This window comes from Varanus komodoensis, unplaced genomic scaffold, assembly GCF_004798865.1.
Source record: "Varanus komodoensis strain SLA01 unplaced genomic scaffold, ASM479886v1 scaffold24, whole genome shotgun sequence".
Lineage (NCBI taxonomy): Eukaryota > Metazoa > Chordata > Lepidosauria > Squamata > Varanidae > Varanus > Varanus komodoensis.
In genome coordinates, this window is record NW_025335641.1 from 13,633,527 (window position 1) to 13,777,705 (window position 144,179).

The 144,179-nt window shown below is 43.0% G+C and overlaps 3 protein-coding genes across 6 annotated transcripts; all 3 read left to right on the forward strand.

Annotated features, from left to right (window-relative positions):
• The first annotated feature begins 57,703 nt into the window (after positions 1-57,703).
• RNPC3 (RNA binding region (RNP1, RRM) containing 3) lies at positions 57,704-77,827 on the forward strand. 3 transcript variants are annotated; one of them, XM_044432516.1, is made up of 15 exons: positions 57,704-57,924; positions 60,408-60,455; positions 61,801-61,919; positions 62,990-63,073; positions 64,076-64,187; positions 65,636-65,704; positions 66,792-66,931; positions 68,327-68,452; positions 70,184-70,314; positions 70,844-71,005; positions 71,223-71,317; positions 71,401-71,459; positions 72,671-72,803; positions 73,820-73,896; positions 76,446-77,827. In XM_044432516.1, the coding sequence occupies exons 1-14, from the start codon at positions 57,712-57,714 to the stop codon at positions 73,892-73,894; spliced, it is 1,566 nt and encodes a 521-aa protein (XP_044288451.1). In that variant the 5' UTR covers positions 57,704-57,711; the 3' UTR covers positions 73,895-73,896; positions 76,446-77,827. The 3 variants fall into 3 exon arrangements, with proteins under 3 accessions (XP_044288451.1, XP_044288452.1, XP_044288450.1); XM_044432517.1 differs by having other exon boundaries at positions 76,583-77,827; XM_044432515.1 differs by having other exon boundaries at positions 77,603-77,827.
• A 7,787-nt stretch (positions 77,828-85,614) lies between these two features.
• LOC123024620 (pancreatic alpha-amylase-like) lies at positions 85,615-103,787 on the forward strand. 2 transcript variants are annotated; one of them, XM_044432593.1, is made up of 12 exons: positions 85,615-85,752; positions 89,093-89,199; positions 91,215-91,433; positions 93,267-93,413; positions 93,877-94,074; positions 95,611-95,841; positions 96,703-96,836; positions 97,473-97,595; positions 99,347-99,446; positions 100,110-100,231; positions 101,171-101,296; positions 103,137-103,787. In XM_044432593.1, the coding sequence occupies exons 2-12, from the start codon at positions 89,140-89,142 to the stop codon at positions 103,324-103,326; spliced, it is 1,650 nt and encodes a 549-aa protein (XP_044288528.1). In that variant the 5' UTR covers positions 85,615-85,752; positions 89,093-89,139; the 3' UTR covers positions 103,327-103,787. The 2 variants fall into 2 exon arrangements, with proteins under 2 accessions (XP_044288528.1, XP_044288530.1); XM_044432595.1 differs by lacking the exon at positions 85,615-85,752 and adding an exon at positions 87,629-87,827.
• Positions 103,788-106,696: 2,909 nt separating this feature from the next.
• LOC123024540 (pancreatic alpha-amylase-like) lies at positions 106,697-120,533 on the forward strand. Its single transcript, XM_044432378.1, has 10 exons — positions 106,697-108,171; positions 110,253-110,399; positions 112,687-112,884; positions 114,567-114,797; positions 117,505-117,638; positions 117,745-117,867; positions 117,982-118,081; positions 119,227-119,348; positions 119,519-119,644; positions 120,241-120,533. The coding sequence occupies exons 1-10, from the start codon at positions 107,983-107,985 to the stop codon at positions 120,428-120,430; spliced, it is 1,560 nt and encodes a 519-aa protein (XP_044288313.1). The 5' UTR covers positions 106,697-107,982; the 3' UTR covers positions 120,431-120,533.
• Positions 120,534-144,179: the final 23,646 nt, after the last annotated feature.

Sequence of the window (144,179 nt, forward strand, 5' to 3'; positions counted from 1 at the left end):
GGAGGCATTTAAAGATACCAAAGATATTCTAATGGCTTGGTGGGGATACCTGCGTTTGGTGTTTGAACAGGTCTATTCTGTATTTAAAAAGTATTTTCACTGCTAAGTTGTTTTGAAATTGCTTTAACATTTTAAATTGGTTTCACATTCTTCAATATGAATAGTGCTTAGGGTTTGACTTTTATCATGATCGTGCTAGGAATTGCTTCAGCTATTGTGCAACACAGAAGTTAAATCAATACATAAAATCATGGTATGTTTCAAGGTTATAATTGTAAGAGATTTTTACCTTTAAAAGCACCCTAAAATAAATTCAAAGATATAAAATAATGCACTAAAAACAGGACACAATGTTCTGATGAATACAAGGTAATTCAGGACTATTCTGTTCTGCCTCTGGAACCTTTTCCCCAGGAATGTTTCCCAGGCTTCTGTTATCTTTTCAGCTTCAAGTGACAACTTTTTTTTTCAAGAATTCACCAGTTATTCCATGATGCTTTTTTTCCTTGACTGATCACTTTGCAATGTTCATCCAACATAATCCTATTCTGTATAAATCTATATAACTTTTTCAGTGCTTCACAAAATACTTGGGGGGTTACATACCTGAAAAGCAATCATAAATAAATAAATGTCTAACACGATCATATACATAAGTGAATTATTAGAAATCATGTTGCCATTTTAATATTATTCTTTAAAAACACTGACCAAAAGAAATCCATTTTGCTCTTACCAAATCACAAAATAGCATAAAAAGCATGTAGCAATCTGGAATTTGATTTTTATTTTTGTATTGCAATGATGTCAAATTTGCAATTTCCTATTTGTAATCTAAAATGGGCCGGTTCATATTCATAATGCTCAGCTGATGCATAGAGTTCCATCCCTCCCCCAGACTTACACAGGAGCATAACAAACTGCTTTGTTTAGTGTAGTTTTGTTAACATTACTGGTAGTAACTCTCCAGGGTTTTAGGCAGGAATTTTGCAGACCCTACCTGGGGATGCTGGGAATTGAACCTGCATGAAAACAGGCACTCTGCCATCAAACTATCACTCTTCCCTCATTTTTCTCCAATGAGGATTTTTAACCAACTTCTGTGCAAGGACGGTGTGCTCCCATCTCAGTGGACAAGTTATCCCAAACCAGATGCCAGGCTGGCAAAGAAACATAAGGTGAGCATGGTTAGCTCTTTATTCTCTGTGAAGCTGAAGCTCAAATGAATAATCTGAAATAGATGCTTCTATCTGTGAACCTCTATTCCCTTCTCCAAGTCCCAGTCTGATGGAGATCCCAATTAAGGATCTGTCCTTGTATGCCTAGTGACCGTCACCCCACCTTATGAAACAAATGCCATGATTAATGCTGGTGAAGGGAGGGGTGCCATCAATGGTTCCTGCCATAAGATTCTAATTAGCAAACCAAATATGGAACCAGAGATCCCTGTTTCAGAATTAATGGGGAAACCTAATTTGCACAGGCCAGGACTGAAGTGCCAAATTAGTATGAGAATGGAAGTCAGGAGTCGATACAGCCCTAGATTATTTAAACACATTGCCCTTGTGGGAATGACTGCTAGTGCATCAGGAAATACATTCATGCTAGTGCAACTCAAGAAACTAACTGTAGGTACCACTTCTGGAATGGGACAAATCAGTGGAGGTGACCTCCTGTTGCAACCTCCACTGACTTATCCCCATTCCTAAAATGGTAGTTCCTTGCAGTGCTAGTAAGCAGTATGCCCAAGGCCAATCCTTCCACCTGTACCAAGACGTTCAAGACCAGAGGTGTCTAACCACAGTCGTTAATATGTTAAAGTTCTCCGGACAGGCTGGCTTTGTGATATAGAAATGCAGTCATTCGCAAAAGAGACCAGCAAAGTTGAGATACCCGTTATTGTGGAAATTCAGTGTAATGCTAAGAAGTTGATTCCAAACTGAACCCCTTCTTCCCTTCCCAACCAACCAGAGTTAATTCTACCCTCTGCTTGTGGGCCAGACAGCAGGAACGTTGGACACTCCTCCGTTGGTCTGTTCTTTTGATCGGGCACCGGCTTAGGGGACTGATGCTACATCCACCACCCTTTGGTTCTGCATTTCCAACAGTGTTTCTCCCATAATCAGACAGTCTGGTTCTTACCAGCCACTTGGCTTACCATGGGACATGCTAGCCTTGGTATTTCAGCCCAGAAATCCCACCCTGCCTCTTCTTCTAGTTCTGATTCAGATTCTCAGGCAACAGCTTTGGAATGCTGTATTTTGGGAGACGCAGGCCTTGTCCCTACACTGTATCCAGTCCCAGTCCCATTGTGTTAGCGGTCATTCCACAGCAGCAGTCTTGGATACCGTCTTGAACCACAGTTTGTTCCTGATACTGGAGCTGGTTAGTAAACTTCCATTGATATAGATTGCAACTTTTCAGCTGTAACAGGAAACTATGTTTTAAACAAATGAAGACTGATGTACCAAAGCTGGCATGCAGAAGAGGGGGGTGAGGTAATGCTCGAGTCAGGAGTACATGCCCAATGCCTGTTCTTGGTTTCTGGAGCTATGGTTGAGTACACCTTGAATTACATCTGAAAGTGCTCATGGTTGGATGGTGCATTTTCCCTGCCTCCATCCTTCCAAGTGTATCATCTGAATATATCCTTATACAATGAAAGGCATGGGATAGGCAGAGGGTTTTTCACATCAGGCAGATCAACTAAGAGACGGAACTGCATCTCAGAACACCATGTGCAGTTGAGGCTGAACTGAAGTACAAAAGAAGCATAGAACATTACTGCTGAAGTGCAGTCAGGTCAAAATGTCAAGCGCAGGACAGCTTGGAAGCACTTCAAAAGAAATGAAGCACTTTTGTTCCTGCTGAAGGCCTTATGTCCCAATGTTTGATGCAGAACACCAAAAGGAAAAGTTAGTTCCATGGTGCAACGTTCTGCCCTTCTTTGAAATCTGGTAAGCTAAAGGCAGGATGGGAGATTTGTGTGTGTGTGTGTGTGTGTGTGTGTAAAGTTCTGGTACTTCTGGCATCTTAAAATGCACACCATCCAATCTCTGTGCCATAATATTCATGGTTTTTAAAAACCCTACTAGTCATTTGACATCTTGCATTCCAGTCTATAGTAGTAATATTTTCCTCTCTCCCCCTCCCCCACTCCACTGCCCACTAAAGTAACTGGGAAGCAGGAGGGTGGGGGAAGAGCTACCAAAATCTGAGCACATTTGTAAAATATATTTCACGTCGGAGCATAATCCTCCTAGCTGCAGATTTTGTAAAGTCTGTTTCCACTCAAGGATTCCAACCTTTCATTTTGCAAAGCCTTCTGGGAATAGCTTTTCCCGGTCTGCATTCCAGTAGCTTTTTGATTTCCTGTAGCTGTGTCAAAAGCAGTAATAGCGAATCTCCAGAATGGAGCAGGTTACTTTTCCCCCCTCCTTAAATAATATCTGTACCATATGGGGCTGTGAGAGCTTTCTTGCTTTATTTGTTTGGAAAACTCATCACAATGGCTTAGAACACTGCTATTCAGTAATTGCTCACCCAAGTGCAAGGTCTCTATAGGCAAACTAGGTTGAGTAACTTAGACTTGACAGGCTCATTTCAAAAAATGTCTCTTAGATCGTGTCATGATCAAAGCAGCTTAATTGCAAATATTTATAGAGCTCTCGCAATGTTGTTTGGATCAGTGTCAACTCTGGGCAGCACAATAGTGCTTTGCATTATTCATTGTATATTTTCTCAACTCCAGAGAAAAATGCCCAGCTTCCCTTTCACCAGTTTCACTATCCAGCACAGAGGTTCATTATCCAAAACTTGCAAAGGAATGAAATGAGCGGAGAATGGGACAAGGAACAGCAAGTTGCCCTTGTCAGAACAGAGGTACTGGCACTACGGTGGGTCAAGGAGGGACCTGTGCTTCAAAACATGTTTGTAAGATATCAGAAGTAGAATCATGGGCTCAGTTTTCATTATAATAAAAGAGGGAAATATAAATTTACACATTGATCACAGAATGGATCTTTGAAAATAGCTTACTATCAGAATTTTTGTTGCTTTGCCACTGGATCCAACCTATTGTGCTCCTTATTGAAGTAGCCCTAAATAAAGGGTGTGCTGAAGTCCCAGAGAATAGGATACAGAAATTCCGCTATGTTGCTCATTTGGTTTTATGATAAAACGGCATGGGCAGAGAAAGTTAATACTGTGGTATCAGAGGGCAGTACAGCAAGATTTAGGAAGAAGTTTTGATCCAAAACTCCCCTCTGCCACAAACAGCCTTAGGCTGGAAGTGGGTAACCTGCTGATGAAAATTCCCATCATCCCTGACTATTGGTCATACTGGCAGGGAATGATGAGATTTGGAGATGTGGAAAGCCAGCAGTTTCCTTCCATGATCTCTGAGGATCAGTTCCCCATAGAAAAGCACACATTCCGGCATAGGTAACTGGCCCAGAAGGACTAGAGAGCTGACTTGAGTGGACTCAGTGGAGTAACAGAGATGCAAATTACAGTTCCAGTATGATTAGATAGATAGGTAGGTAGATAGATAGATAGATAGATAGATAGATAGATAGATGATAAATAAACAGCTAGTGACTCACTGGAGAAGACCCTGATGCTGGGAACAATTGACAGCAAAAGGAGAAGGGGACAGCAGAAGATGAGGTGGCTAGATGGAGTCACTGAGGCAGTGGGTATGAGCTTGGGTGGACTCCAAGGGATGGTGGAGGACAGGACAGCCTGGAGGAATGTTGTCCATGCGGTCGTGATGGGTCAGGCATGACTTTGCAACTAACAATAATAATATTTCATAAAAATACAAATTTATTTCAGCCCATGCTTACACAGGCCCGCCTGCCCAAGTCGAAAGCAAATGTTACTTTAAATTTATGGGTATTATATCTTCCTCTTCCTCTCTCAATCTCTTTTGCTCTAGAGCAGGTAGAGGGCTCCAATAATTTTAAGATCCATATTGGAAGCCTCACACCAACTTTAAAGTTAAAAAAAAAGTAATAGAAAATAAGGTTTAAAGCTTTCACAGCATTGCTAACACAAGCCATGATTCGGTGATGTTATCATGTGTTTTCTTTACAGAACACAGAGTTGCACAGTCGCAGTGTTGTGTGTTTCAGTCAATTTGTTTGAATCATTGTAGCCCATTTTGCTGAGTTTCCTTTCCACACTGACAAACCTTGAATGTTTAATATGATGGAACATTGTTGAGCTGTTGCTGATCATTGTGAAAAAATCTGGGATTTGGACAAAATTGACTGTTGGTGGACAGGAAGGACTGCTCATTGTTCCTGACTAGACAGTGACCAAGGTGTGCAAGCCACACCTTGTGTTAAGGAAAGGTGTAGGTAAATGGCCTAGGAGGGTGACGGATACACCCAGGCCTGGCACCAAAGACAGGCATGGTCAAGTCATAGCCCAGGGTACACACCCCAGCAGGGGCTCACTCTTCACCACTGCAACCCGTTTGTCCATCTGTCTTTTCTTCAGGCCCAGGCAGTGGTGGTAGTGGGAAGGAGCTGTTGCTGCTAATGAGATCTCTGATCAAGCAAGTCGGTAGCCAAGATGAGAAATAGGATGGTGAGGGGCAGCGGCAGCTAGTGGCAACAGTGGCAAGCAGGTACACACACTGAGGCAGGGGTCCCATTGTGGGTGTCTTGCTGAAAGCCCCTCAGGAACCTAAAGCCAGCCCTGGATATCACTTCATGGGAACAGAGAACTGGACTAATGGCTTCTTGATCATCTCTGGGGTGTGAAAGCCATCAGCCAAGGCAAAATGGCTCACCCTCAGCTTAAAGTTGGGATTCAGGTAAGTACGAAAGAAACTGCTCTGTGCGGCAGAGACCTGGTTTGCATGTCATGGTAAGCCACCAGGGGTTAATTCTCCTGTGGGTGCACACTGCACACTGGCTCCCATGTTGGATGTACAAACCAAGGCAGGGCACGCTGCAGCTTGTTATGTCGTGTGAACCCAGACATCAAGCGCTACATGAGGATTAAACAAGTCATGACTAGTTCTGGAGATCTGGTGTGGCGTGGTAGTTATAATGTTGGATAGGGAGCCTGGGAGATCTGAGTTCTACTCCCCACTCAGCCCTGAGGCTCAATGGGTGAGTGTGGGTCAGTCACAACCATCTCACAGGATTGTTTTTGTGAGGATAAAAATTAAGTGGAGGAGAACTATATGACCCGCATTAGGTTCCTTGCAAGAAGGGAGAAAAAGGGAGGGATAGAAGTGCTTATTGATGATGATGATGATGATAGCCTACAGTGATTCATTATCATGTGTGAACTGTACCAGAGAGACAGAATGAATGTGGGAGGGGAAAAAAAGTTGAAGGCTAGTTCTGAGCTCTGGATGCTTCTTGCAATGCAGGTACTTCTCTCTGGGGAACTGATGTGGGGCAGCAGGTGCTTTGCATGGAGAAGAATTTTTACCGCTTGACTTAATCCATACCATGATCATCATAAATAAATACTCTGTGGCTGGCAGAGATGCTGTGAGCACTCTTTATATTACATCTGTCCTTACTCAAAACTGTTCCGGGATCATATCAAGATGACGGGCTCCCTTCAGAGCAAATGAAGGAGGGAAGGCAGACAACAAAGGCAAATGAGCATTTAATTAAATGCCACATGGCAAAGCAACACCATGTTTAATGAAACTTCCTCTGCAGTTGTCCATAAAAACCATGTTTCTGCACCAATAGTGGAGGTGATCCATGTTTTTAAATTAGCACCAGCTCATTGGAATGGGGACATGTTATACTCATAAAGGAACACAAAACAAAGTTATTTGGGCAGTGCAGGCCATGCAGTCACAGTCAGCCAGCAAACACAGTCAGACTTTTCCCCTGACAGCAAACCTTAGCTTGATTTATGTGCACAAGACATGGTGGTTTGCTTTCATGGAGAAGCTACAGCAGCAAGGGAAGGGAAAGTATGAGGAAGTTTTCCCACTGCAAGGCAAGGCACCCATCACAACTGTGTTTGTTTCCTGTGCTGATTCACAAGATGTCATCTTCGCAAGAGTTGCCTTAAATGGAGAATGGTCAAGCAAAGCACAGAGGTCCCATTCAGATGGGCATGTCCATCACTTGGTTGGGCAACATCAAAGCATGATGAACATACAGAGGAGTGGGCTTACAGGAGCAAGAAATATCTTGCAGCTTCTGCACATTCACTAGGCCGTTTGTGAAATCTGTAATGGATACATGCATAAGTATAATGTACAACTATAATGCCACAACCACAAAATGTTCATGCTCAACTGAATCATTGAATCAACTGAATCACTGAGGAGAGATGGAGAGAACTGGGCATGTTCAGCCTTGAGAAGAGAAGACTGAAGGGGGGACAGGATATCCCTGTATAAGTACCTCAAAGGCTGTCACAAAGGGGAAGGTCAAGATCTCTTCTTGCATTGATGCCAGAGTGTAGGACAAGGAATAATCAATTCAAGTTGTGACAACCCACATTCAGGCTGGACATCTGGAAAAGCTTCCTCACTGTCAGAGCAATAGGACAGTGGAACCAGCTGCCTAGAGAGGAGGTGGGCTCTCCCACAATAGAGACATTCAAGAAGAAACTGACAGCCATCTGAGTGGGATGGTGTAATGTGGTGTCCTGCAACAGCAGGGGTTGGACTAGAAGGACTTCATGGCCCCTTCTAACTCTACTATTCTATGATTCTATGATCTATCGCAGCTAAAGGCTTCCCATCACTGCAAACTACATTGTGTACTGCGGTTTCCTGATGCATTCAACTCAACTCTTGAACAGAGCCCATGGTATCTAGGAGCATGGTTTACTTTGCCTTCTGCCAAATTGGCTCTCTTCAGTTCTGTTGCAATCTCAGAATTCCCATATTTGTATTGCTTTCTGAAGCAGAAATAGGATATGACAAACATGTTCTAACTGGCACTGCAAGGATGGAGAGAATGTCACAATTTTGAAGAAAAAATGAGCAAAACTAGTTTGGAATGATATAATATTGATTTTTAGGAGCATGGCAAAATAAACAGGGCTTATTCTATTTTCAAATAACACTTGAGTTTGCCTAATTAGATGCAGATTCTGGAGAAGTAAACTTTTCCTGATATGCTTCATTTGTTACGGATTGGGCTTTCCTGGGCAACTTGGCTCTCCAAATGTTTCAGACCTATAATTTCCATCAGCCCTAGTGAGCATAGTCAAGGACGAAGGACCATGGGAGTCATAGGCCAATCTGTATGGAAGGCATAAAAATATGGGCATGACCTACATAAAGTTACCCCAGCATGGCTGGCTGGGGAAGGCTGAAAGTTGTAGGACTCTGCTGGCTGGGAATGCTGGCCATTGTAGGACTTATCTTCTGTCTAAGTATGCATAGGATTGCACCCTCAATCTCATTTTCCAGCCTGGGTGATTAATTAGAAATTGGTGCAAAGGTTATCATTCAGAAATCATTAGAATATCCTCCTCGCTCTACTTTCTTATGCTCTTTAGTCTCGGATTCATCTTATCCAGATGTTGAACCCAACTCTGCCTCAGCTTCCCCCATCAGCCATTGTGTCCACAATGCATAGCCTTCCTTGGATAATGTTTCCCCTGTCATTCCTTCCATGTGGCAAAATCATTATTTCTTGCATAATGCAAGCATATGCATTGCCTGTAAAATTATGCTTATGAAAGACATACCCTTTGGCCTACAGGATACAGGTTCCATTAAAAATCACCCGTATTTTCCATAACATTATTATGCTATCAGTTGAATGGAATGTTAATTATCCAACAGGCGTGTGTAGGCATCATGGGACGGCAAACTAACTGAGTTTCAGATGAACGGCAGTTTAGGGTTTGTCAGCTGTATAATATAATATGACCAAGTAGCGCTCTATGGGGAATTTATAATTCAAAACATCTGATCAGTACTGACAATGCTAATCAGCTGTTTAGTATCAACTTGCTGAATATGGCTTAGATATATTTACACTGAATTACTGAATATCCTGTGTCATTTTCTATATCAAGTGATGTACATGACCAGATTTGTGTGAAAGTAAACGTTGATGTAAGTGAGCATATGACCATAGAGGCAATACCTGTACTTCAAGTGTGGGTGTCATATTCATTCCACTGTATGTCATGATAGTTTAGCGTTATTGTACGCAAGCTCTTTGGCACTGCAAAATGAATCTCAGTGTAGAGAGATTCTTTTCTGGAGATGGTCTTTTGCTCCTGGACAAAGAATAATGTCTCCTGCATAATTCAGTAATATCACACCCTAAGCAAAAAATGAGTGTTGGGTATTCATATTTTACGGATAGGGTTCTTTGTTTGAATAGACCCTGTTCTTGGTTGTGATCTTGCTACCAGAATGTCACTGGACATTGCCAGTTTTGTTCTTCCTGGTAAAACTATTGATGGTTACATTAAAATGTTTGTTAAGGGTCTACAATAAGAATAGGGATTCTACTCTCAGATTATTTCTTTAAGATGAAAATGTTGGCATGACTATCACAGATTTGAGACTTTCACTCAAAAGAACACTTTCATCATATGTTATGATCTAGTGAAAATCACAGCCCAATGCAATTTCTTTTCAGGGCTGATTATCAGGCAAAGTGAGAAACAGGAAAGCAAACTGTGATGTTATCCCTGGTATTAAAGTCATGGGAAAATAGCATACTGTGAAGTTGGCAACTGTATCATAAAGGAAAATGGAGCAGTCACCCAAGGCTGTCAATGCAAAGTGGGGTGGGGGGAGTGAAGAATTGTATTATCAGTCTCCAACCTATTTATTATTCTATTCAATGCAAAGTGGGGTGTGGCACATAAATGTGCTGTTATAACTTTTCACCTCAGGTGTTATAGGATGGACGGACAGACGAACAGACAGACAGATTTCTGCAAAGCCATTGGGGTTTCTTCTGCTACTAAGTGCAGGGGCAAACTTTGCACAGGTTTTAATTTACTGAACAACTCAATTTTGGGATCAGTGGCAAGAACCCAAAGGCAGAGGGTGTGCACAAAATTCCTTTGAACATATGGACAGGACTGAGAAATATGGTGTCTCACCAGGGTGTTGACTCATTTTCCCAAGGACCACCATGTAGGTCCTACAGTCATAGCACAGATTTGAATAACTCAAGACGCAGTCCTATGCACATTTCGATAGACAAAAGTCCTATGCTTCCTAGCATACCTCCACCAACCAAGTTGGATAGAGGATGACAGGGGTTGCAGATTTCTTTTTCTTAGTTGCATTCTGAATCAGAAATAATTTTTTTTGAAGTCCCTTGGTCTTTCTTCTTAGTAAGCATATGATAACATGGAGGATTCAAAGGGAGAGCCAGTGTGGTGTAGTGGTTAAGAGCATGGGACTGGGACTCAGACAATCTGGGTTCTAGTCTCCGCTCAGCCATGGAGCCAACTGGGTGACTTTGGGCCAGTCACAGACTCTCAGCCCAACCTACCTCACAGAGTTGTTGTTGTGGGGATAAGATGGAGGAGAAGATGTAAGCTGCCTTGAGCCCTTTGTAGGAAAAAGGCAGGATATCAATCAATCAATCAATCAATCAATCACATTTGAACTTTTTGCCCTCTGATATTGCTCTTAGTCAAGCTACAGAACAACCCATGCCTGAAGCATAAATCTCTGCAAATAATGGCAGAAGCATTTCTCACACAATGGGGATAAAGCTCCAAATCTGGATTTGAGCAGGTCATTAGTCTTTACATTTTAAGACAGAAAGGCTTGGAAATTATAATGACTAATAAGTAAGGGGGTGGAGTTTTCTGGTGCAATGAGAAGGCTTAGCTAACATTGTATTGTTTATCAGTCTGGAAGTTTTCAAAGCATGGATTTATCTTAGTTTTTCTTTAAAGCATAGTAGCTATTTCATTAAAAATAAAATGCACATTAGACCTAATAATCTCAATTTATTGTCCCAGAGTTTTAAAAAGTGTAATCCCAAGGACTTCACCTGAACTTTACTAAGAATCTTATGTACACAAATAAACAGACACCCTAAGATAGAAAATAGATGGAAGGAAGCAATTTTGCAGAATCTTCTCCAGACAAGATGTTGGAATTGACTGTATAAATCAGGGAGGATGAAATACAAGAGGATGAAAAAGGACACACATCTGTGATGAGGTCAGACTTTCAGAAGCAGGGTGAAATCCTTCTCTGGTTCCTGTAGAATAACCAATTTCCAATAAGCTATCTCTTTGAACCAAAACAGTTATTACTTCGAGAGAGTGTCTTGCAGCTACAACTTTTAATATGTTTCCTTTAGAACAGGTACAGGGGCACACAGTCTGGATCAAGACCTTAATGAGGGGCTAGGGAGGCTTTTAAGAGCCAAATAATCCCCTTGTGCCATTCCAGAGTAAAAATGAAAGGGAATGGCTGCTAGACCAGAAACTTTAGACCTAAAGGCTGAATTCAATTTCAGAGAAGCTCACAGGAGTCACGAAGGGAGTGGGAGGGTGAAGGAAGGAAGAGCAGGTCAAAGGCAAAGTGGCAGGATCAAAAATACCAAAAATACCTGTGTATTGTAGCTTAAAGTGCTTGCTGCCACTAAGTAAACCTCAGGAGAAGAATTTCAACCTTTTATTTTCTTATTTATTTTATCTATTACCTGCCTTTTACCCTTTCAAGGAAATCCAAGTAGCTTACGTAATTTACCTCTTCCTCCTCCTCCTCCTCCTCTCCATTGTATCCTTCCAGCAACAGCCCTGTGAGGTAGGCCAGCTGGGGGGTCTGTGACTGGCCCAAAGTCACCCAGTGAAACATAGAAACAGAACGAGTCGGAAGGGGTCTCCCAGGCCATCTAGTCTGACCTCTGGCACCAGCCGGCTCCACTCACGACACGCCCACCATGTACATGTCCAGCCTATCTTTGAACACCCGCACCGATGGGCCCCCAACGACCTCTCGTGGAAGCCCATTCCACACCCTCGGGGTCCTAACCCCCTCGTCGCCTCTCAGACCCTCTGTGTGAAAAACCCTCCCTCTATAGTTTCTAGGAAGCGACATGACCTGGCTGTCACCGCCGAGTGAGTCTCCCAACTAATATCCCAACTACTGTCTCCCAAATGAGATTGAAATCTCCCATAATTACTGTGTCTCTCCCCCAAGATATCCTTAGAATCTGGCCTGTCAGGACATCATCCAGGGTCTCAAGTTGACCTGGAGGGTGGTAACATACCCCCACTGTCAGGTCTTTTTCCCTGTCAAAACCCCTAAGTTTCATCCAGACTGCATCTGCCGAATCCCCATCTGTGCTGCATTCTATCTCACTGCATCCTATCCCTTCCCTGACATATAAAGCCATGTTCCCACCCCTTTTTCCCTTCCTGTCCTTTCTAAAAAGGCGATACCCCTCTGTGTTCACATTCCAGTCTTGCCTTTCATCCCACCAAGTTTCTGTGATTCCCACCAGGTCATACCCTCCTATTCCCAGGAGAGCTTCAAGCTCTTCCTGCTTATTACCCATGCTCCTAGCATTGGTGTACATGCACCTCAACTCCTTCCCACCACTTCCTTTCCTTGGAGTTCCCAGCCTCCTCCTTCTTCCCAGATACCTGGCCCCTCTCTGTAGGAGTCCTGACAGTCCCTGCAGTACCTCTAAAACCCTGCTCCCAGGGCCCTGATCCTCCCCCCACACTTGTCTAGTGCAGACACGTTTCTGGGGGGCCTGAACCCACCTCCCCCAGCTCAGTTTAAAGTCTTCCGGACAAAGTTCGCTAGAGCATCTCCAAAGGACCTTTTCCCCATCCTCATGAGGTGTAACCCGTCCCTTGCCAGAAGTCCATTGGCAAGAAACCTAGTGCCGTGGTCGAGGAACCCGAAGCGTTCCTTCTGGCACCACACCCTAAGCCAGTCGTTCACCTCGGAGACCCTCCTTTCCCTGCCTGGCCCAAATCCCCGGACCGGTAAGACTGACAAGAAGGACACTTGGGCCTTTAGCTCCCTGAGCTCCTTCCCCAAGGCCTCGAAGTCCCTGGTGATCCCGACCACACCCTGTCTGGCCACGTTTTTTGTGCCCACATGGATCACCAGGAGTGGCTGGTGACCCCCGAAGCGAACAAGATGCTCCACTCTGTCCTTCACATGCAGGATGCATGTGCCTGGCAGGCAGCAAACCTCTCTTGTCTCCAGGTTGGGGCGGCACACCGCCGCCTCAGTGCCCCTCAGCAGGGAGACCCCAACAACAATCACCCACCACCATGTCTTCCCGGTAGTGGTGGTGGTCGTACCCTGGCCCTCGTCTCTCCTGCAGTGGCCCCCTTGCTGCTTGTCGTCCCAGGCTGGGGGTCCTGCTGGTCCCCTGAGGCCTCATCAGTCCCAGCCTCCCCAAGAGGAGAGAACCTGTTTCCTAGGTTCAGATTGGTGCCAGGAGAAGGAGGAGGCCATGCTGGCCTCCTCCTCCTCTGGTGGTTGACATGCCTCCATGTCTCCCCGGCTGCTCCTCCCGTGGCCTCTCCCTCAACCCTCTGTCCAGAGGGGGGCTGCTCCCGGGGGGCCTGGAGAGCTCTCTCGGCCCTCAGCACTTCAACTCCTCCTCTAGCAGGACCACCAGCTCGCACCGAGGGCAAGTGTAACCCTGCCTCTCCTGGGGGAGAAGGGTGAATATGTTGCAGCTGTTGCAGCGGACAGCAACACCCGTGACTCCTGCCAAGGCCATCTCCTGGTCTGCCATTGGGATCCCTTCCGAGACCCTACCTTGGTCCCCCACCTTGTCTGTCCTGCAGTATCCCTCACTCGCCCAGTTCTCCCAGACGAAAACCCACGCACACCCAGGATAAAATAAAATTTAAATTGGAGGAAAAACAAAAGGAAAAGAAAACACAGAACAGCACAAAACAAAAACAAAGAAAGAAAAACAAAGCAATTAAAAACAAACAAAAAAACCCCCTCGGCCTCCAAGGGAAGGGAGTCCCTGGGCAGCCCAGGCCACAGCTAAGCGATGCAGACAAAGGATGACACCAAGAGGCCAGAGCTAAAAGGGCTGGCAGTGGCTGAGCACGGCCCTATCAGTCCCTCAGGCCGGTGGCCCCACCTGTCTGCTTCCTCCTGGCCCCTCTAGTCTCTTTGGCCCTGCCTCCCTTCCTCTCCACTGCTCCTGGCCCTCTGCTCCCCTGCCCTGCTTCTCCCTTGCCTTCGCCAGTCCCCTGGCCACTCAGCACTCTCCCCCAGCCTGTGCCTCTGCTGCTCTGCCAAGAGGGCAGAGCCAAAAGGCTGAGCAAGGACTAGAATCTGGAGTTACTGGATAGGAAAACACCATACAAAAGCCAAAAAACTACCAAATACTTGATGAGCAAGGAAGGTGGAGAAGAACAGGGAAGGGGACACAGACATCTAGGGAAGCCCCTCTCTTGGCCCCCAGCCTCGGGGTCTCTTCCCAGGGAAGTCTGGCAACTCCTGTGTCAGTGAGACTCTTCATCCAGGTTGTTCTGTGAAGGTAAACCTATTGTGCGATGGGGTTTTCTAACTCAAGGAACTGAAATTGTACTTTGCTAAGTCTGCTTGAATTGTGCCCTTGGATTGTGCCCCTCGTGAGTGATTTCCAAGTGTTTTTTGCATAATAAATGATGAAACTGGGGAGGCAGAGGGGGCACTAAAAGTATTCTAGTCCACACAAGGTGCTTGTCAGGAGGAGGACAGTGAAAAGAGTCTTCAGCAACTCCAACAATCTGTGTTATATTTTTGAATTTGGAAGGGGAAGAAGTTATTACTGAGTTTTAAGAACTGCATAGAAATTGCTAAGATTGTTTAGTTCTTTCATTTTTTTCAGGAACTATTTAATGCATTGTGGGTATCTCTGGACATAATGAGGAGACATAACCCCTAATCCTTTGAATCCTCCATATCAAACCATACTTTCCATGGTGATGAGACAAAAAGCAGGACTTCTGAAGTTTATAAAACTATTGTTTTAAAGAAAAAGGCATGAAAGTTTTCCAAGTGGAGAAATAAAATTGAGATTAAACAGTGTTCAATGTTGTTTCAGAAATAGCACTAGGAAAATATACTTGTTTATTTACATCTATTTTCTGTGTTGTGTCTCCCACAGGACCCAAGAGAGCTTATGATGAAGGTTAAAAACTAACATAATAAACTGAAGATGATAAAACCTCCAACATGCAAGATGCAAGCTAAAACCTCATGCAGTTGGCAATAACAAAATAATTATCCAGTCACAAATGAACTGGATTACAATTTTATGAAGTTTTTATTGCTCCCTCTATTTTATATTGCATTTAATTATATTTTGCATGCTACTCCAAAAAACCCAGACAGCATCAGCTATTGGGCATCATAGAAATAATATATATCAATATTAGTGCTAATGCTAATAATAGACAAATACCCAGCAGGTTAAAGCTCTCAAAAGAGCAATTATTTACTTGCTTGCCAAAGCCTTGTTTTAAAAAAATAAATAAATGAGCAATCCAGAAGCTTCTTGAATGTCAGCAAGAAGTCAAAATGATATGCCCGTTCAGGCAACCATTCTAAAACTTTGGGGCTACAGCAGAAGAGGCCCTGCTTCTATTTACCTCCAACAGGACATCAGCACTTTGAACATTTGAATATCAGCCAAACCTTAACTATTCATGTGGTTTATAGTATTATTCATAATAACTTCATTTATAGCTTGCTTTTCTACACTAAAATCATCATAAGGAACCAAATCAACAGTAGCACTCCCGTAAATTAAAACTAATATTAGCATGCAAAGAACGAAGCTAACTCTAAAACTGACCTGGAAAACTGTAGAACATGATGCATCAGAAGCAAAAGGACCTTCAAAACCTACCTGGAAGCAAGAACAAAAAAGCGTCGTGGATCTTTGAAGGATCCTGCAATTTCTGCAGTTTTGATCCCATTAGCAAAAGGCCCTGTCCTTTGTGCCCACGTGATTTGATTTTAGATTTGGTTTTATATGAAATGTTGTTCAGTTTACAGCAGCATCAGTGTATATCGCTAGACTCCAGGCTCTAGTGAAAAACTTTGTACCTTGAGAGCATATCAACCTTTTGTTTCTGAAGAAAAGCATGATTCTAGATATTGTTGGCCAACATCTTGAAAATTCTATACAGTGAAGATTTAAACAAAACAGAAAGTGTTTGGGTAGAAATACTAGTGATTGGGAGGTAGAATTTTATTCTGTATTATATTTGATTAAAAGCTTTTTATACAATAGAAACTTTTTAGTTACAATTTCTCTTCATAATGAATGCATTTTTATTTCTTTATTTTGTGAGAAAGAGAACTAATGCAGCTTACAACAGTAAGGAAAATAAGTATTTAACATGCAGATGGCTTTTGTCAAAGACATCTGCTTCCAGTGAATTTTAAATTCTGAAAAAGTTAGAATGCAACAATACTGCTTCTTGTATGTCAGCACGGGATTGTGCTAATTCAATTCAAGCATGATTGACTGATTGCTTTTAAAGTCTAATTTAAGTTTGTTTTCCAACTCAAGTCTCAGAGCAATATAATAATGTTTACAGTGCAGAGCAAAAAATGCAATCAAACACAGTCCTGTTTTCACTTCCCTGCCACATATGTGCTTGGACAGTCTGGAATATGCTGGCTCAACCTTATTTAACAAGAGGATAGGAGAAAGGCAAGGAGGTGCCAAGTGGAATGAAAGAAAGGAGGAAAAGACTTCCAGGTGCAACAGAGATTGAAGACTGAACTGATTGGCCCTAAAGCTACAAATTTATGCAAGTCCCACTGCACACAATGGGATTCCCTTTTCAATACACATCTGTAAGTCTGCAAATTAATAGTCACCATGAAGAAGAGCCCTATTCAGAACAACTGGGCTCAATAAAACATTCTTCTGCACATCTTCTGAATGAAGAAGGAGGTCTCTTTCCTTCATCCTCAGCTAAGTACATATGAATTCACGATTTTGATATGGTCTTTTTTTCATAACCTAGTTTTGTAAATTGCTTTGTGGGAGCCATAAATAAAGATGATGCTGAGTATATTTGTTTGTACAAGTTGAAATTTAAACCATCTAGCCTCCAAAGAAGTCAAACAGCTTGCCTGGCAAAAATTTAAAAAGAGGAAAACGCAGGAGAATTCAGGGGACATACAGTCTGTTAGGAATAAAAGTGGGTAACATACAGTCAATGGGTTTCATGCAGCCTCCACATCCCACGACCTCAGAAAAAGTGGGGGCATAGGGCTGCAGAATCCCCAAAGGATTAGATTTCGTTTGGAAATGAGGAATTTCAGCAGTGCAGCAATATGGAATAAATCTGCTGCCAATGTTTGGTGGAAAACTGGCAATTTTTTTCTTTTCTTTTCCTGTTTTTCAGGGGAGGGGATGCCCTGTGAGAGTGTGGCCCATGGACAAAAGTCCAGTGGGGCAGAAATGGCCCTGGATCTCCCAAAGTCCGCCATCCTGACTGTGTAATAATTTTTCAAAACTTTCTATCAAATTTTTACAGCTACCTTGCGTTGAGCACTCACAGATCTGTGATGCTCTTAGATGTATCAATCAGAAAGATTCCCTGAAGACATCAGCTGCTATCTACAAAGGTAAACCAGAATTAACAACTCAATTTCAGATGTGGTTTCATTTTTGTATGAATAAATAAATAGAACTAGTATTTCTCATTAATTTTAGGGCAGAATAATCAACGGCAAGGCAACCACTGAGCTTCTTACCCTGTTTTGCTTCCATAATGCTATTGTGCTTCAACTATCCATAAAGCCCTGATCCTGATCGTTCCTGTCCCTGCTTCCAGTTTTATTAATAGAAATCTCCATCCTGGGGCTAGTAGCAACCTTGGGGGAACAAATAAGGACCACGGGGTGGCAGGAAATGGTTAAAATGTTAATATCTGATGCCATGACCCTTTATTTGCATTTTATCTATATTTTAATTGATGTTCTTTATGGATTTTAGGGGGTTTAGCTGTATAAGCCATCTTTATAATTTTTTATAAAAATTTTTATAAAAAAATTTTATAATCAAATTTTTAATTTGATTGTGTGCTGCCTAGAGATGCTATGGCACAATAGCCAGCATGCAAATGTTTGACATAAAGAAAGAAATAATAAAAATACCCATCCCTGTGAAGTTAGGTCCAGTCCTGATCTCCTCCATGCATGTCTGGGGTACCTTAAGGACTAACAGAACCCACACGTTGCACCCCAAATGGTTGTTCTTGTAATAACAAGAAATAGTCACATTAAATGCATTCAAAGAGCCCATTGTTTAAATGAACAAATTATAGAGTAATACATTAAATGCAGGGCAGGCTAGTCACTCCTAAGTCAGTGGGTGCCTCTTTGATTGCAGCTTTCTTTTGAACTAGATGGGAGCTATCCGTGGTGCTGAATTTCATCCTCCCTCAAATGGGTTCAGCTTTCTGGAACACCACATCAATTATGAGCTGGTGTCACTGTTCAGACTCAGTCAATATCCCCAATAACAAGGGGGCTCTGAAGCTGTAAAAGTGGCATCTTGATTCTAATAAAAGTTTCAACTGCTATTCCTCTGTAGCCAGTAAATCATGATTAGCATGCAAAACAGGACATGGCAGGAAGTTATCTTCCAGACTACAAGTTGATCCCAAGTAAAAATCAGCCTGTCCATCTAACTCCACTAGATAAATCTTTTCTTTTCAATCTTTCAATCTGAATTTTCCTATCAGCTTAATTTTGCCTGCAAAAATGAATAAAGCTGCAATTGATACGAAAGCATATGCCACATCTCCCTTGGTGCCCAGACTGTTGGAGGCACCCTCTCTCTTTTGGCATGCCAACAAACCAGTGCAATCCCTTTGGGAGGAGGATGAAAACAGGAAGATTCTGTCGAAGGAGACATCTAATCTGAAGCAGAAAAGAGCAAATTAGAGAGCAAGTCAACAGGTAAGCCTAGTGATATAAAGAAAGATCAACGAAGCCAAATCTTTCGTTGGTACCATGGTGGTACAGTTTAGCAGCACAAGAGCAACTATAGCTTGGCTCTTTCCAGCACTATTCTCACCAGCTCAAGTCCCAGCTCATAAGGCTGGAGTTGAAGGCACAGCTTTCTCTCCAGTCAAGTTCATCTCTCAAAGGTGAGCAGCATTGACCCTGCAAGGATTTTCAGCAGGGGCTCCACTACAAGACTTTGTATAATACCAGGTGGTGCACAAAGAATATTGCAGTGGCTTCGATACTGCAATACGCAATGCCCCAACATACCCGCAGTCATGATGCAATTCATCTCACTATGTGGCTGGAGATTACAGATGACAACCAGCTTTTCGCTTAGCTGTCAGCACCCTGCAGGGATTTTGCAAGTTGTTGCCACATTATAAATGGCTAGCTGTACTTAATGTCATCCGGATGTATGCAGACAATTCTCATGGCCTAGCACAGAGGTGGAATCTTCTAAAAACAGTATTTTAAGTCACTTCTGATAACCAAGTGTGTCTTTTGAAAATAATAAATGAATAGATCAGAAATTAGCGAGCCTGTCTAGCTGTTTGCTTGCTTTTACAATCTTTTTTAAAGAAAGGAAGGAAGATCAGGTAGAAATCTGTGCTATACAGTAAAGAAGAGAGATGACTCACCTTGGAGCCTTCGGATTTTCCATCACTCACATTTGCACATCTCTTCAGCCTGGAGAAGAGGAGACTCAGAGGGGATATGTTGGCGACATGCAGGTATGGAAGGGGGTGTCACACGGAGGTGGGTAGAGACCTGTTCTCCCCTGCAGAGGAAGGCAGGACGCGCTCCAACGAAGCAAAGCTCAGGGAGCCAAGGTTCCATTTGGATGCCAGGAAGCGCTTCCTGACAGTCAGGACCCCGAGGGTGTGGAATGGGCTTCCACGAGAGGTCGTTGAAGCCCCATTGGTGACCGTGTTCAAAGATAGGCTGGACATGCACATGGTAGGCATGTTGTGAGCGGAGCCGGCTGCTGCCGGAGGTCAGACTAGATAGCCCGGGAGACCCCTTCTGACTCACTCTGTTTCTATGTTTCTATGTAGTCCTAATAGGCACTTGAAGGCAGAAATCTGTTGTTATGGTCCATGGCTGTCATTCCATACTTCAGAATGACCTTTTGAAACTGTCATCATTCTGATGATTAAAAGTGGGGGGGAGCACAGGATGCTTCTTAAATAGGCATCTTATCCTCCAAGGCCTGATTCATAGGTCAGTGCTGAAAAAAGATACAGAGGGGCACAAGGCTGGTAGAGACTGCAGGATGAAATTTTGAAATTTGGGGGCTACTGTATGCTACAGACAATGATCTGCTCCTAAAAAGGTTAGTACAATCTAGCAGTAAAGAGTTTGGAGTTCATGAAGCATGCCTGTTTAGGCACACTTTTACAACAATTTATGGACATGAATTTATCATGTATCAGCTTATTCTAAAGCATGAATCAGTGGTAATCTCAGTTTCTTACTTTTGGCAGGGTTCCTGAGATCAGATAAAATGTCTCAGGGGCTGCATTTAGCTTGGAGAACTGTTGCAGCTTTCGACTGCTTTGTTCTTGGAAGAAAAGGTAGGATATGAATGTGAATGACTGTGGCAAAACAACTGACTTCCTATTAGCAGAAGCACATTTTCAGATCTGCAGCACTCCTCCAGACCAATTTTATTTTTCTGCCCTGCTGTTATTAATGCAGAGTAACTTGAAATAACATTGATTATTCTTGTTGGCTCAGCCATTTTGACAGCAGTGCCTAATGTAGCTAATGAAAGCACACCCAGATGGCTCTGTTATGACCACGTTAGGGCAGCGGAGCTTTTATTACCAATGTTGATGTAATAGCCACATTATGGATTATTATAATTAAACTGTAATTATCAGTGAATGTTCTCATGTCACAAATTCTTCACCTTGCCTTACTTCTTTCTATCTTAGCAAGGCACAAAAAGGCATGAAGAATTAATGGATGACTTGGCTGAGTGCACTTGAGCGGTAACTGAACGGTGGTTTATTTATACAAAACTGTTTGAGATGAGCATATGAAGTGTACAGAATCTCAAAGGCTTGTTCCTAAAAGTTCTGTTCAACAGTGAATGTTGTCTTATTTTCAGACACTCCGTGCCAGTCGTCCATTCTCATATGGGCAAGCATGGCAACCTTGCCTAGATGCTGGACACACATACACACATGAGACAGAGAGAGATTGAGAGAGAGAGAGAGAGAGAGAGAGAGAGAGAGAGAGAGAGAGAGCGAGCTAGCACTCTGAGAACTAGTGGTAGGTTCTAACTTAAGCCAGCCATTTTGAGAATTAGTGCCAGCACCGTATAACCACCACAACAACTTATTAAATAAAATTTAAATAAATAAATAAATATTACAGTCAGTGGCCAGCTAGTTCTTAAAAACCATTTACAATAACCCCATAGGTTAAAATATTCCAACTATTAAAAGACAAAATAACAATAAACAAATGATATAAAACTGTTTAAAATTACCTGTTACAGTTTCTAACTAAAAATTTAAACAATTGCATATGATATCTTTGCAGATCTTGCAGTCAGCTGCAAAAGACCTAGCACAACAAACTGTTAACTGGGCACTGGTGCATCTAAAGAGCTTCCCAGCAACCTCTGCATCAGATCTGCCCGGCCTTCTAAGCAATGAGAAATAACTTGGCCCATATTTCTCGATAAAACTGACAGTAAAAAAATAACATGTTCAATTGTTTCAACCTCTCCAGTATCTTACAAGCACTGAAAAAATGGCATTTTTGTATTGTTGTTGTTATTATTATTTGCCTGAAAGTTCATTTTACTTGCCTGTTGCTTCCCTTACTTCAAAACCCCATAAAAATGTGAATAGAAACAAAAAGACAAGCCAAAGCTTATAATTTCACCTGAAAGATGAGCCTGACTGAACTCTGAAAGAAGCATCCAGATGCCACTAGCTAGCTTCTGTTACAGTACCTATAACTCCAACGAAAAATGAGGCAGCTGCAGCCACATGATCAGCTGTTTCAAAGTTCATTTGCTGATTTTGATTTAAGTGCAAGTAGGATATCAAAAGTGGCATAAAACAAAAAGGGTGATTATTTCTTAGGGAGCCTTCTGTAAATGAAAGGAGTTGATAGAGGGAAGAGACTTGTGACTTTTGCATGTTTCTCTCTCCCCTGGCAGCTCCCGGGGCCACTTTCCAGTCCCTTTGGGAGAATCCAGCAGCCCCCTGAAGCTAATTCCCAGAGTCTTGTGGGACTGCAAGGGAAAGAAGGAATTGGTGGAAAACACCTTCACTGCACTTCCACTGAAGAATTCAATGGATGGGTTCCTGAGATAATGTTTGGAAAGAATCCTGAATGAATGAAGGAGGTATGTAAGGGCTCAGTATGGGTGCTTAGGGTGAAATGAGATACTTGGATAAACCATTGGCCACTTCAGTATCCCTAAAAAAGAAGGCAAAGGGGGACCAAGATTTGCATAAGATTTGCATATGTTAATTATATGTAAAGATGCATGTTTAGAAATCATTATTGTAATTTAAATACAAATACAGTATCACTGACCACAGTGTGGAAGACTATAGCTATGTGACCTTAATGCTTTGCTCATTCTGCTGGGCAGTTTCAAAGCTTTGCATTCTCTTCCTTTTGGTTGCTCATTATCTTTAAATCACACATGGACTGGACAGCCATTCAAACAGAGGATGCCTGCAAAATGGGAGAGTACTCATCGGTCCTTCAAAAGCATCACTGTCCTTTCTAAAGGAGAACAAATGACTCCTACTTCAGATCTTTTGTATGGTTTCTTTAGGTGATATCATACATTAGTTTCCCTTCTGTTTGAAACAGTACTTTTGGAAAGCATTTGTTAGTTAGTTTGCTAGAACAGAGAAAATGTGGCATTATTCACAAAAGCGAAAGAAAATTCCTTTTCCATAGTGTAATTGCGCTGTGCTCTACCATGACACCTAGAGGTTATGCGGTGGAAGATCGGAAAAGAAAACCGGTGGCTGTGCCAGAGGGCCACTTCTATGTTGAAGGAAAAGCCATGTACAGCCACAATCCAGATTGTGCTCCTGGTCTGGACTTGGGTCCTATATCATGTTAACAGCACCATCAGGGACAAAGGGCCTCAGGGAGTGATTTTTGGTGAGAAAACAGAACAGGGACGAAAGTCAGCTGATTTTCCTGAACAATAAAAGTGGGGAGCTCTTTCTTTTTTAGAGCAAATGTAATGACACATTTCTCTCTCATTATTTTGCAATTCTACTCAAGTACAGGAAAAAAGCCACAATCCAAAAGACACAGTGCAGAATTCAGCATCAAGGGGAGACATTTTAATAGGCAAGTTTCTGGGACACTGGTAGACATCTTTTCAAGTACATGGGAAAACTGGTGAAATACAGGGCCTTGTTGCTTCCTCATGGTTAAGAGGCTGGACGTTGTTGTCCTGCAAAGCTTGTTGCCTATCTTCGCAACTAGCGGAACCAAATACATTTTGTTAATAACCAAATAAGCAGTGTGCGTGTGTGTGCGTGCTTCTGAGTGTGAAGATTTTCCCTGCCCCTGTGCACCAGATTTTGATGCCCTTTATTTCTTAAGTAAATGCACACCACCTTCATTATAACTTCAATTTTTAAAGCAATTTATTTGTTTGTAATTTATCTGTATTGTCATGAATTAGCATTTACTAACTAGATATTTGCTAGTGCAAACCAGAAGGGGAAACAGGATAGAGAAAAATGCTCAAAGGTATTACTTCTATATAAGTTCCTTTCCTCTGTCTATCATGGTTTTAAATAGAGCCAAAAGAGGGATAGGTTTTTTATAGTACGGACAATAATAACCTACATTTCAGAAAATAAAGATGCCCTGATGGAGACCTAGTTGCTCTAATTTTGACAGTGAGCAAAAGGCTACAAAAATGTAAGCATAACATAGGATGACAGAGTACAAGAGGGACAGAAAGACAGTTTGTGAAAATGGAAAAGCAGGCATCATTATGACCCAAGGATGAAGCTGGGGTCATATCTTGAAAAGAAAGAAAGACGAAAGAAAGGAAAAAAGGATGTTCAAATCAGAAACTAATGGACAAAATTGGTGCTTCATAAATTAGTCTTAATTGGTAGATACTGAAGGAATGGTCCTTCCTGCTGATAAAGTTTTCAAAAAATAGAGACTTGAAATCTGGCAATTATCAGTTTTGATTCCTTGATGAATAGCATTAGCCAGCATTCCTATTTAAAAGAAAAGATTCTTCTGCTTGGGGCCAAAGGCCTTCATCAGTGCTGAGGGCCTTGTGGCTGAACAAAATCCACTAGAAATTTCTAGGGGAAATTAATGAGAAACTGCATGCTCATTAATGAAAATAATGAGAACTGCACAGGCATGGGGCCAGCGGAGATTTGAAGTTTACGGTCCTTAGATGGTACCCACAAACTCTTGGGAGACATTCAAATATCATGCTTCTGCAGAAGACATGCTTGGTTGTCAATGAAGTGGAAGGGGCTTCAGATTGCCTGCAGCTGCAGTCCCTGGTCATTTCCCTTGGTTTTTGTTCTGTTTACTCACCTTCCCACTAGGGTGGCCCCTTATGTGTTGCCAAAAACAGAGGGCACAGATCTGCATTGTCTTGGCATGTGCTAATTTGTATGTATTAACGCAAAGTTTGAAAGAATGACTGAAATTCAAATAAAAATACAGGACTTGTGTTTGAGAAGAAAGAGGTGAACACCAGTCTTGGGTTACAGTGTGGTCACACCAACATGTAGCAGTCCCAGAGCTACACTTTGGAGGGCTCCTGGCCGAGACACCCTCAAAGGGGCTTCTCCCCAGAGAGTCCTATCAGCCTGGCCACCAGCTCTTGCTCTTGCTCCTTGGTTCCCTCACTGCACCTACTTGTCTTCTGGACAAAGAGCCAGTGAACAAGCAGACAATGGCATTATTTTTTCTTCCTTCTTGTAATTATCTGGACCATAGTGAGAGACGTAAACAAGCAGGTTGCAGTGGTGAAAACAAAGAGCAATTCTATGGGGCTTCTCAATGGACCCCTATTGGGCTTGTTGGCAGATACCCAACCATGCCTGTTCTTGATATCTCCATCATTGCTCTGGTTCTCTCTCCACCCATTTCATTGAGGTCCCAAGAAACAAGAAGATGTGAGGTTGAAAAGAGTGAGTGAATTGCCCAGTTCATGTCCCTACTTCAGGGGTCAACACTAACACCAGCCTAAGTGGCTGTCCTTAACCGGGGCTGCCCTTAAAGATGGTCCAGATACCTCAACTGGTTCAGAATAGAGCTGTCAGGATGCTAACAGGGAACAGCTGGTTTTTGCATATAATGCTGGTCCTCTAATGGTTACACTGGCTACTGATTGAAGTCCAGGCCCAACTTAAGGTGCTGCTTATGACCTATGAGGCCCTAAATGGCTTGGGTCTGGGATACTTTAAATAAAATAAATAAATCATGTATACTAACAGACTGAAGAAGTTAGGAGGTTTTGAGGTCCCCGAAACGATTGCTCTAGTTTGGAGGCAGTATGTCCACAGGGCATTTTGACCCCTGGAGCTCTGGAGACACGTGCTCCAGGTGAGGCTCCCTTCGGTTGAGCTTGGTTCCCCTTTGGCAACGGTTGTCCCCATGAGCAAGGCCCTGTATCAACCTGCCCAAATTAATCTCATGCAATGTGATTTTTGCATCTTGCAAGATTACTTCCTCAAAACCTCACAGCTTTAGTTTTTGTGATGAAACTGAAAGTAGGCATGGTGGATTCACAGTCAGTTAACAGCCTTGTGTGGAAAAGATCTTCAGTTTCACTAATAAAGATAGAGAGTCTGATCTACTTTCTGTGTGCAAATTAAGTACCTTTTCAGTGGAAATCTTTCCATTGATACTAGCCTGTTCTTAAGGGCGCAGTACATAGAGCAAATTATGGTGTCAGGGTGGTGATGTTTGCTTGTGTTTTTTTAATGATATATTTGAGTATTTTTTTAGTGTTCTGAGGTTCTGTTTAGGAATTATGAATACCTTTCATCCTTGTTCCACTCTGGGCTAACAAATAGACTGATTTACTTAAGTAGGGGTTCAAACTTTTAGCATCAAAACCATGAGCTGGCTTTTTTCAGCATATTGGCACGTCAGTCCTATGTGTCCTCACTCAGAAGTAAATCCCTGTGTTTGAAGAGACTTACTCCCAATAAGCATGGGAGCAGACGCACAGGATTGTGTTGCTTGTATATCCAAGTGCAATTTTGAAATGTAGCCCATCACTGATTGGTGACTCTGAAGAATTTGAGTAGATATAGAGAAGTTGGATGGTTGTGCAGATATTTTTAATGTTTGGAAAGAAAGACACAAATGATGAGGAGGAGGAGGAGGAGAAGGAGAAGGAGGTCATGACTATAATCTCCAGTACCTGAGTGGTTCACAACAATTCATAAACACAGGCCTAATAATAAAAATAGAGAATAAAGTTACAAATGCAATGAAATATAACATAAAATTCCAGTATACAAAATTTCAAACAATTTAAACAACAGAAGCATTGATAGAATACCAGCATATTTGCCTGCTATTCAGTATTAGACAAACTCAAAGAATACAAACATGTCTTCAATATCACAGCAACCCAGGTATTATTTAAAAACAAACAAGCAGACCCCATAAGCATGCAAATTGCAAGCGCATGCTGTCCAGCCATGCTTGCTGCAAGCTGATTGAACATCTGAACAACCCAGAGGCATCCTCTCCCCAGATTGTTTACTGCTGTCCAACCACTCCTGTTTACTTGGGTTCTTGCAGTGCCCAAAGTGAGCCCTAGTTCTGTAAATCACCGATCTTTATAACTGCTTGCTGCAATCTCCTTGGACTTTGCGGATCAGCGCATATCCCAGCATCCCACTCCTCTGGAACAGCGAAGTGTTTCATTTGGGGTGTGTTTGGTCTTTTGGACCAGCAACCTTCAAGGCAGCTGCATCAGTGCAGCCAAGCTGGGAATAGCAAAAGGTCAGTGGCTACGCACGGCAGAATCTAGACTGCATGACCGCCTTCATGCACAAGACATTTGTGCAGGAGGTGCAAAACCCGGAGAAGCCAGCACAGCTAGCAAGCACCATGTTGGAGAATGGGGCTAGTCCGTGCGACTTCACACTCCGCTTATGCATTGATTCTGTGCATTTTGTGCCAAAGGGACAAGGCTTTCTCAGATGTGATGCCAAACATGCGTAGAGTCCAGTTGCTCACTTTCCTTGGGCATGAATCCCGAGTGATGTCTGAGCCACACCAAAAGATGAGAAGGAAGGAATTGGCTTGGGAGATGAGAGGAAGCCCTGGAAGAAGACATAGAACAGATAGGATGCTAAAGAACAGCCATGGCAACCTACTGGTTTATCGTCCCTCCTTTCCCTTCTGACACCTCAGAAAGAGTTTCTTGCAAAACTGGCCACTGATTAGCACCTTACTCCTATTAATAATAATAATCCTGTGAAACCTAACACCATGAACCCCCACCCCAATCTCTTTTGCAGTATTAGAAATTCAATGAGGCATGCGGTTTGCTCTTCTTGGGAAGCCATTTGTCTTTGGTGCAGGCGAGTGGGTGTGTGTTTTACTCTGAAGAATGGAAAAGGATATTACAAAGAAAGAGCTGCTTGAAGCAAGCTGTATTTTTAAGTATTCCCCACCCTCCACCCCAAGTTTTTCCCATCAATTTTGCGCCTGACTGAAATATGTAGGCTTAAGCAGAAAGAAATTACTCCGAAGGCATTGCCAGTATCATGCTACGTACATTCAGAGGTGTGGGCAGGAGGGCTGTAAATGCAGAACTGAGATGAATTAAAATATTTGGTCCAGCAAGAAGGGAATAGTATTTTTCTCCTAGTAATATTGCCTCTGGCTCTGCTCTCAGAAATGAAGTTTTTAGCCCTAACTGAGAAATATATGTCTAGATATTTGAAGCCCTTTTGATATTTATTTCCCCTGAAGGGCATATGCTGCAGTGTGCTTTCTATTTACGTTTCTTCAGTTTCTGGACCTGAATTTGTCCTAATAACAAGAGGGCCACAGCCAACCAAAACAGCAAAGTCCTGTGCTCCACCAAGCAAGCAGGAACAGCTTCCACACGTATGTATGGAATAGCTGGCTGTCTAATTTTACCCTTACAAACAGGGTCCCTTCTACTGCACCAGAAGGTTGGTGCCTGATTATGTTATTTACATAATTAGAACTGAAATGCCCTGATGATATTTCTCTAACAGGAGCTAAGGGACAAATCCTAGGCACATTTACCATGGAACTCACTGGAACGTATTTCTCAATAAATATATAGGAAGCAGATTTACATTTATATACTGCTTTATCTTTTAGAATGCCATCCAGATGGTATGCAATTATTTGAAACAAGAATATTAACGACAGCAAAACATTACAGCTTTAGCACCTACACAGATTAAAAGGCTAAATTGAAATGATGCACCTCTACAAGCTTTCTAAACACCAAGGGACCATCTGCAGTTCTCAAAGGAGTGCATTCCAGCAACGGGAGGCAAAATTGGAGAAGCTCTTGCATTGCTGTGTGGCAGATGGTTCTCCACAGGTATGATGCTCCCAAGAGGATCTCTCCTGCAGATATGAATATACGGGACGGTTCAAAGCAAGGCAGGAACTGCAAGGGTTGAAATAAACTTGCTATGGACTGAAAGGTTTTGCACACAAACCAGTATTTTTTAAATGCATCACAGGTATGCTCATCGCTCAGCAAGAGTTCATTGCAAATGTTACAGTATTTAAAAAACAAACAGAAGCTTAACACCACAGACCAGCAATACTATAAGATACATATCAATCCTTTACTCAAATTACATTAAAATATGTTTTGTAGGCAGCAATAATTTGGAATGCAAGACCTTTGGAATCAGGTCGGTCACTCTACATTTATACCTCTACATGTTTCTAGGCATTTACTGCAATAGTATTGCAAAGCTTTGCTCTGTACCTAGGGACTTTTAGACAAATACCACTACCCTCTGTATCACATATGGGTTGAATGACTGTAGTAAATAACTTAATTTCTCCTTTATGCCCCTGTATTTCACTTTCTACAAGGGAGTTGCTAAATATCTTTCTCTGATGTCTCTAAATAATTGCCACTCAAGTACATAATGGGCCAAATCCTCATTAGTCCTCTGCAAACACACACATTCTGTTGTGATGCCGTAGTATCTCCCCCTTTTCTGCATAGCATCCTTATGCTCTTTTCTTAGATGTCCTCTTTAGGGTTACAACAAAGCTCTGTGGAATCTGTCCCTTTAGCATTTGCAGGCTTCTTCTCATGCTTGGCCTGGTCTTATTTATTTATTTAAAACTCTTTATTTAAAAATTTTCTATACCATCCCTTCACAGACGTCTCAGGATGGTTTACAACAGATTAATAAAATAGAATAAAAATAGAAGCAGTTGCTCAGCATCTGATGTAAATAGAAAACCACCAATTAAAACAGGTTAACAATCAATATACTGGGAAAATAAAAAGGTTTTCGCCTTTTGCCTGATGTATTCAGGGTCTTAGAAAGTTAGCCTAGCTGAGAGGAAGTTCACAGAAGATTGCAGAATAACGGTTGCACAACCAGCAACTTTCTTCTCCCTCATGTGTAGCAACACAAACAAAGGTTGTTGCATGTGCCATTGAAGAGGGATGTGGCTTGAACAGTGGTTGTGCAGAGCTTGACTCCTGGCCAGTGTTGTGTGCATGCTGCACATGCTCGTCCGGAACTCAGGCCCAAGGCCATGACAAAGCGGGCTGGTCATTTCTGGCCATTTGTGGCCGTGCAGGGCTGGGCTGGTCAGTGGGTGGAATTTTATATCGGGGGGGTAGACGGGGAGTGTTATACTGTTTTAAAGTTTTATTGTATTTTAATTTGATTTTATGGAGTCATCGCTGGCCATGTCGACGGTTGAGTTACCTGAGGAGCGCGTGGGCGCCGCCATTGGGGTGGTCACGGGCAATGGATGTTACAGCGGTGGGAGTTTAACGTGTCCACATAGAAGAAGGAGGGACAGATGGCTGACATCTGTCCCTCCTTCTGGTTCTACCCCCAGCCAGCGGGTTCCAGGTAGTCTTGTCAACCACCCCTCAGGCCTGATGGTGCTGCTGCTTACCATGCACCCTTCTGCCCAACAGTATCCCTGCCTGAGCTGACGGAGATCGTCTCAGACCTGGTGTTGAGGACCCCCAGGATGTTGGTCCTGGGGGACTTCAATCTCCATGCCGAGACTGGTCTGACCGGGGTGGCTCAGGACTTCATGGCCTCCATGACAGCCATGGGGCTGTCTCAACATGTCATAGGCACAACCCATGAATGTGGTCACACGCTGGACATGGTTTTCTCGACGGGGCAGGAAGAGAGTGGTCTGAGGGTGAGGAATTTATGTCTGACACCCCTGTCATGGTCAGATCACTTCCTCGTGAGGTTTGTGCTCAAGAGCAGCCTCTCCCTCTGTAAGGGTGCGGACCCGATTGTGTGGGTCCGCCCCCAGAGCTGGATGGATCCGGAGGTATTCCTGAAGGCCCTGGGGGAGTTTCCGGCTGACAAGACTGGTGCTCCTGTCGAGGCTCTGGTCGAACTATGGAATGGGGAGATGACTAGGGCTGTTGACACGATCGCTCCTAAGCATCCTCTCCTGCCAGGCAGAGCCCACTCTTCCCCTTAGTATACATCTGAATTGTGGGTGATGATGCAGGCAGGGAGACGGCTAGAGCGTAGGTGGAGGAGATCACAGGATGAATCTGACTGAACACACTTAAGAGCCCATTATCGAGCCTATGCTGTGGCGGTGAGGGTGGCAAAAAAGAAATTCTTCTCCGTTTCCATTGCCTCCTCACAATGCCATCCGGCGGAGCTTTTTCGGGTGGTACAAGGGCTGGTTCATCCTGGCCCTAAGAAAGATCTGGTTCCACCCTTGAAGGCCCGCTGTGACAACTTTGCCAAGCATTTCAGGGAGAAAATCGCTCAGATTCGTCACAAGCTAGACTCTACTAATGATTCAGAGGCTTCTGGGGAGATACCAATGTCACCGTCTGGTCCAAAATTAATGGATGAATTTCAGTTATTGCGGCCTGATGATGTGGACAAGGTGCTTGGATGAGTACGTCCCACCACTTGCCTATTGGACCCTTGCCCATCTTGGTTAATTAACAATGCCAAGCATGGGACTGGGACCTGGATCTTGGAAGTGGTTAACGCTACTCAGAGGGAGGGTCGGGTACCTGCCCCTTTAAAGGAGGCAGTAGTACGACTGGTCCTGAAGAAAGCATCACTGAATCCAGAGATGGCCACTAATTATAGACCAGTGGCCAACCTCCCGTTTCTGGGCAAGGTGTTGGAGCGGGTGGTGGCGGGACAACTCCAAGCACTCTTGGATGAGACTGGTTATCTGGACCCATTTCAGTCCGGCTTCAGACCCGGGTACGGTACTGAATCTGCCTTGGTCGCCCTGTACGATAACCTGTGCAGGGAGAAGGACAGGGGGAGTGCGTCCCTGTTGGTTCTTCTGGACCTCTCAGCGGCTTTCGATACCATCGACCATGGTATTCTTCTGGATAGGCTAGCAGGATTGGGGGTTGGAGGCACTGCTTTGCAGTGGTTCCGATCCTATCTCAACGGCCGATTCCAGAAGGTGGTGCTGGGGGACTATGGCTCTGCACCATGGCAGTTATGCCATGGAGTACCGCAGGGATCCATTTTGTCCCCTTTGCTGTTTAACGTCTACATGAAACCGCTGGGAGAGGTCATCAGGAGGTGTGGGCTGCGGAATCATCAGTACGCTGATGATACCCAGCTCTACCTCTCGTTCTCCACCAATCCAGGTGAGGCAGTGGCTGTGCTGAACCGGTGTCTGGCTGAGGTAATGGGCTGGATGAGGGCCAATAAACTGAAGCTCAATCCAGACAAGACAGAGGTCCTGTTGGTTGGTTCAAAATAGAGCTGCCAGGTTGCTGACGGGGACTGGGCGTTATGTTCACATGACTCCAGTTTTCTGTCAGCTTCACTGGCTTCCCATTGAAGTCCAGGCCCAATTCAAGGTGTTGGTGATGACCTATAAAGCCCTTAACGGCTTGGGTCCTTGTTACCTGAAGGAGCGCTTACGTCCATATATGCCCACCTGCCCCTTGAGATCAGCAGGAGAAGCCCTTCTCCGGGAACCCTCCATGAAGGAAATTAGGAGGGTAAGTACTCGGAGGAGGGCTTTCTCTGTGGTGGCGCCCAATCTATGGAATGCGCTCCCCAGAGAGGTCTGCCTGGCACCGTCGTTATTTGTTTTTCGGCGCCAGGCCAAGACCTTTTTATTCAAATGTTATTTTAATTGTTAATATTATTTATTTATTTTATTCTTTGGCCAGGGTGACTTAATTTATACTGTTAAATTATATTGTTTTATATTTTGTTATTTATTTATGATTGTGAGCCGCCCTGAGGCTTCGGCGAATGGGGTGGCATAGAAGTTCCCTAAATAAATAAAAATAAATACATACATACATAGTGTAAAAATATGATAAATGCAGTTACCAGGAAACATTGTAGACAAGAATAGGTATATCAGGAGAAGAGTACACAAACATCCATACATATTTTCCTGCAGAGTTCTAAAAGGAAAAAATGCAGACTGGTGCAGAAATGGGATGGAGCAAACTTAAGACTGGAAAAATGAGAAACTGAGAGAAACCAAAACTGACAGATTCATCCAGCCCCAGCCAGCACATATGTTAACTGCATTTAACATGATGGGGCTTGTCTGGAATGCTTGCTAGTGTAAATATCTTATACCTGTAGCCTCAGTGACATCTGTTTCAACACCTAAGAACAGAGGAAATGTTCTATGCTAGCACAAGCCGGATTTCATAGCAATCATCCTCTGATACATAAGACTTTTGTAGGTTTTTGCACAGACTCTGTTGGAATTATGTTTTGTTTTATCATTAGCTATGAGAGAGATTTATAGCACAGTGCTTCCTCTGAAATAAGTCTCAGTGAGTTCAACAGAATTAACTCCCAGGTAAGTTGACATTGGAATTGCAACCTCATGGCTTTTTCGCACATGAGTTATCTAATCAAATCCTCCTGGATTCTCCTCTATAAAGAAATGAAGGACATTGTCTGTAATGCTATACTCCAGTCCATGACCTGCATTTAATAAGGATATCTTTGGTGTTTTGGAGCCCCCTGCTGCTGAGCATTCCATAATCTATCTATCTTTCTTTCTTTCTTTCTTTCTTTCTTTCTTTCTTTCTTTCTTTCTTTCTAGCTCATTATGGTCACTTCCACAAGCCTTTTGGAAAGAAAGCTGGGATTAATAACTACTTTTGATTAACCTCAAAAGGATGTCCTTGTGGTCAACAAATACAGCAGAACCCCAGGGAGAAACAAACACAGCAGAAGACCTAAAGGTACTATTGCAAATGTTCATAGACAGCACCCCATTTGATATGAATAGAGAAGCACTGCATGGCCATAAATAGTGGCAGGTTATGAGAATGGTATAGCAGGGATTTTGCATTGTGCATTTGTATTGGGATGGTTGAGACATTGAGAAAGGGTTCCTTTCCTCAAAAGGGAAATAAGAAGACCAAAGACTAGTATAGCCGTCTGAAATCATGGTCAGTGTTGCCCTCTGTGTGCAAGGGTACACAAAAAACATAAAAACAAAACAGTTGAGTTGAAAGTACTAATATTTTAACCCAAAATTAAAATGCAAACCAAGAAAGCAAAATGGGGTCGCTTGCGCATGCTTCTTGATTTTTAAAAGCGAGCTGCAATAAGGCATGTGAAATAGTAACAACAACACAATTACTTTTGTTGTTGTAAACCAGTTCTTCATTTGTAATTCAAGTGCTGGCTTTCTCTAACATGTACTTTTCAGCTTGAACATGCCTGACCCATAAAACTTGAGGGCAGCTGTTTCAATCATGGTGCCCCATTTCAGGATTTAGGCTGTTTAGGAGAATGGGAGACAGGGAGGAAATGGGAAAAAATAAAGCTATGCAATCAGCTAACATGTTTGTTTATTTATTTATTTTCCCAGGATCTTCTGAGCTGCAAAACCTAAAATGCAATTTTCTTCCACTAGCCATTTTTGTCTGATAGCTCCTGTCTTCACTTTTAAAATATTAACAGACTCCTTGTAGCTGGGATCAAGTGAACGCCTGTTCCCTTCACCTGTGAAATTTCGAAAGCTGCTTGAAAAGAGCCATTGTTTCTCAAGAATGCCAGGCCTATCTGAGGAAAAAGAAAGTCTTCATTTTTAGCAGGAATTTAGAGTCTGTGTGAGAAGCTCCTCCTAGGTGAAAGCTATGGCATTCAGGGGCTAAACATTTTTCTGCTAACAGGGCCTCACCCTGCTTGGGGTTTTTCTCTCCCTTTTTTGTGCTTTGCCTGCTGAGTGGGTGGGAAGGAGAAGGAAGTCTTCACCGCAAAAGCCACTGGACTTGATTACGATTCAGACCTGCAGACAGAAGTCCCTCTGTTCATGCTTCTGTCTTGCGTATTTATGGCACTTATGGGCATTCAAGTGAATAAGCTTGCATGTGTAACGAGCATGTTGAAATGGGCTTCCACCACTTTCATAGGCAGAATACAAGGCAAAGGTACAATGTGCGTATTGAAAGTCTGACAGGAGATGCCTTTTTCGAGCAAAATTAAAAATAATTTCTGTGGTAAAAATGTGGAATGGCAAAACACACTTGATTGTGTTTTTTTCAACTCATGCTGACACAGTACACATAATCATACTTTTCTTGTAAGAATCCGCTGAGATTAACCAGTGGTTTTTCATCTTTTTTTTTTTTTTAAACTATCTGAAATTTGTACTTCTTGCTTGGGCTTCACTGATCTTTGGGGCAACATGTTTTGGCATTTTGCCAGGTTTTGCAGAAATCTTTTTTAATTGCTCTACCCTGTGCTATGGTAATGTTCATACACTGGACAGTACAAGAAGAACGTGCTCACATTATATAAATACAAACTCCATTACGGATGGTGTTAATGAATTTCAATCATCTGGTTTATTCTTCGGGTCAGAGTGGGGCACTGAAGAAATGTTTGTAGAAGGACAGATATTCTTTTTTGCAATGGAAAAAAATCTCACCTGAGTATGAACTGAAGGCAGTAAATGCTGCACTGACTCACCAGGGGCTTTGGAAATGTTAACATAGGACCCTGATGCATTTTAGTTTGACTTTCGGTTATGAACTTCGATTAATCTCTAAAGCGTAACAAATTAGTGGCCTTAAATATTCAGGCTGTGATGAATGGCTGTTCATTATCTTCACAAAGAATTTACCAGAATGTAATAAAACTTCATAAATAATAGATTGAGAACAATGTATCAGTATAGGCTACGACATTCTTTGCCTCGTCCTGCAAGACATGTTTCCCATGATTTAGGGAAAAGAAATTAATATGATATATTCACAGACCTGGTATAGAAGCCGTACAAAAGGGAGCTTTTCCTCTGGGGCCCCGGCTTTGAATAAATTGTGACTGCTGAAATTTAGGAATGAAATTTGGTATTCTTAGCTGCTCCCACAACATTGAGTTTACACTGCAGTCATTAGATTAGTAGACAAAGCCTAAAAAGGCCCAGAAAGGGAAGGGGAATGAATGGATAAGGTGCCTTCATAACATATCCACAAAGATGCTGGTCTGTCTGGGACTCTCAGTGCCTTCCAGAGACAGGTGATTTGGAAGAGAGAGCTGGATGGCTCTGGGCACAAGAGCTTCCATATAGCCTGAAATTCCTGATCCTTCCCAATCTTGGAAGCTAAGCAGGATCAGGCCTAGTTACAATCTGGATGGGTGACTTAATGCTGAAAACTGCCCATAGAGCTTTGGCTACAGGTTGTATAGAAATGTAATTAATCATCATTATCATCATATGGGGTACAATGTCCTATGGAATCCAGTCCTTCCACATGCAAGTGATGCTGTTCCTGCTGCCACTTCTTTAGCTACCATTTACTGTAGGAAGGAAAGGCCCTCATTTCCTGGGCCAAATAAAGCATGATATGATGAGATCCTTGACTGGATTGCTGGTTGTTTACTTCTGCTACTACTGCTTCTAGCAGCTGAATCTGATCAGAACCACATGACTGGGAGAAGCGGGAATTAAGGCTTCCCCATCATCTCAACGTTTCCCACTAACAAGCTACAGGAAGGATGAGATTTTAATTGGGCACAATGAAAAGGGTTCAGCAGAGGTCTTTCCCACCACCTACTGCTGCATCGTTTAACCAGACTGAACTTATGCAGTAATGCCTGCACTTTTCTGCTGAGCTACAGCCTTTCCCCATAACTGCTTATAGTATGCATGGGATTTAAAATAAAAGAAGCCCTAGATTGTTTGACAGGGCTTTGAATGATCCACTATATAAAACTTTATAAAACTGCATAAAAGTTTTTGTATTTATACAGTTGAATTAAAGCATTTGCACTTAAAGCTTAAAAGTCCTGAGTGCTGTTCCCTAGTTCTTTAGGAAGCTTAGAGAAGCATGGCTGCCTAAGGCATGCTGGGAGTCATAGGCCTTTAGAGTGGTCTAAACATGCACTGGATTATGCCCTAAAAGCATAAAATTCTTCCAGGCATCTTAGACAAAGGAGTCTTTCAAAGCAGCTTAGAATGCGATCCTGTGTAGGTTTAGACAGCAAAAGGTCTTAAAAGTCCCGGCTGGTATGGCTGACTACAAGTATGTTAGGAGCTGCAGAACATTTTCTAAACCTGCATACGATCACACCCTTATAAGGTATATTTTAAAAGCAAAAAGAAATGGGCATTAAGGGTACGATCCTGTACATGTTTAGACAAGAAAAAGCAGATCTAAACGTTTTTAAACATGGTGTATAAGCATTCATAGGACTGCACCCTAAATACATCTGCAACAAACTTAAACCAGCGGCAAAACACAGGGAAGCAAAATGAACTACAAGAAATGAAATGAAGCAACAACAAAGTCCAGTTGATGCATTTGAAATATGGTGCTGGAGAAGAGCATTGCAAGCAGCCTGGACCAACAGAATGACAAACAAGTGGCTTGTGGATCAAATTAAGCCAGGATTTCTCCTAGAAACAGAAATGGCAAAACTGAAGCTATCATACTTTGGGACCTCATGAGAATGCAAGACTCCCTGGAGAAAACAAGCGTGCTAGGGAAAGTGGAGGGCAGAAGAAAAAAGGAAGACCAACTATAAGATGGGTTGACTCCATTAAGGAAGCCACAGCCTTGAGTTTACAAGAGCTGAGCAAGGCTATCAAGGACAGCAATTCTGGAGGGCATTCATTCATATGGTCACCATAAATTGGAGATTACTTGATGGCACATAACAACAGGACAGAGTCTAAGTGAAAATGCTAGCGATTTATCAGCCAAGTGTCTTGTAAATTGGTCACAGTGGGCTAGCAAGGTATTATTTAACTCCTGAAGACTTAGATGTAATAGACCAAGGGGCAACGGCAAATGCTGATTGAATGCATTGGCAGTGGAGTCCACCAATAGCACCATGGAGTCGTCTCCTGCATGGTTTCTAGTTCAAGTTCAGTCAAATTTGCCATAAGTCTTCATCCATCATTGCTCTAGTTCTCTCTCTACCCATTCCATTGAAGTCCCAAGAAAAACAAGGCACAGTGTGGTTGAAATGAGCAAGTTAATGGCCCAGTTCATGTCCATATTTCAGGGGGTTGGCCAAAGCTGCAACAGTACCAGCAACTCTGTGAAGGTGAAAAGTCCTCAGAGGCATCAGGAGTCCATCTGGATCCAAACACCTTCAAGGGAAGGTCAATTTAATAGTTGCATGCTTAATTTTACCCAGTAAGCTGAATGTAGATTGAAGATTTGTTCTGCTTCCAGAAAAAATAAAGTGCAGCTTCCTGACTCAGGGCCACCGGGGCTTCTTGCCTGCAACATCCATTGGAAGAAGCAAATCTGCATTAAACAAAATGCTAGAACTCTGAGGATTCCACACAGAGTCTTATTTTGAGGAATCATTCTGTGTGGGTGAAGGATTAATCTTGCACTGTGTTAAACATATGGAATTCTTCAAAGAAGATTATGGTCTGTTCAACAGATTTTCAGCACAATAATTGATTCATTTCCATGCATAAGCCACTCGTGGTTAAGCCATTCTGAGGAGGAATAACTTTAAATAATTTTTAACACCTCCTGCCTCAAGTGAAACATGCTAAAAGCATTATCAATCAGAGCCAGTCTCAACCCATTTTATACCCTGGCTGCTCTACAAAGTGTGGGCGGGGGGCACCGAAAGGAGAAGGAGAGACTGGGAAAGGCTCAGTAACAGAATCCACATTGAAAAGTCTGCCATTTGAACTTTCCCACCACCTTACCAGTGTTCCCCACAGGCAGTCTAAAAGACAACTCAGCAATGTCTGAACAGAGCAGCACACAATGGCTCCTTCACAAGTAGGTTGTTAATTGATTACGGCTGTGTTTGTAGAAGCAGAAGAGAATTTACACAACATGACAGATTGCCTTCAGTTTCGAAATGGTTTGCTAAAGTTAATGGCAGGGTGGACCCCTTGCATGTCCCCTCCAGAACCAAAAAAGATGAGATCTTTGCATTAGCGCAGAATAACTGTGGCTACAGCCCCTTTCTCTCTCCCATCTCCTGCGCTGCCGAGCTCGGCATTAGAGGCTATGAAAATGTACCAAGGGCAGCAGCATTGCATTCTGTGGAAAGATTGCAATAAAAATAGTGTGTGTGGGGAGTGGGGGGGGCGAGCACCAAACAGTGACCAGTCGCATTGCATTTGAAGAGAGAGAAATACAGACAAAAGCCTCTTGGAAGTTGTTGGTATTTGTGTCGGTCAGAAAGTTTAATCTGAATTGTCAGCACAGTCTTGTGCTGTGCTTTTTCACAGTCCCAACCTCACCCTGAGCATACCTGCATGATTCAGAGTCCCTCCAATTCTCACCTATGAGAGAAAATGTTTAGCATGCAGAACTGTAAATGTGTCTATGTGTTGCGTAGTGTTTCCTCTTCTCTGTGGGGTTTCTCTGTGGAATGAGTTAGGTTCCGAATAGGTTTGGAACAGCATGGCCATTGGATTCCTGATCACATTTGGGACAAGAGGTTGAGTTTTTCATCAGTCTTGTATCTGCTCAATGCTATCCAGTGGTGCCCTAGAAGAATATCTGGAATGCCAAAGAGCCTCTTGCAACCTGTTGTGCTCGGCATTTCAAAGGTAAAAACCCTTCTACACTGTCTAGCCTAGGGACATTGCTGGACCCAAATGTACTACCTACTCTGAGTGTCCTGTCCCCATGGAGGGAGGTTCCCCCCTCAGCTTAATTAATTTCCCTCCTCAGGCACAATTTTGAAAGGAGTTTGCAACTGCATAGAGAAGGGTTAACTCTTCCCTTGCCATAGGGTGCAAACCCCAACTGCACCTTTAAAATTACATTTAAATAATTTTCACATCATTGTTTCTAAATTTGCACATGAAGATATACATTCACATGTGCAGATTTGTCTGCTGTGGCCTGGGCACCTTAGGGCTAACGACGTCCCTGGGTTGGATCTAACAAACACAGGAAGCCCATTACCAACTTCCTATAGTAGGGCCCAATTAGATATACTAATATTCAGATTGTTTGATGTTGTGTTGTGAAGCAAAAAACAAAAAAGCTGATGCAAGCATGCCATGTTTGGAATGAATGCCTCCATTCCAAGGGAATTTTTCTCTCTTTGGTGGATTGTCTCTCTTTTGGGTGGCTCCCAACAAGTCTTTTATTTTGCTTTTCTTGGGGGTGGTGGGGGAGGAGTTTTTTTTAGGGGGGGATACAAAAATGTCTTTCATTTACAATGCTCCTATATTTTACCACCACTTCTTCCATGCATTCTTTCTTCCAGAAAAAAAAATCAGAAAAGGGAAGGCAGAAAATCTGTACAACGCCTTTGATTTTACCAGCAGGAGTGCTGTCCTTTCTCACTTCTGTACAAGCTCAAGCACATCTTTAGCCCTCCAGCAAAGTTTGAAACTGGCTCATTAGTGACATGTTGACATCACAGAAACAGAGCTGAGAATCTCACAGATAGTTTTTAAAAATTATTATTATTTTGCATTTTCTCAGGGGACTGAGTGGCTTTACATTTGCCTGTAAAGAGCGTCCTCTGCTGGCCAAAGGAAACCAAGATTTTTCAAATATCAGTGGTGATATTTTCCTGGTGGGAATCTTGATCATATCTAGACCCGCTTGTTCATATTCTAGGGTATTCACAAAGCTCTCCTACCAGAACCATGTTTTGATTGCATCAGTATTCTACCTTGAAAATATAATATTGTATATACTCTTCCTAAACTTCATGTAGCAATCAAATGCCTTTGACTATATATTGCAGGAGTGGCCAGACTTGCCCAACGGAAGAGCCACATACCGTAAATGTCAGATGTTGGAGAGCCGCAAGTGATAAGCACCTGCAGAAGGTGACTTTGAGCAGTGAGCAGGTGTCTGGGGGGGGGTGGCTGTGGACAGTGATCAGCAAGTGAGCACCCATGACAGTTCGTGAACTGTGCGCCACAAAATAAACCCAAAGAGCCACATGCGGCTCCCAAGCCTCCGTTTGGCCACCCCAATACATTGCAATAGATAGGTTACACTGCTGGACTGTATGTCTGGGAGTAACCCCACAAGGATTCCTGTTGGTTACTTACAAAGCAAACCTATGGCCTCTAGGAACTCTGGAGGGGGGCGGCATAGGATTTTTCTGACTCCTACATCTAAGGCTGGAAAAGAGCCCAACCTCAAAGCTGGATATCCACATTCAAATCTCCCCACCTGCCTGCCTCACAGGCAGAATGGGAAGACTTGTGCTGGCTGCTTCTTCTAAGTTGTGAAGCTGACTCTGGAGAAGGGGCAAAAGGGTTGTCTGGTAGAGCAGGGAGGGAAGGAACTGGGGCTGCCAGGATATGATTATCTTGAGGGTACGCCTAACTCTTTCCCATCCTTTCCCAAGTGCTGCAGCTAGACAGACGTACTCTGCTGTCTAACTGAATAGCAAGGGAGAAAGAGTAGGAAGGAAAAGATCACATCCCCCACTTCTCCCACCCCATATAGGATGCCTGCAACTGATTGAGCTCAGGGGATTACAGGCATCCCTTCTGAATCGTGCTCCAAGAGACTATGAAGTTGATTAAGACAGACGCTTTCATGGACTGCAGTCCAGTTCATTAGATGCAGGAAGTGCTTTTCTGAGTTGCAGTCCTCTATGCACCTAGCTGACGGTAGGAAGGGATTGTAAACAGTGAGGTCAGCGGGAAATGAAATGCACCAAGTACAGAGTGGCAATTACAGTATTAACAGTGGTCATTCACAAAACAGCTGTTCCAGAGAGTACAAACATCTTGGCATTAGGGAAGCCAATTAACACGTGTGGTGCGACCAACCCCCTCCCTTCTTTGACTTCAAGCCACAGACGACTTGAAACTCCCGATGAACTCTGACTCAGACGTCTTGCACTCTACTCTCTCCTTGACATTTCTTTGTTCAAGAATGGCCAACTTGAACCATTCTTCAGTGGCAGAATCTCCTGGGAAGCTGAAATGTCAACCATTTTTTTAACAATACCAGTCATGACTTCAGATTTATGTCCACTTATTCCCTCACAGACAGGCTTCCCTCTTTGTTCTATGCAGAATGCAGTAGGTGGCAATGGATGATGAACAAGTGAATGTCCCTGACGTTGCGGGTCACCTTCTCAGGTCCCATAATAGTGTGGCCAGAAGATAGATGGGGAGAAAGTTGACCTCTGGGTTTGTTGCATGGTCTGGTCTCTGCGTTTAGCATCATTTTTGCTAGTGAGTCGCTGTTTCAGGATTCGAGGCTGTTTGTAAACTAGTATTGGCCTACCACCCAAGGCCTATAGGTAGGAAGGGCTCTTGCCTAAGAAGGGTTATACCTCACTGATGATACATTTGAGTGGCTTTAGCTAGGAGCTATGTGTTATTTCCTCTTTGAGGTATCTTCTGCAATGTCCTCTCCTCTTCAATTATTATTATTATTATTATTATTATTATTATTATTACTACTACTACTACTACTACTACTACTACTACTACTACTACTACTACTACTTGGTGAGTATTGTTAATTGGATTTAAATACCAGAACTGTGAGGAAGGGGTGGAATCTAACAGGGTGCTTATGCTTTGACATATTTTCTTCAGTGAGAGGGTGTGACATGGTGTCCTGCAACAGCAGGGGGTTGGACTCAATGGCCTTTATGGCCCCTTCCAGCTCTACTGTTCTATGATTCTTATGCCCCAGCAGTGGAGCTCACCACATGCAGAACAAAGATGAGCGCTTCTGGGGCAACTGGAAGGGTGTCAACCATGCCTGTTTCAGGAATGGTGCAGGCTGGTGGAGCTCACAAACACAGCTCTGCCAACTTTTCCCAGTGAGTGTTTCCGCTGGTCCCAGGGCTGCCTCTGGGAAGTGCTTCATTTTTGTTGCACAAGCAGATGGTGCCTTAGTGGAATTTGTGAGACCCACAATTTGTGCACAGAATCCGCAAGGCGCAAGAGAATTAGTGGGGGCAGAAACACTGCCTTGGATACCACCCTCTGTCTGACAAGCCTGGACAGGTGTGACCACCAACTGCTCAAACATTCCAGCTGTGATGCTGCCAGTGCCTGACACTTTGGTGCACCAAGAATTGCTTGATTTGTGTGCAGTAAAACCTTGGATTGCAAGTGTTTTGTAAGATGAGCAATTTTTTTTTCTAAATTTTAACTTGATAAACGAGAGATGTCTTGCAGTATGAGTATTATGCGCGCTTTGCCTGCCGGGCATCACTTCACAACTGAGCACAGGTTCTTCTCTCTCTCACTGCAGGTGTGAGTACAGCATTGTCTCCCCTCCTCAGCATGCCCGCAATCGTGCCCACCTCCCTGCCGAGTGCCCCCGCTTCAGATTTTTGTTATTTAAAAAAAAAAAAAGTTACAGAACAGATTGACCTTATTTACACTAAACCTTATGGGGAAATTCACTTTGATATACAAGTGCTTTGGATTACAAGCTTGTTTCCAGAACAAATTATGCTCACAATCCAAGGTTTTACTGTATTTGGGAGAACAGACAGAAGAGGCCTGCTTGAGTCTCCTGCCCTGGGTTTGTGTAGAATTGCTTTTGCAGATCCTCAAGAGATGCCTGCATCAGGCTGTGTAGTATCCCTCTGGTATTCTGTGTACACAGAATGCTGTGTAGTATTCTAGCATCCCTCTGCAGGCTCAGAAAACAGGAGTCTGCGAAATGTGGTGTTGGAGAGTTGCCACTTAGCCTCCTACATGTAGTCCAGCGTGTTCATGACAATGGCTCTTCATTTGTCAGCCTCTTTCATTAGGAGGTTAGCATTGTTTCTGGGCTGCGAATGCCACCATGTTCTAGAGGGCTCAGAGTGTGTGGCTGATTATGTGGTTTTTTGGTTAATTGGGCGTTGCAGCAGAAGCACTCCATCATGAAATCCATTAGGCCAATCTAAAGAGGGCCACACAGAATTTGTCTTCCCATTGTGTTGGAAGGAAATGTCTCATTTGTCAAAGCACTGCCCAGTGTAATTCTGAGACTGTTTCCTGGTATGCTGGTTAATATCATGATAGAAGCATTTGTTGAATTGTTGATGGCTGAAAGGTACCTCTAAGCCATCAAGGAGACGTGGTGACACCTGCTTAGGTGTGCATGCCACAGAGGTCTGAAGAAATTGATATCCATTTTATTTATTTATCTATCTATTTATTAAATTTGTTTAAAGGCTGCTCATTAGCCTCACACTCTCTGGGTGGCCATTACAATAAAATTATAGTAGGCTTCTTATCAATACATGATAACTTGGTGACTAAAGAAGAGTAAATAAGGTCCTAAGCTTTTTCTGCCTGGTCACCTAGAGATTTCTACTCACCATAGGTGACTAGGTGGTTTATATCTTTACCTAAACTCATTGTTAGAACTTTCTAAAATTGAGAGTATATTCCCTCCCATGGAAAATGAACTGAAGAGGCTGTTCTGTAATCACTCGTAGCTAACTGCATCTAAGAGGATGTGCAGGGGCAGGCTGGAGGAGGGATGGGACGGAAAGATATTGCACAATGAGACCTGAGTGAGCTATTTGGCATAAGCTTATATTCAGCTGTGTCTTTTCTGAAGCTTTTATTACCGTCTCCAGAGTTATGTGGTTTCTTTCCTGTGACTTCCTGGGTTTTATATCACAAATTCAAACGACTCTACACAGTATAAATGTTACAAAGCTGCACTGTGTAACCATATGGCTCTCATCCATTTAGCAGCTTGTTAAATGTAATTTGTTTAGCTTGCTTATTCAATTAAGCCTTACCCAGCAGTAAACAGAATGGTACATTATCCAACATACAAGAAAATAATTTAAATAATGAAAACGTGCTCTTGCTTTTATTGTTAGGATTTGTCGACACGTTCAATGCATGTCATGTTTTCAACTGACTTTCTACATTAGCAGATCCCAAAGTTGGGATCATTAAACAATGATTGTCAGGGAATTACGGCGCATGTCCATACCTTACTTGCGTGTGATTAACAATCCAGTACTGGCATGCCTAAGGCCCACTTCCAGCATGGCCTCTCCTCAGGGCTCCCCACAGGCCCTGCTAAGATGGAAGTACTGCGAGCAGAAACTGCCACTTTCCCTTCTGCAAGCTCCGCAAACCATGGTGCCCGTATGTGTTGCGTAACCACCACAACCTCTGCCCCATGAGAAGGCACCCATTCTCACAAGTCCTGTGCTGGTCTGTGCACAGGAGCTCTGCATCCCCAAGAGAGCCTCCATCACCCCAAGCCAAGCCTGGGGTGCAAATTTTCCCCAAGGGATCCCCCAGAGCAGGGGTCTTGAATCTTGCTCAGCTCAAGAGCCAGATTCCATTTCAAAGAAGCTCTTGGGAGTTTCATTCGGGAGGCTGGGCCAAACACAAAGGTGGAAAGCCAAAAGAGCAGAATGTTGTAGCTTAAAACTCTGCCTTTCAGTTCCTAAGCCTTTCAACCAAAAGCAGAATCATTTGTACCTTTTATAATTGAGGGACAATAGGACTCATGCCAGGAAACACCAGACACTCAAGAGTTAGAGAAAAGGAGGTAGGAGAGGGGAGCACGTATGAGATGTGGGCTGTGAGGGGTTAAAAGGGGACAGGTTGAAATCAGCACTTTCCATAACTCAGTGGCTGGGACTTATGTTGAGGGTTCGTCTCCTCCCCACTGACAGTCCTGCATCTGTGAGCCTTCGTGCCCATGCTGGTCATATTTGTTATCTGTATAATGATGTGGTTCAGCTGTTCTTCACAAGTCTACTGTGGGCAGTCAACAGAGAGATGCCCAGCTCTGATTGCACAAGGGGTCAAGAACAGGACAGTGCCATCTCCTGGGAACCCTGGCAGGATGGATTCTGACCCCATGTGTCTTGCCCACGTGTTCTGGTGAGACTCCCAGGGGCACACGAGATGCTGACTGTTTGGTGGGACTGATAGCTCTGAGTCTGAGCATGATGGGGAGTTGGCTGACCCAGAGAGGGCTGGGAGCTTGAACTCTGATAACAGAATTGTTGTTGTAATGGATGGGCCTCCACCTGCAGCCCCCGTTTCTCAGTACCAATCTGTGCCTGCTCAAGATGAGATTAGTTCAAGGACAGCCATGGGGCCCAGTCCACCCACCTGTGGGAAGGAGAAGAAGATCCAGAGGGAGGGGATTCAGTGATGGGAAGTCTCTTGGATGCAGAACTCCAGCCTCCTGGGGAGGTGGACCCAAAGGCCCATCAACACAGCTGCAGGCTGGCCCAATTAGGGGCTCAGAGTGCAGAACGCAGGCATGCTGGTTCCACAGTGCCCCTCCTTTCCAAGACATGCACAGAAGGGTTCATAAACAAAGCTCTGGGTAAAGGGGGGAAGAAAGGGTTCAACCTCTCACTTTGTATTACGCTCAGAGACTCTTCTATGCTTAGAGACGTCTGTGTAGAACAAAGATGCTTACAAGAAGTGCTGGAGTGTCTGTCTTGCTAGGGAGGGAACACCAAGCTCATGGCACCACACATGCTGGATCTGGTGCCCTGGACTTAAGTGCCTGTTTTCTAGAGCCACCAAAGTATACATCTGACAGCACAGTGGGGTATAGGGGACCCTGCATTATGGTTTCTGCCTGAGCCATCATAGGAATGGGAAGAGCCTCAAGACACATGGGATGCATCCTCGAATGCATCCTAGCATCTGGGCTGACGTCTGAATGCACAGGAAGGAGTCCTGCTGCAAAACAAGGTTCCCAAAAGAGGACTCTTGAGAGTGGCCTGGCACTTAGAACATTGGACCAGGGACCCAGGAGATCTAGGTTCCTCTCCCCACTCTGCCATGAAGCTCCCTGGGTTACTCTGGGCCAATAACTCACTGTCAGCACAGGACTGTTTTTGTGAGAATGACATGGAGGGGAGGACAATGCAAGATGTTTTGTGTTCCTCAGAAGAGGAAGAAAGGCAGGATATAAATCTGGTGGTGGTGGCGGTGGTGATATTCCATGGAAGACATAGCAAGGAAGACGTGGTCACAGGTTCCAGTATGAACCCAGAGGCCACTAAACATCTACCCTGGACTGCACGGCCTTTCTCAAGATAGGATTGCGAGGGTGGCATCTTATCTATTGTCCTCAAAGGATTCTGTCCAATGTTAGTTGTACTTCCAGCAGATCCACTTAAATAAATATGCTTTAAATCATGACTGACTTAAGCCCTATGCATTTCAATGGGTATGTTCTAAATAGTCCAACCTACAGTATGGAAGACTGACCAGGTGACCTGTGTGCCTTGCTTGGTCTGTTGTCCAGCTCAACCTTCTGACAGTTCATTGTACCAGGCATAGACTGGACAGATCTTCAAACAGAAGCCAGCTTTGAGTCGGATTACTGTCAAGTTTCTATGTGCAGGAGCTCTGTAAACTGGAGCTCATGCAGAACTCAGCAGCTTGGGTTATCGTTATATGCCGTCCCTTCTCATCATCAGGCAACTCCTTCCCTGAGGGAACTGTCCTGCGTCCTTATTTGCTGCCTAGCCAAGTTGAAGATTTGAGTGCTAGTGCAGAAAGCCTTAAAAAAACCGAGGCCAGGATATTTGAACGAAACTCTTCTCCCTTACCAACCTGCCGAGTCACTGAGCTTGCTGGATCACGTGCCCCTGGCTGTTCCTTGGGGAATTATGTCCCGATGGGAGTTCACTAGGAGAAGCCATTCCAGTGCAGTGCTTCATTTCTTTAGCACGCCCTCTTTCTGGAGGTCAGGCCAGCACCAACTTTGTACTGATTTTGGCACTTTTAGTTCAGGAAGCCTTCTTATTGAGTCTCTGGTCAATATATAGTTCTGTTCTTTAATCTGCTCTATCTTTGATGGTTCGCCACTCCAGAATTTCCATATTAGAATATAGGTGGTATACAAATCTTGTAAATAAACACACCATCAAGTTCTTCAAATAGTTCTTCAAGCAGAGGATTGCTCTTTTCCAAAGAGGACGCATGGCTGTCCTAATATTTCTCTAGAATGAACAGGACTTGGAAAAAACACTAGCCCTTGGCCATGAGTAGTCTTGCTGATACATCATTACACTTCACCTCCTACCTGTTACAGGACCTCTGCTGCCTGTTACTTGATATTGCAATCAACAATTATATATTGGCAATTAAAATGGTCTATTCTTGCCTTGTAGCCTTACATAGCATTTTACCAACATAAAACTACATTGCTCTTGTTGGGATGAATTTACACTCTGGCAGCTGCATCCCAGGTGGCCATGACATACAAAATTACCCACAGCAGTCATGTCAGCATCTCTGGAAAGAAATCTACCCTACAGGGAAGACTTATAAATGCTCCCGCTTGCTACAATATGTTCTTTATGAACGCTTATAAGGGAGTGGGAGGGGGGAAATGAAAGAGCTGAGTATGTTTAGAGTTGAAACTTTGTGGTTGAAAGTGTCAGGGGCAAGCTTCCTACCCCCAAAGCAGTCCAAACTAAAATAATTCATGTGTGCACAGACACCAGAATGCTTGTGAAAATATGGTCTGGCAAAATACACATGTTTAGGGAGTTGTATGAAGAAGGGTTCCATCTTTAACATGGACTTGTAACAGTCCTTCATTGATGTAAGCTGCTCCTGCAAAGCAGGGCTGGATAGAGGGTAGCTTAGGATGAGTTGGAGGATATTAGCAAGGCTTTCTGACTTTTAATGATACAACATTTGCAGAAAGTCAAAAGCTGCTTGTTACAAACACAAATCCATTGTGTGTGGCACCCATTGGGATCTTTCCTGGACAGTGGGTGGGGTGGAAAAGCCGCACAGTGGTGTGTGATTGTAGCTTGCGCATAGAGGATGCATGGCTACAACACAGTAGTGTATCTTCTTTATTGTGTTGCTTAAAGTTATATTACATGACTTATATTCACAGACTGGCAGAAAATCCTGGGAATTTGGATGCACGAATGCAGAACAGCATTTTACAGAGGGATCCTGTGCCCCTTAGACATTGTCTGAGAGGCCATAGGGTTTTTCCAGTTTTCAGATCTGAGCTCAGAGACTGTCCTTTGATTTCATCCCTAGGAATCAGAGTTCTGACCCACCCACCCCCTTTTTTTTCACCTCCTCACTTCCACCACAGAAAGAATTGCACAGGCTGCTCTCCAAGGTTGGAAAAGCAACCCCAAAGAGGGGTAGAAGGGGATCTTTCAGGAGGTGGAGATGCAAAGAGACTGAGTGAGCCAGAATACAAGCTCTTCTGGGGCCTCTCCAGCCACCTTCACTCCCCCAATAAAAACATCGCTAAATAGCCAAAAATGCAGAGTGAGCAAAGAAAGGAGGCACAGATAATCTCAGCTGCTCCTTACACTGTGGGTAACTATGTGCCTCCAAGTGGGAGGGGTAGTTGTGTACAAATGACAGGATTATGCCCTTAGTAAAGAGTCCAGGGATCTGAGCCCAGGGAATTCAACGGATTCCTACTTCCCAAATGTATGCCTCATACATCCCTAGCCTGGACTACTCAATTCACTTTTCACATGGCGATCAGCCACAACAATTGTTGTGAGCCGCCCCGAGGCTTCGGAGAATGGGGCGGCATAAAAATGTTTTAATAAAGAAATAAATAAAACCTTCTGTGCGTTGGGTGGCTGCCGTTTTGAAATACTCTCTTCCTGGAACTGCAGAAGTTGTGTGTGATTGCGCATTGGTATATGAAACAAGGGAAACTATCCATGCTGGCCCACAATAATAGCCAAACCAAAATCCATACACGTAGAATGTAGAAAGGAAGGATGTCTTGACACTGTACATGGTTAAACTGTGGGATTCGCTAACACTAGAAGCAGTGATGGCCATTATTTTGGATGGCTCAAGAACTGGGTTAGACACGTTCATGAAGGAGAAGGAAATCAATGGCCATCACTGGTCCTGATGGCTAAATGTAACCTCCACTATCAGAGGCAGTTTGCCTCTGAATATTGGGTGCTAGGGAACATGACTGGGAGAGTCGTACCTCACTCATGCTTACTTGTGGGCTTCCAAAAATTCTGTGTGAATGTAACACCAGACTAGACGAGCCTTTGGTCTGATTCCATCCTATTTGGTCTGAAATTTGGTCTGAGTACAGTCCCCCTGTAGGCCTCACCTGGAGTATTGTGTCAATTTCTGGGTGCTGAAGTTTTTTAAAGATGCAGAAAAGCTGGAAAGGTTTAGAGAAGGGCAACAAGGGTGATCCAGGGACTAGAGTTAAGCCCTGTGAGGAAGGATTGAAAAAACTAGGCAACCTCTTCAAGGTTGAAGAGAAGACTGATAGCACTCTGCAAGTACCTCAAAGGCTGTCACAAAAAGGAAGGACAAAATCTCTTCTTGACCATTCCAGAGTGCAAGAGACTGAATAACAGACTTACAGGAGTTACAGGAAACCAGATTCTGGCTAGATAACAGGAAAAAATTCCTTACTGTCAGAGCACTGCAACATTACAGGGAGGTTGTGGACTCTTTCACACTAGAGGCATTGGAGAAGTGACTGGACGGTCATTGTAGTGGAATGGTGTAAATTGGTGTCCTGCACTAGCAGGGGGTTGGACCTGATGTCCTTCTTGGCCCCTTCCAACTCTACTGTACACGATTCTATGATTCTTATGTTCTTACATCCATCTATAATCACTCATGTTTGCAGGAATACTGTCCCTTGACACGTTTCATTGGAAACAACAATTAGAGCCATACTAAGCTGGTGAAAGACTTGTGTAAACCTTCTACTTGGCGATGTGCTCCCTGTTATCTCCTTGCTGTTATTTGGCCAGACTCAACAAAGCTTCTCAGAAATGATTCCTTCTGCAGGGGGGGTGGGGGGAGGAACCAAAAACAAAAAACAAGGAGTCTGGCCAGATGTACAGGAAGGAGTGGGCTACATTATCCCCTTTGTAGAAAGGGGATAATGCAGCATGCACACTTTCTGCAAAGGACATGGATCTGGGGAATAACAGCATTTCCTAAGCTAATATTTCAGTAGTGTCATCAGGCCTAGAGGAATTAAGGAAGATTTAAAGGGTCAGCTGACCAACATTAAATTGAAGAACTTTCCTGGCCGTGTGGTGTGTCATTCATGAAGTACTGCAATAAAACACATGTTAGAGCTGTGGGAGGTTTGGACTCTATTATTACTTTATCAGTGCACACCGGAACAGCACACGGGAGTGCTACTTTCATGGCAAAATTTCCCAGTTCAGTCCCTCCTTCCTTTATTTCATGTTAGCTATGAAAGATGTCCTTATGCAAACACTGGATGTGGAGTGGAAAAGTAGCTTGTACTAAATTCTACTGCCCTTCAGATGTTTTGGACTTCCATTATCCTAGACTGTCAGCCAGGCTGGCTGGTGCTGATGGGGTCCAAAACATCTGGAAGGCACTGAGCTGAACAAGACTCCTCTACTCTGTACAGTCCCTGAACCTAAGATCTAGATTTTGTCAAGTGAACAAGAATGTAGCACCTGCTTTGTAAGACAAGTTGTACACCTTTCACCTAAACAGAAAGGGAATTTCAGTTGGTCAATATTTGCTCATCTAAGTCTGTCAGAGCACATTTTAAAAAATCAGGTTCTTTATTTTTCAAAGGACACATCAGCAAAAGGTGTGTTTTGTTTTGTAAAACACATTTTTAATGAAAGTACAGCATGGGAGAGCATGAAAAGGAGATGTGTAAAACTTTTGGCATCTCTGCAATAAAAGATGAGGTTCCATTAAGGATAAGTTTGCACAAATGCTATTTATAGAATGAATACAGAATGATCCAACCAGCCAGAAGGCAAGTTGCTATGTGGAGATTGGGAAAGTATTGGTTTGCCTGTTTTTCCTAAGGGACTTGAAACCTGGCCTCTGTAAAAGTAGTCAGTGCTGTTGAATGGCTGTTGGCTCAGAGCATCTTCCTGAGCATGGCCAGTATAGACATAAACACTCCACTGTAGACTAAATGAATCTTTCTCAGTTGTCAATATTTAAACAGGGAAGCAATAAATAAGAAAACTTATCATAGAAAAAACAAACAAAATATTGGGTTGCATCCAATGGTAATCTAACGTTAAGTCCCATTTATTTTAGTGGGTCTGCTTTAAGTAAGACTGGCATGGCATACAACTTTTTATTGCAACAAATTGACTTCAGGTATCACTTTGATCAAATGGGTATGAATATTCAATCTGATGTGGCTTTCATGAAGCAAACAAATAAATTGATTTGTGGGAGGAAATAAAGAAAGGAGAGTGTCCTTAACTCTAAAGCCAGAAAGGTCTAGAATTGGCAAAACTGTTGATTTTGAATTTTAAATTCTTATTTCTCAATTGACAATGTTTGATGCAGTTACATGCGCTCATCTTTTGATATTTTTCATTTGTATGGTTTGGATTACAAGATTGCATTTTATTGAGGTGGGTATTGCCCTGAATATTGGAAGGCAGAATATAGATTAAGTAAATAAATAGGGAAATTGAGCTCATGGTATTTGAATTTTAAGCATTATATCACTTTAATTTCCTCTCTGTTTTGTATTTCAGGCATGGTAAACAGATAACAGAATCATGTTAGGAATTCATACTCTCAGTTTTGACACCCTCTTTGACCATTTGATTGTTCTTCCCCAACTAGATACCCTCAAGATGCACAGGACTACAAAACTCCCAATAGCTGGGACTGATGAGAGTTGTGATTCAGAAGACCTGAGCCCTTAGGAATGAAGAATGCCTATGTTTGCCTCCTTGCAAAAGAAGCAAGAAGGCTTTGGAGTCCAGTCCTATGACTTCCTGACATCATATGGGAGGTCTTAGCAAGAGTTAGAGTCCCAGTTTTATGATTCAGTGATCTCAGAGCTGGAACCCCCAAGGCTAAGCCCCTGCCCTGCCCTTCTCATGACCAATGAAGAGTCTCACTGGTGGCTCCCACCTGGGCTTGGAGGGGGAAATAGAGGCATACCAGGGGGCAGGGAGGGGAGGAGGCAGGGGTGATAGACTTGTGATGATTCCTATCTGCCTCCCAGCCTCCTCCCCTCTCCCTCCCCAGTGCTTTATCTAGGCAGCTCAAGTAGAATAGAAAAGAGGTAGAGTTGGAAGGGATTGATGAGGCCATCAAGTCCAACCTGTGGTCTGCTTCCACTTGCGCTCACCCATCCTTCCCAGCTTAGCAAAAGTGGCTTGACATGCTAGCTTGATGTGTAGCTATGCAGGAAGGTTCAGCTAGAGAAATGACCCAGTAGCAGTGGTGGTAGAGTTCGTCCCAGTCATGCCTCAATCTGGGCAAAGGATGCTTGTAAGCCTCCAAAGTTGGAGACTTTTGAGTATCTAGGGCATGGGGAATGGGATGGTGCCCTAATTGGTCCAAAAAAAAAAAAAAAAAAACAAAAACCTATGGCAAACCTATGGCACGCATGCCGCAGCGGGCACGCAGAGCCCTCTCTGTCGGCACGTGAGCCAAGTTGCCCCAGCATCGCCCCAGCAGCCGAGCATCGGATAACAGCGCACACAGGGGCCATGCGCATGCTCGGAAAGGAGTAGTGGTGCCAGGTGATGGATGTCATGGCCGTGACTCATTAGCAGTGACTTGTCCGAGCTTTCGCATGGCCGGTCAGTGTGCTACCAAGGATATATATTTGCTTGGACTGGCTGTGAGTTTTAATACATTTGTTTTTATTAACACAAGATTTTATTTTGAGTTTTCTTATGAAAAAATGAAAATGAATATCTAAGATTTAGCAAAGAGATTTTCTAATTAAGAGAGTGAGATTTTTTTAATGTTGTGCTGTCCCCCTGGCACATTTGAATCTGGCACTTTGCGATAAATAAGTGGGTTTTGGGTTGCAGTTTGGGCACTTGGTCTCTAAAAGGTTCACCATCACTGACCTATACCCTTTGAATCATTAGGTGAGATTACAAATTTTGGCTTCAAATGACTTCTCTCACATAGTGCGCTGCCCAGAGGGAATACACAGCCCTGCTGATATAAAGACTGCCATGTTTCCCTTTGTTTCTCCCTTTTGCCCAAACAGAGTCTTATGTTTCAGCCAAGGAAAGAGACAGACCTGAGTTACAGCTGGCCTTTGTGTTTCCAGAAGCAGACATGTCAACTATTTTCTCTTTTCTGCTAAATGTCATCTGCTAAATGTCATCTGATACCTTCAACACTGACCAGGGACTCATCCAGTAAACAAGCAACATTTTTTAATTTAGTCCATACTGCAGATCCCATGGCCACAAGAGCTGGCCTAATTCTTGGACTTCCAGTTTCTTTTCCTCCTCTTGCCTCTTATACCACATAGCTTGATCAAGAGTTCTGGAAAACTTGCACAATCTTTTGTGGGACTTCGAATAAAGCCAATCACTAACTAGTTATTCATTCAGAAAGTTGGTCAATCATTTGCTACTCCAATATCTTAATCGATTATTTTATGGGAAAACATCAGGAGAGCTTACTCTGAGGACACTCTCTAATTTCTCATGTAAAATACTGCAGACTGTCTAAAGTAGTTGTGTGAAATGGCTATGAAGGATCAGTTTTAGGATATGCTAAGCTTCAACCCACACTCACACCTGTGCCACACACAGGCATCAGCTTCAGTTGATCAGAAAATACCTGTTATTGCTTAATGTAAAAAAGAAAAGAAAAGCTGAAAATGAAACGAAGTCTTATATCCCAGGAGTGGATGCACGTTGTAAAGATTTACAAATGTCAGGTTCACTTCAGCTTTTTATTTATCAAAGTCAGTTAGTGAAGATTAATGTGGTGTCCTGAAGGACTTCAAACTGAATAGAATTTGCCTTTGCTGTTATAATTCATCTTTTAAAGAATTCTGCAAGGTTATTTCTTCACACGTAAGGCACAATTTAGGACATTGGTTAAATGGTGTCAGTTTAAATTATTCCTTACTGAAGAAGTAATGTGGCTTGGAGAAAAACTCACACAAATGTTTAATTCCATCTCTTTTCCCCAGATGGCCATGAGGAAGGCATTCAACATTCACTCAGTAACTAAAAACTAGATCTCTCCTGTCCATTTTATTCCTCAGGAAGGAGAAACCCTGAATAAGCAGTAGTTGTGCTAGTTGTGTGCTTTCTTCTTGGAGTTGTCAGAATCCCAAAATCTCAGTTTGTGAGAGGAAATAAAACTCGGGGTTGTGGGAAAGATCAATCGTTATGAACCTCCATGTCTTTATTGTCTGTCTCAGGTTCCCGCGGTTGACTCACGATAAGGCGTTACGGGGCAGGCAGAGGTAAACTCGCTGCAAAGCTTCAACATAAGTACAGGGTTTTTATACACTCCCAGTCACGTCACAGGTACAGGGCAATTGATGACAGAACGCAGACATTACAATAAGGTTCTGAGGTCATCACATACAGAACAGATAAAGGAATATCAGTTAATCATACAGTGACAATGAGATTACAATAATTCTAATTGCAGTGTATTGACACTTTAGTTGCGCAACTTGAACCCTTCTCCAGGTCTGCTTAGACATGTAAATTCAAGCTACTGAGAAACTATTCATGATAAGCTCAGACCCTTATCTAGAGTCTACACATTTCTGAATGACCAGGCACATGAAGCCCTCTGGGCTAGGAAGATACTTCCTGGTAAACTCTGAATTCCAATGCCATTTTAAACAGTGACTTAGCTTGGTTTTGAGAAGGAGTACAGGATTTGATCCCACAATGCAAAAGCACACAGAAGTAATGCTTTTCAGACAGGATTTATCCAAATTTTCCCAACAGAGTAAAAGGCATAACACGATACAAGTTATAAAAGAAAAAAAGACCTGCACCTTTCAGCAAGAAATCCTGTGAGTTTAGGTGAAAGGGAAAAGACATTGGAAAAAAAACTCCTATAATTCCTTGTATGCCCCGGCTAGCACTGCAGGCTGGGTAATTCTGGAAATTGTAGGATTTTTTAAAAATCTGCCTAAACACGCATGACATTACAATTTTAGATCTTTGTTTCAAATTGAAATAACCTTTGGTTCAGGAAGAAAAAAATATTTATTCAAATAAGGTAACTTTTGGAGTTATTTGGAAATTCCTCAGGACAGAGTTGATTTTACAGAGAGGCCACTTTTATGGAGAGCCCACCAGAACTGTCCTAGGATCCCCAGCTAGACCAGGAAAGGCTGGCTTGATTTGGTGGTCCTTAAAAAAAAAAAGTGTCTTCCACATGAAAATACTATAGGGAGCTTCATTGTCTTGCATGCAAGAAATTTAGAGGTAATAACAAAGAACAGTATGGAATGAGACAATCTTCATACACCTTTGGCATGCCTTCTTTATCCTAATGGTTAACAGTTTTACTGCTTGTGTGACTCACTTCTCTTGCAAAACTTAAAAGCCCATCTGGATTCACGTTTCCAGAGGCATGGCACGCTGGCAGTCCTATTTGTTTTGGAGCGCAAGGAACGTCTATATTTCCTTGCACAAAGCAACAGTACATTTCCTGTATTGTGTTCCTTGCACAATACATTCACCTTTATGGATGTGGACATTTTGTAACTCTTTCATTACTGGGGCACATCATCTATTTCCATTCCTTAACTTTTTCTCTTCTCAGACTGAAACTCTCCTATTAACCCTTTCAACTTTCCAGTTAACCCTTTCCTCTACCCAACACATGTAGATCATCCCCAGACCAGAAGCAATCTAGCTCACCTCTGTCAGAATTCGTTTTAGATGCAAGGACAAACATGTAAAAAAAATGAACTATATGTTAGGTTTATATTCCACATTTTTTATTACGAAGAACTCAGAGGGCCTTACATCATTCTGCTCCTGCTCCCAACTTATCCCAACAACATCCCTGTGAAGTAGGTTGGGCTGAGTCTGTGCCTGACCCAAAGTCACCCAACCTGGCTCCATGGCTGATCGGGAAATAGAACTTAGATCGCCTGATGCCCATTCCTGTGCTCTTAATCACTGCACCGCACCAGTTTCCATTAATTGAAACTCGTGCAAATAATCCGCTCAGGATCAGGTAACTGCTCTGGGGTGCAGTCCTGGGCATGAGATTTAAGAAGTCCTACAACTCTCGGCATACACCAGGAGGGCGGGGAAGTCTTGCAAGTCCCAGCCAGTACCTTTAGGATTTGCAAAGTCCCAGTAAGAAAAATCTCTCGAAGTTCTTGCCTTCGGCGCCAGGCTAAGACCTTTTTATTCAAATGTTATTTTAATTGTTAATATTATTTATTTATTTATTTTTGGCCAGGTCGACTCAAATTATATTGTTTTTATATTGTGTTTATTGTGAGCCGCCCGAGGCTTCGGCGAATGGGGCGGCATAGAAGCTTCCTAAATAAATAAATAAATGGGTGTGGCGGCATCCTTTAAAGCTCAGTATAGATTCAACAAGAAATAGTCTTGCAGCACTTAAAGAGTTTATTAAACATGTTTATTTCAATGCTTCCGTGGGCACCGTACGTGAAACGCTCGCTCCGCCTCCGCATCCTCGGAGAAGCAACCGAAGATGCTCAAGTTCCCGAGTATCACAAGCTCTCCGCCCGATGGAACGACTCTCTCCGACAGAGCATGCGCGGTTAACCTTGTTAATACACATTGCTCCCTAGAAGTAAAGAAACTATCTTAACTTCCGGAACTAAAGTGAAGCTACCGTATTAACACTCCACGATGCCCTGTGAACTTTAGGAAATGTCCTTTATTAAATGAAAGCGAGACTTCCATGTGCAGAAGTCAGCAGAACTTCAGTTTGGAGGAGCGAGATGCAAAAGAGGGGTTCTTGCCATGCAAGCTGCACTACAGCTTTCAAAGGGGCAAGCGTCCAGTGCATTTCAGCATCTAGTCGGTGGACAGCCAGTGCGGTGCAATGGTTTGAGTGCTGGACCATAACCTGAATTCTCGTACCGCTCCCTATAATGGAGTTTATTTATTTAAAATATTTGTATGCCGCGAGAGTAAAATGGAAGGAAGAAAGCTTATATGAACCTCCTTGGGTTCTTTGCAGGAGGAAAAATGAGGGATACAAATATGAATCATCTTAATTCAATCGAATACCAGAAGTGGTGATGGGACAGCAATTGAACTGTACTGCTTTCGACTTAGAGAACGACGCTCTGACCCGAAACCTCGCTCATTCTCGCGAGATTTCCCTTCTCTTTCCGAAGTTTACGCTTCAGCGCCAGCCTTCCACGAGACGCTCGTGTAGGTAGGCGCATGCGCAGCGATACCTTAGGCACCTTCCCCGACGGTGATAATATGGCGGCGCCCAGTTCGGAGGAGCCTGATCAGCGGCCGCGGCCAGGGAGAAACAGCCGGATCCTCCTGGTGCGGCATCTGCCCGCCGTGTTGACGGCACCGGAGAAGGAGGATTTACTGAGGCACTTCGGAGCGTCGTCCGTACGGGTCCTCTCCGACCACGGGAGGCTGGTAGGAAGGCAGCAACTTTCTCTGGTTAGGCAAGGGCAGCGGTAGAGAAGTGGCAGGGGGAGAGTCTCCTCTGTGGGAGCTGGTCTCATCTCCTGAAGTTGCGATGCGGAGGAGATTATCCACAGCACGCCTGGCCAGGCTGCTTTTCCTTCCTGTCAGGGCTCTGGGGAGTCAGAGATTCAACAGGTGTAGCATTTCCTTGCTACTGTGGGGAATAGGGAGAAGTTGCACCTGCCCTATTTCCTAAGAAGATAGGAATAACATTCGAAGTGGCCTTGTTAGAATGGGAAATCAAGCCAAAATCAAAAAATTGATATTCACTAAAGACAAATGCAAAGTTCTGAATTTAGCCAAAAAGGTAGGGAATACCTGGTTCGGCAGCAGTAATTATAAAAAGGATTTGAGCGTTTGATGAACATGAATTAGCAGTGTGATCCAACTGTGAAAATGTCTGATGTGCTTTTAGGGCACACTAACAAAATAATTTCCATTTCAAGAAAAGTCATAATTACAATTGTCACCACACTAAGTGTCATACCTCATCTGAAGAATTATATCCAGTTTTGGGTGCCATGATTATCACATCACTACAAAGGATTCCAGTTTTTTCCATCAGTGGCTACTAGCCTTGCTGGCAATGTGCAACCTCCTTTACTAGAGGTGGCATTCCTGCATACACCATTTGCTGAGGAGCTTGGGCAGGCAGAGGTCATGCACCCAACCTGCCTGAGTGATCCTGTGGCAGCTGGCTTGTCACCATGTGTACATGATGCTGGACTTTGGTCTGATCCAACATCATGTTCTTATGATTGGAGAACAGTGAAGATGGTTAGGGTTAGAAAAAAGAAACTGTATGAGGAAAAGTGGAAGGATCTGAGCATGTCTAACCTGGAGAAGATAGGTGGTGCAGTGGCGTGATAGCACTCTTCAGGAGGTTGATAGACTTTCACATTAAAGAGTGGGGGGGGGGGGACTTGTTCTCTGCTCTTCCAGTGAGTAAGATCAATTTTATGGGCTTAAGTTATGGGAGGGAGATCTCAGTTGAATAGTGGGAGAAACCTCTTGACCATAAGAGCTACTCAACCAAGAAAGCGGCAACAAGGAGTGCCTTTTCAGTGGTGGCCCTCCAGTTGTAGGATGGTCTCCCCTCTGAGGCCTGTTTGGCACCAACATGGTTATCTTTTTTGTATCAGATTAAAAATGCTTTCTATTCCAAAGCATTAAATGGTATATATTAACATATGATACCAAAATGGGCTACGCCCATTGTTTTTAATTAGGTCTAGCTTTTAATGAAAATGTTTTTGATGTTATACTGTTTTATAATTTTGTAAGTTTTTAGCTGCTTTAACTTGCAAACTGTAATTCTGTATTGTTTTACTGTATCTTTTGTATTTGATTGTTGTGAACTTTCTAGAGGGCTCCGGCTGTTGTGAACTATAGTAATGAAATAAATATATAAATGATGGAACAGACAACATAGGGGTCTCATGGGTTCTTACTATTTGGAAGTCTTCAAGTGGGACTGGGCAGCTATCTGTTGAGAATGTTTTGTCTCTGGATTTCTTTCATCAAGAAATGTTTGGACTAGATGTGACTATCATTAGTTGTATTACTTTTGCTTTTATTGTGTCAATCTGAGATCTTTGGTTATAGGGCAACTCATATTGTCCAAAAGGTTCTTTTGACTGTATATGATCTTTATATTTTCTTCTCATAGTTAGGGAAGAATCAGGAGTAACAAACACAATGGCTTTTTTTACTGCTTTCTGTCCATTATGAATAGGAGAGGTGGCTTGAAGGTATTAGTTGATAACTGACTTGACTGGAATGATCTTAGGGCAGGGGTCCTCAAACTTTTTCACCAGCTGAAAGGTGCCAGTGCTGGGTGCTGGCCGGAAAGGTGGTGCTGGCAGTGCACACGGTCCGGGGCAGGGCGGGGCATGTGGGTGTGCATGCATGCATGCTGAGATGGGGTGGGGCGCACAGTGAGGGGAAGCAAAGCGGGGGGCAGGCACGTGCCGCAAGGCGGGCGCACAAGGCAGCGGCTCGCTCGCTCGTAGATAGTTTTCTCCGAGCGAGCAAACCGCTGCCTCCCCATGTGCAGGGCGAGGTGGGTGGCGGCAGGTGTGCATGGGGGCGCGGGCAGTGGGTCCAAATGGGCATGATGGGCTGGATAAACGGGCATGGTGGGCCGGATCCGGCCCCCAGGCCATAGTTTGAGGACCCATGCCTTAGGGTATGCCTCCTGAGATTAGTGAAGAAATACAGGGTGGACACAATGGGAATTGTACCTCATTGCCTCTGAATGTTAGCATGAAGATCTGCCACATGGTGACACAAGCACTGAGAAGACTGGTGCACAGCACTCAAGTATGCTGCTCCTTGCTGCATGTTCCTTGACTGTTACAGAAAATGCCGTAGTGCAATGGATACTTTACACGTTGGTGTTTTCTTAATTCAGTGTCTGGCTTGTTTTGCAGAAACACACAGCTTTTGCTACTTTCCCCAATGAAAATGCAGCTGCTCAGGTATGTATTAGTGCTAGAAGTCTTTCCATTTGTTCTCTCTTGGCTGATCAATTGCATGCTTGTATAGGCTCTGCATACTTGTTTGAAGAGCAAGGAACTGTGGGGTTCCTTTAAAAAGCTATAGATTCCTATGCATGTCAGCACTGCTAGAAAACAGTGAGATACTTTAGGATAAGGTGGAAAATTTCTGCTGCATGGGCTAGGGCCCCCTGCTTCTTGACCCACTTCTTATTTCCTCGAAGAGTTTTAACAGCTTGCTTGCTGTAAGAGAGTGCTATTTTTGGGCAGAGTTCTAGCTAAAGAGTAAAGGATTATCCCTTCTGTGCTATGAATTTCACCAACTCCCCCCCATAATTACATTTTTAAAGCCTCCCATTAAAGCTAGAGGGACTGTTTATTTTGGCCCAGTTGTTTGGTAGGGGTGAGATGAGGGCTCCCTTTTTGCTTTGGTCCTTTTAATTGTTGACACATGGCCACTGGAAGGTTAACCACAGGGGAATAAAGCTCTTGGGCTAAAATGGTTTGCTCGTATACAGTTGAGTGTCTAATGCTGATAAAAGTCTGTAGGAGCCCTTGTTCAGCAGTCTTGCTTGACTTGTGAGCCACTGTGTAAAAACAACCCACCTTTTCGGTACTCGACAGCCCTCTGTAGTTGCTGCCTATCCAGGCTTGCATGAACAAGAGTTCTGTAGATAAGCTCCACAGTCATGTATGACAACTGACCAAAATTTTTCGCTGGCGTGCCTTCTGTTGAGAAGTTGGGTTTCTCCTCCTCTCCTTTCATCTTCTGTCTACTTTTAGACTGTATTCTCTTTTGGAAAGGGAATATGTGCACTAATGGTCCATTTAAGTAATGATCAATGAGCCAGTATTTTCGGAATAGAAGTTAAGTCAATTTTTAAAAGAACTGGCAAAATGTAATTAAAGCAATTAATTAGAAATAAATTAATTAGGAGGAAGATTTCAACCTCGCTGAGTTCAGTGGGGCTCATTCCCGGGCGTGCACATATAAGTATTGCAGTCCCAAACACTGGTATTGGTCAGCTTGGTCATGAACAGCACGATCCATTATATGTCTACTTAGAAATAAGATACTCTGAGTTCAGTGAGACTCACTCCCATGTGAGTGAGTATAGAATGGCAACCTAAGAATGTAAATGGAAGACAGAGTTGTTGAACTTGCCTAATAAACTAGTTTTGCTGTTCCTATATTAGCCATTTCTAGGCAAACTAAATTAGAAGGGGAAAGAGGGAGGAAGGGACTGCTTACCCCCCCCCCCCCCCATCAGTCTGCCTTGAGATATGCTTAAATGTTGATTTGGCTGACTGTTGTGCTCAATTGAAGGCTCTGTCAAGATTGCATCAGCTGCACCTCCTAGGCCACACGTTGGTAGCTGAATATGCCAAGGACCAAGACAACAATCGGGCATTTAGCCAGCCTTCGCTATCTAATAATGACAAGAGGTATGTGGATTCCTGTTTTATAAAACTGCTTTGAACACTTAAGTAGTCAGTAAACTTTTTCTGCATATTTAATAAGTAGTCAGTAAACCAAAGTTTTTCTGTAGTAAATATGGATCTGTCCAAATCCTATTCGGATTAGAACTTTTAGTTTAATGAGTCACTACAGTTAGACAGTTTATATCATTCTGCCCTAAATGCAAGAGTGGATTTTACATAAATGTATAAATGTATGCAAATTATCAAGGACTAGCAGTTGGTCAGAGTGTTGGACTGGGATCTGGGAGATCTGGGTTTTAGAGGCCATAAGTCCTACTGGTTGATTTTGAACAAGTCACTGACTCTCAGGCTAAACCAACTTAAAGGATTATTGGGAGGAAAAGATTAAGGGGAGGAGGATTATGTAAGCCACCCTGAGATTCTTGAAAGCAAAAAAAAAAGAGGAATATAAATGTAATACCAAACTCCTAGTAGTTTGCCACAGGAGCAATTGTATTAGCTATTTTTTCTCCAAGTAAAATGGGAGGGAAAGGAAATCAAGCAGCATTATAGGTATCATTTTTAAAATATATGGATTCTACTTTTATTGTCTTCTGTTGGGTATATTTTTCCAAAGAGATACAGATCACCCAAGACCTGTGGAATGACTTGGGGCACAATCTTATAGCAAGCTATTGAACTTGGAGGCCCATGGTCTTCCAGTGGAGGACAGGGAGCCAGGAGAGTGAATGTCACCTCTGCTGCCCTTTCCCATCTCTTCCCCTCCTCTCCAAACACTCTCCACCAAGATTGCATTCCTTACCTCAGAAAGTAAGCAGCATTTTTCTTTCCATACCAGAGGTGTGGGTGGAACTCCAGCTGCTATTGTTTCTGACCTTGGATCTGGGAATCTTAACTGTCCTTTAGCCCCAAAGATGCTGTCTTGGAGGCCATAGGATTGCTCCCTTAGAAATGTTACTTGGTGAATGGCTTGTTAAATACACAACGCAAGTCATATAGTATAATTAGGGTAATGTCAGCACAGTGCATAACTTTGCAGTGTATTAAATTTCTCTTGTGTTTGTTTTTATAAGCCTTGAAGAACCAGTGAAAGAAGAGAAAGAACGGAAGGAACTAAACTGCCTCAAAATTGAAACTGGAATCGCTCCTAGTCATGGGTTGGTACTACAGTTCTGATAAAAGATGCTAAAATGGTTATGTTGGATCCAAGTCTTAAAATGCTTGCACACAGTTTGACAAATAAATTGGAAACCAGTGCTGTTTTCTTAATACAGATTCCACAAGTTACATCCACTTACAATTCTATCATTACCTTAAATAATGTTTTCTTAATATTAACATTTTTTTGGCTAAAACGAAGTCTTGCATACGTATAGAATTCAGGAACCCTACCACAAAAGTTGTCATACTCAATGTTGAGTGGGATGGTGTAATTTGATGTCCTGCAACAGCAGGGGGTTGGACCCAATGGCCTTCATGAACTCTTCCAACTCCACTACTCTATGATTCTGTGATTGAACTTCCTTTTGGTCTTGATGCCAAAGTAGACTTTGGTCTTGTTTGCTGAGATTTATTGGGACATGGCAGTTCTTGAATATCCTCAAAATACATCAGGATCTAAGAAGTTGTTATGACTATGCATAAGGTGCACTTGTATGTGCCCAATGGAATATTTACCTTGGAACAACATGTTACTGCTACTGAAATTCCCCTTGTCTCTAAAGGGGCTTCTCATGTGATTACAGGACTACTGAAAAACAAATACAGTACTCCTAGCCTTCCTGGAACTTGTGGCATGGTTCTTTGAATCCTGTGGATTTCAAGTTGTGCTCCTAATGGTGTATTTAACTGAACTTAAGAAGAAATTAAAGGAGGCTGATACATAATAATAAATCAATAAACACATGAATCCTAAAATGCTACAGGGGCAGTCTATGACATTTTAAAAATGTTTTTTTGAGAACTAGCAGTTTATTCAGTGCTTTTAAACTCCAAGGATGGGGACCTTGTTGCCCTCTTGGGGTTAGGCTGCTGGAAGTTGTAGTTCAAAACATCTGAAGAGGGCACGGGTTCCCTAAATATTTGAACTTCTGCTAAATGAAATTCCATATATTTCAGTCTATTAAAATCTAAACTCCTTGATTTGTCTTCCCTCACAGGTTAACATTTCCCATAAATTCTTGCCTTAAATATCTCTATCCCCCACCTTCAAGTACGATCTTAGCCAACATAGCAAATGCCTTGGCAAGTGTGCCTAAGTTTTATGTGCAGGTAAGTGAAGATGCACACTCTCACTTGATATCGAGTCATAAGCCTGTACTCACTGGCATTGTTTCACTTTGCTGCTATGTGTGTATCAGTCAGTATTCCAAAGCTAGATTTCTTCCACTACTGCATTGCTCATCGTGAAAGGAAAGTGAAAAGAAATGCCTGTATTTTCACTGACCCCATAACATTGCTTTTTTTCTGTTTCAAGCGAAACCACTACATTGTGATCTATCCTTGTTAAAATTCATAAATGATTTGCAGAATCTTCTGAACTTGTTCACCAGTAGTTGCTTATGGGCCAGTCAATATTGCAAAGATATTTGGCGGTTGTATTAGGGTTGTTGCCTTGTTAATGAAATCTTAGGTGATATGGATTATGAAAAGTCAGTCAGGCGCCCACTCAGTTGTACTTTTGCATAAGGATTGCAGCCTGAATTCGCATGAATTTGTGTATGAGAAAAAACAATACTTCTAAAGAGAAACATACTTACATAGTCAACGTATGCATGGGTCAGCAGATATCATCTTCCTCATTTATTGTGTTGTAAAGAATATTACTTTTCGGGGTGTCTTCCTTTCACATATTTTATCGGTGCTTGTATTAAGAAAGGAGAGAGGTAACTTATGTAATAGTGGGTTTTAATCAGCTATTGCTGATTAATGGATTAAGGGCACATGATTTGACAGAACAAAGTCCTACAACTAAGCATTCCCCAGCCAACTGTGATGACTTGGTACTGGTGGGAGTTGTAGGATTTTTTCTCTGTAAACATGCATCGTATTGCATCCTAAATGTTGCATCCTTAAACTATATTGAAGCTTCTCTTCTTTGTTTTGGAGTAGCTGCAATGAACATACTTGTTGCTGACTGTAAAATAAGTACACTTAGAGCATGAGTTACATTTTCACTTTTGGCTCTAAAAATGTCACTTTTCCTACAATTCCTTTTTTTTTTTTTTTTACTATAAAAGCTACAGGATCTTATTGTTGGTTGTAAAATCTCTATTGTAGGTGAGAAATGTTTCAGATGATTTTTTTCATTTTTTAAAAAATTTCCAAATCTTATGCTAAGATTTACCCCATCTCTCTTTCAGCTAAAGATTTCAAAAATAAAGCTAGATAAGAAAGATACATATGTCCTGTTTGTTTAGTTGATATTGCTTATTTCACTTGTAGCATTAGCTTGAATGCATTTTTCTGGTCCCAGAACTTTCTGTTCTGAACTACTCATTGGTTATAGGAAGAGTGAAACAATTACAGACATCCCTGGCCTGATTTTGCAAGCATAGAGTACTGGAAGTAGTATGGCAAAGAATTTCTCAAGGCAGTTGTAAAATGTGGGCTCTCCTATAACAGTGGCTGTTAGGATTACTAGCATAATTATGTGCGGTGTTTGTGTACTTAAAAGAGAAATGCTACATGAAAACTAAATTGCTATTGTTACTCTGCAGGTTTTGCATCTTATGAACAAAATGAATCTTCCACCTCCCTTTGGACCAATTACTGCTCGACCTCCCATGGTATGAAACTTTTGTAAATAAAAGCATCATTGTATGCACTGTTTAAAGCTGCTCTTGCTTTTTAGAGACTCTGGCCAGTAACTAAAGAAATATTTGATTTCCTACAAGGGCTTTCATGAGATGCCTAAATGTTAGAGCTGAGGAGATGGGTTTAAAATAGCAATTGGTAAATTGCTTCAGAGGTTGGATGCTACAACAATTTGAATGAAGTCAAGTTCTGTATTCAAGATTTTATCCTGTTACCACAGTTAAATCTGCTTTTAGAGTGGTCCAACTTCTTGTTGTTACTGTAATGAAATCAATGACACATAAAAGACTTAGTTTCCTTGCTCCTGCTCCTTCCTATTCTTACCTGTGTGACTGTTTTATATTTCTCAAGTATATCCAAAATTTATAGAGTGACTTGGTTTTATGTCATGCTGGCAAATTGTGGGTTAATTAACCCAAGATTTGCAGGGATGCAAATCCCTGCTTCCATCTTTCAGAAATATTCTACCAAGTCCCCACTCATAGGTTATCATAATTTCTGAGCCCACATACTCTGTGTAGCTTACGGATTAAACAATCCAGAGTTAGCCAGAAGCAGCTCACAGACATCCTGGCAAATCTAGTGTTAATTAAGCGATGATTCACTTCTGTGACATGCAAACTGGCTCAGTGACTTTGGAATTACAGAGGCCTTTGAATCCAGTCCTTCCCATTCACTACTTGCAGTAGGGTATGCGAAAGCCAAAGCAAGGGTAGTATACTACTTAAGAGCTTGCGACCGGGACTTAGACTATCTGGGTTCTAGTCCCTGCTTGGCCATGGAGCCAAATGACTGACTTTGAGACAGCCACAGACTCAGTCCAAGCTACCTCACAGGGTGGTGGTGGTGGTGGGAATAAGATTAAGAGGTGGAGGGGTTGTTATGTAAGCCACTTTGAGTTTGTTAGAAAAAAGTAGGATATAAATCTAATAAATGAATAAATGCCAGCCACTCATTCAGCCACACATTCACTTTATATACAAAGATCTCTTTGATCTGAATGATCAAACATATGACTCAGATGTCAAAGAGGTTGTCTGTGTTTTTTTCTTTGTTCAGTATGAAGAGTATATCCCCTTGCCACCTCCTATTCCACCACTGCCGCCGGAGGAGCCTCCTTTGCCCGAAGAAGATGACAGTCAGGATTCCAGCAAAGAGGAGTCAGAATATGAAAGTGCAGATGAAGAAGAAAAAGAAAGGTTGGTGATATCCTGCAGCAAGCCGTTGTCTTTAGGAGTTGGTGTTGTTTCTTTTGGCCTATGGATAGGTAAACTTGGAGATTAGGGACTTCGGAAACTAAAGCAGCATTGTTCAACCTTAAAAGTAACTTTCAGCAAAAGTGTGTGTGGTTCAAATAGACTTGCAGTGGTACAAATGTTGTGCCTTGCCCTGACCTTCTGCTATGATAATGAAGAACTGGCCAATATAAATTCTGAATATTTCTGTTTGTGGAAATGGGTGCTAGACACAATCACCACTGTTAATATCCAGCTGTCAGCTACGGGGAGACTAGAATATTAGTTTTATCAAATATCTTGTTAAACGTAATTAGGTTTATGCTTTTAGCAGAATTCAGCATTTAAACAATGTCTTTAATAGTATTGACATTTAAACATTGATAGTAACTGGAAGTGTTTAAGAGCTGCATTTCATTTTAATGTCTTCTATTTTAAAATGGTTCACAGGAGTAAAATAAGTGCACATTAATGTGAGCCCCACTTCCCATTGCATGTATGCTGTAGTAAAGTTCTTACCAAACTCTGGTGCATTTGGTTGGCTATCGGAAGCACAAATTGTCCTGATACAACTTAGTAATGACATTTGTTATACAGGAGGTATCTCCAGAATTTTTCTTCTTGTCTTTGACACTCTGATAGCATGGAATCAATGAGTTTAAATCAAAGAAGTCTGAATATATCCTGCCTTTTTAGTTAAATCAAAGTAGCACTTGGGGCAGCTGACAACTTGCAAGACATATTAGATCCTAATTAAAAGACAGCAAACATAAGTACCATAGCATATAACAGACAGCTTAAACTGCCAAAATTAATGGAATGCTCAAAAGAGAATTCTCTTCTTCAGGCAGTGGTTGCTTAAAAAAGGGAGCCAAACAGATACTCTGTGGGGCAGGGTTGAGGGGAGTTTCACAAGTAGGGCAGCTACAGAAAAGACCCTCTCACATATCCTTACTAATCTGGCACCCAATCATGTTGAGACAGAAAAAGACCTCTTGCCCTTTCCAACTTCTTCCTTAATGCAAATTCATAATTTAATGCAAATTTAAAAACTATCCTATGTTTGGGGGGTTTTATGTTTTCCTGAGTTTCCTTGTAGCATGATTCTTTATAGAAAAGAACCAAAAAAGGAAGCTTGTCTTTATTGCTTCTCGGTTTTCATCCAGATCTTCTAGGTCAGTGGAATGCCTGACAAATGACTTTCTACCACCTTACAGACCAGTCGTTAAAAAAAAAATATATAGAAATCCTGAGGGGTGGGTGACTGATTCTGTTCGGTATTGACTAAAAAACCTCCATGTTTTCTAATCAGAGACAATAATGGAAAGGTGACTGTGTATTCTGTGTGTTAATATTCAGATTTACAAAACTGATGGAATTAGCAAGCCTTCAGCCAAAACGACAGATACCAACAAAGCCACATCGTGCAAGAAAAAGGAGAAAGATAAAAGACTTACTAAATGTCTCCCTACCTACTCCCCACAGGTATTGACAAAAATATTTAATAAGAGTATTTCCGTGTAGTGACAATCTCAGTTGTATTTTCTTCTAGATATCTCAGTTGAAAGAACGGTATATTTCTTGGCTTTGTTCTTAGGTTACAACTCTGAAATAAGTCAGAGTTCCAGATTCAGATGTAACAGTAACCAAGCCAGAGACACTTCCTCCCTGGCTTAGTTAGCTACTCCCACTGATAAAAAACAAATAGAATCTAGTTCTCACTCTGTAAGCCAGGGTTTAAACATAACAAAATTGAATTACCATTGTGTGGGAGTGAAGCTGTTGTCATAGCAAGGAAAAAAAATCATGGAAATATATATACTTGTTTATCTTAGCTTATTGTTTGTTGGTATGAGACTTAGACCCTTGTAATCATAACAAATGATTGGAAAGAAAATATTTTTGTAAGTTTCGTATCTCAGATTTAGTTATTTTTTTGTGGATTTGCGGCTTTTCTTTTGTATTTTTGTGTCTACATTTCTTTTGAAAAGAAACCATGCAGTTGCTAGTTTCATCTTCCAAGGGTTGCCATTTCCTTAAGATCTCTGTGAACCTTCTACCACTGCTGCATTTGAAAAAACAAACATTGGACAGTATCCAGCACTGCCAGTTTGCTAGCACCAACTGCATTGCACTAGCAGGAATAACCACTAGTGGAACAAGGGGCTTCATATTGCAGCCTTGGGAGCCAGTTCAAACTAGTATTTCTAGAACAGGGCAAGTCAGTGGAACATTCTTCTGCAAGCTCTGCTACCTATCTCAGATCAGGAGGACTTAATCTAAGCTAGCTATCATTTGCTGTAGTAGTCATTTCTGCTAGTGGCACAGAAGAGTCGGATACTGTTCTGCAGATCAAGGCCAATAACTTTTCCAAAGCTTGACAGAACAAAAAATTAGAAGACTGCTACTGCTGCCACTACTAGGCTAAAGTTTCTTTTTTTCCCTTTTCATACTACCACTTACAAACCTGGTTCAAACATAGCAACCCATGGTTTTAAACTATGCAGGGGTTGTCATGCATGTTTATGAGAGAATGGGCACATTGTGTCCTGTACACTTTCCACTTCCATCTTTAAATAACAGTCATAGTCATAACATAGTCATCCATAGAGGGTGTGACATCTGAACTTGGACATTTTTGGCTTTTCACAGGTTAAACAAACTAAAGTTAAACCTTTGGATTAGTCAACCCACAAACATCCCTGGGTTCAGACATCAGACACTATTAATTTCTTCATAGGTTGTTTACAGCAATTGGAAGTGGCTCCTGCATGGTGTACAGACCCACAAATTAATCCACGATTTGCCATCAAATCCCACTGTTGCATGCACATTAGGCACACAACGTAAAATTGCACTTATCCCTGTATTTTTGTAGTTGTGATTTTGTTCAGTTTATGCAAAGATGTGACTTAGAATTCCTGGTAAGATACACTGAGCTTATATATTCCAATATTTAATCCTGTATACCAAATGTTTAAGAGTCCAACAATATTAAATGTTATTAAACAATTTTAAAAGTTATTAAAAATTAACAAGTTAGATTGCTTTTAGACTACCTGTTATTGTGTGTGGTTTTTAAACAAAAGGTCTTTAAAAGACAGTTTGAAAAAAATATCTTCAAAACAATGTAAAATAGTTTGGGAATAGATGTTCATGTGGAAAATTCATTCAGTAAAACAACTTAAAATAAACTTGGTATTGTATTTTAAACAGTAATTTGCACCCTGCACTGTTGCCTTCAGACGTGTTTGAGCAACCGCAGCCTGTAGGTCCTAAAAAAATTGAGTTTCACATTTCTTCAGATGTACCAGCCACTCTTCAGAAAAGCCAGGAGCACAATGATGGTATGCTATGAGCATCTTCTTACACCGTTACAAGCTAGTGATGTAGTTAGAAGCAGATGTGGTGTAGCAGCTTAGAAACGGAGCTATAATTCAGGAGTTGTGCCTTTCCTCTGGAAGTCCATAAATGGCCTCAAGCAGCCCCTTAGCCCCATCTACAACATGGCAGAAATAATACTGATGTAAGACTGTTGTAAGATTAAATATAATTGCATTACCTTGAATGTTCAAAATGTGTTACTGGCAGTCAGTTCAGCAAGTGTGATGGGTTTTTCAGATTGCAGATGTAAATTTCTATTTCTGTTCAACATTGAAGCTTCTCATTTGTTTTAGCATTATAACTTTCTGTTTCTATCCTTTGGCAGGGATTTATTTAACACTGATAGTGGCTACAGTATATTTAAATTTATTGGATTTAAGCATGCTTAAATTTTAGATTGGATGCAGTAACTATTTCTGATTTTCATTTGTCTGAGATCTCTTGTGCCTCTGGATAATGAGCCAATTAAATGTTCTGGACCTTTTTTCTTAGATGTTCATGCAGTAGCTGATGAAATCTCTAATGAAGGATTTGGAAAAATCTTTCCTGCCCCCAGTTCCAACCATAAAGAAGAGATGGAAGAAGAGGAGGATGAAATACCTTCAGAATTCATTTCTAAAAGAGAGCTGGAGAAAGGCAGAGTGTCTAAAAGAGGTGATTTTTGCAATTGGAAAGGCTTTTATACCCTGCAGTGTCAGTGCTAATTTCTTGCTATTTAATTTTTGAAATGTTGCTCATGTTATGTTAATATTTTAGTGTTTGACGTAGTGAATACATTATGTTGAGAATTGGCTGTAAAGATTTAAGAATAAAAATCTTCTTAAAATGCATATCCCACATCACAAATAACTTTTCTCTTTCTGTGCTCAAGAAATGGAAACACTTTCTGTCTTCAAAAATTATGAGCCTGGTGATCCAAATTGTAGAATTTATGTGAAGAATCTGTCGAAGCAAGTTCAGGAAAAGGTAAGTGGAAAATGCACATAATATTTCTTGGTTCTTTTAGCAAGTGTTGCTAACTTTTCCTGATGTGCTTTATTTTAATCCAGGATTTGAAGTTTATTTTTGGAAGATATGTTGACTTTTCATCAGAAACCGAGCGTATCATGTAAGTAATGGCTCATTGACTGCTTTTATGTGTTGGACTTCTCTTGACTGGGTGAGCCGAAGTATACATTTTATTTATTTATTTATTTATTTTTCAATTTATATCCTGCCTTTTTCCTACAAAGGGCTCAAGGCAGCTTACATCTCCTCCTCCATCTTATCCCCACAACAACAACCCTGTGAGGTAGGTTGGGCTGAGAGTCTGTGACTGGCCCAAAGTCACCCGGTTGGCTCCATGGCTGAGCGGGGACTAGAACCCAGATCGTCTGAGTCCCAGTCCCATGCTCTTAACCACTACGCCACACTGGTACATCCATGCACTTAGTTTTCTTCTGGTTTCTAGTAGATTCTTCCCCTTCCCCATCTCCCACTGCTTAAAGTTCTAACGATGGTGAAAGAGGACAATGAAATGTATGGGTTCAAAACCAGCAGAGCGGGTAGATAAGAGTATTCCAGATACTGCTGGAATAACTTCTGGCAATGAAGGGATGAAAAAGCAACTAAGTTATGAAAGGAAAGGCTTGAATGGAGGACAGATGGGAGAGGAAGTGAGATTGTTTGAAGGGGAAACTGACACAGTGGGAAAGAATAAGTCCCAGAAGTAGTAAGAAGAGCAATGCAATGAACAGAAGAAATGAAAAAAAATAGGAAATCAGCTGAGACTAAGGGAACATGTGCTCCCCAGATACTATTGTTATTTGATGCTTGTTTATCGATCGTTACAGTTTTTGTAAGCCATCCTGGGATGTTTTTCTTATAGGGCGGGATATAAATATTTTAAATAAGATAAACAAATATGCATCTTGGAAACTAGAGGCACTGGGGTGAATATGGATAATAAATGGGTCAACTCAAGCATGCTGTATATCCAGAGAACTTCCAGTTTATTCCATGGATCCTTGAATTTGGGAAATTAGATAGTTGGATTTGGTTGGGGTGGGAGCAGTAGCAGAAGAAGATAATGACTTTCCCTGCTTCAATAGAACTTAAATTCTGCCCCGTTTTTCTAGAACCACACAGGAACCTTAGGCTTGGAAGACATGTTGAATGCAAAGATGTCTATAGTTATAAAATGCAGCTTTCTGTCTTTGCATGGTATGAATTCTGAGAGAATTACATGACTATCACTGCTCCTTCCTTATGCTAATTGTTCATTGCAACATGTACTAGATGTCAGATAAAGAGTTGAAATGTTCTTGTCTCTTGTTCTAGGTTTGACATACGTCTAATGAAAGAAGGCCGCATGAAAGGACAAGCTTTTATTGGGCTTCCTAATGAAAAAGCTGCTGCTAAAGCCTTAAAAGAAGTAAATGGATATATTCTGTTTGACAAGCCCATGGTGGTCGTATCCTTTCCCAATGTGTTTTTCTCATTTTCATTTCTATATTAGCCCTGCTTTCAGAATCTTGCCTTTCAGTCTTATACTTGCTCAGTGTATGGTGAAGTTTCTCTGCATGTTATTTATTCCCATTTAAGTTGAAGGGCAAATCAAACAATCTTCTCTGAAAAACGATAGATAGATAGATAGATAGATAGATAGATAGATAGGCCCCTTCTGACTCACTCTGTTTCTATGTTTCAATGTTATTTGTTTTGTTTATTTAAGACTTTATCCCATCTGCTACTGAAGTCTCAGGACGGTTTAAAATAGCATAAGCCAACTTGTGTCAGATGTGGCACTTGCTAAAGGTACAAGTTAGGACCACAGTCTCTGTGCATTACCTAATTCCTCATCCTGTTGTTGGTGACTGGTTTTGTCAAGATTTCCCAAGCTTAAATAGTATTTTCTTTGCATTCTAATAAACTATTATAATAAAATATAAATTAATATTATAAGTGTAGTTGGTGCATTTCAGACTTGAGAATACAGCCCTACTCATATTTACTTGTGATAATATATACGTAGTGCAGAACATAATATTTAATCAGTAGCACAATATGTATTGCATATTACCAAGCAACTTGATGCACAGAACAAAAAAGAGTGGGATTTATAAAGTTCAGGTTCTTTTCACATACAGATTGAAATTACTTAAATTAACCCAATTTTTCAAAATAAAATTTCATAATAAAGCAGAAATATTTGTATCTCTACTTTTGGCTGTATTGATACATCTTTTTAGTTTAATTTTCTTTCTCAGTACTAGCAAATCAAAGATATGGATGTTTCTGTGCATTTCCAAAACAGTTTGTTCAACACGTCATAATTTTTTTAATGAATGGCTATAAATAGAGACTGGAATGTCATAATCTTGGAACAAAAACATGTTGCATAGGTTTTATTACTTAAATAATTTAATGCATATCAATTGTTCTTGCTAAAATTTACTGTTAGATTTATGTTCCTTAATATAATCCTAGCAATTTGCTCGATCAGCAAGACCAAAGCCAGATTCCAGAGAAGAGAAGAGAAAAGATAAAGGGAAGCGAATCTGATGGTAAGCCAATCTCTTGTGTCTCATTTTGTCTGCAGCATTTGAAAAAACCGCCGAGGCTGTTGCATTGCCAGTACTCAGGGGATAAAGCGGTGTTCCTTCATACTGGAGGTGGGAGCTCACCAAATTCAGTGTTCTTCCATGTTTAGAAAAGAAATCTGGGGGAAAACATTTCAACCTGACCTTCACCCTATAACATGAATGTTAGGCCTTTGTCTTAATGTGAACACAAATTGGTGTCTTAAGCTTTTCAACTTCTTTTGGATCAACATAGCAACACTTTTCTATCTTAAGTGGGCAGGGAGTGGAGCAGGGTGAATTCCTTTACAGATTATTCCATTACTTAGAATGAAAGACCATGAATGCCTTGTGTCTCTCTTTCACTCTTCTGCCTAGAACTGTAGAATACAGGTGCAATTGTGGCCTCACCTCTGGAATTCCCTCCTAGAAAGGTTCACCTGTCACCTAGTTTATTGTGTTCTCAGCAGCAGGCAGAAACTTTTAAATGTTTTAATTACAGCTTGAATTTTGCTCTTCTGTCACTTTGGCAGGGGTGGCTCAATGCATGCATTTGGAAGCTTCAGATTATATTCTGTGTGCCTAACAAAACAGCAGCTATGCAGAGGATGGGCAGCTGAAAAATGACTACAGTGGTATTTGGGCAGCCACCAAATTTACTGCTAAAAACAAACATTCATAAAAAAGCAAACTTAAACTTCTTTAACCCCTGTTTGTCTTCTCCAACAAAACCTGTTTGATATAAAGACAAATCAATTTCCCCAAATCATTCCTACATATAAACTCATCTGAACTAACTTTCATATGCATTTCCTGAAAATAGGAAGATTGTCGGTATTTTCTTGCTCATACACAAAAGGTGTAACTGTAACCTCTCCGCATACATACACACTCTCTGTGTGTCAGCATGGTGTCTTTTATTTAAGAATTACTAGCAGCAAAGGATTTTCTTCCAATAAGCTTTTGAAAAGTCATATGTCTTTCTAAAACTCGACCTGGTTTCCCAAATCTGATGGAAACTTCATTTCCATTATTTCCTTAAAGCACAGAATTATCTACTGTATTCCAGCTAATGATGTCCTAATTACTAAAATCTGACTCTTACATAGCATGATGCCTCAATACTGTTTTCTTTCTGCAGATACTAAAGGAGTAGTGGTGGGGAACATTTTTGACTCAGGGACTTGCGTTTGGGAGCCCTAGGTGAACAGGGCCAAATTTTTAAAATGCTTGGGACCATCACCTACATCTTTTCTTTCTTGCACACCTTTGCAAAGTTCCCTGTTTCTGTTTTGCCCCCCCAGAATGGAAGCTGATCAATTCTGTGATGCAGAGTGCTCTGTCCTTTGGTCCCATTTAAGCAAGATTAAAACATACCTTAGCCTGGATTCATGGCTATTTGGGTAGAGGGCAGATTTGATTGGTTCTGGCTATTTAGAAAACCACACTCCTGATCATTAACTAAATTTGATAGAATTATGCATTTGAATCCTATTGTAAAATTTTCTAAAGAATATCCCAGCATTGTCCTAATTTTGAGTATTTTTCTCAGATCTTTCATTAATGAAAATGTTTGTTTTTATATGCTAGTCCATGAAGTAAAACTGATTATTGTCATAGATTGGAAGCAGAATCAACACAGATTGAAAATCCTGTTTGAGTGTGGCTTTTGGCTATTGCATTCTGCTGTGCTACAACCTTCCTAACTTAATCTAATGTTAAATTATTATAGAATTCTTAGCAATGTTGCTGCTTATTCATCAGGGAAAATGGCTGTGGTTGACAACATTGGATCAAAACATTATGGTGCTTTTATAAGATGGATATGTCCTGTTGCCAGGGCTTTAGAGCACTGGGGTGCAACTAAAATTTATGCTTGCCACCAACCCTTCCCCTCACCAAAAGGGAAAGGACATGTTCTTGACTGACTTCCTGTTGAGCTTTAGAGGCACTTTCAGTGCTCTCCACAATATTAGACGCACTTCCCGATTCCAGACTTATCCTGCTTCAAGGCTCAGCACCAAGTCAAGGAGATAGTATTGCACCTTGGTTCCAGGCAGGAAATCTCACCTGGAAAAAAAGATGTGTGCGCCAAGGACAAGGTGATGAATAAATGCATACCCCCTCCCACGGCATGGTGCTTGAGGTCTTTGTACGAAAGGGGACAAAGTCACTGCAGTGCCAAGGAGTAATGTTAGCGAAATGGTTTACCTTTATTCGTTTCAGTGCTTGTTAAAAAAAAGTGCCAAGTAGCAGATAAACACTGTCCTGAGGTTAGTTGACTGCTGATGTATGATTTCACTGACGATGTTTTAAATAAATGTATCTTGTATAGCTTGGACAGGTAGCAGAGTTAGTACTGAACCATGCTAGCATATTCTCGCACATGGTGCCATTGGGCAGCCTCTGTCAGAGACTGCGTCTGCACTGGTGAGAGAAATTAGCCTTTGAACAGGGTGTAAAACCAGAATTTTGCTATGTACTCTGGCATTGTACTAATACAGTACTTAAAACTGCATTTGTTGTGGCTTCAGAACTGTTGTGCTTGGTGCTGTTGCCTTGGGTCAGAAGATCAAAAAATGACCACATTTTTAAAGAACGCACTATAAAGAATGAGAACTGTAACAGAGAGGATAAAAAGATTAAACCACATTCTGCTGTTCTTCCTTAGAAACATTCCTGCGTAAATACTGCAGTAAAACTGTGTCATGCAAAGCGTATCCTTTCTTGTTGTATCCTTTTTTTGTGTATTTTTTTTCCTGGAAAAAAAAAGTCCTAACATTCTTTTCTAGCATTGCATTAGGCAGTAAAGTGGTAGATCTGTATTACCACAATTTGTCATAATGCTTGTAAGCCAAGCCCCCTTCATTTAGCAGGATACTCATGGAAGTTTCCAGCCTGCAATAACTTCCTTTAAAACAACAACAACAACATCGTTTATATTAAACAGCACAGTTCTGTATGCCAGATCTTCAGCAAGTATAATCTGCTCTGCTTACGTCGGTAGAGTTTAAATGCTGCATACTAACTGGAGACCTGGCCTTAATTATATTTTGACATTATATTACAGCGTAGAGTCCTCCAATATCAGTATTTTCACCCGAGAAAAATGAAGTCTGCATTGTAAAATAATCCACCATATCTCTTGAGCAGGGACCTATAGCTAGGCTGCTTTTAATACGTTTTTCCATATCAGATCACAATTGAAACAGTATTTTATAAACAGCAAAGCAAATTGGCTAACCCAGAAGGTAACAACCTTGCTTCTTCTGAACGTTGTCCTCAGACTGGTGCTATACTCAATACAGCAAAATCTAGCAATGCTGACATACTTGTAGAGTTGCCCTTCTATAAAATAGAAGGGTTCTGTCTGTCTGTGAAAGGGTGTGTGATCTCGAGGAAACTTCCGGCAGAGGAGGTGATAGTTGCAATTTCCCCTGCCTCCGTAATTCCTTCCTGACACCACCTCTCCCACCGCTTGGAGGGTCATTGAACCCTCTGGAGCAGCTTTTACAAGGGAAGGCAGAATCAGCAAAAATCGCTCCCTCTCCTTTCCTCCAGTGGGAGCACCTCCTGTGAGTGGAGACCCAGGAAAGTCGGATCCAGACCTTTGCTTTTCTTATTAGCCAAAGCTTTCAGCTTTTTGTTAAAGAAGCATTTGTGTTTTTAACGCATCTTTAAATCATTCCAGGTCCCTTTTGAGTTCCATGTCTTTCAAGTGTGTTCAAGCTCTGGGATGAAGATGCATGGTCAACTGAGCAGCCGAACAGTGCGTAACCGTATTTAAAATACAACAAAAGTCTCTGTGGTCTTTAGATACGTATGCTCTTCTAAACACTGAAGACCTCCCAATCTGTCACATAGCAGCTGTAGAAAATGTTTCAATTAAAGCTCTAATAAATTATTCACTTTTGTATTGGCTTCTGTTTGTTTTCTTTGGCAAAACATTTCTGTTTCCCCATGCCAGACTAAAAAACATGATATACCCACTGAACCTCTCTGTTTCCAGCTTGCATGCACTTTTTTAAATTCCAGTACATACGTAACAGATTAAGGCACAATCCTATGTATGTTTAGACAAAAAACAAATCCACAACTCCATGCTGCAGGGAATTGTAAGACATTTTTCGGTCTATAAAATGGGAGCCTTCACAGACATTTGGATGGCTGTGGAAGTTGGAAACTGGTGCCTTGAAACATAGGCAGCCTCACCACGGCTCAGTGGACAAGAGCTGATTAGAGACAATGTAAAACTTGAAAATCAGAACCCTTCCACAAGGTATTCTAGTTATTACATTAGCAAATCATACTGTGATTGTAAGGACATTGTAATCAACACTTGATAATACTGTATTGCAGCCCATACCTTTAATTCACAGGCGCATGCAGTACATTTATACAATCTCACCTGGTCATGAAAAGTACTAGTGAAGAATGTCCCAACTGAAGAATCTATGAAACGAAACTTAGCTTTGGAACACGGAAAGTGGCATTTGATTTGATAGCACTAAAATGAAGCCATTGAGAAACCTTTTCCTCGAGAACTTGGATGCCTTGTGGGATGGAAGCACTGACCCCATCAATCCCTCAGTTGGTTTGCTGTTGAATTGCTGCTGCATTCAGCTCTTGGATGGAGGATCTCCTCGCAATCCATTTGAGTCAGATGGTCTGCATGATCAATTGAAGAAGGTTAGGGAAAGAAGGGGCAGGGCCTAGTGTGCACAGAGCCATTGGAGGTGGGACTTTCCTGCACAGTCCCATCCCTACCTCTGTATTTATCTCACACACAGAGATAAATGCTATGAAACGTCTGAATAGGGCTTGAGGTGCTCACCAGATTTGGAAGTGGTATGTAGAGGCCATGCTTCTGTCCCTTGGCAGGTTCCTGCTGCCATGTCTGAGTCAGTGGTGACCATGTGAAACAGGCCCTAACCTAGCCCCAACCTGGGATCTGGACAGAAGCAGTTCAGGATCCAATTCAAGGAGGGCAATTGTGTGAAAAGGGGAACCTGAAGCTCTCAACTGGTTTTCTTGCTCTGCATCCCCTAGAAAGATCCTTTCCCCCAGGCCCTGTTCATTAGAAATCCCACACTTAAATAAATGCTGTTCAGACACAAGTCTTAAAGTAGAAGTTTGCACAATGTTCTCCAGAAACCCAGCCTGTCTTGAGAACACTAAGCCCCACAAAGTGAAAGGGGAGCACTTCAGAAATGAGCTGATCCAAGCAAAGATCATTCTTTTTCATGCCTCACATTCACGAAAGCTAAACCTATTCTATGGCTGGAGAGGGGGGTACAACTCAATCCAGCACTGGGGCACACTCGGTGCTCTTGAGGCTGAAGTTCTTGGTGAACCCATGGATATGTCTCTCAAGAGTGTCTGCAACTTTAACGGGTGGGGGAAAGCTTTTTTATGCCTTTCACCACTGGCATAAAAAAGCTGGGGCTTCTTTACATGCTGTCGAATCAATTAGCCCGTTTTAACACCTCTGTGGGATTTATTGGTATAACGCGCTGGTTGTACAATTCAGCTTTTGGGCATGCAATGTGTTGTTGAGCTGCGGGGAGCATGTTAACAGCACATTATGCCTATCCTTGGTCATGTTCTATTTAAAGGAGCAGATGTGCTTACAGTCTGGGATAGCAAGCCTTTGGGGCAATGAAAACAATAGCTTCTTTTAAAACAAGCCCTCCATGCTTTATAGGTTCTCTCAAAAAAGCATCTGAAGGGCTCCATGTGACCTTTTTGGATCAGACAATTGGCACAAAGAACAGACAGTGCTACTAGGCAAGGACTGCAAAGTAGAAACCGAAGCTTAGATAGCAAAGATAAGCTTGTTCGTATAATATTCAGACATTGCTAATGTTACAAAAGGGTGGGAGAGGCAGCAGCAAAGCCTGTCCGTGTGGTGTGGTGATTAGAGGGTTGGACTGGAGACGGGTGATCTAGATTGTAGTTGCCCTCAGCCAAGTTTGTATTAGTAGCCACCCGATGTCTAATGGCCAATGGGGCAGGCAAACATCTAAAATAAAAATAAGCTAGTACTGACTTTGGGCCAGCCATGAACTCTCAGCCTAATCTGCCCCGCAGTGCTATGAGGATAAAAATGGAGTGAATTGGGTATGGCCAGCTTGGACTCTAAGCAAGAGGGAAAAGGTGGAATACAAATACAATGCAATAATAGTAACAGGCAATTACACTTTATTCTTTCCTGCTACAGACCAAAACTGTTTTTCCCAGGATTTTAAGGTTTAGATTGTGTTTTTAAGTGCAGTCTTATTGTACAGAATAGATGCTGTGCCCCATTCTGTTTTATTGTAAGACCATTCCGAGACCATTGGTAGTGGACGGTATACAAAAGTTTTAAATAAATGTGTATGGGTTAAGCCATTTCTTGTACAGAACACTTACATAAAGGAATAAAGCTAATGTAGTTTTGAAACAAAGCACATTGCATGAAGGAGATTTAATGGGGTGAATGAAAAGTTTTAATAAATGCTTTCCTTGAAATCTTGCTGTCTTTTATGGGGTCTCAGGTCCTTTGTAAAGGATGGCTGACTGTTATTTTCAAATAATACAAAGGATTTCTCACATGGAATTTTGCATAAATATCCTAAGCTCTACAGGTGCCAAGCCACCTTGCCAACAAAATGCACAATTTTACTTTACATGTCTAGGGCAGAGGATCCATAGTCAGGGTCATCTATTTCCACAACCTTGTGTCCAAAGCAGCTGACAACATATCAAATGAAAAGGGATTGATCTAACAATATTAGAAATACAGTATTAACAATTATGAATAGCCTTAATGTTTGTCAGTAGATAAATGCATAGTAGAAATACCAATACATGCAATTTCCAACAGAACAGTATAAGCTAATGTAATTCAACAGCTGAGCATTAAAAATGAGAAAGAATAATGTGACACAAAAAGATAACACTCTTTACAAGAATGCATTCCATACTCTGCATTCCATGAGAGACCTTCCAGGTTAGCCTACAAATACTGACTAGCAGCCACTCTTCTCACCTGTGGCAGCCTTCCTCCCAGCTCTCACCTGGATCTTCTCTTCAGAGCCCTTCATGCATTTCACACCTAGAGGTATAACCTTTCTCAGCCCTCTTTCAAACAACCGTATAATGCCATGTATGAACAATACTCCATCGTTCTCATCAAGCATCCTTTGCAACGCTGGTCTGGAGGTACTGAAGGTGGTGCGTTGAGGCAAGTGGAAGTACTCAGCCTTTTGATGTTCCATTTCCACTAAGCACTCCTTGAGGCTTTGCTCCCTTTATCACACAAGACAACCTGGGCCATGGGGGAACTCCATGTATGTGTCTCCTGTGTATTTTTTATTTATTTATTTATTTATTAAAACATTTTTATGCCGCCCCATTCGCCGAAGCCTCGGGGCGGCTTACAAACAATAAATAAAGGCAATTATAAAATAAATTACAACACATATAAACATTAAAAATCCAAAAAATACAATATAAAATAAGCCGCCCTGGCCAGATAAGATCAATTAATATTAACAGTTAAAATGCCGCTTAAATAAAAAGGTCTTCGCCTGGCGCCGAAAAGCAAATAACGACGGCGCCAGGTGGACCTCTCTGGGGAGCGCATTCCATAACTTAGGCACCACCACTGAGAAAGCCCTCCTCCGAGTACCTACCCTTCTAATTTCTCTCACGGGGGGCTCCTGGAGAAGGGCCTCTCCCGCTGATCTCAAGGGGCGGCTGGGCATATATGGATGTAAGCGCTCCTTCAGGTAACCAGGACCCAAGCCGTTTAGGGCTTTATAGGTCATCACCAACACCTTGAATTGGGCCCGGACTTCAATGGGAAGCCAGTGAAGCTGACGGAGAACTGGAGTCATGTGACCATAACGCCCCGTCCCCGTCAGCAGCCTGGCAGTTCTATTTTGAACCAACTGAAGTATCTGGACCGTCTTCAAGGGTAGCCCCACGTAGAGTGCGTTACAGAAGTATTTAAAGAAAAGGTGGCTAAAGAACTAAAAAAGTGGATGCCTCAAAGGAGAGTATCTAACCTTACAAATGAATGAATTGCAAGTTTCTAATTCAATGTTACTTTTTTTCAAAAATCTCCTTTTCTTAATTCTTAATTCTTAATTTCTTAATTCCTCCAGCTTTCTGTTCCACTCTTCCACTGTTCCACTGGTGAATGAATACACTCTGGATCTTGAGGATGTTTTGGTTGCATGTGAGGTCTTTTGTTTCTTGCCCTTTGTTCAATGTCACGATTTCAGCATCCTCCTGTAGTTTTTCTGTTTAAAGGTCATTTTTCTTCTGCACTTAAATCATAGCCCATCAAGAAAGAACTGTTTTCAACTTGCAGCAATTAGTTTTCTACTTTTTTACTTTGAAATTCCCTTCTCTAAAAGATTCTCTGCCATTTCTTTCAAAGCTTTGACTCTGTTTCTCAATGAATTTACAGATTTTGTTTTGGTCAGTTTGTTGGGTTTTACTCGCCTTATGTTCAGCTTCTGGATCCAACTTCTGCCACATCACCTTAAGCTTGTAAGTCAGATCTATTTCCATGTTGCTCTTCTCCTTTTTCTGATCTGTGACTCTGTCCTGTAATTCTTTTTTTCTGCCTCTAACTTTAGCTAATGCATTTTTCCAAAACAGGTCTTTGGCCTGGATTGAGCTTAAGCTACAGCTCTGAGCTTCTCTTTCAATCTCTAGTGCTGCCTACAGATTGAGGAAGTCTTTTTCTAATCTGCTCTCACTTTATTCAGAGTAGTTTTTATCTTGAAGCTCTCTGATAACAGCACTTTCTACCTGCTCAATCAGAATTTATGTTCTTGCTGGTCCTTCCTCATCTCCATGCAAAAAGTGCAGCTAGCACCTGCAGACAGATCTGTGACCCCTCAGCACCAGTTAGGTTATCCTGGAAAACCAGTGGGCTGGGTGAAGGCAGTTTGCTAATACAGCTTTTGCTGAGACAGGAGAAGTCAGTGTGTACTTAGAGCATTTAAATAAAGTAGTTAAAGCAGAAGGTATGGACAATCCATTTCCTCTGAGAGTCTGAATTAGCATTTTGGCATATTTGGGAAGCCCTCTATTTCTACATTCACAGGGAAAAATTAATATGAATTTTTTAATTTCTAAAAAGTGGTTTTACACTATAAAGAACAAACATCCTCCAATTTTACCTGTCTGGTGGGCTTGAGGTAATGCAAAACTTTCATTGTTCACCAGGTGACTCTTTCCCAATTTCAAAATACTGAAAACATTCAGTTTTTCCCCCCCAAAACTAGTATTTACATGCTATTAGAACAATGTTCTATAAAATAGAATTATATCATTTTTCGTACAAGGCTTTTCCTACAGAGAACTCTATAAATCTAGTAACTGCCATGCTCCTCAACTGGCCAGTGAGAAATGAGCACATTCAAGCAGCAGCTTTGATGACCTCATTGACCTGTCAGCGCAGTTGAGTAAGGAAGTCCTCAGGGAGGAAAGACAGAGAGAAAAGATAATGGCTAGGCTGTTGATACTGACTTAGAGGGATTCGGAGCAAGCCTTTCATGCTGTTATCTCAATATCTGATCTTTGGAGGGCTCAGCACAAATGTTAGACTGAAAAAGAGTTGTGGTTCCCAAGTGACCAGAGGGAAAACGCCTGGCCTGCTTTTGTGCTTTTCTGCACACATCTGCCAGGAAAGTCTAGTATTCGTATGGATCATAGCTTGATCACCCGCTTATTCCGGGTGATCATATTGCAAGGTGAGGAGCTCAAAAGATGTTTTATATATACTCTTGACTGGATTTGGACAACATGGTAAGCCATGGCTTTTTATTATTGCTGGTCTGTTGTGTTGTCTGAACCCAGTCATAGCATTTCACCATAGTAATTTGATATTTAGGAACCATGGTAAGAAACAATGGTTTGTTCTATGGTTTCTCTGTACCACCATGGCTTGTCATGCTGTCTGTACCCAGGATCTTGGTTTCCATGGTATGCAGCTACCGCAGAGTGCCCTGGAAAGAATAGAAACTGCAAGAGGTGCTTCATTCACCCGCCTCTAGGTTTGGAGCAATGGGGAAGAGGCAGACAACATGGGCAAATGATGATGTACCATGGGATTGAATTTCAGGTACAGCAGCTGCTGGGTTCTGTGACATCCGTGGGAAGACTGAATGGAAACCATGACAGACACCACTTGATTGTCAGGTAGATCAAACCGGGTTGCCTGTTGTGTTGTGTGAATACAGTCATTGTCATCTCTGTCCCCAGTAATACACGCATGCGCACACGCACATACACATATATGAGAGAGAGAGAGAGAGAGAGAGAGAGAGAGAGAGAGAGAGACTAAGCCCTAAATGTACTGCGGTGGCCAAAAGGCTGCCAATGTATTTTCCCCCAAACTAGCCCTATATAACATTAGTACAGAGTCAACTTGCTATGACATAGAATTACATCTGGATTCTTAGTGCATATAAGACTTCGCCTACATAATAAACCTTAATGTGAGCCTATCTAGCTGTGCTCAGCCAGGTCACTTGGAAATCAGCTCTCCCTTTAAACGATGATTTCATCTATAAACCAACATTATTGACTAAGGGTGAGCTTGCAGAGGAAAGACTAAGAGGAAAGGTGATGGGCCGAGCTGAGGAAGCTGGCTTAGAGGGGCTTTGGACATGACCTCCTTGATTATACCTCAAGAGATGCTCCGTAGCAGGCACAGCAAAAGATTTAACCTGTGGAAGAGATGGGTTTTGCAACAGGACAGATGGAAATTAGCCTGGTCTTTTGTGCCTTTCTGTTGAAGCTTCATCCAGGAGCTCTTGCTGCAGTTGACTGGGCTACCAGCTCAAAAGATGGCAACTGTAGAAAGAGTGCTCTGAAAATGCAAATCTTGCATGCTGATTGTAGACACTGGCCCAGGGTGGTTGCCATCTATTCTTAGGCCTAGTCTAACAACTTCATGACAGACAAAAATGCAAACAGAGAACTATTTCCCCCACTTGAACAAAAGGGTAGAAGCTGCATCTGTATATCCTCTAAGTTCATGCAGCTATTACAGATGCCCTGGGCTGACCATTCCCTCCTTAAGTGAAAGGAGTGATTCACTTAACATGAGCAAATGGAATTGACAAGCAGCCAGAATGGCCGACTGCCCCAGTCTGGAGAAGTCACTGCAAGACTGTCTGCACAGTGGAAAACAGGAATTGTCTTTTGTGGGTGGAGGTGGTAAGGGTGTCCTTATTGTCGCTATGTGCCATCCAGTTGCCCCTGCCTTACAGCAACCTTATGAATAAGCACCTTCCAAAATATCCTGTCCTTCATGGTCCAGCTCAGCTACTGGAAATTCAGGGCTGGGCTTCCTTCGTGAAGTCAATCCATCTCATACTTGGGATGAGCCCAAGGGCTTGCAATTAAATATATATAAGGGTGCAATCCTGCGCATCTTTGACAGAAAAACAGTCCTACAGCTCCCAGCATTCCTCAGCCAGACATGCTGAATGCTGGGACTTGTAGGACTCTCTCGTGTCCTACCGCGCACAGAATTGCAGCTGAAGCGCGTGGGAATCAACGCTCAGAGGAGAGCACCGGGTTGAAAGTCCGCCGGATGAACACTAGAGGGCAGCAGCTAAATGTGAAATCGCATTGGAAGGCCCGAACAAACCCCAAAGCGGGCAGGAAGGCCTTACAGCCGCGGAGCCGCGAAGGGACGTCAACCTGCCCCTTTCGAGGATTGGTGGCCATCCGCCCCGCTTGGAGTTGCGGCAGCTTGCGAGCAAATGGGAGCACCCCCGGGGGAGCGGCGGCGGCGGCGGCGGCGGCGCAGCGTGTTAAGCAACCGTGCATGTACGTATCTTGCTTACAAGGCAGGGCGCCCTCTGTAAAATGCCTGCTAAAAGCAGATCCTTCCCATTTCGGGAACTCGTGCAGCTGCAATCGGTACAATGAGTGGACCCCGGGTTTTTGCTTTTGTTTTCTTTTTGCAAGGGTTGAAACCCCTCCCCGTATCCTTGTTGGTATCCCTCACTTCGGTTCCAGGCACTGCGAATCCTGATCAATAATAAAAGAGAGCTCTCCAGTCCTGACAAATCAGTTCCGATATTGCCGCTGTTTCAGTGTCAGGTTTTAATGTTTCAGGATTGAGACCACTTCACACGCAGGTCGCAACAGTCTAAGGCTCCTGGTCTTTTATCAGCTCTGCTTGATTCGGATTGGTTCCTGCAGATCTGCCCCCATACCTTTCCCATCTGTTGCAGATGCAATCCCATGCATGTTTAGGCAGAAAAAAAAAAAAAGACCTACACTTCCCAGAATGCCCCTGCTGGCACGATTGGCTGGAGCATGCTGGGAGTTGTAGGGCTTGTGAGTCGCAAGTAAAACGTGTAATTTGCTCACTCAAGTGTCTCTCTTTTATTTCCCAGAAAAATCAAAGGAAGAGCCAAGCTAGAAGTGACCTCAGGAGATGCATGCATTTATCTATCCTCTAACCTTGGGCTTGAATCTTCCACGCAACTAGTTTTCCTCTTGATGGCTAATAGCAGAGCTCTGGGAGAGAAGGATTTCACTTTGAAGCAGGTTTCCCTCTCCTTTAAGTGCCTCCGACTTTATCGGAGCAAGTGCCTTGCTCTTTTATTCGACTTTGGATTCATGCATCTCTGAGTTCATGTTTTGTTTGATTCTGAGCTTGAGGAATGCTGGTGCTTGTTGCAAGTCCTGATCAAGCAATGCCCTAGGAACTAAGTGATATGTCCAAGGAATCCCTTTATATTTGGACCCAAGGATAAGCTTGCCTCTGTGCGTGAACAGTGCCCACTGTGACAAGGTGGGTTTGGAGATGGATCTGTCTTTTCCAGGAGTGTTTGCCATGTGCTTGTCGATACAGCTGCTGCTTTGGAGATCAGTCTTGTATACCCATTTTAATTGCAATTGACAGCCGTAATAAGGGCTGTGTTCCTGCCCAGTTTCCATTCATTTCAGGCAGGCTAATGGTGGAGATGATAGCGCATTGCCTGCTCGGTGTCCATTGATCAAAGGATGGACAGTTTACCGATAGCAGGTAAGAGGAATGGAACAATTGACAAACCTCTATTAGGGCATGGAAAGTAGATTGCTGGAAGACAGAAGAAAGGAAATGGATTCCACTGGGAGTTCACTGGAGCAGGATCTGTAGAACCACAGTGCAATAAAGCTTTCTCCACTCTTTGATATGCAAGGATGTGTTTTTATGTACAACGTAAGCAGGATATGTGATTCAAAGAGTAACCCTGTGGGTTGTGACTCTGTTTAGGAAACCTTTGAACACGGAAACGGCCAAGTATCCCATGGCCTGTTGGGATGTTGCAGACATGTCGGAAGGAGCAATCGGACCAATCTCTGCTCCTGAACTCCTTTTTTCTCGTTTTCCTCTAGAGAGACCTTTGAGCCCATCTAGAGAGGCGCACTGGCAAGGGTGGTGCTGGAGAAACCATAGGATGCTCCCCTGGCCTCTACCTGCTCCCTGGTCTTCCAGGGCACCCCCTTTTTGACCTGTATGAGATCTTCCAAGGCTGCTTTTGCAGTGTCAGAAAGCACCCCTATTTCTGCGGCAGCTGTGGAGATGCTTGTGGAGGCATCAGATCTGGGAGCTCCCTTTTCAAAGACAAAGCCATGCCTGCAACTTTAGGAGGGAGAATTGGGAAACTCCGATGTTCCCCAGGGACTGCAGGCTTGTGCCCTTAATGTTATAATCTCTGAGCTTTCAGGATAATTCTGGTTTAAGAACCTTCCCTCTAGAAAACACAGCATTGGAAATGGACCTCACTTTTTATTCTCAGTCATTTCTGATGCAGGTTTTGTGGAAATCAGCTGCTGCAAATGTGTCCTAAAGCAGAGGACGAATAATACTTCCCTTATTTCTTTTGGCAAGTCAAAATTCTTTCCAGGTGAGCAATCCAGAAAACTTTGGTAAATAGGAAGTGGGTTGTTTCTTGTTTTCTTTTAGGCCAGTGTTGTGCTCTAGGTAGGTGTGGATAACTGAGTTGCTCACATTTTTGTGGGCTGGTAGCTTTCATCTCCATCTTTGCATGGCAGTCATAAAGTTGTATATGATACAAATATCCCCAAATGTAATTTTTCCCCCGCAAATGTCCCCACTTTGCCTAATCTGGCAAGCAGGTACCACATTCCCCCAGGAAAGCATAAAATGACATCCTAATCTCTTGGGGAAATAATAATGAATGTTTAATTGTGTTGTCCCAACTTTATGGAGGGCAGAGCTCCTTAAGCTTCATAAGCTGCTGCGCTGTTGCCATTCAGCTGGGCCACCACAGTTCCAGAAGCTGATTTCTGTACGGAAATGAGGCTTTGTTCATTCCAAATACTGTATCCTCTGCAGTGAAAATGGGTCCAAAAGAGCACATCGGCCCTCAGAAAGAATCCTTTCCTCTCCCCGGGCTTTGCACTGAAGCTACAGTAGGGTGATGGCTTTGAAACACTAAACTACAGCCCTCAGTCGATTACCAGTTCCATGTAGCTAAGGGGCATTCATGCACAGAAGGAGTCTTTTGTGGCAGCGTCTGTGGAGAAGGCATAAACGGATCCTGCGCGTGTGTGTCCCATTCCTGTTTTAACAGCCAAGACTGTATGCCTGGAGCTCGATTTGATGAAATACCACTGTTCAGTTGCTTGGACTGGAAGGTTAATGGATAGAAGTTCAACCTTATGGAATAATAAGCAGTTTTAGTGCAACTTCAGTCCCATTCATCTCAGTGGGTTTAGGCTGACACCAGATGCTGCCTTTTGTTTTGCTACTTTAAGGGCTCCAGCTGCATTTTGTTGGAGAGCAGCCCTGCTGTTTTAGAATCTCACAGCCTTTCCTCCCGTCTTCTTGCTGGCTAGGACAAGGGTTCAGAGGCATCAAATGTCCACTCACCAATCCAAGGCTTTGTTGGAAGAATGAAGCTTTCTCCTTCGGATGAGAGCTGACTGTCGATCAGACCGAAGTTCCTCCGGTCACTTGCTGTTCCTGAAATTGGTCTGCTTCTTTCTTCCTGCCTGCCTTTTATCAGTTGAAAAACAGATGGAGAAGCCTTGAAGCTTTCTTGCATAGCTGTAGTAGTTTTCTGGCCCATAATGTTTTAGAAGGGGAAGCGGGACAACCCTTTGTAGCCTGCCTAATCCGACGCTAAAAGTCACTTTGTAAAATCAGGTTCCTAGCAGCCTACAGTGAATCCTGGAAGACAAGCAAACTTGGACATGTCACGAGGGAAGACTTGGCTACGTTTGGTGAAAAGAATACAAGCCCCTTTCTCTAAGGTATTTCTTTTTTCCCCCTGTTGCTGGAATTGCTTTAGGAAAAGAAAGATGCAGTTTAAAACAGGCTTTCCCAACCTGATGCTTCCCAGATGTGTGGGCCTACAACTCCCATCATTCTCCAACCAGAGTAGGAACCACGGCTAGGGATGGTGGGTGTTGTAGACTGGAACATCTAGAGGATGTTAGGTTGGAGTAGGCTAGATTATAGCCATACATGTTTGCTTTGGTGGACAAGTGGCACGGGTTCAAATCCTGGCTGAGCCTTAGGCAGTGCGACAGCAAACTTATAACTTTCCATACTGGGGCTTGGCTAAAATGGTAGAGCCTTGCTTAGAATGTGAGGGACAGTGAGGCTGCTGTGAGGAGCAGGATACTGGCCAGGTGGAGTTGGTCTGATCCAAGAAAGCCCTGAATTTGTGTTTTTGCAGCAAAACGCCCTACTGAAGAGTTGAGCCATGCGCTCTTGGTCTTCTACGGATCTGTGGCACAGGTAGAGGGAAGGTGTGCAGCAGATGTTTGGAGAGCTTAGAGCTCTTGGTCATCCAAGCAGCCTCAGTCCCTAGCTTAGATCTCCCCCTGCTCTTGAGGGGGTTCAGCCAAGAATTCACCAAGTCCTTGGAAGGCCCAGTCCAAGTCACCTGTCCTAGCGGAAGAGACACCTTCGACAGCCTGGCTTGGATGGAGCCTCTCATTGGCAGGAAGGCAGGAGGCCGTGTGAACATCTCCAGGGCAGCAAAACTGCCTGGGCAGCCAGATGGATGTATTGATATTTACTGTAAATTTATTTCTTGGGCCCCAAAAAGTATCAGCTGAAGCAACATGCAAATACTGTATGTTCTCCTTCTGTCTCTCTTATCCTAGCCCAGGGGCTCAGTATGAGATAATAACAGATTTAAAACAAATAGGAAAATACAAAATTTTAAATACCTACTTCAGCAAATCAGAGCCAGGTAAAAATACCATCTCATATCCATCTGCATCACTGAGACCAAAATGAAGAAACGTAAGTTTATGTTGGTTTTACAAGTGAAATTTATGCCAGAATTTGTACAGGGAATAACTACAGCCAGATGACGATGGTGAATTATTTGTATATTTCTGCCTCATCTATCAAAGTAAACTCCCTCATAACAGATCACAATAAAACTGTTAAAATAATTAAGTGTATAATACAACCAGCAGTTTTATTATATGTTAAATGAGTTAAAATTATATATAATGGGCCAGCAATAAAATGCATCTATAGTGCCTTTTAAAGGTTGCAGGAGAGGCCAAGTAGAAAGGGAATTCTTCAGGTGTGGCACCCCCACTGGAAAGTCCCTGTCCCCACTATATACCATCCTGATTGATCTTAGTGACGGGCCCAAGAATAGGGCCTCAGGCTGTTGCCAAATTATGTGTCCATAGGAGTTCCAAAACTGAAAGTGAATGCAATTTCTTCAGCTAGGCTAGGCTTCTAGAATGGCCACAGGCCCATGCATGGGTACGCATTGTGCATACCTGTGGCCTTTTCAGCCTGGGAAGTCTTGCAGACCCTTGCATTAGTATCCTGTAGGCTGAGGCAAGAAACCAAGTTGGATGAGCTCTTGGAGTGTGTGTTCCTGGGCTTTATAGAGTGCCACAGCAACTTCTGCACTGGTCGGGGCTTGAGTAAACAGAAATCCTGCCTTCTGCCCTCACCTGGTGTACAGCCAGTTTCTAGCGTGAGCTCACAGATGCCAAGCTGCGTACACACCGTCCAGATCTGGAAATGGTCATGAACCTCCCCTGCTTCACGGGATGTGCTTTCGTCACTGCCTGCACCCAGAGAGAATGCAAACAGAGCTGCTCCGGGCCTCTGAGCTATTGACTGTGTTAAGCAAATCAAAGCGGTGTCTTCCAGCTTGTTAACGTTTTTGCTACTGCAGGCTGCCTGAGGTGCCTCTCCTCTGTAGTGTGTCTTCTTAAAACAATCCGTGCTAATGAGGTGGGATTTAAGGCGTGTAGATACTAGAATGTGGTTTGCTGTCCGACAGGAATGCACGAGGCTTTTGAGGATGTTGCCAGGCGCCAGAGAACACGTGGGGAGCCTGTTGCTGCTTCTCCTCGCCGCTTTGGGACTTTGCTGGACCCAGTACATGTCAAAGATGAAACCTGCAAGGACATCAATTGTCCATCTCTTCGAGTGGCGCTGGATGGATGTTGCTCTTGAGTGTGAGCGTTTCTTAGGGCCAAATGGCTTTGCAGGTGTCCAGGTCAGTGCTCTCTCTGCTTCAGTGACCGCAAAATAAGCCCCTGGTGGAACTGGGTAGGGCTCCAGGGTCAAATGTGGCCCCTGAGGGCTTTGCGGATAGGATACCCTTTCCCCCACTCACCAGTTCTTCGGCAGTTTCCCAGCAATGGTGCAGATCTGCTCTACATTTCAAACTACTGGAATGTCATTCCTTCAGCTTAGGTAATGGTGGCAAGAGGTTTAAGCTGCAAAATTCAGGTATTTGGGGTGGTGTCTCTTTTGCCGCTGGCTCCACCCCGCCCACCACTGGAACTGCAGCACCCAAGAGCTTCTGCAAGAGTGGATTTGGCCTTTAGGACAAAAGAAGGTCCCCATCTCTTCAGTAGTTTCCTAAAGAGTTGTTCACGTACCCAACCAGTTTGTGTATCCGTGGTCTTTTGTGTGCACAGCAGCCTTCCCCAAGTGAAAGCTGTGCAGATGTTTTGGACTTCAGTTTCCATAGAATCTGAGCATTATCTGGGCCTGAAGGGAGTTGTAGCCCAAAACAGTTAGACTGTACCAGGTTGTGGACTGCGGACGTAGGGCGGTGTGTGAGTTGGGAGTCCACGTGCAAGGTGCTTGATTGGTGGAAGTTCTGCATTTCCCCCTTAATGGAGGAAGGAATCTTGGACATTCTACCTCTGGATATAAGGACCTGGTCGTGTGAGGACACACAATGTCTGATAAACCCCGTAGTGAGAAGTATGGATCCCATTTACTGTAGAGTAGTGATTCATGGCTAGGAGAGTGTGAACTAGCCCTCCCTTTACTGGCACACAATTCAAAGAAGACAAGTCCCAGGATAAATATTAACAGAAAGTGAAACCCTTAGCCATCCTTTTGAGTTAATTAACCTAGTAGCTGGACTGTGTATTCAGTAGAAGTGCCAACAAGGGTTGGCTTCTGTGACTGGTGTATATTTTGCAAATTAAGACTCCTGGGAGATATTTGGAGCTCAGAGTCCCAGGGTCAGATCTCTGCACAGCCATGGAATTCAGTGGCTGCCCCTAGACAAGTCATTCTCCCTCAGCTTCTCCTGCCTTACCCAACACTGTATCCCACCCTGAGCTGCTTGGGGAGAGAACAGGTTAACCTATAATAAGAAAGAGTTTTTCATCATTTATTCTGCTTCTGCGGAATTATCATGAAAAAAGCACAAAATGCAAGGTAAAGTACATTTTTAAAGCCTTGGGAAATCCTGGCATCTTGATTGCTTACCCTGTGCCTTCTAAGATTTTTGGCAAGGATACTGCATGATCCTGTAAGCCTACCTTTTCCATTGCAAGAGCTAGACAAGAGAAGAAGGTTTTGGGTTTTTACTTCTATCACACCCTGATGTCAAAGATGTTTGGAGCCACACCAGATGTGTGTGATGCAGAGGGGGCAGTGGGACATTTTAACCCTAAAAGGAGTGTGAGAGGAGCAAGAGCAGAAATGGTACTGCTCTCTGAAGAGCTCATGGAAAATGGCTGCACCCGATTTGAGGCAGATCACCCCTTCTCTTTTGACCCCTAATGATGCAGCCCCTGCCCAGGATCCCTAACGTTTGGTAGAGGCTTTCTTGGGGTTTGCTGGGGGGGTTAAAAACCCATTTCCTGTCCACCCCTTTCTGTGGGGTTTTTCCTCTGGATCCAATCCTATGTATAGCTCTACCCATTTAGCATCCCTGAAAGCATTGCATAGTTTTAAGTCAGAAAAATCATTTTGAAATCCTTCCCATTTTTCTAGATTCACTATAACTGAATGGGGACCTTTCGAACATGTAACATCCGGGTCAGTAACGTTTATCTCTTGCTTGACTTCTTTGACTTTCTAGGTTTCTCCTCCAAATGAGAACCTTATAATTATGAATCCCTGGAGACCCTGGTGGGAAAGATACCAGCCAATCAGTTACAAGTTATGCTCACGTTCTGGGAGTGAAAATGAATTCAGGGATATGGTGACCAGATGCAATGATGTTGGAGTAAGTGATTTTCTGATAATAGCCCAGAACAGAGCAAGCGATTTCAGGTCTTCTTGTTCTATAAAGATATTTATATTTAATTACATATATCCAACTGTTTTGGATAAGATGTTTGGTTTACCCAGTTCTCAAGACTTGCTGGCGAAGACAATCATGCTAAGGAGAGTTGAGGGCAAAGAAACTCCTCCAAGGGTCTGGAGGCTGCCGAAATGGCCAAGACAGTGATGACCGTTGGTGGAGCTATCCATATCCATATGGATGTCCTCTGTCCCACAGAGGCCTGCTGGGGGCAACTTTCCCCCAAATTGTTTCGGCATCCTGGTTTAGGTAGTTTATTCAAATGTGTGAAACTTGAAGAAATGCCTCGTGTTGAAGAAGACCAGTTGGACTGAGATAAGGTGACACAAGAATGCTATGCATCCATTTCCCCCCTGCGTAACTCCGCTGCTTGTATCTTTGACAGGTACATATTTATGTGGATGCTGTAATCAATCATATGTGTAGTTCTGGGGCTGGCTCTGGCTACCGCGGTATCTGTGGGAGCTATTTTGATGCAGGGCTCCGAGATTTCCCCGCTGTCCCGTATTCGAGCTTTGACTTCAATGACAGAATATGTAAAACACCCAGTGGAGATATTGAAAATTACAGTGATCCGATTCAGGTAAATTGTACAGTATTGATGCTTTGGGCTTCACTTTTGGGGTCAGGTATTACTGTTGCATGTGGCGGCTTTTAGGGATGCCATGAATATATGAGATTTTCCAGTTTTGAAACAAATCTTCATACTTGCAATAGCAGGTTTGGATTTCAGGCAGACACCCTCTGCGAGATTAAGATGCTGTCTTGTTCCAAAATTGAAAGGTCCTGATACAATTTTAGTGCAGAAAACTTTGTAGCTAATTGTAGCTGCTGTTCCATAAATTAAGGCTCAGAGTATTAATTATCTTATTGTTGGTAAACATGCTTAAAAAGTGAAAACTTCCCCAAAAGCTTAAACACACAAGTTCAATTCCAAATCATTCCTTTGATAAATAAATGATAAGGAAACCATTCTTTTAGTCAAAGTTTGCTAGTTAAACCATTCTTCTAGAATCCATATGTCAAGCTTTTTGATATAAATACTTTATGTAATATTTTTGATGAGTGAAAATTTAATTACTGTTTTGATTATAAATAATACAGTCTCTTTACTCAGTTCATTACTCAGCTCATGTGATAGGGTTTTATAGGCCAATATTCTCTCTGTATAGCATCTGGGCCATCTTGGCATTTTTTTTAATGTCACATAACCAGGATTCATTGTGAATGAGGTTGTCTCTCTGTGTTTCATTCCTTTAATACAATTGTTACTGTTTACTCACATTTTCAAATTGTTTATTATTTATCATGGATTATAATGTATCATTAAACATTTTCAGTGTTTCTTTACTTGGTTTTTCATCTGATAACAAGACATGCTATATTGTTTTGAGGGAAATGAGCTAACAGTTTCTCAATACCTTTCCCAACAATTCCAGTCAAGCAATTCTTTTAGAATCCTTTTCAAATCCCACTGGGTTTTAGACTTGTGTTGATTTAAAGTACAGGCAGTCCCCAAGTTATGAACTTCTGAGTTACAAACAACCCGTACTTAGGAACAAACTGCCATAAAGCCTATTAATGTAATAAATTTACTGCAGAAATTCACCATCACCATAGCGATAGAGAAAGTGAAAGGGGAGAGAGAGAAGGCCTCCAAAGCATCATCATAGAGAGAGAGAGAAAGCAAAAGGGGAGAAAGGGAGACCTCCGCAGAATGCCTTCCTGTCCCGCCCATCTGAAGAGGGAAATCTCTCTGACATTTCCTTGCTCCGAAGAAGAGGCACTGGTGTCTCTTGAGCAGGGAGAGGGCCTAGACATATTTGTGGGTTTTCCACTTTCACAGGGGTCCTGTGGAGGGCCAAGTATACATGATCTGATGTACATACAAATTCAACGTAAGGATGAATTTCCATTTTCTCAAGAATAGAACTCGTTCACAACCTGGGGACTGCCTGTAATGGTTCAAAATGTATTTTAGGCTGTTTTTAAAAAAGAAATAATGTAAGATAGGGGGCCAGTGTAACTGAACTGATATTGTTTGGCTCAGGACAGCTTTGAGGATTGCACATTTATGTTTTGGCAACTGAATCAGTAAGAGTTCTCCCCATATGTACAGGTTCGCGACTGTCGCCTCGCTAGCCTTGTTGACCTTACCCAAAGAAGAGAGGAGGTGCGTTCAAAAATAGCTGCCTATATGAACCACCTGATTGAAATTGGGGTAGCCGGGTTCCGAATTGATGCTTCCAAGCACATATGGCCCATGGATATAAATGCTATTTTAAGAAAAGTAAATAATCTAAACACAAGATGGTTTGCCAAAGGTGTGCGACCTTTCATCTATCAGGAGGTAAATAATAAATACTAACGTAATTTTGAATGCCTGTCTGTTATTTTTAAGCATGGTACATGCATGGCCTCATTGTAATCCTTACAACAAACCTGCAAGATAAGTCAGCTTTATTATTCCTCATGTGACAGATGGGACAACAGAAGGTGACAAGTAACTTGTCTCAGAAGTAACCCTCATTCAATTTAGTGGGACCAGCTACCAGATAACTTAGCCTAGGATTACAGCCCTAAGGATACAGAATGCCATTCAAGGTGGCCTTTTGGTCCAATTCAGCAAAGTAATTTTGTTCTAGTAATTCTTTCTTTTATACGATTGAGAGTAGGAGGAGAAGAACGATATAAGCTGCTTTGAGTTTCTTATAAGAAAAAAAGCAGGAGATAAATCTAATAAATAAATAAATAATATGAATCCTTATCCTTAACTCTTATTCTATCGACACGTGTGTGGATGTGGACAGTGGCATCAGAAGGTGCAAGCCCTTCCAAATTAAGCATTTTAAGTTCAGTTTAATCCACTGAAATCAATGCATCAAGGTCGCTGCATATTAACTTGTGACTTTACCCTTGTTCACACCTGTGCAAAATGTTGAATGTGCAAGATGCTAGAGTCCAGAGGAAGCCCATTCCTGAAATATGGCCATAATAGCTAGGGGCCATTTTTACAGTCACATTGGAGATTGGTTGAAATGGCTGGAACTGCATGTGATCTAATAAATTCCGGAAGATACACATCTCAATTCATGCACTGGCTGTTTCTAAAAAAAAACAAAAAACAACCTATTGATGATCTTAGTTTGGCGGCAAATTAAGGTCAATATAATTATTTCTTCTCCATTTGTCCTCTCCTGGCTTTTTCTAGGTAATTGACTTGGGTGGTGAAGCAGTCCAAAGCCACGAATACTTCAGAAATGGTCATGTGACCGAATTCAAATATGGTGCGCAACTTGGGACTGTCCTTCGCAAGTGGAATGGAGAAAAGATGGCCAATTTGAAGTAATTGCACATCTTTGGCTTCCATTTGTCTGTGCACAGAAGGGGTGGGAGGGCTTAGGTGCCTCTGTGTGTGCAGGTGGAACCCAGATGGTACAGGAGCCCCTTCCCCACATGGCAGAGGCTCCACGTCCTCCGTGGCCTGTGACAGGCATGGGTTTTAGACATGGAATTCTACAGTTACATTTCTCAGTCCATGCTCAGTATGGCTGGTTTTCCTTTTAATGTGTGGAGCAGTGTTATGGCCTCTAGGAAGCACCCAGAGAGCTGTGGGCTTCTTTGCATTCTCGGGTCTGAGACTGAAAAGGAGCTCTATCCCCAGACCTGGGACTCCTTGCTCAGGTCTCTCTTTCTGCTTGCAGGTTGCACAGAAAGAGCCCCACTGGTTGCTTTGCAAGGCCATAAGAGCCATCTTAGAGAAAAGGGAAAGAGGTGGAGGAGGGGGAGAGGGAGAGACAGTGCCTGGCCAAAGCACCCCAGCTAGATGGCTGAAATTGCCCACATAGTGTCCTTCTCCCACTCTGCACAAGATCCCTCCTATCGTCCTTGTTCGGAGGCTGGGTGGCACCCTTTGTTGCTAAAACAGTGTTCCTGGGCATGTGTTGTAAAGCCAGTTCTGATAATTTCATCACCGTTTAGGGGCTGGGGAGAAGATTGGAGTCTGATGCCGACTGACAAAGCCCTTGTCTTTGTTGATAATCATGACAACCAGAGAGGTCATGGTGCTGGTGGAGCTTCTATTCTTACTTTCTGGGACCCCAGGTACTGTTTTCGCTTGCTTGCTTGTTTTTTTTTTTTTTTTTTAAAGAAAAATGATATTATGACTCCTTAGGGCTGAATTTCCAGTCAGGTCAGAATGGACCTGTCCAAGCCAAGAAAAATGTGTTCGAAGTCTTACCAAGAGAAACTTGATACTTGTGGGGAAATTACAGGGTTTTTTTTTTTTTTACTCCTAGCAGGTCTCATTCCTGCCCCCAAATTTGGGGCAAGCAGTTCAGCGAGAAGTTGCATGTTCTTACTGTGTGATTTTTAAATCCCAAGGACATCAGTCTAAAGAAAATTGGGAAGGATGGATTGATAAAGGCAGGAGATTACCCAATATTTCCCAAATCTGTCAAAGAATAGTGTTCATGAAGGAATAGTGTAGCTTCTGTCCCTGAGGAATTTATTGTGAACTCCCAGTTTCTACCTCAACAGAATTTGTGAGGTTTCCATGCTTTGCTGCCTTTTTTTGTGTTTTTTGTTTTGTTTTGTTTTGTTTTGTTTTTGAGAGAGTAAAGTCAGCTATTAAATTTCAAATTGCAACAAACTAGAAACAAAGCCTCATGGAAAGTCCCAAGTCTGCTATTCTGCAGTGTTGCCTTGCGGCTGGGTAATAGAATCTAGAGAAAAGTAGAGAAATACAAACCGGGGGTAGGGGAGCCTGCCTAAGAGACACATTTTTCCTTCCACAACAAAAAGGGAAGATGTAATCTCAGTAAAAAATGGGTTGAATCACTTGTGTAGGGAAGCCCAACTTATACCTTTAAAGAAAACCAATATGGCATCAGAGTAAGTTTGCAGGGATTTCCCCCCCACCCAACAGGGCAAGTTTGCATTCCTTTAACTTCTGCTTTCTCTCCACCAGTTTTGAGACAGATGACCACAGTTCTTTGCCTTCCCATGCAAAGGCAGAATTTGGGCAGATTCTGCTCTGAATCGAAAATACCTGTCTAGGGTTGGATATACCCAGCTGGTGTCCTGGACTGTCATTTTCCTGCACCACTTTGCCATGCATGATGACATTTGGAGGAAGAGGATGATTCCTTCAATATCTGCTTTAATGATCTTGCTACTGAAGAGCAATTTCTTATTTCAATAGCCATAAAATCTTACCTGCATCATTTATCTAAATTTTAGCTCATCTTAATGAGCGAAACAACATGCAGAAATAGAAAAGGGGCAGGCATTCTCCCAATGGCTTAGCAGCCATGTACGAGTGCATAATTTACATGCAGTAGTGAGTTATTACTATGGTTTCTACTCACTCATTGCCTGCTCATGCAGAATTCAGGTTCCCTCGCAAATACACTACTACACTTGGTTAAAAGTACTTCCTGCCTTAGTAACTGTACTATTGAGAGTAGAACACAGTTGCTTTAAAATACCATTTCCAGATTATTCACCAAAATAGCAATTCCCACGATTTTTCAGGGGGACTCATGAAGGATATGGTACAGTATGTGTCTACTCAAAAGTAAGTCCCAGTCAGTTCAGTGGGGCTTGCTTCCAGGTAAGTGGGCATAGGATTGTTTCCTGAATCCTGGGTAAACTGGTATATATCTATACTAGATTTATGTTTCTTTCATCAGACCAGCCCAGAATATTTATGTATTTGTGATACTTAGATACCACTAGCACTAATAAAATCCCTAAGTGGCTTGACTTTGAGTATTATAAATTCTAGTCACTGCTTATTTCTGTGCTCTTAATGCTCATTTCATGAACAGGTCCCTTCCTTTTACATTTTGCAGGCTCTATAAGATGGCAGTTGCCTTTATGCTAGCACATCCCTATGGATTTACACGCATAATGTCAAGCTACAGGTGGCCTAGAGATATTCAGAATGGAAAGGTAACTTTTCTGTAGGTTTGCAACAAATATTTAACTTTGTTTGCATTTGCAAGCCATCCTACTTTAAGAGGGTAGGGTGAAAACAGACTGAATATAAGGAAGGAGAAATGTCAGTCCAGAGAAAATGAGTTGTCTTGATGTTGCATTGAAGTGTGCAGTTTGTATTAGTTGCTTTGAACTTGAGTCCCGTTATTGCAGTGTGACTTAATCATGACTCGCTCTGTCTGGATTGACCCTACTGATGGCAAAGAATCCTTTCCAAACCACACAGCACTTTCCTGCAGGCCATATGGAGCATCTGCCAGAAGTTCAGGTGCAGACTGACAAAATCCAAGAAGTGGAGGAATGCTCTGCAGCTGTCACTTCTTTATGAGGTTTTCCACCTTCCATTGTTTAGGCTAGAGCGATGTGATCCTCTCACAAATTCATAAGAGCAATCCATATGTCAGGCTTCATATGGCATATTTCGTATGAGTTTCATTGAGTCTCTGATTCTAGCTAAATTTCCCTGGGAAGGGATCCTTGTGCTTTCCAATACCCTATGCTGCCATTTCTAAGAATCTGTGTCCACCAGACTTGTTGCAGAGATGCAACTCTAACTGACCCCATTGCACTCTAACTGCTTATTGTCCAATAAGCTTAAATGCCATGTCTTCTAACAAGGACTTGAATGACTGGGTTGGCCCACCGAGCTATAGCGATGGATCGATTAAACCTGTTACAACCAACCCGGATGGCACCTGTGGCAATGGCTGGGTCTGCGAGCATCGCTGGCATCCAATTAGGTAAGCGCCGCTTAGTGAATGGACCTGGTAGGAATAGCCCTCGTTCGTGTTGTGAAAGCTTCCAACAACGTTGCGTAGAGTCGGGCGCACTGTGCCTGCCCTGTCTTCGTGAAACACCCTGTAGCCACTGCTAGGCATGGCCCTTGCCATTGGGTACCCCTAAGGAAAGGAATGCCCACTCCATTCTCCTGAAGGGGGGCTGCCCCACAGCAAGATGGAGGGGGAGAGGGTTATTTTAGGCTATTATTTTCCCCTGCCTTCTAACTGGGAACTGCAACGCTGCTGCAGTTTAGGGAAGATTTTACTACAAGCGTCAACCACATGGATACCTCCGAGTTAATTAAAATCACTTAATGCCTTTTAAAAACAAAATGATCCTAAGATGGACATCTGCAAGATTCCCTTAATATACATGCCAAGTTTCAGGGTCTGGGTTTTGTGGCACTCTGGCAGTGACGCATGAACAGACTTTATTATTATTACTGATTCCAGTGACTAAGGGCAGTCGCCTTCCCTGTGGCAAATGCCTATAGGCCTCCAAACTCACAGGCTTAGGACCATACAGTGGCAGGAGCGAGGCACAATTGTGACATTTTTGGTTGCCTGGATTTAGTGCTGGGGAGGAGGCAGAAAAGAACCTGGAGCATCCAATGGAGTTGCCATAAATCAACTGCTCTACTTCCCAGCATGTCCCTTCCCCCTCCCACTCCAAGGCCCAGTCGCCACCTCAAGGGGGATGGGGCAGCTCGTAGTGTTCTTTCTTTTCTGGCTGAGAGTGGTGCTTGGCCTTTGGAGTCCCAGCTCCAGGACTTCAGGGTTTGGATCAAGGGGTCAGGAGGAAAACTATCAACTCCCAGTTGATGGACAGCCATGGGATTGTGCCCTGAAGCCATTTTCATGAGAAGGTGCTTTTATTCACTGTGCTGATTTCATTTCTAGGAACATGGTGACCTTCCGAAATGTGGTGTTTGGCCAGCCGATGACAAGCTGGTGGGACAACAATAACCACCAGGTGGCATTTGGTCGGAACGGCAAAGGGTTTATTGTGTTTAATAATGAGGACAGGTATGTTTATGTAGGGATGGAGGAGTTCAGAAAGATGGGGAGCCTGTATCGGGTCAAAATAATTTTGCCTCTTGGACAAGCAGTGGTGCCCTAGAATGAATTCAAGGCAAATTCACTATTTATTTAGCCCGTGTGTGTTGCTGCCTGAATACAGCATGTTCACTGCTGATCCTGTGTGATGGCAAAGGCCCTCTTTGAGGGAAATTTGGTGGGTAGCTACCCAGAGAGGGTAGCAAAGGCCCTCTTTGAGGGAAATTTGGTGGGTAGCTACCCAGAGAGGGCCTTTTTGGCAGTGGCACCCCGACTTTGGAACATGCTCCCCAGGGAGGTTCACCTGGCACCCTCGCTTTATTCTTCTCAGTGTCAGGCGAAAACCCTTTTATTTTCCCATTTAACTGGTTTTATCTTTGATTTTACCATTAATGGTCAGATGCAGTGTGTTTGTGAGCATGTCATTGTTTTGTTTTTTGTAAGCCATCCAGAGACTCTAGTATTGGACAGCATATCAAAACGTTTAAAAAATAAATAATAAATATATATTTTTAAAGGGGAGGGATGCATGTCTGTGACTTCCCTCAAAATGGCAAAGGAACATTGGCACACGTCCCCCATAAGTCCTATCATTTTGTTTGCAGACATGCTTTCCCCCTTCAGCATCTCCGTTTCGGACATGCTCAGTGAGTCATATTCTCCTGCCATCTAAAGTGTGATTGGTTTTCAGGGTACAGTATTGGGTCTTTAAGGGTGCCTGCATGCCATGCCTCATATCGCTGCTTAGCAGAGTGGAGATTGGCAGATAGAGCTTCTCCTATCATTCCGACACGGACAAGAAGAGTAGGACTGATCGCTCATCCCTTCTCCATGCAGCTTGGAAATGCGCAGGGACCCTTTGTTGACTAGTTTAGCAGGCTATGGTAGATTCTTTTCCCAAAGAAAAGAAGCATCTCATATAGAATAGAAGTTGCAAGAGGCCAGTGAAGCTACTGAGTCCAATCCCCTGCTTTGCTTCCACAAGTGGTCACCCATCCAGCTGCAGGCCCATGCCTTTGCAACTTAGCAAAGGAGACTCAGCACGGTATCCCGATGCAGTTTTTCTTTTATTTAGATCTTCTGGCAGCTTAGCCATAGAATACCTGTTGCCACGGCAAGCTGGACCCACCTGCTGCACAGTATTCAAAATGTCTACAATGGCCAAGTTCAGGTCTTGTGTGGCTTGGAACTCAGGGAGGAGTTTTGCTTGGGCTCTACTCCCCTGGATGTCTGGTTCAAAATCCTCTCTATATTCAGTGGTGCTCTGCATTAGCATGACTGCATCATGTGGAACGATTCAGAGAGGTTCCATTCAGTGTATAAACACCTGTTCTAGAAAAGAATAATTGTGTTGAAGTTCTATGTATGCTTTGTTGTCAGGGATGGAATTTGCAGAATCCTTCAAGATACTGGCCGTGGAATGGTGTTACCCCGGCAGTGGTGTGCTCATTTTTCTTGGGAAGAAAGCAGCCTTCTTTAACTTGATGCCTTCCCAGTGGCTCTGGTGTCTGGGGTTGATGGGAGCTGTAGGCAAACATGTTTGCACCATGTCTGGGGAAGGCTACCATGAAGTAATTTTAGCCACTTCACGAGATGTTCCCATTAATTGCAAGGTCTTGTCAGTGCAAGTCTTCATGAGTGTGATCATGTAATAAATCATTTGTCAGGTGCCTCAGCCTAAATCCATCTGCGAAAGAAAAATGATTTATACTTTTACCCAAGTCCAGAGTAGCAACCCATATAAAACAGCCATATAATCACCATTGATCAGATGGCATAAATAAGGAGAAAAATCTTTGTGTTTGAACAGGAACTTGTTGGAAATCCTACAAACCGGTCTTCCCCCTGGCATTTACTGTGATGTTATTTCGGGAGAAAAAGAAGGCAACCTCTGCACTGGAATTCAGGTCCACGTTTTTGGGAATGGCAGCGCTCATTTTCAGATTAATAGCCAAGCCGAAGATCCATTAATTGCAATTCATGTTGAAGCCAAGTTGTAATGTCTGCACAGGATGTTCATTTCTCTTGTTTTGGATTTGGTTTTGTAGGCTCTGTTCTCTATATATGACAAAGCTCAACTTAAAAGCCCGTAAATTACCCGCCCAAGAACATTTTATGACTCAGTCCTCTTATGCACTGAATCAGCTCTGCTTTCATCTATGGAGGAAAGCTGTGCGAATTAGGATATTTGTGCAAAGTTGGGGAAACTTGCACAGGTTTCGTGCTTGATCCCTGCTCAATTTGTGCAAGTCTTCCATTAGCATAAATCAAGCATCCATCAGACTCGGGCACAAAACAAGTGGTGAGCTGTTTGGAAAATCCTGCTTATCTAGAAGTCATTTGTTTGCTCATGCCTGCGTAAGGCAGGCAGACACCTGAGTTTGGGGGCTCAGTAAACTAACAGCATTTTGTGGTGGTCCCTTTGTGTGGAGAACTCAAGCGAAGATCACATAGAATAGTAGAGCTGGAAGGTGCCAAGAAGATCATTGGGTCCAGCTCCCTGCTCCGTGCAGGACTCCAGGTGAAATCATCCCTCTCTGGTGGCTGTTCAGTGGCATCTTGAATGTCTCTAGTGTGGGAGAGATGGTCAGACTGCTCTAACAGTCAGATCTTCCTGATGTCCCACCAGAACTCATCTTCCTGTAACTTGAGCCTATCACTCGGGGATGATCCTAGCCTTCCTCTTTGTGGCAACCTTTCAAGTAGTTCTCATACCTCTCCTCAGTCTTCTCAGCAATAACTCTACTCAAATATTAAAACATGCTAATAGGCCTTCTGTGACCTCCATCCAGAGGAAACCAAACCCAGGTAGGCACTGTGCCCCTGGAACTTCTCACCACTGGAAAAAGTAGGGTCAGCATGACAACACAGTAAAGAAGATTCCACCACAATGGTCCCATAAAGATCTCTGTGATCAATTCACCTGCCAAGGAAATGTTCCTAAATGAGATAACAGGCATTAACTCTACAGCTGCATGTTACGCAACAAAGGAGGTAAAGAACAAGGTGCCATTTTCAACAGTGATGTTGGGTTCATCTCATCTTTTTTCTACCCTGTGAGTTACAGGAAGACATTCAGCTAATGTCAGACTTGTAATCTGAAGTGCATATTTATTTGATTTATTTATTATATTTATATTCCACTTTTTTCCCTTTCTAGTGACTCAAGGTGACTTACATAATTCTTCTCCTCCTCCCAAACCTAGCATCAGAAAAACCATCCTGTGAAGTTGGTTGGGCTGAGAGTCTGTGATTGGCCCAAAGTCACTGAGCTGGCTTCTTGACTGAGCAGGGACTGGAACCCAGATCGCCTGAGCCTCAGCCCCCTTCCAGCACTCTAAACCACTGCATCGCAGTGACTCTCTGTTCATATGCTCATTCATAGCCTGATATATGATGTGCTCTTATATGAATTAAGTCACGTGTGTTCCAATGAGACCAGCACACCCACTTATAAGGGATCTTTAGACATTGGCATGTAGACCGTCTGTGGCTAAGAAGGCAATTCCCACCCAAAGGGATTCACACACAGATGCTGGTGAAGAGCAGAACCCTACCATAGCCCACATCCTCAGCTTTGCAGAGTTTCAAATGTGCAGGCAAGTTTTGGGGGGAATAGCTGAGCAAATTGATTTGTTAACACCAACGTCAAGTGGGATGCTTTGGTCTCCCCCAAGGGTCATCTAGATGGAGACATTACCTACCTTCTTTGGTGATGCTGGGCTGCAGACCTAAAATAGTCTCCAAGACCATGGAAAGGACTCTTCCCAAGGCAGAGTCTTCAGAGTTTCCTTTCCCAAGGAAACCCACACAAAGAAGGGAAAGTGGGTAGATGCTGTAATCTGAGAATTTCTAAGAGTGATACGTCTGTCCCTAGCTGAGCCCTTCCCTGCGTTCAAGAGTGAATGCATGTTGCTACTCTTGGTCTTAGGAGAGGAGAAAGGAAAGCACCAAGAGCGAAAGCCTTTTGACTATGAAAGGCAAGGTCCACAGTGGTAGTACGTTGCTCTGACAAACTAGGAATCTTAAGGGGCTGTGGTGGCTTTTTAGGATGTTCAACATGCAGCCTTTCTCAGGAAGAAGCGACATTGTAATTTCAATATTGCAGCTCCATGCCACCAGGAATGGGGTGCTGCTGCCTGCCCAAACCTGAGGGTTCTTACACAAGTGAAGCAAGAATAATGCTTGTTGAGGGATCAGGATGGAGCTGGCCCCTCATCGTGTATTTCAAAAGAGGGTGCCTGGAGATGATGGTTGTACTTGCTGGAAACAAAAGACTTTCTGGGTCTTTCTTAAGATATTCAGTTAACAAATTATGACATTAATGAGATGTGTCAAGGCTGAACTTCAAGAATGGGAGCACATTTCAGATAGTTAACTAGGTGTCTTACCAGAGAGCATGGTAATGATCAGGCATGGTCATGCTTGCTCAAGTTTTACCCCCACCTTTGCCTTTGGGGAATGCCTTTTAGGAAGTCTGAAAAGTGAATCATTTGAGCTAGTCTTGCATTTCGGTGCTTATCTCCCACCTGCCTGGAAGTGGGGGAAGGAAGACACCTGGCTTACTGGCTTTGTTTCCAAACGCAGCTAGTAGTGCTCACTCACAAGAGAGCTGCTTCATAACAAGCCCAAATCATGTCTCTAATCAGCTGAATTTGGAGTCAGTAACATGACATACTATGTGTCATAAATTAAAAGTGCTGAGATAGCCGTTGCGCAGCAGTTCCTCTGTTCAAGGTGCTGCTGGATCAAGCTCTTCATGTCACTGCATTCTGACTGAGCATGTAAATCATCTAATTTCTTCTGACGAAATGATGGTGAAGTCCCACAAGGAGGCTGTGATATTTGACAGAATCAGTACAGGAATACAGATGAAGGGTTTAGGCTGACAATGCCGCTGCCGTGGATTGTAACTTGAATCTGGAATGTAGTTATTTCAGGTGGTGACCATAAAATCGGGGTGAGCAAATTGTGGCCTTCCAGAGGTTTTGTCCTGTTGTTCACCCTTGGGCAGGCCTGATGGGACTCGTAGGCCAAAACTTCTGGAGGGCCAAAAGTCGCCCATCCCTGCCATAGAGTAAGAGGAGACTGGGGACCAAATTGGAGCTCATTTTGGTTAAAATGGGCACAGCATGGCCTAGTGCCATGTTCAGCTCTGAGTTGTATCTTTTGAACTAGTTATTTTTCCTATTTCCTGAATGAGCCAGTGTGGTGTAGTGGTTAAGAGCGTGGGACTGGGACTCAGACGATCTGGGTTCTAGTCCCCGCTCGGCCATGGAGCCAGCTGGGTGACTTTGGGCCAGTCACAGACTCTCAGCCCAACCTACCTCACAGGGTTGTTGTTGTGGGGATAAGATGATGGAGGAGATGTAAGCTGCCTTGAGCCCTTTGTAGGAAAAAGGCAGGATATCAATCAAAAAATTAATTAATTAATTAAGCATAGTCTTGAATGCTGACTATGTCCACAGGCCTGGGTTAACCTACAAAAAAGAGAAAGAGTATTAGTATTGTGCTCGACCCTGTGTGACACGGTGAAAAAAAAAAAGGAACACTAGTGCCTGGCAGTTTATATGGGAAGGATTCACTACACACCTAAAAAATCAGATTTTTGGCCTATAAGTTGTTGATGATCAATCGATCAATATGTGTTCAGTGCACACAGTTTACACATCACTAGTATAGAATGCATCCCTCTTATTATTCAAGCATCTTATATTTAATTAACTTTACATCCTACTTTACCAGTAAAGATCATGCTAAAACCAGCTAACATACAGAGAAAACAATGCAATTAAACCATTAAACTGTCAAAAGCCCCATTGTAAGACATCCCTCTTTTTATCCTTTGGCAAGCGTGTGGCTTGCAGATCAGTAAAGATCAAGATAAAGCCATTCTTGTGAATTCAGGTTTACATTCTAAGACAAGGCACAAAAGATAAAATAGTTGGGGAAGAAGAACGCCAGATCAGCACTCATTCTCAAAGTCACGAAACTACGACAACAACCAACTGGGATGGAAAAGGAGCCAGAAGGAACTAGTTTTTCAGCACACTCAGTGCAGTGGCTTTGCTTCCCAGCAACCTTTCTTCTGGATCCTCATGGAACAGCTGCTTTTAGGGAGCAAGAGCTGGAGTGCAAGGAAACAGGGAAGCACCTCCATGTGGACATGGACTAATGTCACATCTCCATGCTTCACATGGATGCCCTTCATGGATCATCAGTGCCGATCTGGATCATCCACAATTTTCTGGATTGTTCATGCTTAACTGGGTCTTGCTTTGTTCTCTTTTGGAAGCTCATGTGAAAAACAGAGCTATGCTGGCACCCTGCGCTGTTGGTTTTGCTTGCAAAATTCCAAGAACTAGGTTCCTTTTAATTATTACACGATCTAATCTAAAAATGCAGATCGACTCTCACCCTGCTCTATGCATTGACACACACACATTCACCTGAGAATTTGTCTGCTATCTTTACCTGCTACATTTGTTGCCAGAGAATTTGTCTGCTATCTTCACCTACTGTATTTGTTTAAACCATCAAGGGAATGACCTCTGAGTAAAGATCTGCAATTGTGCTGAGTGTCTCATGACTGATGTGTACTTTAAGCTTTAGCAGGGATATAAATAGTCACCAAGACCAGCAGTACAGTTCTGTTCATGGCCACGACCCGGGACAGCATGAAGACTTTCCTTCTACTGGTGGCTCTGGAGCTTTCTTGGGCTCAGTATAACCCCAATACAAAGCCCAGGACGACCTCTATTGTCCATCTCTTTGAGTGGCGTTGGAGTGATATTGCTCTGGAATGTGAGCGTTACCTGGCACCTAATGGATACGGTGGTGTTCAGGTAAGCAATCTGCACGTGACTATCTGGAGATTTTAAATGCTTGTCCCAAAGGCCACAAGCACCGAGTTCAATATAACTGGAAATAATAAACATGGACAAGGGAGTATGTAGATCAGTCTTTTAAAAGAGCCTGTAAGGGTCACTCTACATGTTATCTTAATGGTGTAGCAGTGCCCTCTTAGAAGATTTTGTGGCAAATTTGCTTGCCCCTAATTCAGAATGGGACCAGCACACACCAGCAGGGGAGGTTGGAAACCTCTGCTTCAATTCTGACCCAGTAGGGGAAATTATTGGTGATGATGATGATGCATTGATTGGAGTTAATTAAGGTTTTTATTTCTTTAGATCCTCATCCAGGGAGAGTGGGTAATGGCAAAACAAAGGGGTGGGAATGAAGGTTTGTTCATCCCCGTCTGGTGCGTGCCAGTCCCAATCTGAATTGGAGCTGTAGTCATTTATTTTTAAGTAAATCGGGCATGTCGGTTGATACAACCCACTGCAGATGATGCATCAGTGTGTTCAGTGGATGATTGCATTTTGTACACATTTTTGTATCGGGAGGGCAGTGAACTCCGAACTGGTGAAGTTAGCAATACGAACTCACCCAGTTTGGAAATCTACACTGCATTATGAAATAGGTCCAAGCTGCTCCAAATTCCTGGCCAGCTTCCTGTGGGGGTCTGCTCCTGCTGCTAATCAGCCATCATGCTCAGTTCCGCAACTTTACTCAATAAACTTTCTGTTTTGGAAGACTGGGAGAACTGGTGGAATGAAAGGGGTGCTGGTGGGGCCAGCAGAGACCTGGCACAACTTTGTGTAACAAGAAGTGATGTGCATTTCCAGCCAGAATTCATGGGATCTATACCAGCATTCTAGACTCCTCAGTTTGAAACTGGAGGCAAAGAACTGGAGGCAAAGAACTACACATCCTATCACCCCCACATGGGGAATTACACTATGGACCATGTTCACAAGTGTCACTTCCAAGCAGAGGCTTGCAAAGTCTGTGCTGGCTTCAATGGGGCTGTAGTCCTTTGGGTGAAGGGAAGTTGAAAGGGAGGTTGTGGGTAATCTCTGCAATTTTCCCAAAACAACTTCTTCTTTTACTCCTCCTCCCCGCCCTCCTCCTTTTGAGGAAACCTGGACAGCAAAATACTTTCTGCATTGAGCATGACAGATACACTTGCTGCTAATTTTGTATTGTCCGCATGCAGTGATGGCCCTCCCATGAAGCAGGGTGAGATCCCCATCTCAGGCAGCAAGTGCTGCAGGGGGAGAGCAACTAGTGTTGCTGCCTGAAGCAGCCACCCAAACTCCGGCTCATTCTGAGAATCTTCTCAGGCCGATCCAGAGGGCCACTGGGCAAGTGCCTGCATCAGGCATAAGACTGGCCAGCATAGCTTGCAAGCCTAAATGGCTGGCTTGGAGGGGTGTCCCTGGGGGTTGCTCATGCCAAGAGTGACTTCCAGGGGCACCCCTTTTCAAAGAACTGGTGTTGAGGAAGGATTCCTCAGAGTCAGGCATTTGGGTCTGGCTACTGGTGTGTGCCAGCGATGCGGCTTTTCAGAGGACAGCAGCCAAAACTACCGTAGCAGCAACAACGGGAAGGTAGATGGAGACAGGAGATTTGGTGGGGAAGATGCAGAGCAAGGTGAAGGGGTGCATATAGTATCCTACCTGAAGCAACTGGAGGGCTTGTTCTGGCTTTTCCCACTGAGAACCTGCCTAGGTCTTCTGCAGTCCATGATACACATAGAGAAGCACCTTTGGCTCTCATAATATTGTTGAAATAATATTCAGTAGTGTATTTCGTAGGTAGTAGTAGTAGAGAGCCAGTGTGGTGTGGTGGTTAAGAGCACTGGAGTGGGACTCAGGACTGGGACTGTTGGCCATGAAGCTCATTGAGTGATTTGGGCCAGTCCTGCCTCTCAGCCTAACCTACCTCACAAGGTGGTTGTTGTGGAGATAAAATGGAGAGGAGCAGAAACTTGTAAGCCACCTTGGGTCCTTTCCAAGAGGAAGAAAGGTGGGATATAAGTGCAATGTAATAATAATAATTTATGATGTCACTTCATCCACAGATCTCTCCACCAAATGAGAACCTGATCATTACAAATCCATGGAGACCATGGTGGGAGAGGTACCAGCCCATCAGCTACAAGCTGTGCTCCCGATCTGGAAATGAGAGTGAATTTAAAGACATGGTGTCCAGATGCAACCAAGTTGGAGTAAGTTGCATGGGAAGCCTGTCTAGGGTAATAACAGGGACTTGCTGATCAGAGCGCCTCTGGTTCCATGCCAGCGGCATCTTTTCTTAAAATAGGCAACCATTTCTTCCAAAGATACAGAGACACCCCATGAGCTCATCTCCTGTGCAGTTACATTTGCAGCCACCAAACAAACTAGTAATCAGAAGACCACCCATAAGTAATTAGATTGATTAAATTTGGAGCACAGTTGATGGATGATCTGGGGAGAAAGTCTTTTGGTGTGGATCGTTCAATAGCATGAGGAAACGCTGATGAGAAAGCTATTCTTTCTCTTTGGGATAACCAACCGTGGCGGGTGCAGATGTGCCATAGGGAGCTGGTGGCGATGTTATGTTAGCAGCATCCCTAAGAGCTCACTCAAGACATGCAGTGAAAATCAGACCTACTGTCCTAACAACCCAAAATACAACAGGAGTTTGGGTGTCAGAGGAAAGGCTCTTACAGAAGCTGTTCCTGGTTGCGAGGGTAGTCGGCTGGAGTGGAAGTTGGGCGAGTTTAGTCTGCAGTAAAAGAAGCCAAGAAAGGCTTTCAGTAGCCACATCATCTCTTGGACCTTTAAGAATGATTAGCAGTCTTTTTAAAACCACTCTGTAAAGCATTCTCTTATGCACATAATATCCTTGTAATAAAGCAGCTATTTCATAGTTCGCTTCAACTCCAGTGACTTTGCCCATCTCACACCCAAAGCTTCTCAAGCCAAAGTACTGGGAGGTGTTAAAATATCCCCAAGGCATGACCCTGTTGACGAAGTCCTTGAACATGAGACACCCTTGAGCTCAGCATCTTCTGTTCCTCCACCACAGCCGGAGGAGTGGCAGAGGCAAGCCTCAGCCCCTGCATCCTCCCATCCTGCTATTTTGCTAGATAGGCTAGTTGGACTGCTTGGGAGGAGGAGGGGAGGAAACTGGGAAGGAGTCACCTAACCTGTATCCTGGCCTCACTGGCTTCCAACAATGCCACTTAAACACCCCCTTTCCCTTCTCTCCAAGGTCACTTTCCCCAACTAGTACAGTTCTTTCCATGCTGGCTGTATGGGGGCACCAGGGCTGGATCTCTAGCTTCCCTTCCAAGTTGGAGTGCCATCTCTGATCTGGGAGAGGGGAACCCCTAGTCTCTTACGCCCCTCAAATCATGTCTAGGATCCATACAAATTGCTCTCTCTGGTGGTGAAAAGGAGGGAGTTGTGGCACTCCGAGTGATAATGGTGGGGAGTTCTTTAGACCCAGATATATTTTTTTTCTGGAAAAACAACCCCCATCTGTGGAATTGATCAATGGAGCATTCTCCCTGCAGGTGGGAGCAGTTCCCTCAGGGTAGAGATTTTAGGAGCAGTTCCCTCAGGGTAGGAGATTTTAGCCATTTATAATTTTAAGCTAAAATATGCTGGTATTCCACCCCCGCCCCACATCCCTGTCGCGTTCAGCCATGCCCAACCACTTAATTGTGCCACAAACCCCACAAAATCTCCCACAGAGTGTTTCCTTTAAGTTAGATTCATAACGTCCTCCATTGTTAAGACTGAGGACGGGTAAGAAATCCAACACCAGCAAAACAGAAAATAATCTCCCCTAAATTAATACATTTCCCTATGCTTTCCTGATGTGGAGCCCCAAAGGCCCTTCCAAAGGTAGTTCATAAGCTTCACCCAAACTGTGTTCAGGCTTGGAGCCAGGAAAGTCTGCAAAAGGCAGGGTGGGAAAGAGACCGATTGAACTCGATGCATGTTTGTTATGTGTGCCTCCTCAGAAGAGTGCAAAGCTTGGGACGGGAACCAACCAAGGAAGCCATTTCTAGGGTAGATCAAGCCCCTTGTTGAAGGCCCCCTTGGACTGTGCTTTGAAGAGAATAAGGAGCCAGCGAGGATGGGAATACTTCAGATGTTTGTAGCACATGATCAAAGCATATCACGCAAATATTATCTCGTAGGTGCTTACAACAGCCCTTTAAGGTAGGACAGCATCAGTATCTCCATATGGCAGGCAAGCAACAAAGGCTGCCAGCTTGTGGATGTATGAATGTTGCAAGATCTGATGGGACATTTCCTATTACAAGCTTCTCAGGCACGTTTCCAGTTTCATTGGATTAGGATTTGCATCTGTTGGTCTACCCAAAGAGCACATTACCTGCAGTGTCATGATTAAAGCAAAAGGGGAATGTTACATTATTGTGAGAGTGAGAGGCGGGTTACCCTTTCTCATTGTTCCGCAAATATAACTGTAAATATATCTATCTATTTCCTGTTCAGGTACATATTTATGTGGATGCAGTAATCAACCACATGTGTGGAGCTGCGGCTGGGTCTGGCACCCACTCCACCTGTGGAAGCTATTTTAATTCAGGGACCCGAGACTTTCCTGCGGTCCCCTACTCAAGCTGGGATTTCAATGATGGGAAATGCAGAACTCCAAGTGGTGAGATTGAAAATTATGATGATCCATACCAGGTAAACTTTTGGTATTCCTGATGGCGGTGATGATACACTCTTCCTTGCCTTTCTTCTCCAATTTTTATTATTTGAGACTGGCTTAAATGTGACTTTGTGCATGCTCAGACGACATATCTGTGTGCGATAGGATGTCCCCAGCCTCACGTTTAAACCAAGTTGCTGGGAACTACCTTTTTAGCATTAGTTCCTTAGCGATCTGGAGCTCTGCAGGGCGCAGCAAGGATGTGCTAACATCTCACAGGCTACTACCAGTGCTTAGTTTAAATATAAAGTGTAGCTCATGGAACAACATGCAGGTGATAAATGTATTTGTTCTATAACATGCTTAGATACTGAAGATGGCACACTATAAAGCATGTTTTGCTAGGCAGAATCATAAGTGCAATTCTATTGACTACAACTTCACATTTATCAAGATGGCTTTCTGATCTGATGGCGGCTTTGATGCCACGAGATGCACAGGAATGTAAATGATAGCCTTTCTGCCACGCCAGTGCCACTCTTATCCTGTCCCCAGGACGCATGGTTAGTGCTGGGGTCATCAGTCATCAGCTGATGACACTGTCTTAGCACAATCTGCTCCGTAGTTTCCTATTTCCAACTTCCATTCATTTATCTTCCCTGAAAATAAATCTAGAGTGACCTAGTTTGCTTTAAATGGAGGCACATTGTGAGTTATTTAGCCACTGATTTGTGGGGATATGTGAGACCTGCAATCCACTTGAAGGTACTATAAACAATTTGCAGTTGGAATGCTTGGAGGTGGTTAGGATGATGTACAAACCTAGAACAACGGGTTGGTTAGGGGCCAAAAAACCCAATAATTAACCAATGGTTTGTTGTTGGGTTAATTGCTGGGTTGTTTAGCCCCTGCATAACCAATCAGTCTGTCACACTTGACTGTCAAGTTGTGCAGATTGGAGGCTGTTTACAATATGCAAAAGTGGCTTGCATAGTGCACATCCCGGCAACCTATAGGTCAAAAGCCAGACTTTTAAAGATCCAGATGGCAGCAGTGAAGGAACACTCTTTGCAGAGAAATTAACAAAAGTATGTGATCAGCTTTTCCCTCTCCAATAGCAACCCTCCCTGAAAATCCCCTTGTCCCCTTGTTGCACGGAAGATGTAACACTCCATGGGTCCCAGTGGAGGTTCTTTGCAGCCTTGTTGTAACAGTAGAGCAGTAGAGGAAATCTCACACCTCTCCTCCCTGATCAAAGATGAGGCAGCAGAGAAACCCGCAAGCCTTAAGTTCCCCACCCCTGGTTTAGTTCTACATCTCAACATGGCCACTGTGTCAGAAGATAGCCTCATTTGGCCTAGTGCTGCTTCCTGTGCGAATTCTGTAGGTGTGTGCTGGCAGAGAACTGCCAGCATGGTGGGGAAATAAATTCATGAAAGATGGCTCCTGTTAGCAAGCAGTGCCCTTCCCTAGAGGAGGGAAGTTCTCTGTATGAACTTCACATTGAAATCAGCCTCTCCTAAGGCAAGACTGTTCTCCCAGTCCCAGGAGATGCTGAGACCAGAGGGGGTGCCTGGCCCCAGAGAAGTCCCCTCTGCACCGAAGTGCCCCAGAACGGTGATCTGCATGCACAGCTTGTGCTTTGCCACTGAGCTAGAGCTGCGTTTTGATGGTGTGAAAAGGTGAACTGATGTCTTCAAATCCACTTTTCAAACAGGTTCGTGACTGCCGCCTTGTTAGCCTCCTCGACCTTGCGCTAGAGAAAGACTATGTGCGCTCCAAAGTTGCAGAGTATATGAACCACCTCATTGACATTGGAGTAGCAGGGTTTCGAATTGATGCGTCCAAGCATATGTGGCCTGGGGACATGAAAGCGTTTTTAGACAAGCTAAAAAATTTGAACACTGAATGGTTTGCTGAAGGGACAAGGCCTTTCATTTTCCAAGAGGTAATCTGTCCATCCGTCTGTCTTTTCATTATTTTGAAGATAAACACTAAATGCATATGAGGCCAGGTTGGAAAGATGGCAAGGTGGGACATTTGCTGTGTCCCCAAGCTCAGCATGGCTTTCCACACCATGCTCACTTTGCTTGGAGCAAGATGGCTGGAGGTGAACTGACCACCCTGGAGATGTGTTTCACCTCTAAGGGCCCCCCAGGGGTGCCTTGCCATATGATCTTGGAGGTGGTATTGCATATTGTTGTTGCTAGTCGCGAAGTCGTGTCCAACCCATCGTGACCCATGGACAACATTCCTCCAGGCCTTCCTGTCCTCCACCATCCCCCGGAGTCCACTTAAGTGTTACATATACACATACTTTGATTTGTAGCCTCAGTTCCACAAATCTATGGCACGTGCATGGGTTCATGCCCACTCCTTGTGAAGAAGTGCAGCCCTGTTCTTCTCCATGCATGTGGATGCGTTGAAACTACAGTGTTGATCACGGGATGCTTCGTATGATGATATAGTCACACAAAGCATAGAAACAGAGCGAGTCAGAAAGGGTCTCCTGGGCCATCTAGTCTGACTCCTGGCTCCAGTCGGCTCTACTCATGACATGCCCACCATGTCTAGCCTGTCCTTGAACACCCGCACCGATGGGGCCTCAACTACCTCTCGTGGAAGCCCATTCCACACCCTCGGGATTAGATGTCAGGAAGTGCCTCCTGGCATCTAAATGGAACCTTGGCTCCCTGAGCTTTGCTCCGTTGGAGCGCATCCTGCCTTCCTCTGCAGGGGAGAACAGGTCTCTACCCATCTCCATGTGACATCCCCTCACATACCTGCATGTCACCAACATATCCCCTCTGAGCCTCTTCTTCTCCAGGCTGAAGAGTCCCAGTTCCCTCAGTCTCGCCTCATGCCCCATCCCCTGCAAACCAGCCATCATCTTTGTAGCCCTTCACTGCACCGATTCCAACCTGGCTATATCCTTCCTGTAATGAGGGGCCCAGAACTGAACACAATACTCCAGCTGCGGGTGCACCAGAGTCGCATAGAGTGGCAGTACTACCTCTCTCGATCTAGAAGCCACGCTCATGAAGAGAGCCACTCGGGCATTCAAGCTGACACCATAGAAATGTATTTGCAAACAACTGTCTCCCACAGGCATACTTGTCAGGCCAGAACTTTAGGATCACTCAACATGTTATGCAGAGACAAACTCTCTTTATGGAGAGCTATGGAGAAAATGGAAGGTGTAGGACATTCACTGTGAAATTTCTCATTGAACAGGGGGGTGTTTGTGCCAGGTTGTGATCTGACAACCTGGCAGGATCTGGGATGCAGCACGGCAGCACTTGCCCCTGCAAAGGAGCCCCCAGTATGCAGAGGGTGTTTCTTGGTCTGGAGTAGGGAGGCCATCAGGACCCACATCGCCCTCGTTCCCCCAGCACTGTTTTTAGCAGCATGCTTTTGGTTGCAAGCCCTCTTCTGCTCCCCTGTGAGAGGGCAGCAAGGGTCAAAGCAGGAATGTGGCCAAGGCAGGTCTCAGGGACCTATGTCCAGGGCTCTGTGGCCCTGCCCAGCCTCGCTCCCCCCTTCCCCAGCGACCCCTCAGGAAGCTTCAGGTGATGAGGCTGTGGCAAAGAAGCCCAACCCCATTCCCTGCCTAGCATGGTCATGCCAGACGCTGAAGTATCCTGTCTTCCGTCTACTTTTCTGAAAGCATTTTTAGTCAATGGGCAGCTGGCTGGGTATGTATTTATTATTTTTCACCTTATATTGCCCTCTCCTATTTTGGACACATTATGAGAAGGCAAGTATCACTGACGAAGACCATCATGCTGGGGAAGTCACCGGCAGAAGAAAACTAAGACCAAATAAGGGATGGATTGACTCCATGAAGGAAGTTGCAGCATGGGATTTAGAAGAGCTGAGCAGGGCTGTCACAGAGTGGACATTCTGGAGAGCTGTCAGGGCTGCCATGAGTCAGAGATGATGCGACAGCACAGAACAATGACAGAGCAACAAAAGGGCGCTTATTACTAAGCGAAGGTGTTTGGCAAACAAAAACGCCATGCTATTGTTTCAGTCAGATTGGTGCTATGCTCTGAGCAAGCTGAAAATGCAAAAGTTCACATGTTCGGAGAGTTAAAAAAAATCTGGGAATGGCATATTGCTTTTTGGTGTTTTGCTGTAACCTGCGTGGAATGTTGGAGCGGATAGAAAGCACAGAGGGCAGGAAGGGCAGTTGGATGCTCACTGGATGCTTCACAATTGGAGCAATGCACAAGGCCATCTAGGTAAAGCCATTAGAGTCAGGGTCTGTGATTCCCAAGCTACATCACAGCATAAAAAGCCTGTCAGCAGGTAGTACAAAGGTAGGTAGATAGATGTACTTGCTGTTTTTGTAGGAATGCTGGACGTTTGGAGACCTGCTGATGGGCCAGAGGTTGAGAGGGACCTCAGATCTAGGGATGAGTCAGCACCGGCTGGCTCAGAGCTGAATGTCTGAACTGCTACCACTGAAAGGCATTTGGTTAGAGATGCGGGAAATATCTTTGGGACCTTTCATCCCTTTTCTACATCAGAAGATAACTGGTTGCATGCAAGGTTGACTTGCCCTCTCTCCCTGCCTCTCTCTCTCTCTCTGCACCCCCTTCTTTTCCACTCAGAGGTTACTATATCATAATAGCATTTTTCATTTCTACCAGGTGATTGATCTGGGTGGAGAAGCAATTCAATCCAGCGAGTACTTTGGAAATGGTCGGGTAACTGAATTCAAATATGGTGCAAAACTAGGGACTGTCATTCGCAAGTGGAATAATGAAAAGATGATGTATTTGAGGTTAGTTTATTTCAGATACTTGAGAAAAATTACAGTCCAAACATAAGATTCTTGTGCATCATTAAAAACATTGATGTGTTCATTTGAACCTGTTCATCTTCTTTAGGAACTGGGGAGAAGGCTGGGGTTTCATGCCTTCTGATAAAGCCCTTGTCTTTGTTGATAATCATGATAATCAGAGGGGACATGGTGCTGGTGGAGCTTCCATTTTGACTTTCTGGGATGCCAGGTGAGGAATATTTTTGAAAGCTGGACTGAGTCCTCCTCTCTCCCCTCTGACTGAGTAAAGGTTAAATCTTGGCTTCTGATGATGCCTTCCTTGTCTTTTTCTGCGTGTGTTCAGGCTCTATAAAATGGGAGTTGGTTTCATGCTTGCTCACCCATACGGCTTTACCCGTGTGATGTCTAGTTTCCGCTGGCCAAGGTATTTTGAGAATGGAAGGGTAAGTTTCTTTTGTGCAATAACAGGAAGTAGCATGAATTAACTAGCTATATGTATTGACTGAGTATAAAGTATGTGTATCCCGCCCTCCACAAGTTTGAGGAGGCCCGCAACCTTTAGGGCTGAGGGCCATTTTAGGCTTCAGTAAATTGGGGCTTCTGGTGGGAAATATTTTTGGTGGGTGGGGCAGGAGTCACGGAGAGATTCAAAGCCCTGCTATTGAATATATGGGAATGAACTCTGTTGTGCTCATTGAGACTTACTTCTCAGTAGACATGACTAAGGTTGTGCTGTTCAGCTCCAGTCTCCTCCATGCTCTGCTGTGTTCTAATAGCATCTTTCCTGTGATTATTTCATAACCGCTAGACCTATGCATCTCTGAAGAATAATCATGCATGGTCTGATGCCCAGCTGGAGCAGGCCCTGCCATTTTTAAAAGCTGCCCTGACTTTAAAGGTTTCAGGCTTAATGTGCTCTACTTAACATTGAATGAAATGCTGGCAGGGCTCATAGCCTTCTTTAACTTGCTGCTGGCACCATAGTTCTGAAGATGCTCTCCAGATATAGCTCAAGGTGGTTCCTGGTGTGCATGTTTAATAGAATAATGGGCCAGGCAATCGAGTAGACTGTACTGCTTCAGCCTATAAGTGGGGCATGCCATTTGTGAATGCGCCTCCAAGTACAAGACTGCCTAAATAAACCCCGCGAGCACATCACAGAGGCTTTAGCCCAGGTGCCTCCTGGCTAGGCCTGCTTTCTAATTGTAGGTATGAGGCTCATTCATAGTGTTGCACCCACCTGTTGTTGCACTCAAGGCCTACTTGTGGGCTCCCACAGCTGGTTGAACACTGGGAGCAGAATCCTGGGCGAGATAGACCTTTGGCCTGATCCAGTATGGCTCTTCTTCACTGCAGTCTGAAATGCTTCTGTCCTTCCTACCATCTCAGGCCCCTTTTGCCTCTTTTTACCTCCTTCTCCTGCATTGATCAGGCCTTAGTCCCGGCATCTTCCAACAATGTAGGATTATGCTCTCAATCAGATCAGTTAGCGTAGACATTCTGAGAATTCATTCCATTCGCAGCCTTATTCTTTTTTCATCTGTATAGTCTAATAGTTCTGTTTCATCAATTCATCTTTAACAACCAGGATGTGAATGACTGGGTTGGACCGCCAAGCAATGATGATGGGTCAACTAAAGCTGTTACAATTAATCCAGACACTACCTGTGGCAATGGCTGGGTCTGTGAACATCGCTGGCGTCAAATAAGGTTGGGAAGTGTACCTTCTTGATGGCTCCAATCCAAGCCCAAGATAAGCATGCTGAAGACCACCATGTTCAGTTGCCTTCATCATGCTTAACTCTTCTTTCGATATTAGCAGTGCCTCCTATATTTATGCTAGTGTCTTAATTACCATTTGCTGCAATTTCTCTGCAAAGGAACATGGTTATTTTCCGCAATGTTGTGGACGGAGAGCCATTCACCAACTGGTGGGACAATAACAGCAATCAAGTAGCCTTTGGACGTGGCAGCAAAGGATTCATTGTCTTTAATAATGATGACTGGTAAGTCAGCAGGGACTTTGCAGAAAGATCTTCCTAGCTGAGGCATGAAGCTACATGGTACCAAGCATTCAGCAAACTGCAGTGGGCACTTAGCATCCTTAATGCTGTGCTTTAAAAGGTCAGGATTGTACCTACAGACTCAAGTGCTTTCAGGAAGGGAAATCTCATTTCGGTATTGGGCTTTGCATAGCTGAACGATAGTCTTAGAACAGGGGTATGAATTTCTTTCATCCTGGGGGCTGAATTCAATTTTGAAGAAGCTCTGGGCTGGGAAAAGCATTCTGGTAGTATGTAGCTTTGAAGGCAAAAGAGAAAATATCATATTTTCTCTTAAAGCTTTTATGGCAGTCATAAGTCTTAGGAGAAGCAGCTCAACCTTTTAGAACGGGAAAAAAACTGCACAGAACTGGGAAATCCTCAAATTTTTGGTACACAGGGGATTTGTTCATCTAGGAAACCCCAAAGGGCTGGAATTGGTTCCCAGTTTGGCCATATTTGTTCCCCAAATCTGATGTTTTTCATCTCTGTCCTAGATAGTAGAACTACGATAATCCATCACTATTTAAATTTCCATTCCTGTTATTTCTTTTAAACAGGAACATGTCTGAAACTTTGCAGACTGGCCTTCCAGCAGGCACTTACTGTGATGTCATCTCTGGGGACAAGGTGGGGAACGACTGCAGTGCAATTAAAATCGAAGTCAGTGGAGACGGCACTGCTCATTTTCAGATCAGCAACTCTGCCGAAGACCCGTTTGTTGCGATCCATGTGGATGCCAAATTATAATCCCAGCTAGGGAAGTTTCTTCCTTGAGTCCTACCTTCCTGGATCAGAGTGACACGAAAGAATTCAAATGCTTTCAAAAGAATAAAGGGTTGTAGAACTCAGGCATATGTGCCATTTCTTTTATCGATGAGGAAATGCCACCGGTACCTTTTTTCTTGTGGTTCCCATGTATCTAAAACAGCCTCTGTGTGACACTGCTCTGAAAGAGAGCCGTAATGTATGCAATGGCCAAGCCGTCCATTGTGCCAGCCTCCTATTGGTTTTCCTTCCTGCTGCAGTTGGCTGTGTCTTGCACGTGCACGGCGTTGGCCTCATTATGGTGTGCTTCATCAAAGTGAGAGGCTGAGGACATTTCAGGCACCCCCTCCATCCACAGTCAGAATGTGTAGCTCAGCTCTGCAAGCGTCCAGGTCTCTCCTTCCCACCCAGATTCTCTCTCATCTTCCCCTGGCCCTGTTAGAGCATTTCCCTTGTGCAGTGAGCAATCACCGGGAAGGAGCCAGCAGGGCAATGAGGTCCTCTGCTTGTGCCCCCACCCCATCCAGGCTTGCAGGGGGTATCTGTAGAGGACAGCCTGATTTATGTACTCAGGCTCCCCCCATAATGCAGATGCTGTGCCGTTGCTTTCTTCGTCCACACGACTGTGGATAGGATGAAGCAAACGTCCCAACAAACCCTTTGTTTCGATTGCATCCTATCCCTTCGCTTCACGCTCTGTTGCTGCCTGTTCCCAGCGTATCCTTCAACTGCGTGCTCCTCTGGCCAATTCCGATTGCTTCTTCAAGGCCTTCATCAAAGCTCGCTTATTTCACAATTCTCACAGTTGCTGGGAGGGAATTAATTTTCCCAGCAACAATGTATTTTTCCCTGTGTAATGTAAACTATTTTATGGGGGAGAGAGTGGCTTGGCTTGAATGGGCAACTAAGATCCAGTTGCTGAATTTTGGCTCACAAAGCTCTGTCCAACACTGTAGCTCTAACTTCGTGCTAACAGCATTTCCCTTGCAACTGTATTATTTTGCTATAAGTGTATTCCCCGGTCTTTCAGACAAAAAGGCCCTGAAAGTAATTAACAAAGGATAAAAGATAAATACAAAATCCAAGCAAGAGCGATTTTTCCCTTATTTTTCCCCTGGTCATGCAGCTGCACAAGGCATGTCCACCTTTTACAAGGGTTAAAGAAATAAAATAAAAATTGGCAGTTCTAATGGGAACTTTCTCACATGTGCAGACCTGTATACTCTTTTGAAGTAAAAAATAAAAAATAAAAAGACCTTCAAAGATCTTTGATTAGGCAACGGACAGCTGGGGAAACCACATTGTCTGTTTGTTCTTTCTGTCCTTGAATATTCCTGGAAAACAAGGAGGCATGTATGACTCAGAGGTACTCGGACTGTTTTGGAAAGAGGTACCTCAAGCACAGGTGCAAGGTACACAGTGCATATACTAGAGTTAACCTAGTGCTGTATTTTTGATCATTTTTAAAATGATGCTCTCACTACATGGGGCATTATTTTTCTGGCTCTTTAGAAATCAAAGGCCACTCAGCACGGTGACAGGTTGGTAGCTAAACATGCTCGTTTGGGTTTTTCATTTTTTAAAAAGGTCCTCTGCCTACAGTAAGGACTGAAGGCTTCACCACGCAATATTATTATGACTGTCATCATTATAAAACAAAACTAAGCCAAGCTAAATCAGGATGCACACAATTTACTTTCTCTTTTTGTGCCAGGTGTTTAAATCAGGTATTGATTTATTTCTACAGATACATGTAATTCTTCTCATGGTTATATTTTTGTTGACAGAATCCATAGTAATCACCATAAGAGGCTCAAATGAGACGGTACCTCTCTCTTAGTCCTGCCCCAGGTCTTCATAACCATTGCTCAAACATCTCCATTCGGATCAGCATAGAGTCTAAATGAATCTCTGCCAATATCTGAAATTCCCTAAGAATTTCCAACTTTACCCCTCTTTGGTTAGAAATTATGGCGAGGGCATATTTAGGAGTCTGCCTAGACTTTTTTCAGGAGCCTTTAGTGGGAGGTTGTTGTGAAAACATGGCACAAAATGCCCTTTTCAAACAGGGTGAATTCTAGTGATTTCAAGGAGACAAGAGGCATTCTATTCCGACCAGAGAAGGCCTTCTTTTACAGTAAGGGTGGGCAACTTAGGGCTTTCCAGATGTGTTAGCCTACGACTCCCATCATTCCTAGCCTGCCATCATAAGTTTTGGTGTGGTATGATGAGAGCGCCAGATGTTTTGGTTTACAAGTTGTCCACCACTTTTAACTCACACACAGACCTTTGTCATGTGGCAGTTAGTCATTGTCATGGCCAGTGCAACACCAGCAGAAACCACAATGTCGCATTGTTCCCAGGGGCATTGTTGGAAGGGAAGGGAGTTGGTTGCCTCCACTGGTCACTGAGAATAAGATGAGGTTAACAAAGACCAATTTTTCAGGTGTTGGAGGGGGCAGAGAGCTTTGCAAACGTGGTAGTAATACTTTACCTCAGTGTTAGTAAACAAAGCAATAGAAACCAGTATGAAGTCTCATAATATGGTGGCAGAATTTGGTCTCACCATAATATGGTGTCAGAATGAATCGTTCATTTATGATTCACTACACAGGATCAGGTTGAGAAGTTACCCCTGTGTTTTTAAAAAAGGAATAATCTTAATTCTGGCCTGAGACTGCCATGATATGCCTGTAGCTTTTGGCCCTCTCTACCAATACCATGCTCCACTCTTCCACCTCACTGATATATTGCATCCGTATCCTTTTACATCTTTCCCATTGTGAAGCTGGGAGATTTTGTGCATGAAGGAAGCAGAAGAACAACACCCTTACCACCCTCCTTTATGATTGGAAGCATCCTGTAGCCATCTTACCTATAGCCAAGGTGTAGGACTAGCCAAAGACATTTTGCTACCTGAGACAAAGATCAAGATGGCATCCCCATCCAAGGAAATCAGATGGGACTGGCTGGTGAATCTTCCTTGTAATGGCAGGTGCTGGGAGACCCTCCTTCACCACACCTGAAGTCAGCAAACTAACTTAGGTGGTACAAAATGGACCACATGGGACAACACTGACTCTTCCAGCACTTGCCTGCTGCCTCCTAACATCTGTACAGCCCAAGGTGAGCATCTTACTTTGCCTAATGGTAGGGCCAGCCCTGCCAAAGTGCCAGGGATCTTCACCCCAGATGTTCAGTAAGACAAGTAAGGAGTAGAGAAGAACTTAGAGAAACTCTTGATGGAAAAGCAGGGTTTGAATTATTTGAAATGGCCCATTCTTGAAATGGGTCGCTTAATTAAAAAATGATGCAACGGCGAGGGGGAGACAAGTTTTACGGATGTCATAACTCAAATTAATCAGTAGCTCAGGGATATCAAGATGTTGTTCAAGCTTGGTTTGTTTTGTGCCATACAACATATGGAGCCATTTGTGAGAAGTGGACTGGAACAGAAGGAAGATCAATGAAATGATAATTAATTTAGAGTGTAGGTGTGCAAGAATGCCTTAATTTATATCACCCAGATGGTGCCTATGCATCTATTATTGGGAATAATACCTATAAGCTAGGTTCCCAGAGCACTTGTTCAGCCTTTAAGTGCTCCACGAAGTAAACCTTAAGTTTCCATGAAGAGAATAATGATGCGATGGTACAGTCTTCTCCAAAATTGCCCGATTCAGGTTAGCATACATTGATTTATAAAACTGCCACCTAAATCAGAAATCAAGAAACATATGGAGAGAACTTGCAGGGAGAACCTTTCCGGGGAGCTCTGAGGAAATTTATTTTAGTTAGCATAAGCAGAATTGTTACTTTATTTATATCCTCCCTAAGATTGTAAATAAAACAACTCGGAGACACATTGGCATAAATGGGCCCGTCCTATTTTAGCCTCACACCAACCCTAAGAGAACATGCCTGGCCCAGTTGTTCTGTTCAGCAGTTTTATGTATGAGTGGACGTTTGAACTTCCCTAGCCATGGACGGCATGTACCATACCATACTGGCTCTGGGAATCTCTTGGTGGCTGATTGGGCTGGAACGGTACCTTTCCTTGTCACTCCAGAAAAATGTGCACCTCAGAACTATGAGAATGTTTTATTGGTATAAAAACACGTGCAACTTAGACATTAAAGATGGAGAACATCTACATATCATGGTAATTGAAATGAAGTGTTCTACCTGCTTAACAACAATTTACTGACTAACAAAGTCTATTAGGAATAATTTAGTGTCCATGGTAAAGTTTCTTCCCTCAATTTGGTAATTGTACCGGTGTTTAATTGTGCTGTAAATAAAACTGCATGCTTTAGTTCCCAAATAAATGCTGCAATAAGGTGCTTTAATAGCATCAAGGTAGAAAATAGAGTGGCCTTCTGCCAACTGAATTGCAATCTAAGATGGAACATGCCCTTTAACCACAGGAAGAGGGGCTGCAAATAAGCTCAATAAAGGAAACAGAGAGTCTTTTCAGCAGCAAATGTCGTTAGCCTGGTGCAGCTGCTGATGCCAATTGTAGGTTGATTTTAAGAAAACCTGGCAAGATTGCAAGTTTTACCACTCGCTGATCATGTCGTGCATTGCTTTCCCCCAGTCTATTTACTCAAGCAAGCATCTGGGTTCAACAGTTTATCGTGGCCACTAATGAAGAGAGAAAAGGAACCCCAACTCCCGTGCCGACCTGCCTGCGTATTGAGATCACTTTTGACAGCCAGCTCCTCGGGCTCCTGCCACTTGAGGTCAGGCAGGTGGCACCAGAGAGAGCCTTATCAGTGGTGGGCAGCCACCTGTGGAATTCCCTCACTAAGGAAGGCTTTGCTGAATGTCAGCATTAATCCCTTCTTGGCACAAGGCAAGGTTGTTTATTCTTCTAAGCCTTTGAACCGGAGGTGTTTTGTGCTATGCTGTTTGGACACGGGTGGAAGGCTTGCATTTTTCATTCTGTCGGATTTTCTGTCAACTGTTTAGAAGCATGCCTGAAGGTTCTATATAATATACACATGTGTGTACGTGCGCACACACACACATGCACACCCCAGGACTGTTCTTCCTTGTGAAACTTGAGCATCAGGCTCTGTGCTTGTACAGTGCAGAAATCTACAACGCCTCTGTGCCTGCTTTGTTGCAGAAATCTTGCATAGTCGAGGAGCTCAGGTGAGAACCCCTCCACAGTTGCTAAGTATGAATGTTTCCTCAATTCCACTGTAGTGACCTTACAGGACACTGCTTGTTCTGTTGCGAGGTAGCTGAGGTTTCATTCTTCTTCTCTTTCTAGCACATGCACTCTTTTGGTTATTTTGTTCCTCTTTCCCTCCACTGCACCTGGCTGCCCGCTGGACCAGACTCTCGCCTTTCCTCCACTGCAGCCCATCGTGACCTCACTTCCTTGCCAATTGGTGGCAGCAACAGGTGCAGGGAGTGGAGAGTGGGTAAATCTGTGCTGGACCTGCAGCCCACCTTGGAGGAAGCCCCTCCCAGGACCCCTCTTCTTCCCAGGGATTTCTGCCCAGGGCAGTACTCAAGGGCATTGCCCATTTGATGCAGCTCAGGCTAGGATTTCTGGCCAGTGTACTAATGTGGACTCTTGTAGCTGGGATTAATTTATCAGACTTTGGAATTATTTGTTTTGGTTTTCTAAAGTATTTTAAATGTATGATTCTATGATGCCTACCATAATGTATGTTTAGATACATTATTTAGTATGTTAGTATTGTTATATTTGTTTTTATTGTTACATATTTATTTTGGACATGTATTTGGGATTCATTGCAAAATGCATTTGGAATCCCAATGTATTAGGAAATGTATATTTGTTTTTATTGCCTAGAGGGCCTTGTAGGCACTGGGAGAGGTGTAAAAGTGGAATAAGAATAATAAGAATGAATAATAATAATAATTTCAGTGAGGATTCAGGTTAGGTTTTGGCCTAGAAACATCTTTGTCCATCCTGTAGGATCATTTATGTTGGAAGGGAGACAGGGGGTGTGATCGTGTTGATCCAGAGTGGTATAGAAATTAAACAATATATTTATTCAAAACCTGATTATATGTTTTCCTATTAAAACTAACAAAAAAGTCTTACAGTAAAAATTAGTTCTTTTCAAAGAAGAAAAAGAATACGAATACAATCAGCACAAACAGCAGCCTGCTGCATTCAACAGAACTGTTAAGAAATTCAGTTAAAACCAGGCTATAATGAGATATAAAGCTTGCCCACTAAATGCCTTGGAGAATTTATAAGAAAAGGAAGGCCTTAATCTGCCATATGAAAGTTGGTAATGCTAGCACCTCATTAATCTGCCTAGGAAATAGGGATGGGTGAAAAATTTATTTCACTTAGAGTTTTTTAAAATAGATTTAACCAATTTATGTATCCCAGATCTGAATGTAGAAAAGGACATAATTTGCATCTGGAAATCCATATATTTCTGGCCTTGTGATATGTCCCCCATTTCTAAAATGCACACAAATATGCTTTGATCAATGGAGCATGCATCATTAATGCATCCATTTTTAAAATCCACATAAATATATGTGTTACAAGAAAAAAGAAAAACAGATGTGGAGGAGTGGGGGACTTGGAAACTGCAGAAATAAACTTAATGGTCCAGCCAGTATGTTCCATAGGCAGAATACCGCCCCTTAAAAAGCCCTCTACCTTGCTACCACGAGGTTCCATGTTAGATCTTGAGCAGATCTTTTGCGTTAGGCAAGTTTCTATGGAAAAATATGGCTTTACTTTTGATTTGTGGCAAATCAAAATATTTGTGCCTAAGACCTGAGGACTAGTTTCTTGTGTATCTGAAAGAACCGTTTCTGATTCAAAGGCTATTTCATTACTTCATCTCAAATAAAAAATGCTTCCCCATTAAATCAATCCACAAATTCAGCTTCTATTCAGCAGGTGTAAATATTGACCTAGTATTAGCAAGGTATATTTTGACCGAATTTTCATTTTTGAAAGAAAACACCCTGATTTTCACTGTCCTTGTAAAAACAAGTTTTTCCCACTTGAGGAAAAACAGAACTATAATTAATCTCATTTACACACATTAACTCTTCCTGATTTAATATTTCTATCAATATACACAGCACTGCTGTAGCTTACAATTAGTGCAGCTTTATGTGCATATTTGAATTGTTTGTATAAAACAACGGATTCATTTATTAAGTGCAGGGTTCTTATGCATATAAAAATAAAACGGGCAGAAATGTTCACACATGCAGTTTATGAGCTACATACATAATATCTACTCATTAGCATAAGTCTGTATATCTGCATCTTCTAGGGGCTGGGGACTGGATTCCTGCTGAATTTACCACCCAAAATTGACTGTGACATAAGAATGTTTTTTTCCCCTTAAAAAAAAGTGTTCAGGGTGTTGCCCCCTGAAGATTCACTCTTGTGATGCTTCTGGGAGAAAAAATATGCTCCCCACCTACTTTGTTTTCAAAAAGGTAGTTAGGTTTTTCCTTCTGCCGCTATGGCAGAATTGGGGAGCGGGAGGGCAGCAGGGCCCTCAAAAATATCCAGGAGGTACATGTTGCCCATCCTTGCTCTGTGTGAACTCAATGCCTTGATTTAGGTCAAGTGGCCTTCTAGTTTTGCACCTGGTGAAAAGGAGAAAACAAATTGGCTGCCATTTGTTGTTTTTTGCAAGTTCTATTCTTGGGTTTGTAGTCCAGCTATTCCACAAGGAAGTGCCTCAAATACAGAATTATGTGGGCTTAAATAGGAACTCAGATTTAATTCTTCAGTCTGGGAATTTCTGTTCTAGTCATCCATCCAAGTCACCTGTACCAGATCCTTGGTGTGCAGGGACTCACTTCTCCTTGCCCGTATATTTGCTTGCTTGTTTCTGATCTGCAAGATGGCCCAATGGGGTGCGAATGACGATGGTTCCTCCTTCCCTGAAGGGGGACTCGGCAAGGCTGCTTCAGGGGTCAGCAGAGGCGCCCTGCTTGGAGGTGAGCCTCCAGACTCCCACGCTGAGCTTGCAGGTGATTCCCCTCCTTGTCTACCACCCTGAGTTCTTTGAGCAGGAGCAAGCAGGAGCCTTAACAGACATCAACCTCAAAAGGCCACCGAGCATTACAAAACAAATACAGTGCTCTAACACTGGGAAAGCCTCAAATAAAAGATATGCTTTTGCATGTCCTTTTACCATAAAATCAGGCAGCAGTGTCCTTAATCCTCTCCCTTACGAGGGACCAGAACTTTTTGCAGAACTCCACATGCCTGGGAAAGAAGTAGTGCCAGAGGCTCTGGAATTTAATCCATTCTCCTGCAGAGCAAGTCATACACGCCCCAAAGGCTGCAAGATGCAAAGTATCAATAGGTGAGAACACTTAATCCACTCAGGAAAACTCATGTATGCCTTCTTATACATTCTTTGTCTACAGTTGAAAAGCAGATAAGGTTTCCTGCTAGCTCTCTGGCTGTGAGGAGCAGCACTGAATAGATTCTCTTTGTCCTAATGTAATCAGCTTTCACTGAATATCAAAACCTGCACCTGGGATTGGATATGATTCATATCACTGAACTATTTTTCCAGCCACTGGTCACTCAACCACCCTCTTTCACTGTAACATTTTACAACATCCTTTCTGATGTCAGCCTTGCATTGTTCTGTTTGTATTTGTATTGTTCGCTGTAAATGTGCTTGCTCATCCCTCATCATGGCCCCAAAACTGTGTACGTGACCCACAACTTATAAAAACTCTTCATATGGTCTAGAAGCTTGTAGTTGGTTTGCTATACTGACTACCTGACAGTGCTGTTGAGACTAAGAGGATAATGAAAATAGGAATAATAACATTTTAAGTTTTGCATCAATATATGACAAAGATATAATCAAAAACTAATATTCTAATGAAAAAGGGTAATTTGCAAGAAGCCTATTTGCATTTGAAATACATTTACATAAAATGCATTACAGTTTCTTTCTTAGCATTTATGAAAGCTCTTAATGTATAGAATATGAGCATTGCTAAACTGAAGAATCAGTGCATTCGAACAATGTCTGTCTGCATCAGATCTAGCACCTTTTTCCCTTGAATTTTGGAGAACAAAGTTGTTGGCAATGGTATCCAATGATAGTTATGGATCACTTTCTACAGATATAAGGCTTAGCCCAGGCAGCCTTGTAGCACTGATGTCCATGGTTCATTTTTGCAAGTGTTTGCTGTCATTTATTCAAAAAGAGCCAGTTCTGCATTCAGGAAAGTCAACTGAATTTTATCCTGATGATAACTTGATGGCTTAAATGCTTTTGATTTGAATATTTTTATAAGGAAGGAAATACTTTAGTTTCCCATGGGGTAAACATCAATATCAGCATATTGTTTCTTCAGGGCTTGTAGACTTTTTTTTGGAAGGCCTTTCTTAATGTACAGCCCTAAGTGAGTTTACTTAGCTTGCACATAAATCATTTCACTGCTGGGTGGAAACTGGTGCAACCAAGTAATTTTAGAAGCTGGACTTAATGGCCTTATGGGAGATGGGAGAACATTTAGATTGCAATGTATATTACTTTAATTATGAAGTACACAATTAGCTTTTCTTTCCCCTGCCCCTTCAATTGCCATTCCATACTTTACAAAGATTCTATATTCTAGATATGTTACAGCAAGTAAGAGCATTAGGTTTCTCTGTTCTTTCAGAAGAGAAGCCAGGACTCTGAGCAAGTCAGTTTTGCATTTTGCACTCAAATCATAGCACGATCATGACTAGAGGAGTAAAATGGAGGTTGCTTCTGCTGTCCTGATGCTGAACAGTTTTGCTTGGGAATAAGCACTGTTTTGTTTTAGAAAATGAGCATCTGTAACCCTGTATGTGTCTGGTCAAACTCCCTCTGATTATATATGGAAGAGGAGGAGGATGAGGAGGAGGAGGGAATATTGCCACAAGCAGGTTCAGCTGTAGCGAGCCTCTTCTTGGCCCGCGTGCTGCAGTCAGACCTGTTTCCCACTGTCCTCATAGCCTGCAGCTTTCTGGATGGATACCTGGGGGCACATGGACTGCAGGGTGCTGGCCTTCGGCCCAGAGGACCAGTCCTAGCTGTACCACCGAGGCTGAAAGAACTAAGCTCTAGTTCCTCTCTTCAAAGGAGCACTACTGTCACAAAGTCTGGTGGCTGCAGGATCGGCTCACCTATTCCCCTCTTCCCTTTGGAGGTCAGTGGATTGTGTCCTGTTAAAAGGCTCTCTGGGTGTTACTTATGAATCAGTGCTACACTGAAGGATGCCTGCAGCAGGCGAGTCCTTCCAGCAGCTTTGAGCGGCTGAAGGCAAGGAACTCCCCCTGTAAACAGTCAGGGGATCCTGACACTAGCAGGCGAAACCCAAGATTAAGACACTCTTGACATTTAGCTAATTATTGCTTGAGCTGAAGAACAACACTCTCGGTGCCTGCGGCTTACAGCGCGTCCACTGATGGAGTTTCAGCAGTTCAGATGGTGCTCATTACACATTGAATTTGAAGAGCTATAATGTATTACAACCAAAGCAAGGGAAAGGAATCATTAAACTGACCAGATTAAGAACCCTGTGCTGTGTAGAAAAGGAAAGTAATTGTGTGGGTTCCCCCTTGACCTCACAGTGACATAGAAATGAGAAGTTGGTTGGAGGAGCTGCTCATTTTAATTCCTGTATTATAAACAATGAGATAATCACAACTGGCTTTTTATTAAGAGTTCAAGAGCCACAGTACAGCAGTTGGGAAGGCAAGAATAGTCTTAGGTACCCACGCAATTTCCACTTGTACAGAAATTCTGCTTTGTATTTCCACTTCTCCGAGCAATGGGGAAGTTCAAAGAAATTATTATTCCTTTTGAGACAGCAAACCCTTCTAGGAAATATCACTTATCTTGAAACTGAGGTATCATCCCTTGAAAAAATTGAGGGATTTTGCCCCATAAACTTCCTAATGCATCCAGAATTTCACTTTAGATGAAATCAGGGATCTTGCAAATATGGGTTTTGTGTTTTTTTGGTAGAGTATTAAAATTAACCCCCTCCCCTGGCCTTATGGATGTTTTGGCAATAAAATCTGATTTTGCTGAAATGTGGGGTAACTCTAGGCTTTATTGGCTTGATCCCTCAAGCAAGATCTGGTCCACAGGGAAATACTCACCTGTTTCCCACTGAACTGGCTGGTTAGGTAGTTTGATGTGACTGTAGATTCTCATTTCCCTGCAATGGCTATTCTGGAGCCCTTTTCTTTGCAATTATTCCCTCTATTAGAAGGTTGAAAGGGGCCATATATAGACCACTGAGTTCAACCCTTGTTCTGTGCAGGAATCCAGTTTAAGATATACATGACAGATGGCATCCAGTCTCTGAATGCTTCCAGCACTGGAGAGCTCACCACCTTCCTGTGAAGTTTGTTTCATTGTCTTACTGCTCTAACAATTAGGAAAACATTTCTGATGGTCACCTGAAATCTGCCTCCCTGTAATTTAAGCCCATTATTTTGTACCTATAGTCTTGGATTATACACTGTGCCCCTCTTTTGTGTGACTACTCTTTAGGTACCTGAATAGTGCTATAATATCTCTTTCCAGTCTTCTCTTCTCAAGGCTAAACATACCCAGTTCCTTCAATCTTTCCTTGTAGGACTTCATTTCTGGTTCTCTGAACATCTTCATTTCCCTTTTCTGAAAGTGTTTTAATTTATTGGAATCCTTCGCAAAGTGTGACATCCAGAACTTGACACAATATTCAAGGTGAGGTCTGACCTGAGTAGAGTGGAACTATTGATTAAACCTGTGATTTAGAAACTATACTTCTATTGATGCAATCTAAAATTCCATTTGCCCTCCTTGCAACCACATTATGCAGCTGCTGTTAAAGTCTGAGGTAACATCTGAAATGATATCATGCAGTTACAAGCTATTCCACTTGCAAATGACTAGAATTCCAAGATCCTTTTCATGTGAATTATGGTCAAGCCAGGTATCCCACATCATATTCCCATGCATTTGATTTCTCTTTCCTAAACAAAGACACGTACCTGTTCAAATGTATTCTGTTTTTTTCTGCTCAGTCTTCCAGCCTATCAAGATCATTCTGAATTCTGTTTCTTTCTTCTAAAGTATAATCTATGCTTATATATAGTATAATACACACACACACACACACACACCATTTGCCACCTGCAAATTTGATAAGCATCCCCTCTGCTTCATCCTCCAAATCATTAATACATATATTTAAACCTACAGATCCCAGGGCCAAGCCCTGCAGCACCCTTCTTAATATCCTCATCCAATCAGGCAAGCAGTCATTGAAGATGATTCTCCAGCCAGTTAGAAGCAAAGTCATCCAACCTACACTTAACCAGCTTGCTCATGAGGTTATCACAGAGTACTTTGCCAAGCGTCTTGCTGAATTCAAAATATATCATGCCATGGTGTTTCTATCATCTGACAGAAAATGAAATAATATTTGTCTGTCAGGTCTTGTTCTTGACAAATCCATGTAGGCAGGGCAAGTTACAGGCCAACATCCTGAAAACCAAACCAGCCTTAGCACACTGAACCCCAGGGCACTGTGTGGAAAAAAACAGAGCTCTGTCATCTTACGGGCTTTCATGGCCATGTATCCCAAGTGTGCAATAGCTATGCTGCTGGATTTTCAGCTACTGAACTACAAACAGAGAAGAAAAAAGGATGCTGGAGCCCTATAGATCAGAGGGAACGGACCTTCTCCCTGCAGCAAGAGAAAGAAATGGGCGGTAGCAGTTCATGACCCTCTACTGCAATGAATGGAAGAGAATGTATGCCAGCAAGACATGCTGGCTAGGAGTTTGTGTTTTCTCCTAGGGACATGGGCAGAGATACATCAAAAGGCTGCTGGTATTTTCAAGTCCACCAGTAGGTACCTTATTCGGCTTATCCATGTAGGAATGGATGATGCTATGACCTCATCATGTTGGACGATGGAGCTCTAGAAAGGAGCTCAGAACCTTTGGGGTTCAAATTGGTGATCCATGGAAGAGGACTAGAACAGGAAAGAAGAATTTTGCAGATGATGGAAATAAGTATGTCAGCTTTCGAATGAGCTTGTAATACAGTTAACAAGACATTAGTCCAGCATTTTGCTCTTCTGCATGAAATGTCTGACTTGTTAGGATGAGACCTGAATGCATAAGAAAATATTCACATTTTGAACAGCCCTAGAATGAAACAAGGTAAGTTTGAACTCCTAAGTTCAGGAGGCTAAATACAACTTGATAGGTGTAATTGAGATTTGCTGAGATACCTCCCATGATTAAATGTAGCTATTGAAAGATATAACTTGTTAAAAATTGTAGCAGCAGACTGGGAGAAGAGAAACAAAATGTGCACACCTGAGCAGAAATTCAAGAGAATGAGCACAATAATGTGGTGGAAAGCATGTGTAAAAGTAAATGAAGAAAGAAATCAGAGCAGCTCTAAAGTGAGAGCCAATGTGAAAGTATCTCTCATAATAAAAATTATATAAAACCCCACATAGCCAAATACAAGCGGAGAAATTAACAACCAAAATTGAATAAATAACCAATAACTAAATACAATTGAATTAACCAAAAGCTTGTTGAACCCCCCCAAAAAAGTTTTTACTTGGGGTCTAAAAGAGAATAAAGTCAATGGCAGCTGTGTATGTGTCTGGGGAGTGAATTCCAGAGTTTGGGTCCCACCACGGAATTTTTCTCCCTCCGAGCCCTTTGCTCTTTGAACTCTCTTGGAGGGAGGGGGCCTTTGGAGGAGGAGTTCAGGGGAAGATCTAAGTGGGCGGGAAGGTATATATGGAGGGAAGTGCTCCCTCAGGTACCCTGGTCCCAAGCTGGGTAGGGCTTTATGTGTCAAAGACAACACTTTGAATTGGGCCCGGACTGGAACAGGTAGCCAATGCAGCTGATGGAAGACCAGCATAAATGTGTTCTTGCACGATCTGAATGCAACAGCACCCTCCTAACCATGTTCCCCAGCAACTGGGGTACACAGGCATGTTGACTCTAATATTTGAGGTGACATATAGCCCGCAGGACTGGTTGCCATTGATGATTTTCTCCAGGCATTGGCTAGTGGTCCTGGCCAGCACGGCCAATGGCTTCACAGAAGAATTTTCCCAGTTCCCCTTTAAGCCCATCCACACAGTTGGCCACCATGACATCCCGCAGGAGCAAATTCTATAGCTTAATTATGTGCTGGGAGAAGAAGGACTTCCTTTAATCTGTCCCAAGTCTCCCACCAGTCAGCTTCATGGGATGGCCCCAGGTTCTCTAATTAGGTATTCTAGTGACTTGTCAGCTTCTAGCAACCAGTGATATGCCAGTCCCTCCTTGAAAAAAACTATCCATTCAATTTCCAGGAATAGTCCCTGGGGCAGGAACAATGAAATAAAATAAAATTTAAAAAGGCACCGCAGGAGTGCCAAATGCAACATCTCCCATATGTCTGCCCACCTGCCTGTCAGATCACACCAGCCTCAAACAACAGAATTTTCTTTAAGCTCACTGAATTTGAGGCACAGTTCCCCCATCCTGCCGCCCAACATAAATGCTTGATTGTGCAATATTTGTTTCCAGACAGATGAAATGACAAAACAAGGCACCCTGGTGGCAGTGACAATCCAGTGACAGACAGACAGGATGGCAGCACAATTAGATAGATGATAAGAGGGAATGAATAAATACCATTGTTGACAAATAGTTGATGGGAGAAGGCCGATAAATGATACATGATAAGATAGCACTCAAATAGCTGAACAGAGGCAATTCTCTACTGGATCACTGGAAAGCTGTAGGACCCCAGGTAACAACTGAAAATTGCTGCACTAGCAAAGAGAAGGGGGAGTTATTTGTGTGTGGCTGAAGTTCATCTCTCTGAAGAGACAAAGTAGTGTTTAAGAAGGGTGAGTCGGTCAGAGAAAATGCTGAAGCTTTAGTGGGACGGCACAAATGGATTCAGCATTTAGATGGTGTGCAACTTGTGGCACCCTTAAAGGGGTGGCCTGTGGATGACAAGGAGGGCTCCGTGAACTCCTTCAGGACTGCAGAACTTGTGACTGCCAAAGCAAATAAGGGTAGCCATTGCTGAATCACCCAATGATGGACAAAAGCAAAGAGTGAATTGCAGATAGTTTGCATATATTAATTTATATGTACTAATGCAGATTTAGAAATAATTCTTAAAATTTAAGTAGGGGTACAGTATATCACACCCTTGTGTGAAGGTATATGGCCAGTTGATGTGTCCAGATGGTGCTTGTGGGTGACTTCAAGGATCTGCTCCTCCTTCTGGTGTTTCATAGAATCATAGAAGAGTAGAGTTGGAAAGGACCATTGAAGGCCATCAAGTCCAACCCCCTGCTGATGCAGGACACTATGTTACACCATCCCACTCAGAAGGCTGCCCCATTTCTTTTTTACTGTCTCTAGTGTGGGAGAGCCCACCACCTCTCTAGGCAGCTGGTTCCACTATCCTATTGCTCTGACAGTGAGGAAGCTTTTCCTGATGTCCAGCCCGAATCTGGGTTGTCGCAACTTGAACTGATTATTCTGTGTCCTATACTCTGGCATCAGCAAGAAGAGATTTTGACCTTCCTCTTTGTGACAGCCTTTGAGGTACTTATAGAGGGATATCATGTCCCCCCTCAGTCATCTCTTCTCTTTATCTTCAAACTGGACCTGGGAGAAGACAAACCTTCAAGCAGGAGACTTCTTCAAACCAGAGGACAATCCTCTGGTGACTCTTCAATAAAAATGAATGCACATGACCACCCCAACCCTAATAAATCTAGTTGACCAGCAATGTGGACAGGTGCAAGAAAATTTATTTTGCTGCCTCCTTGGGGCTGTCAAAACAAGGCCCTGGAAGACCTCAGGAGAGAGTCACATATATGTTCTAAACTCTTCCTATTGCTGAGAGAAAAAAGCAATGTCACATGTGAACAGGAAACTGATAGGTTTTCCTGTGACAGAACAGGGGTTGCATGATGGCACCCCTCTGAGTCATCTTCTCTTCAAATCACACAGGAAACATTCTTCAGTGCTCTGCTAGAGAGATTCCACTCAAGCACAAGAGATGTGGCCAGCATTTCAGTGGAGTTCTACCAACTGGGCAGCTTTGCCAGCACTGCAAGGGAAGGGTTAAAAGCCTCTTCCTCATCTACTCCCAGCTCCATAATATTCAAGTGCTTTGGGTAGCTGCTATTCACATCTTTGAAATATGCACATTAAATGCAGAGATGACTTTACTTCCTTGGCTGGTTTGGCCCTATGGGGAAAGGTCCAGACAGGAATTTACAAATAAGGAGATCCATGACTGGATCATCCAACACCTTTTTCTTTTTTGCTAAAATAATTCCCATGGAGCCCTGATTTGGAGAGAGGCCATGGCATAGGGGAAGATGTTCATATTTTTTCCCTTCTGCTGCAGCACTGAGTATTTCTCTGAGTATTTACTGTGTTATAAAAATGCCTGCACCCCTTTCTCAGAAACCACCCAAAATTCCAAGCCAGGTTACTGTTTAGCATTTGCTGTTACTTTAAGAAGTGGAACCTGATGGCTTCCCCAGGAAGCTGCCAGGGCTATTGTTTTTGCTGATCAGCAAGGGCTGATAAGGCAGCCAGGTTAACAGACTTGTACTCACCCACATTTGCATGCCAAGACCCACAATAATCCCTGTGCCTCAGTGATCATTATGTTAATCTGCTGCAATCAAATGCCATTGCGTTGAGCCCCCTCTGCAGATGTCTCACCTTCTTCTGACTGTGATCACCTTATTTCATCATCAGCTGCCCAGTTGCTGCGCCCATGTGACACGGAACCTATAAAACACTCTGTACATGTTCTAACAGCTTCTAGTTGTGGTGGAGACCACTACCATGCAGCATGCTGTTGTAAGCAACTACAGGAGGCCTGGGTGATTAAATCTTCCCTGCAGGTCCTGGTAACTCATTCTCGCCATTAGCACAGAGACTCTGTCACCAGGAACTCAGATTCAGAGCTGCAGGAAAGTCAGAGAGAGACTGGGGTGTCAAGTCCAGGGAACCTGGTGGATTCCTCACACATTCTTACTTACCACAACCCTGAAGCTACGACTAGCCATGGAGGTAAGACCACACCAGCATCCATTGCCCCCTTTATGACTAAGAGCAACTCAGCAGCAGTGGGCATCTTGTGGGATTAATTGGCTGGGTTGGAAGCACTGCACCAGGATATAGGAGGAGTTGAGCCACCTTGTCCTCTGCTGTGACCTTGGCCCAGGTGTCATCTTTAGCAAAAGACACTTATCTCAAGCAATGCAGTCTCCTCCTATGTTAAGTTAAGTTCCCTTTGGCCCTAAATGTAGCTCTAAGACCACAAAGCAGAAAGGTTGTCAAGCTCCTGAAATGCTTTCCTTTTGCTGGTTCGAACTAATGAATGGATGCCTTCAGAGGGATAATGAATCAGTATTATATTTCCATGAGAAATGCAAGTAAAGGATTCACAGATGTATCCTGTACTTCAGAGACCTCACTTTATAAAAAGGGAAAGGAAAGGAAGAAAAAGAAAGGGGAAAAAATCCACCCCTGAGACTTTATCACATTCTTTGCAATGGCTTGGATTCAGCTAGAAGAGAATAGCATTTCTATGCTCTAGCAATAATATTATTTGCAGGAGGATTATATAAGCCATAACTCTTTGTCAAAAGCAATTACTCAGATTTTCAAGAAGCACCTTAACTAGAGAAACTTCTGAAGTAAATGGAGGTACGAGGTTGCTGCTCTTTGAAATTACCCTGTTGGGTATGAGCCAACGCTCAGGAAGTGCGAGAACAATGGCTCTGCATTGGGACGCATGTTCTGCCACCCTGGCTGGTTTTTCAACAGCCAAAAGAAATAGAGTCATTAATCTTCTTATTTAATTTTACAGGTGTCACCTATATATACGTTCTCGAGAATTATTTTCATTTGTATTCCTTCAAGGATACAGGAGCAAGGGATTTGGGATGCGGAAGATGAGCCGCCAGAGCCATTCTCGTCTGAGGAATTGCGCTGCAGATCGCTTTGCCAAGAATGGAAGAATTCTCGTCACAAATGGCAATCGCATGATTATATGCGCTGTGCATATCAAAGACGTCTCCAAGGTGGAGCTGCAAGGGAAGAATGTGCCCCTTTATTTCCTTTGGAACGGTGTATGAGCTACAGATAAAATGTTGACCCAATGATATATGATGATACCATCATCCTCATCAAATAGTATTGATTTCATGTCGTTTCTGTACTGCCCCATGGCCAAAGTTCTTTGGGCAGTTCACAGCAATACATTCAAAATACAGCACCACCATTCAATTAGAACAGCATCCAATATCCAATATTTATTCACTTTATGTATTTATTTAAAAATTCTATACTGTCGTTCATAAAACATCTCATGACAGTTGACACAAAAATTTAAAAACAAATCAACAGTTAAACAATTAAAAACTCCTTAATGCTTGTATTTGATATAAAATAATTAAAATATCAATTAACAATTTAAAAACTGGTAGAATAAAAAGGGGTTGGCCTGGTGCTGGAATGAATAAAGCATCAGTGTGGGCACACTTCCAATCAGTACTCTGGCAGCCCTAGTTTGAGCTGATTGCAATATCCAGGCCATCTTCAAGGGCAGCCCCATGTAAAGCGTTTTACAACAATGCAAATATGCAGAGTTTCAAACAATCCAAGCACAGTTTTTCCAACACAGCTAGAATGACAGACCGCACTCTTCACCTGCCCATTTGCCACTGAATGCCTTAGAGAAAAGGACAGTTTTAAGCGTGTTTGACACAAGCACTCTGAACCTTGGTGCACTTGGCCCAATTAAACATGACAAGGATGAGCAATTGAAAAAGTACCTTTATTGACGAGTTCAATCACAGCAAAGTGGCAATTGACCCCGGGAGCATGGCAGAACTTGCTTTTATACCCTGTATGACCAGGTAGCAAGGACAGCTGCTTATTGGATTGAAATTCATGCCAGGATTCCTGGTTGGCACATTGCAATCCATGTGCTCCTCACACACACTTGGGAGGCTAGTCTACCTTGTGGATGAGGTGGAGGCTTTTGGGTGGGAGATTGCTCACTCTCTGGCCATTGGTGATTCTCTGTTGTTGTGTGACTGTGCTGTAGGGTCTCTATTGTTGTGTTTGTGCTCGGGATGTGACTAGCTGGCTTCTGCTTAAAGCTGGCCAGCAGGTATGTCCTTCAACCTGGTGCTGGAAAGGTAGCAAAGTTGGCACCAGTCAGCCCTCAGTGGGAAGAACATTCCATAACCAGGGAGCCAAGACTGAGAAGTCCATTCCTTTTCTTGCTACCTTTTAGGAGATGGCACTTGAAGGAAAGCCTCAGAGGATGTGATTAACACCCAGGTAGATTCAGCTCGGGAAAGACACTCCATCCTATACCATGTAATGTTGGGGAACTGCCACTGAAGGGTAAGTAGTGCTCTATTTTAGTATGGCCAATAGCAAGATGGTCCGTGATTGTATCTCCTGCTGATGATGTCAGAAGTGACTTTTTCATTGCATCCTTGAGTATATTAAGGCATTCTCTCCCTTATAAAGAGGGAAAAATACTAACTCCAATGTTGTCACACCAGTAGTGACTGTATACTCTGCTCATTCAGCTTTTGATAGAGCTATGCCCAAATTTCCAGGGGAAGGAGACATTCGCCAGCAGTTTTTCAGAGTTGGAGCTGACCATTAGGAGTAGTCTTAACAGTTTTTTTTCTCCTTAAACGTTGGGTTTGTGCTGCTCTGGCAAGAGGAGCAACAACAAATGTGTTGGCAGCCTGGACACCATTTTGCATCACCCATGATGCTTCAAGCCTAGCAGGATTTCAGGGTCTGGTATGTTGTGCAGGAATGGGCCCCCTAGAGAAGTGGTGGGGACACTTAGGAGAGAATTCAGCAAAGCGTCCTTCTGCTCCTACGGGGTGCGGTGGCTTCTATTGCACACCACCCTACCGCATTCACAGAATTAACAGAGGTTCAGACAAATCCCCCTGTGTTTTTCCCATTGCTTTTTTGCCTTTTTTTGTAAGGTAGAAAATCCATTAAGGGGAAAAGTATGGGATTGCTGCAGAGCAATCAACTTGGACTGGTGTTTTGCTTAGCCTCCTTGCCCCCAGCTCCGAGGTGCTCTACTTAGAAGGCCAAAATTGGCCATCTGAGTGCTTTGTAGAACCCAGGACCTTCCATATGCAAAATGTGCATCTACTTCTGAGCTACAGTCCAGCCTTTCCTCAACTGAGCTCAGGGTTGACCACAGCTGCATGATCCAAGCAATCTCAGTGTAACGCTAAGAAAGGCAGGTTTGAAAGACAGAAAATGCAGGCGATTAGAATGCGTAGAACTGAATTACGCAGTCTGACACATGTGGTCAGAAAAAAGGCTCATCATCTGTATTATGTATTTGTGGGGAAAATCTAGATGAGCTCTAAGGTGGCTCTTGAGTTGAGTCCTTCATTGGTACAAGCCACTCGTGCTAAATAAGTAGTCCCATGGCTTTGGTTTGGCCGACTGCACCTCCAGCTCCAAACAGCCGCCCATTACGATGCTCTGTTCGACTCCCTTGCACATTTTCTGCTTCAGCAGAACTCTCTTCGCTTGAGCATTTGGTAAAATGCGCCTTGATATTTAATAAATACTAGCTGCAATTTTCACTTTATATGTGGAATGGCTTGTTTGAATATATCAAATGCCGAGGTATATAATATTAGCATATTGTATCTGTGCACTTTTCTCTGCACCTAAAACTGTTCAGAGTAATGGTAAAAAAGTCATTCTGAAGGTTACATTAAGGATAATGGAATGCAATCAAAGTGCTACCACAATTCTTCTGAAGTTGTTATAAAGCATGATGCAAGCCGCTTCCTTGCCGACAGTTTGCTGAGCATTTCCATGAGACTGAAAGAACCCAGCTATCTCTTTCTTTCAATCCCATTATGTACGCGGCAAATCTGATCTTGCTGCAATTCACTGCCAAAATTCAGATCTGCAAAAAGGTAAACAGTGCAGTACTTACAAATCTAGTTACCCTCCTTTCACTAGTGTGAATAAACATGTGTGCTCTGACTGTGGCATTTGTACCTGAGGCAGACCTATTTCCCAACCATATCTGCCATTACAGAGAAGCTCTGCTCGCATGGCTTTCCAGCAGTTTGGATGTTGTTCTTCGGGTCAGCATCACTGCAGCAACTCATCTCATAGGTGCCTTTGCTTGTGGGAAAAGGTTGGATGGAAAGGACCTCTTGATGGTTAGGAGCAAAAGCAACCTGGTGACAGTGTACTGAGCTCCTCATTTCCCGTAAGCAAAGTTCATGACCTCTGCATCCTGCAGCCTGATTGAATTAAGAGAAGCTGGCCTTCTTGCACTATGCGAAGCTTATGCAGAGATTCCAGATGAATACAAATCTCCTCCTCTCCATCATTTGATCATTGTAGGCAAATGAGCCAGCCAGGCAAGTTTAAATTGTCTTGACTAGAAGAGTTTGGATGGGGAAATGATGCTCTTGCCATAGATGGATTAGGGGGGTTATTTATTTATTTAAGGTTTTTGTATGCCGTCCCAATGACTAAAAAAGTCTCTGGGCAGCTTACAGAGAGAAAACCAAAAACAAAACTCATAACAATTACCAATCAATCAATCAATCAATAAATAGGTGCACTGCATCTAAAATAGGAATAAAAACAAGAATAAAACCAGATTAATTATTAAAATACTGGGAAAACAAAAAGAGTTAAAGCACCTGTCATGGTACTGCATGTTTCAAGTACCTCTTTCTAACTGGGCTTTGTAATGCTTAGATAAGGCTTAGCCACCTTGATTTAATTCAGTGAATGAGCCATGAATCCATAGAAAGATTTCCTTTCACTGAACATTCCTATCATTGCATTCCTATCAAGTTATTGACCCTTTAAATCCTTCCTGAATCCATCCCAAGCCACTGCTCCTTGGTTGCTCTCATTGGAAGTCTATAACTGCCCTAATGACCAGCAAGACCTGCACAGGGATTGGCTGGCTGGTGGTAAATTTAAGTAATTTTAAACCCTGGAATGAATTGTTTTCAAGGAAAAACACTTAGGTCATCATGAATATTACTTCAGTTATTGAGCACGGATGTAATAATTCTGTTCTGGCTCATCCCACCATTCCAGGATTTACAACTGAGGTATGGATATATCAGGCTTCTATGAAGGTTTTGGTTGAGGACCAGGGTAGGGTTAGAAAAACTAATGTCACTGTGAAGCTCTTGTAGCATGGAAGGTGTTCAGCATGGGCAGAAAGAACAAGCTGTATAGGAAAATCTCCATAAAGCAGACATTTTGGAAATCCTTCTTGAGGCATGGATTAGGGTCAGGGTAAGAAAAACCAACCTCCTTGCAGCTCTGTCTTAGCTTGGAACATGCTCAGCATGGACAGACCAAATCAACCATGCGAAATAAATAAATAAATAAATAATCCACAAAGTGAGCATTTTAGAAATTGTTGCAAAGGCAAGGGTATTTCAGCCCCATATTAAGGGTTGAGGTTAAAGCTCAGGTTACGGTTAGGGCTGGAAAAAAACTATGGTCCCCTTGAAGTTGTTGGGGCATGAACTGGTTTAGGAAGGGGAGAAAGACTGAGCTGTGCAGAGAAATATCTACAAAGCTGGCTTTTTGTAAACCTGGTTTGAGACATGGACATTTCAGCACTAAATTAGGTCAAGAATTATGGCCCTGGCTATGACTAGGGCTAGAAAAACCAAGCCTTCCATCTTGGCTTGGAACAGGTTCAGGATGGGCAGATCGAATGATTTGTGTAGAAAACCATCCACAAAGTGGACATTTTGGAAATCTGTCTTGAGGCATGGGTTTTTCAGCCCTGTGTTAGGGTTAGGCTTAAGTCCCATGTCAGGGTGGGGCTAGAAAAAACCAAGGTGAAGCTGCCTATGCTTGGAACATGTTTAGGGTGGGGAGAAGCAATCAGCTGTTCAGAGAAACATGTACCAATGAGGTTTGCTTCTTCTATCCTGCTGCTAGACACATTTACTCAGTGAAAAACATCCTTATGTTGAAAAAAAGGGACAATGCCTATTGAATGTAAGATTATGCTACTCACTTTATTCCATGTCTGGCTAGCCTTTGAGCATTAAAAATGCCCATGCCCTTCCATTACAAGAACGATGTTGTGCAGCCAAAGGAACCCCAATGGATTCTCGCCAGTCCATGCTGGCTTGAATGTTGATACCAGGGTTCGGCTTGATCGTCTGGGGCACCTTTGCCCCAAGGCCCAGTTTAATGGCACCACCAAGCTTGGCCTGGAGCTCATTCCCTGTGTCCTGTCCTGGACCTCTCCTTCTTTCACTCCGGTGCCTAATGCATAATTTCAGGGGCAGAGTTGCCCTGTATGCCTAGACAGGTCTTTACGTGTGATACCCCATCCTGCATCATGCCCACATCTGTTTCAGTGGAGTCACCCACCCACACATAGCTTCCTATTCAGGGTACAAAAAAGGGAACTTTACTTATGTGTGTGTAGTCACCTTCATGATGTTGTGAATCTGTGTGGCCTATGCTTTTTGACTTACAGGGCAAAGGGGCAGTTGAGGTTGTGGAATTTTGTCATTTGATGGACAAGCTGCAAGCCTAGAACACTGCTAATTTTTTAGGGTCTTGAACCAATGCAGTCACTGATTTCCTGCATTCAGTTAGCATCCCTTCCTTGTTCCT

Excerpts from the sequence above, each read along its gene's own strand:
- RNPC3 (XM_044432516.1), top strand. The coding sequence starts at position 57,712 with ATGCGCAGCGATACCTTAGGCACCTTCCCCGACGGTGATAATATGGCG. Across the intron at positions 68,453-70,183 it reads TCCCTACCTACTCCCCACAG|TAATTTGCACCCTGCACTGT; the intron begins GTATTGACAAAA and ends TATTTTAAACAG. Across the intron at positions 71,460-72,670 it reads TCAGAAACCGAGCGTATCAT|GTTTGACATACGTCTAATGA; the intron begins GTAAGTAATGGC and ends CTCTTGTTCTAG.
- LOC123024620 (XM_044432593.1), top strand. The coding sequence starts at position 89,140 with ATGTCACGAGGGAAGACTTGGCTACGTTTGGTGAAAAGAATACAAGCC. Across the intron at positions 91,434-93,266 it reads ATGGCTTTGCAGGTGTCCAG|GTTTCTCCTCCAAATGAGAA; the intron begins GTCAGTGCTCTC and ends TTGACTTTCTAG. Across the intron at positions 94,075-95,610 it reads ATTACAGTGATCCGATTCAG|GTTCGCGACTGTCGCCTCGC; the intron begins GTAAATTGTACA and ends CCATATGTACAG.
- LOC123024540 (XM_044432378.1), top strand. The coding sequence starts at position 107,983 with ATGGCCACGACCCGGGACAGCATGAAGACTTTCCTTCTACTGGTGGCT. Across the intron at positions 117,868-117,981 it reads TTGACTTTCTGGGATGCCAG|GCTCTATAAAATGGGAGTTG; the intron begins GTGAGGAATATT and ends GCGTGTGTTCAG. Across the intron at positions 119,349-119,518 it reads CATCGCTGGCGTCAAATAAG|GAACATGGTTATTTTCCGCA; the intron begins GTTGGGAAGTGT and ends TTCTCTGCAAAG.